This window comes from Aedes aegypti, chromosome 1 (assembly GCF_002204515.2).
Source record: "Aedes aegypti strain LVP_AGWG chromosome 1, AaegL5.0 Primary Assembly, whole genome shotgun sequence".
Lineage (NCBI taxonomy): Eukaryota > Metazoa > Arthropoda > Insecta > Diptera > Culicidae > Aedes > Aedes aegypti.
Window position 1 is genome coordinate 303,906,039 of NC_035107.1, and position 139,436 is coordinate 304,045,474.

A 139,436-nucleotide genomic window follows, 5' to 3' on the forward strand; every position below is an offset into this window, starting at 1 on the left:
TGAAGAAAAAATAAAAGTATGTGTATATAAACATTATATGAAACATTCATAAGGGTTTATATCGACACTTGTACTGACGAAGCATCCATTGTTTGAAAATTACATAAACGTAACGCTGCCAAAGCAAAAATTTTGTTATCACAAGCACGAAACGAGCTCACCAGTTGGTATTCCATCCTTGGCTAAACATGAGTATCTTTTTTGCACAAAAACAACGCGAACCGGACACAATTGATCTTAATTCTATCGCTTACCCCAGAGGATCATGCAACGGAATCAAAAGAACACAAACTATTGTAAATTTACTTGGAAGATGGATACGAAGGCACATTGCTCATTGTCATATTCTTATTCTCTAAGTCAATCTAAACTTCTTTCTCAGATTTGAGCAACAGTTATTCCTGATTATCCTGGCGTCGTAACCTATAATGCATATATTAGAATATTCCGAGATTTGCACCTTCAACGCAACAAAGCGTAGTAAACCTTCAAAAAAAGCTCTAGGGTCTTAAGGATTTCGGATCAGTAACACCTCCCATCGCGTTCGTAATCTTCTCATTCTTGACTTATGTTACGATCATATACAGAATATATTATTATTTCCCATCGAATCGAAATATAATAATAGTAATAGTTTCTTATACTGTTCAATAATAATAGAATTATAGTTAATAATAATAGCAATTATAAAAATTAATGAATGTTTGTATTCTTCTCAGTTTTCCTAAGTGGTTTATTTTTGTGTATGTATTCGTGTGACGCGCAGATGCAAATGTCCCTATTCTTCCTCGAGTTTTCACGAGGGAACGAATAGTTTGAATTATTTGATTATTTGTTTCATAATAGTCTTGTTCGTTAGATGTGTTCTCCACAATAGATTCAACTACAAAATCAGTTTAAAGTCGTCCAAAAATTATATTAGGCGTACGCAAGGAACAGATATCGAACGGAATCGTCACGTTCCTCCCTATGATCTTAATCAACTTCTAGCCAATAGTTAACGAGTGATTGCAACTAAAAATGCTTGATTAAATACAAATATATAAGAGAAGTAGAACTTCAAACATTGTTTCATCAGAAAAAAATCGTAATAGCAAAACTAAAAATGGAATTCGTTTGTCTCACAATTGGTTGCTCGTTCTTAACTTACTGTTACAACAAAGAAAAGCCACTGATTGTTGTCCATTCCTAAGTCTAGTCGTCCTTCTGTTACCGTTTCAGTTATTGTTATCACCGGACGAAGATGGTTTCACTTTTCTCTTTCGATAAGGATATTACGCTGGATCTGGGCACAAATAGTCTTTCTAAATGTGTGCCTTTTTGTATATTCATCAAAATGGACAATGGTGGTCCTTATTCTGCCCTAAGAGTGCGCACACACATACACGAACGCATACGTATTGAAATTCGAATCGAATCGAGTAAAAGTGATGTTCATTCCTACTCACGCGCCGCAGAATCGTCGTTCAGTCTATCCCAACATGATAATGTCGAGTCGTCCAGGTGCAGATCTAGGCAATCTCCTGCAGGGCAAGTAACGACTGGCGTAGGAATTCGTACTGCGTTTTGGCGTGCTTCATCTCCAGCTCGGCCAGTTCGATAAGGCTGTAAGAGGAAGTGGCAAAGGTGTTTTCAAGCGCTTTCCACAAATCTTTGGCTGAATTCTTCTCTCGTACAACTCCCAGTACCTCATTCACCAGGAAACTCACAATATGGATTCCATACTCAAAGGAAATTTAAACTTTAAAGCAAGTAAAACATGGTTTTACTCCATGCTCATTAACAGCAGCAAAACGCATTCAAAAGTGGCATGCAGCGGAATCAGAAGAAACAAAGCTTCATCTTGCAATCTCACAAAACTTCCATCAATCGCATTGTTTTTTGCAACTCACCTCTTCTTGAATGCAGCGACCCGACGCAGTCGGAAACTGACCAACTCCTCCTTTCCACGAGCGGACATCGATTCGAACTTTTCGCAAGCTTGGGTCTGCGCCGTTTCCGCCTGTGAAAGTTAATAAAACAAAATATTAAACTTAAGTCGATACTAGAAAGAAATAAGCCATATCGCATAGTAAGAAATCTACTGTAACCAAAGTCGCTACACGAGTCAAGCATCTATAAAACATAAATCGCAATAACTAGAAGAATTTGAAACATGTTTGCCGAAGACGATGAAACTTCTTCAAAGCAGTACCTCTTGCACCTCCAATGGCTTCAGACATGGATATGGGATGGAAACGATCGAAAAAGAGACACAATTGAGTTCAGTTCAGCATTTGTGACCCACCACGACCACGGATGAACGGATCCTAGATCTTGACTAAGAAACGCTTTTTGTTTTGTGCAACACGCATTTAGGAAATTTAAAACCAAAACCATGAGCAAAGGAGCTGTTGAGCGTTTTTTTTGGAAACGATACTCACCGCATGGACGTCCTTGTTTTTGGCGCGGGCCTTTTCGAGATTCCGGTTGGCGGTTTCGTACGCCGTCAGGCAACGAAGCCGACGAATCAGCAGGGCTTTGGCGGCATTGCTGTCACGCTGGTAGTACCGCAGGGTGTCGCCCAGCTTCAGATCCTGGTCGCTTGCCACCCGACCCTCCATGTTCTAGGGAAAAAGGGAAGAATTGATTATCAATTACATTAACATGTAAATGGTATAGAGTAAAGTGGGACAAAAGTTCGAGTGGAGCAAGAGTTTCTTTTTAAGATTTCTAGCTCGAATCAAATCAAAACTTAGAAATGTCATAGTGGTTCGAATGCTATTCAAGTAAGAGACTTTCACTCCAAATATCATAAAAATCGATTGAGATTTGGAAAAGTTATGGCTATTTGTTGTTTTTCGATGTGAATATTGTAAGATTTGGTCAAACTTTCGATGCATAGAACCAAATGAAGATAAAATATTTTTCAATATTTTATGTAAGGACGTTTCTAGGCCTATCAGTAGGATACTTTGACGTGTATTAGTTTTTGCATAAATAGTTGGAATCAATTTTTGGCCCATAGCGGGGCAAAAGTTCGAATCTGCGGGGCAAAAGTTCGACCCATGTATAAATCCACGGAAAATTTTTCAAACATCCTGAAATCTACATATTGTCTTCAAATTTAGCAAAATTTGCCTGATCGTGCGAAAAATGTCACAAAAATGTTACATTTCCACTTAGTTTTGCGAAAAACTGCTATTTTTTGGGTGTATCACAATCAACCTTGTTTTGGGCATTTTTTGATGAAAGTTTAGAGTGTATTTTTCGGCAAACATAAGTTTACGGCTGGTATAAAGTATGCCTGGCATAAAAGTATTGATATGTTGTCTTTTAGCCAACGAACTTTTGCCCCACACTATATTCGAACTTTTGCCCCACCGGTGGGGCAAAAGTTCGTTTAAGACAATCAATTTTGAAACTGTTATAACTAAAAATGGGTAAATATTTTGACACAAGTTTGTTCAGCCAAATTATAGCCAATATGTTGAAGGTTCGCTGTATGGTATTTGTTTTATTTCATCTGCTATTTTTTTCCTGGAAACTTTGATTATACCACTAAGGTCGAACTTTTGCCCCATCTTACTCTACCCATGACGATCTCACATTGTTAAATGCAATATCTTGGAGACTTAAAATTATATTGAAGTACAATTTTCTTTAAATTCATGGGGATTATGCTTACAAGTTTATTTATTTCATGTCATCAGTCAGAAGTAGACCGTGTTGTTACAATTTTATGCTTAAAATTATGCAGTTTTACGCTATAAAATAATAAATTCAGATTGAGTAGTGTTTCCTGCTAAGTGTTCATATTTCGAATGGAATGAAATTATGTCTTAAGACTATAGTACCGTAAGGACGCCATTCACTGCTCATTTAACAGGATTTAAACATGTTAAATTCTGTCAAAAATCCGGTGTTTTACATTTCACAAAACTACCTCCAATCAAATGAAAACGTCAAAGGTCCAAAATATATACTTTGAGAATCCAAAATGTATTGGGATGTCCAAAATTGTAAAAACATTGCTTCATTATTGAATTACTTTCGACGTATTTTTGACTATATATGATCGGTGAGCATTTTTATTTCACAGGGAAAGCCTTTCTCTACATTTTGGCATCATGTTCATTGACTTTGCTACGTTGTGGAAATAATTAATTTGTACAAAAACCCAAAATCACTTCCTTAGGGGGTCCAAAATATGACCGTTACCCTGATTCAATGACCAGTAAATGGAGCATTAGCGGTGAATTGCGTCCTTACTGTATAATGAATATACCAAGACAAAGTAGAGCGGAATTCTGTATGTTCGTACACTTTTTGTTAAAAATTTGTAATTCTAAAAGTACCCTTTTTTGGCGTGTATTTTGTTACCAATTGATAGGTATACGATTAAACAAGCAAAAAAAATAATGAGGCTTGTTAAATTTTCAAACTTTAATTTTGAAAGCTAACACACTTTTTGTACATATAGCATAGCATAGCATAGCATAGACTGACTGTACATGTCAATGGTTGCTACTCCGTGATTGATCGGAACTGGTAAGAATTGCACTACGATCCAAATGAATAAGGGATGGGAGTTTCCGCTTACTCTCGAAGTGCAATTTTAGCAGATCTAATATTATTGATCAATAACGGCGCCGGCCAAGTCCTTACAGTCAGTTGGGAAGGGGAAGGAATGTTAGGGTGTAATGATTGTTGCTTCTAGAGACCGAGAATACCTCTGCATCTCCACAATCACCACGGGAAGGGTGTTTATTATTGAGGGAGGAAAAGATCTGGGAGTCACCTCTGGTCGATGATGCGATCCATGGACAAGGGGGAAATATACGACTCATATTTAAAGCTAGTATTGTATTTTTGTCTCGAGAAGTTTTTGGTAGAAGCTTTAAAAAATACGTCAACATCTATAATGTCGAACAATTCAAAAGATGTTTTTATTAATGACGAAAACTGGAAATTACATGTATATATTTTAAATTATATGAAACAGGAATAATGCCGACACTTGTAGTGAGGAACTATACATAGTTTGTTTGAAAATGACATATGAGTATTACTGTGCATTTTGTCTCGATATGGTAGAAGTTTTAAAAAATACGTCAACATTCACAATGTCGAACAATTCAAAAGATAATTTTTAATAATGTCTAAAAGAGACAAATTTATGTATATTGAAATTGTATAAGAAAAAAGCATAATGCCGACACTTATAGTGACGAACCATACAAAGTTTGTTTTAAAATTACTTAAAAGTTACGCTTTCAAGAAGATATGTGTTATCACAAGCATGAAACGAACTCACCAGTTGGTAATCCATCCTCGATTGAACACAAAACTGATACTGACAGCCAAACTTCTTGGCGTCCCGAAAACAAACCGTCTTGCTTGTGCCTTCCATATACCTACCCAGCAAGACGCTCCAAAACAGAAAAAAAAATCTTTGGAGACGAAAACATGCGCGAAACCGTGAGCCAAATCTATCGGACGACGCAAAACCGAACTGTCCTGCTTGGGCTTCACGAAGCACTACCCAGCAAGACGCAAGGGGGTGGTCACTCTACACAGTGTGCCTTGCACAGCTTGGGCACATCTCGGCACACTGACTGGCTCTATTTTTCATAATGGGTTGCTATAAAAATCACAATGAACTGAAATTTCATTCTCAGCAACCATTGATAATTTTAAGTTGTTTGCGTTCTGTCATCTGTTGGAAAAACTGATATGGGCTACAGCAAAACACGCACTGGTTTTATGATATTTTCCCATTCAACAATTTATTTTTATTTTAGATCGAAGCTCTGGAACTCATACGGAATTTCTTAAGCGGAAAAAACAATGAAGGAGTTTGAAAATGATAATTCAGATCGATGCAGTTCTCAACTCAGGTGGTTAAACGTAGACACGTTCTCTTTGATGAAAGAGAGAAGGTTTGGGTGTTAAATGCCCCACACATAGCAAGGATGTGACTACCCGGACTTGATCCCCGGAATAATCAGCTACAGCCTTGAAGGACACTAAACCTGTTCGAACTTTTAATTATCGTTTCAGAAATGCGTTCAAATAAGCTTGTTTTAGATGTCTGAAACCAAATCAAACACATTTTTTTAAGTGCCCCAGGGAACCAGAAAAATCATATTACGGACGGTTCATGAATGACGTACCATTTTAGGGGGAGAGTGAGTCTAAGATTTTGTGACGATGTGATTTTGTGGGGGAGTCGAAAAATGGCCAAAAAATTCTACGTCATTTATGAACGTTGCCTTAGTTCATATTGAAGGCATTTTTCTAATAGTTCTTGTTAGCCATATTATAGCCAATTCCGGTAAACAACGGCATTTAAATATTTGCCAGCCTACGAGGGTAAATGGCAAAATGGTAAAAGTAACAAAATTTCAATCTAGGGATGATTAAAAACTGACGTCTATTTTTTTAGGATGTCTATGCCCTCCCCCAGCTGTCTCGCTTTTTCCAATGCTTTTATGAACCCCCACTTCTTTTCCAAATGATTGACGAAATTTTTGAATATGATATGATTGCCGTGGTCTCCGTGCAGCAAATATGTTCTGAATTTAAAAGAACACGTCCAGAAAAAATGTTTGGCTTTTTTCCATATTATTTTTGTTGACAACAAATACATGGAATGCTATGATTGCTACTATAAATTTCAGTTCAGTGTATTTTTATAGCTCCTAGGTTTATGGTGAAATTTTTCATCTGGGCACATCGGCACACCTAAAGGCACAGTAAAAAAATGTTGGCGCAAATTGATGCGCCAGCTTTGTGCGGAGTGACCACCCCAAGACGCTTAAAAACAGGAAAAAAAAATCTCCGGCGACGAAAACATGCGTGAGCCAAATCTATCGGACGACGCAAAACCGAACTGTCCTGCTTGGGCTTCACGAAGCACTACCCTAACACACTTTTTGTACAAATATGCATTAACTTTTAGGTGTCCTCTATGTCCAGACACAGCTCGTACAATCAAACTAGCTGATGGAAATTCAAAACCAATACCACAAAATGAAGATATAACATGTGTTTTCCATGCTTCATATCAATTGGCATTTTTATCAACAGAATCAGCGTTTTTCTTGGAGTCCATAATCATGCTAATAACTTACACACAAGTGTCCGGCCCATAGGGTACATGTCTCTAATTTGGGGTCGTCCATCAATGACGTAGCATTTTAGGGGGAAGGGGGGCCTTCTCGAATGTGTGACGAGGAGGATGGAGGGGTCCCAACTTGTGGACGTAGCATTTTGAATAATTTCGTTAGTTAAAAATTTGACAAACAGTTTTTTTAATCAATTTTTTCTGTCTGAGTTTTTAAACTTAACTTAAAAATGATAATTCAGCTTCAAAACATCAATATTATAAAATTCAAAATTTTCTAAGGAATTTGTAATTTCCGTGACAATTAAACAGATTCTATGAAGTTTTAAATAGTTATGTGAATTTTATATTGTATTTGTGTCCAAACTATTTTATTTATAAATCACCAAATTAAGGCTAAGTAACCCGTCATTCGTTTTGGCAACAATGATGATTTTTCAGCTTGCATTTCAAAGTGAAAAAACTCAGTCTTGATAATTTATATTGACTTGAAAAAGTATCACTGTACGCGCTAAGATACATAAAGTATGCTGTTACTTTTCCAGCTGTGTCAGTGAAAACCCAACTGATTTTCTTTGATTTGATCGTGAGATGCATTAGCAACAATCATCAACGAAGGGTGCAAATTTCAATGACGGCCTATTTCGCCTTAAAAGTTGAATAAGTTAAGAAAACATAAATGCTTTATTGACTTGGAAAATATTGTTTTTCCATTTATTAACACGACATAGAATGAACTGTTTTACTTTAATAAACATTTTTTTGTTAGAGCTTTATTCTCTCAAAAGAATATAATATTGCACAAAATCTTGTGCAAATTCCCCAATAGCAAATTTCAAGACAACAATCCCTTGACTGATTTTTATTCGATTACTGGAAGTGTTGTAGGTACCGTACTATGTTGTGTCAATAATTTGGCCTGCAGCTCAAAACGATATTGCGGACATGGTCTAGATGAAACCTAAAAATATGAATGATTATTAAGCGATTAAAGTATTATCTATGCAAATCTAAATTAGATTTTAGTTTGAGTGACAGAAAAAGGAATGAAAACTATTCAGTGAGTGATGGGTTACTGTAAAATCCAGTCGGCGGAACGGAATGGCCACAGCTTGAAGGCCACCGTCAGCACTCACCTGCTACAAATACTACATATTTGTAGGATTTTACCAGCCAAACTTAAATGAAATGTTTCAAAGTACTTTTAACTAATTTTATTTTACATTAAGGTTTAGAACTAATTTAACATTAAGTTTTCTAATTTTAACTAGTTTGATAAGTTTTTCTTTTTGCACGTCTTGATTGCTTGAACTTTTCGTTCAGTTTGAATTTTTTCAGCAGCAGCTTACTTCGATTCGTTATCCGGTTGCTATGGCGCCAACGACATCCGAGCAACATAATCAGTTGCTTCCAGTGTTGGCAACAGTTACTAAGGATTTATTGAGTTTCAGTTCAGTGGTCAGATTCTGTCAAATATTTAATAGCATGGCTAGCGTAAAAAGCTCGATAACTCGATATCTCCACTAGTCAATACCATACAAGAAGTAAATTTATCTCCATAACTCGATATCTATATTAAATTAATTGTTATTTGGGGAAACTTAATTGAATTCTTGTTTGGAGGTGAACAAATACTTCCAAGTTGCAATAAAAATTGAAAAACTGGAAAATATAACAAAAAAATATTGTCAGTAAAAATAGCGTGATTTTTCGAGTAGTTCGAAAAAAGTTTTCAAATAATAGTTTGCAAACTACTATCAACAAAATAATATTGCTGTCTTAAAGAAGTGATCATATATGTATTGGGAATGCAGAGATTTGTTCCTTCGATTTTGTGATTGTTTGAATTTGGTATTTTCTATAACTCGATAATTCTATAAGTTGATGGTCCCATGAATATCGAGTTATGGAGAGTCGACTGTAATTGTAATGAGTTCGAGAAATAACAAACATAGCCACATATTTTTGACTAAAGGGCTGGTAGCAAAGAGAGTTGATATTGTTATAAGGTTTTGAAGTTTATATGTACACGACAAAACTTGTGTTGCCTAGAACTTGAATATTAATTAACTATGCAATTAATATGAGCAACGGTCTCTCTACCGTAATTGATCGGCCGAGATCCGATCTCGTCGGACGACGACCACGCAGTAAATGTCCTGACCAATTAGTGATTGGTAGGTAGCTGGGAGGGAGGCACCGATACTACACACGAAATATAGACCAATGTTTGTTTGAACTGCAAGATAACTTCAGCTTGCCAACAATGATCAAGGCAGGCTTGGGGAAAATCGCTAGTTTTCTTTTGTTGTGTACTTTCGATTTTTCCTGACAAACATGGAAAAAGGGCCACAGTTTTCTATGCACTAAATATTCATTTTTATTGGAAAAAGTAAAACGATGCGTTTTTCAATGCTTTATATTCAATCCGATTGAAAGGTGGTCACGTGACATTACTTGGATTGTGTGCATGAATTGATTTTCATTCGATTTTTGTCACTTTTGATGAAATGCGAAAATGTGTTTTAAGCAGTTACGCGCTTTTTCCATGTTAGTCCAATGTTTGAGATCTGGGCTCACAGTGACAGTTCGTGACAGCGGAATCCCGGCTCACTATGACGTACAGAAATGTTGTATTGGTTTCTCCCTCCCAGGTAGGTAGCAATTGATCACGATGTCGATGTCTGTAAATAACGCTTTAGATGTATACGTGTACACGACGATGTATGTGTTAGACTGTGGAATGATGATTCCATGTGCTTTAGGGTAATCGAGTTCAGGTCGTATCCGAGCGTCGGGTCTCTCAAGGGGCTCCGCAGCTTGTAGGTTGAAGCGCTAATCTAGCGAGTAGGGAACCGAGGGTTCGATCCCCACCGGCGCACGTGGTTTGTTTTCGCAGTTTCAATTTTAAGTTGTACATTTGACACGTGTTTCGTTGTGTACATGTAAACTTCTAAACCCTATAACAGCAAGATTCCTTAAGCGGGAATTGCTTAGAACTTGACAATTAATTAACTGTGCAACAAAAAACAGTTGCTACAAATACTTATTGTACTGGCCAAGGCTCTTTCCCGTTAGGCCGAAGGCCATTAGACCAAAAAGGTAGTTAGGGCAAATGCTAAAGAGAGGGAAGGAGTGGTTAATTGAACGCCTAATGATGGGAATTGGATAAATGAGAAGGATAAGGCCAAAGGATACGTTCGGTTGACGTTCTGGCAAGCATGTGCATAATATTGGCTGAAGACCGGAACAAACTCACCGAATTCGGAACACCACTGCAATTGTTCGTTTCTCAATCAGCTGCACATTGAACCGCTCAACCCACGAAGGCTTATATATAATCACTCCGATCACAAGTCGACACGAACACCCTTGTTTGGGCTTCTTCGAGCACTCTTGTTAAAATGTTAAAATCAGCACAAAATTTCACCTTACCAGCCAGGCTAAGGCCTGGGTGGCCTCTGCTATACGTAGGAGACGTCTCACTTGATCGATCCATCTTGCCCGCTGCGCACCACGTCGTCTTGTGCCGGTCGGATTGTTTTCGAGAACCATTTTCACCGAATTGTTATCCGACATTCTGGTGACATGCCCACCGCAACCTCCCAATTTTTGCGAAATGGATGATGGTTGGTTTTCTAATTTATAGTTCAACAGCCTTCTCCACGTTTTGTCTTCCATTTTCACTGCGCCGTAGACGGTCCGCAACACCTTCCGTTCGAAAATACCAAGGGCACGTTGATCCTCTGCACATAGGATCCATATTTCGTGCCCATAGAGATGTACCGGTCTAACCAGCGTCTTGTAGATGATTACTTCATGAACTTTGCTCGATCGAAGAGTTCTGCTGAAGCGGAGTCCAAAGTAGGCAAAATTTCCAGCAACGATGCGTCTCTGGATTTCTCTGCTGGGATCGTTGTCGGCGGTAACCAATGAGCCCAAGTATACGAATTCTTCGACCACTCCGCTTTCATCACCGTCAATATGAACTCGAAGTCAGGGGCGTGCCATGTCCTCTCTTGAGCCCCTCGCTATCTGGTACTTTGTCTTCTAGACATTGATGTTCAGTCCGATTTGCCTAGCTTCGGCAAAACCAATTAGCTGGACGGACACATTGCGTTAGATGGTGTGATAAGAAGAGCGGGCTTTCGCCCGCTCTTCTTATCACACCATCTAACGCAATGTTGAACAGTAAACACGAAAGGCCATCACTTTGCCGTAACCCTTAGCGAGATTCGAAGGGACTCGAGAGTGTATTTGATACTCTGACTACGCACATCACTCGTTCCATCATCACTTCGATCGATCTTATCAGTTTGTCCGGGAAACCGTATTGGTGCATAATCTGTCGATTTAAAATCAATGAACATTGTATTCGCAGCAGTTCTGCAACACCTGGCGGATGGCGAATATCTGCTCCGTAGTAGCTCGTTCGCCCATAAAACCTGCCTGATATTGCCCAACGAATTCTCTAGCAATTGATGATATACTGCGGCATAAAATTTTGGAGTGTACCTTGGAGAGTATCTTGTAGGCAGCGCTCTGAATTGTGACCGCATGATAATTGGCGCATTCCAACTTGTCGCCCTTTTTGTAGATGGGACATACGACACCTTCCATCCACTCTTGGAATCTCTATCACAATCTTGAAAATAACCGAGTGCAGCGCCTCTTGCCAGTAGTCGATCGGTAGTTGATACACCCCAGCGGCTTTGTTGTTTTCAACCGCCCAATCTCCGTTTCAACCTCTTGGAGATCTGGAGGCGGAAGTCTTCCGTCGCCCGTGCGTGCTCCCAAAGTAACTTCCGTGCCACCTGGCCACATCATCGTTAAGGTGCTCGTCGTAGTGATGCCGCCACCTTTCGACCACCTCACGTTCGTTCGTGAGAAGATTTCCGTCACAGTTTCTGCTCATGTCGGCTTGTGGCACAAAGCCTTTGCGCGAACTGTTCAGCTTCCCGTAGAACTTCCGTGTGTCTTTGGCGCGAAACAGCTCTTCCATCGCTTCGCGATCTCGTTCGCGTCCTAGCTGGCGTTGAATTATTTATTCATTTATTTATTTGATTCAATTACAATTAACTTGAAAAATAACCTCACAAACACTCGGTTCATGGCCTCCTCTCTCCTCTCTCGACTGCAACCCACGCTCTCCAGGTTCTGGTGCACCTGATCAATCCATTTAGCTCGCTGCGCCCCACGCCTTCTTGTTCCGATCGGATTCGAAGCGAACGCCATATTTACAGGGTTAATGTTCGACACTCTTGCAACATTCCCTGCCCAGCGTATTTCAGCTTTGGCCACCTTCTGAATACTGGGTTGGTCGAGTTCGTGGTTCATCTTTTGCCGCACATACCATTCTCCTATACTCCCGCCGCCGAAGATTGTCCTAAGCACCCGGCGTTCGGAAACCTCGAGGATAGTCCAAATGGCGAGCCCGTAGAGAACTACCATAGGCCATAGTATACCCGACTTTCACTAATGATGCGCCTTCGTATTTCACGGTTATGGTTATTAACGACCATGCGCAAGAATCCAAGGTAGACGACTCGACGACAGCAAAGATCTGATCCGTTGTCAATCGGCCGTCAATGATAACTTCCCACGAACTCTTTCACTACAGGTGACAGACGGAAGATGATCTGGGATTGGGGTAGATGAGGCACACCTTCCTTCCACTCCTCTAGTAGCTGTTCTGTTTCCCAGATAGTGCCTATCAGCCAGTGCAGATAAATGACCAGCCTCTCCGGGCCCATCTTTATGAATGCAGCTCCAATACCATCCTTACCAGCAGCTTTATTGTTCTTGAGCTGGTGAATGGCATCCTTAACCTCTCTCAAAGTGGGGGCCGGTTGGTTTCCATCGTCCGCAGTAATGACGAAGGTATTTCCTCCGACGTATCCTCTTTCATTGCCTGCGCTCTCAGCGCCGTTCAGGTGTTCGTCGAAGTGTTGTTACTAGCTTTCGATCACCTCACGTTCGTCCGTCAAGATGCTCCCATCTTTATCCCTGCATATCTCGGCTCGTGGCACGAAGCCATTGCGGGATGAATTGAACTTCCGTGACCGACACAGCTGTTTCATCTCCTCGCACTCCTGGCGGCGTTTTTTCTCTCGAAAGAGGCGGGTCTGCTGTTGCCGTTCCCGTCTATAACGTTCCATATTCTACCGGGTCCTTGGCTGCAGCATGACCACCCGCGCTGCATTATTCTCCTCCAGAATCGGCTTACATTCCTCGTCGAACCAATCGTTCCGTCGACTCCGACATACCCGACGTTGCTCTCAGCTGTATTGTTGATGGCTGCTTTTACTGTTTTCCAGCAGTCCTTAAGAGGGGCTTCATCCAGCTCACCCTCCTCCGGTAATGTAGCCTCGAAGACCGGTTGCTTAAGCCGCTCTAGGTCATACCGGGGCGATCGTCGGTACCGTACGTTGTTAACGACGGAGAGTTTTGGTCGCAGTTTAACCATCACCAGATAGTAGTCAGAGTCAATGTTAGCGCCACGATAGGTCCTGACGTCGATAATGTCGAAGTGGCGTCCATCAATCAGAACGTGGTCGATTTGTGATTCTGTCTGCTGTGGCGATCTCCAGGTGTTTCGGTATGGAAGGCTGTGTTGGAGGTAGGTGCTACGAATGGCCATATTCTTGGAGGCGGCGAAATAAGTCGTTCGTTCGTCAGCCGGTGGGCGCTGAACTTTCCAATAGTCGGTCTGAACTCCTTCTCCTGGCCAACCTGAGCATATAGATCTCCTATGTTGATTTTGACGTCATGGCTTGGGCAGCTGTCGTACTCGCGTTCGAACTGCGCGTAAAAAGCTTCTTTATCATCATCAGTGCTTCCGGAGTGAGGGCTGTGCACGTTTATTATGTTGAAGTTGAAGATCCGGCCTTTGAACCTCAACTTGCACATTTTCTCATTGATCGATCACGCCCCTCTGCCTGTCACCGGCATACTATTAATGTTGTCAGTAGATTTTTAACGAATTACTAAACGAATTTTCAGATCCTTGAAATTTGTGTCTAATATTCTCGCAAAATTGTAGCACTTTAGGCCAATCACTGACGCCAACCGCATGCTACGACATTGGGAGGGTGCAGGGAGCAGAGCGGCGTTGCACTTGTTAGCAATACTAATCCCCTTGTTTTTGAAGAAAATTACACCTTAAAATGTTCAAAATCCATCAAGTTATAGCATTTTTTGCAAAAAAAAAAAGATCGTCTTGGGTATTTTTGGGATAACTGAAGTTGATTGAACATTAGCTACATACTCACCCTAATCTTCTCGAAGATATCGGCCGACTTGGCCAGAAACCGTTCCATGGAGCCGTGATCCGCCGTCGAGAGGGCCATCAGCGCCCCTGAGATTCGGATGTGCGAATCGGCCACCTCCTTGTGTTTGTGGGTCATCTTTTCCGTCCGGGTTGCGGCCTCCTTTAGGTGCGCATGGTATTCCCCCAGGAACTGCAGCTCGTGTTCGAAGAAATCATTCACGTCTTTCACCGTGGCGCCCATGTAGATTTCCTCGGTGGTCTTGCCTATGCTCCGCATCAGACCCCCAAAGACGTCGATCTTTTTCTTCAGCTTCGCGCACAGATCCTGATCGAACTCGAGAAACACCTTCAGATGGGCATCGTTCCGGAACACCGGATGGGAGGCTAATCGGGTCAGGAACACCTCATGCATTGCCACCGTCTTCTTGAAGGTGGCCAAGTACTCCGCCTCCAGTTCTTGCTTCATCTTCTTGAACTCCTCCTTGGTCATGTTGCCTTCGCCTTCGCCCAGTCGTTGCAGTTTCTCCCTCGAGGCGTCGAAATCCGGCCTCGGAGGACACGGTGGAATAATGTATCCCGCGTATTCCTCATTCTCCTCGAACCGATCGTGCAACCAAACGAACTCTTCGTGCTGCCGAACCACCAGAAAGTCCGATTTGGCAAACCCGGGCAGATTGGTTCGCGTGTGGACGGTGAATTTGACACGTTCCTTCTCGCTCAGAGCGTCCGATATGTCCACCTAGAAAAGAAACATACAGTGATAAGCGAGGCATAGTGAGCATATCATCTCTTTTGTTAATATTAATGTATTGTTGCATGGTAAACCTCTTGTACGATATTCAATATTTACGTACTGTCGAATTAAATGGTATAAGTCATTTTTTGACATTCTCATATTTGCTGAAACATGTCTTATCCCTAACCGACGATTCTAGGTGGGGCAAAAAGAGTACTCCAGTGGAACATAATGACCAAGTAAAGATTTGTGAGGCTTAGATGTTTTTGTTGTTTGAGAGGGACTTTAACCCGAAGGTCATTCGTCCCAAAAAAAAAAACTGAATCCGACGAAAGAAGCATGTTTTATAACCTTAGAATAGCAGATGATGCTCCTCCCTTTTGTGCTCTTCGCTTTCTGATCGAACTATCTAGACACATACCCAATAATGTGATGAACTAAGAATTACTTGAAAATTACGGAGTATGTTAATGCGTGAGAAATTGGTCGATCATGAATTGTTGGAAGGGTTGACATTAACTGAATATTCACTACGAGCTATTGATAATCAAAACATTTCTTTATTATGAAGGTAAATTTCTTTTCCATGGGTGCCAATGTCTTTTCAAAAGCATTCTAAATATGTCGCAATTTTGTTACGGCTAAAATATTAACGTCCCATAAAAAAATATAAAATTTCCATAGAAAATGCAAAAATTGCCAGTAAAGAAACAAGGGTAAAATCAACAGAAAAATTAAAAATTTACATAAAAAAATAAAGAAGTGCATAGAAAAAAACAAAATTTTTCATAAACAAAAAAATTTTGAGCAATGAATAGATTTAAAAGTGCAGTAGAATCGACAATAATCTCACTAAAAAATATAGAATTTTACATTTAAAAACCTCAAAATGTCCCTATTTTCTTCACAAAAAGCAAGAAATAATTATAAATTTTCCACAAAAAAGCCAAAATTTGCAATAAATAATAAATAATTCGCCCACAAGAAATCAAAAATTTCAAAAAGAGCAATAGCAGTAAATGCAAAGTTGCAATAAACAATTCCAACTGAGCAATTCAAAATGACAATCAATACATGAAAATGTTGTAGAAAATTCCAATATTTAAGTAAAACTTTCCATAAAAATAACGTACTTTTCCAATAATTTTATTTTATTGATGTACAAGGGGGTCAGGGGTCAAGTCTCCAGCATAAGTTTGAAAACTCACACCGTCCATAATACACCGAGGGGGTTTTGGAGTTTGGGAAGTAGGCAACGCAACATCTTTGACCAGAAGGTTCTTTAAGTTTTGCTTCTACTCTTGACTTCCAATACACGTATGAATGATGCAAGGTCAAAAGAACATGAATCAGTCATACATATAGCGGTAGTGGAGCGTTTTGCCTAAGGATATGGGAAAGGAGGGATTTTGGGTGGTGTTTTGTAAACAGCTCTGTGGAACAAGTTTGTTATTGGTTTAAAATTTAGTTAATCTGATTCACCTTGCAATCAGTAATAAGAATATTTACAAAAACATGATACTTATTAATTTTTCCTCGTAGTAATGGCGGGTTAGATATGAAAACAAGGATAAAGAGAGAAGAAATGTTAGTGATTGTTACATGCTTTATTGCTGTATTGGCCTACAATGAAATCATAGAAAATTCGCTCTTTGGATTCCCATGATAACAATCCCCATGCAGCTTACGAGAAAATCCATGGCAATGATCACTGTACGCCATGTGCGGCATTCAGGACATCTCAACAATACTAAGGACGAACAACAACAAAAAAATGAATCCAAAAGAGCGAAAACCTCAATGTTTCAATGTAGGACAATTCAGCTTTAATGCATGTGAGAAGTTCTTGGTGATATTCTCACAACGGCCATTCAAAATGGTTCGACGGATGTAGATAAAAGATCATTATGATAAAATTAACGCGACGACATGTTAGTGAACTCTGAACGATTATAGTATTTGCAACTGTTAATTTCGATAGTTAAACTTAGGGTCGGTTATTGTATATAACTTTTAAGATAAGCAGGAGTAAAGCACGAACGCGAAGTAATGACCTTCCATCCCATCTTCAAGTGCTCCCCACAAGCACAACACTTCATTCTGGCACTTTAGAACGTCCATGTTGTAACTTGTTCACACAAGAAATCTGCCTCGACCGAGTTGGCAGAACGCGCCCATACCCCTTTCTGAATCAAAGGACAGGGCAAAATAACGTAATTTTCCAATAATGAGTAATAATGTGTGTAATGGATTTCATAAATTTTCAGTCAAACTGAAGCATTGTTTTCACAATTGGAGCTAATTAGTCGTCGCATGTAGATGTAGTAATTACATTTTAGAGTTCGATAATTAATTACGTATGAATTTAGGGGAGGGGAGAGCGGGGAGATTGGCCGGCTTTGAAAAAATATCTCTTGCCATATAGAAAAAAATAATGTTTCAATCATACATGGAGGGGAGGCGAGGTTTCGAAAAATCACAAAAAAATGTTTTTTAATACACCCCATCGTTAGGCGCTACAATTTTAATTATTTCGGCAAAGTTGAAATGAAACATGGAACATGGAACATGTGGAGGTGAATAAACCAGCTGCAATAACAATAAACGAAATAATTCAACGATCACAAGAACACGAAGAACTACAAGGTGTCAAAACTGCTTTGCACAATGGAAAATGGGAAGGAATCATAAAAAAGTACGCACCATTCAGAGGTGAACTCTGCTTGACAAACGAAATTCTCCTACGGAAGAACAGAATAGTTGTGCCACAAGATCTCCGAGAAGTCATCTTGACGCTGGCTCACGTTGGTCACCCCGGACGCGAAAAAATGAAGAGCAGATTAAGAGTAGCTGTTTGGTGGCCCGGCATCGATGCTGCTGTAGAGAAAGTCTTCAAAGCATGCTTCAACTGTCAACTCGTTGCTCCCTTCGAAAAACCGGAGCCGTTAAGGATCATGGACCTTCCAAGTGCGCCATGGATTCATCTCTCTGGTGACTTTCTTCTTCTTGGTCCAATACCGGACGGTGCTTATCGATTTATACAGCTGCTACGTACTAGCAGAGCCGATGAAGCTAACGACGTCAAAGGAAATCATCAAGTTCTTGGACGAAAGCTTCACCCGAATGGGACTACCGTACATCCTGACGTTCGACAATGCCAGAAACTTTTTTAGTCAAGAACTGAAGGACTACTGTGTGGAAAAGGGAATAAGACTAACGCATACTACACTAATTTACCCGAGCGCAAACGGAGATGTCGAACGCCAAAATCGTTCCATTTTGAAAGCTTTGAAAATCAGCAAACAGCAGGGGACAAGCTGGAAGGAAGCTTTACAGAAATACCTGTATATGTTTTATGTCACTCCGCACTCGGTAACACAGGCCGCCCAAGTACAGATCTCTAAAGGGACTTACTCTGGATCTTCTGTGCCATTCATTTAAGCCTAACAAAACTGGAAGCGGTCAACACACTGACTTTTGCAAGCTGTTCGAATTTCCGGGTCGAAAACGAATCTAAGTCATGATTTGTAACTTTTTGGGCCTAAGGAAGGATAAAGAAAGAACTATATCAGCTGACTCTTTAAGCACTCATGGTGCAAAATGTCTTCTAGATGATATGAAAAAATAGCGAAAAATCGGTTATAAAATTTAAAACCTATTTCCCCGAAAAAAAAAACTTTGGATCCCGAATCAACGAATCAAAACGAATCAATAGCTTCCTTGACCTTGTAAAAAGTTTTTAAACTAATAGGTTATCGTCACAAATAAATAAACATACATACATCAAAAGAATACTATGCAATAGTTACTAGAATATGATTCCATACTTATCTGATGAATCAAGAACTAACTGTTTCAATAGTAAAACTATTGGTAAACAATCTATTTACTATTAAAAAAATCGAACTGATCTCGGAAAATTTAGCCCTTTTAAAAATCTGTTTTTTATTGTAAAAAAAAATTAATAAAGTCGTGGGGAAGAGAGGGTTAAAATGAAACAGTTTGGAATCCGAATTCGATGTACTAAAACTTTGAAGGTACAAATCTCACGAAGGAAGCATCAAACGAAAGCGCAATTTCTATTTTAGCTTAGAAAGAATAAAATAAGATCGACTTCGTACGTTTATAATTTATGCCTATATGAAATCGCGAGTAGGGGCACAAGCCAGCCATTGTGACAGCCATGTTTCACCTTAAACCACTTCCTAATCTTATCACACTTCCTTCCCATCCCACTCTTGTTGGCTATATGCCTAATTGAATGACTCACCAGCAGCGAATTGGGAGGGAGTGCCGCGGCATCTGGCTTGTTGTTGTTCCCGGACTGCTGCTGTTGCCCTCCCGTGACCACCGTCGTCGTTTGTTCCGCCGTTGGACCGTTCTTCTGCTGCGGGGCCACGAATCCATCGTCCGAACTTCCGGTCAGTGGCGTTCCGTTGCCGTTCTCCTCAATCGTTCCGTCCTGCGCGCCCGAAACAGAAATTCCCATTCCTTATCAGTACCAGCCTTTGTTATTATCTTCCCCAATTATTACTCACCATCATTTTGTTGCGTTTTGGCCGTCTTTCGGATCCGAATCGTCAAAAACTTTCGTCTGGCCAGATCGCCCCTTCCTTTCACTTCACACACTCGGTTTCGACGATCCGTTCGTCCGTATTTGCCTTCTCCCAAGCAACCTTAATTCCACTATTAACTTTGATGCAAAGAAAATCGTCTTCGTCAGCAGAAATCAGTCAGAATAATGCACAAAGTGGAAAAGAGTCTGCCTGCTGCTTTCGCTGTATCACTTTTTTGATTAGTGGGGAGCTTCTTTTTCTTATTTGTAGTGTCGTCGTGGGGGCGGGCGATGTTGTGTTTTTGATGAGCGGATGACGTTTATGAGTGTGGAAAACGTTGTGGAACAGGTTTTGCACAACCTCTGATGGTAGGGGTGCTCAAGTTTGTTAACAACTCTGAAAACGATCTATATACATTTGTCTCTGGTTCTGATTTCAAAGGTATAAAAATTCATATTTTTATAATACAACTTTCAAATGCTTAAGATTTCAATTAGGCTGAGACAAATATTAATTTTCTTTTATGTCACCCCCCCCCCCCCCCCTTCAAAAATCCGAAAAATTTTTAAGGGGAGAAAAAAAGATTCATTTTTTTGACATCAGTTAGGTTTTTAATTTTTTTAAATAAAAAACAGGTAAAATAATGATCCAGATGACGATTGAAAACAATTTAACAACCCAAGTAACCAATAAGCCGTAAAAAGCAGCACCAAATCAGTTCTATAGTCGATTTAAAGGCATGACCAACAGGGCTAATTGGAACTATATCTCGATTAAGGGCCGCTCAAAAGCCACTTTTGGCGAATTATTCGGCCGATAAACGGCTTACTCGTTCCGAGTCCCTGAAGTGAGAGATGTCAAAAATTTTATAGCACGTGGGCGGAGGAAAAAGGAAAAAAAAAGTTTGTTTATCTCATGTACCTTTCTTTCTATTTCTGTCTCATCCAAGTCGTTTTTTTGTTGTTGATTAACTGCGGCTTGAACTAATAATGCTCTCCCATCTCGTTATATTATTAGATGATTTCGGCCACTTTCCTATCTGCTCCATCGCTGCTTTTCTGATTTGCCCTGCACAACATAAAACATAAAGCAAAACATCGTGGATGCTGGGTGATGGCATAAGTTGCATGTAATTTATTCCACTTTACTCCGTTCCATGAGCTAAATGACGTTTGAACCATTTTTAATCTGAACGATGTGCAAATTAGCGGGGTACAAATTAAAAAGTGTTCAGATTAAATGTGGTCAAACCAACGGGGGTACCCGGTATTTCATGTTTCCCGGAATCACAATCCTGATCGCAATCGGTGTAATCTGGACGGTCTCTGGAACGATAGAAAAGCATGAGTTTCAGATTTTCTCGTTCGATGCAGTATAATCACTAACCAGGAGTCCCGTTGTTCCAGAGATCATCCGGATTGCCAGAATTACTACCAGGATCACGGCACCACACCTAACACGTATTTTTTTAATCATTCGTAGTAACAATCCTCTTGCTATTCGATACCACTTCATTCTTCACAAATTGCAACATCGTTTGTGGTTTGTTTTGAACGAAGCCAAATTTGATTTGGGTGGCATAAACGTCATGTACACCAGCCTCTTAACAGCATTGGAAGCCGTTGTATACTGCTTGCAGGCGCAGGACTTACAAGCACTGTGGTGTAGCGTTATATACCCATATATGGCTTGTTTCAGTGCTCAAAGGTCACAGTGCCTAAAAGCACTTGAAAAAATTATATAAAGCCTGGTGGCACTGAAAATCTGTAAGGCGGCCCATATACCGCTTATAACAGTGCTTAATGGTTATCTGGGTAGTATTTCAATGTACTTGTCCTTATGACGCAATCGTAAACAACCTGAAAATGCAAGGTGGAGGAATCGTTAGATACCTAATTAAAACATAAAATTACCATTTCGATTCTTACTTTTAAGAAGCGAGAGGACGATTCCATTGTCGAATTTCCCCAGTATTTGAAGAGGATGAGTGTTTCTTGCAGCTCTATAATTTAGAAGCAAGCCTTCAGAATTGACCAGCAGCTTCCTCTCGTTCGGTGGCTCTTCACATCGCTTCTTTTTCAGGGCGGGAACACGGACCGGTATGCTGACCAAATTATTCACTGAGAATCAATCGCAGACACTTTCAAATGCAATCTATAATCACTCACTAGACGAACTTGTGTTCTCCTGGATCCAACAAAATAATTTTCTTTTCTTCTTCTATCAAAGTGTTTTGACAGGCATACAAAGACAAACACGCTAAAAATAATAGCAAAGCAATAATTCTAAATTTATACAGCAATCAAAATTAATCTTTTTATATATAATCTGAAAAACAGAACAACATAAAATTGTACCATTTCTTTTGCTCGTTTTCTCATTGCTTCCACTTTTTTGATCAAATGGTAAAAAATCGAACCCAATTTTTATCACTTCTGAGTCAGGAATGTACACACTTAAACGGTTTCGCCGAGAACCCAACAGCTGATATCTCGGTAATAATTTGACGATTCTCGGCAGTGTTGTGAAAAACTCAATTTCTCACAACTCACGCTTGAGATTTTTCATGCGTGAGTTGTCAATCACGCAACTCAGCAGTCAAAAAATCATGGATGAGTTGACTCACCTTTATGACTCATTGTCTCGTATTTCCACAGTTTACTCACACACGGCAATAATTTCTTGTTAGTCTGGTAAAATTATAGTAATCCTTTCTAACGTAAACAACAATATTCGGGTTTCACGAGTTTTGGCCGGGTTTTGCGACTGAATCATTTTTTACGGTTTGAGTTGATTGAGTTGATTTTGCATCAAAATATCAAGCGTGAGATTTGCGAAGCAGATCTCTAATGAGTTTGCTCTCTCGGGAGAGCGAATTGATTAACATTTGAGTGCGAGTCTATCAACACTGATTCTCGGTAAAACTTTTACCGAGATCTCGGTAAACGTTTACCGAATCTCGGTAACGTTCGCCGAGATCTCGGCAAAAAATTCGGATTGCCGAAATCTCGGTAAAATAAGTACCGAGATTCGGCGTTAAAATTTACCGAGCTCTCAGCTGTTGGGTTCTCGGCGAAAAATTTTGCTGAGGTCGGTGAAATAATTTAAGTGTGTAGTAATATTTATATTTTCACATGCTTTGTCTTGTCGTGTGAATCCAGCTTTTTACGAGCGCTAATGGTCGCCACAATCAGGTTCGCTTTCTGGAGGGATCAAACGATCTGACATTTGGGTTAGGTCGGTTGACAGCTAATCGATAAATATTAGATCGATCTTATCGATTTGCTATCAAACGACCCGAGCCAAATTTCAGATTGACTAATCCCAACCAGAAAGCGAGCTTCTTTGTGGCGGCCATCAGCGCTCGTAAAAAGCTGGATAAGCGACAAATTTGATATATATATGCACGATTTTAGGCGGCATCCATAAATTACGTAACGCTCTAGGGGGAGGGGGGAGTAGGCTCAAGCGTTACGGCTCATACAAAAATTTAAAAAAATCATACAAAAAGCGTTACGTAGGGGGGGAGGGGGTCAAAATAGCGTGCAGCATCACTCTGCACTCTGCATACAATTTTCTTAACGTGCAGCATCAGTCACTGCTCATATTCAAAAGTAGTGAGTTCGAAAGTTTTTTTTTTATTCATACCAAAAATGTAGTAAACTTTGTGGATTTTGTTTTTGAGTAGGTTCTACATGTAGTAAAGTTCGACGCTTTTTATTCATACCGTCCATTGTATTCTGCGCAATCCTAATTGTCCAAGGCATGATCGCGCAATAGACACCAAAACGATCTGAAGTAACTGCGACGATCTACAAGCGTTTTTAAAGATCGCTGGCGCGAGAGGTTTTCACGCCACGCATAAGGGCGCGGCCCGGGTAGACGCGAATTGCGAAGCGAAGCGAAAATTGCATGGGAAGGAATAACAATTAGGGATGGTACACAAATTATGTCACGCTAAATTTCAACTTTTTCGACCCCCTCCCCCCCCTTTGTCACACTTTTTGTATGAGTCCTCCGAAGATTTTGTAAGGCTTGTCACGCTTGGCTCGACCACCTCCACCCCCCCCTTGGAGCGTGACGTAATTTGTGCATGACCCCTTATTAATAATGAAATGTCAAACTTCAAAGGATTTTCGCGTCGCTTCGCGTGATGCGTTTACCCTGGCCAACACCTAACATGGTACCGCTCAAACATCAAAAAGTGAACTCATGCATTGGTCTATAAGAGGGGACTGACACGACTGTCATCCTGCATACATTTCGGCTCTTCCTCACATCGTTTTGGTACTTCGCGTTTTGGTACCCACTTTCTGGTCGGTTTGCCCTAACCTTGCTCCTGATTTTCGAGTATACGGCTCATACGCTGCTAGTGCTAGATTCTGGCAATTAAACATATCGCATTAAATCGTCGTATTTTAATACGCTTTTCATTTGTTCATCATTTTGTTTATTGTTTTACGCATCAGCGAGGTATCATTGATGTCTCCTACCATTAAAAACTTTGTTTTGTCCATATCAAAATAATCAAACCAAGATCACTGGACGCCATGTTGATTTGATGTTGGGTTGCTAATTATTGGCTCTTGCCACCCCCCTGGTCTATAATAAACAGGCCCATGGCACGGGACGACTTTTAGCGTAGTCAACATCTCCATGTGTTTACTTATTTTCGGGTGATTTGAATCGAGAGTGTAATCAGAATGCGAAGTTTTGTTTAATGTTTATGATCCATAATCGAGCAAGTTTCGCAATCAAATCACTGATTGCTTGCTTGGAGGCTTGCAGGATGCCTTTTAACGTTTGCTCTCCTTCCAAAACCATCGAAATGTTTAATGTGCTTCAACTTTTGGCACGTTATTAGCTGATTTAACAATATCAAAAATTGATAATCAAACCATAGCAAACAATTAAACAAAACAATGGTCTTTATTTTCACAGTTCTTACAACTGACAGTGGGCGATATTCACTTATCGCCCGGGACATCCTGGCTACGAAGAACACTGTGTATCGATATATGGTTGTCATGGGCCTGATAATAAATATTATATTAAATTTGAACTCGATTTTTTCAGTGTCGGAAAAATCTAATTTTGGGTATGTAATTTGTGAACGACAACTTGTTCCACAGCGTAAATCGATCTAATATTTAAATCCATTTTCAAAGTGATCTAATGTCAAAGTTTGCCTCGCATCTCGCGAATCAAAACAAAACACGCCGCGTAGTTTTCCCGAAATCGCGACCAAAATATCACTGTTTTACAAAGTTTTTTCGTTAGAATTGCTCTCTAAACCACCGTAAACCATCCATCCAATTGGGTGGCTCGTTCCTAATTCAGTGTGGTCAGTTGTAACACCCGGAATCAGGTTATGCCCAAGCACAACGCCGCCGCCAATTCCACCTTCTGCAGTGAAAGTAATATGCGCACAGACACAACAACCAATCTTACCGGCGGAACCGGATCGACAATGGAACCGCAGCCAGCGGACGCTTCCGGACTGATCGACATCGACGGCTACCGGCGGCTGATGAAGAGTTTCATGGATATGGTGAGTTAAACTGAATGTTGATTTTTGGAATAAATTTATTACGATTTCAAGCGTAACATTTCAAAAGAGCCTAAATGCAAAATGTAAAGAAACTCGATTTGCTGTTACTTGGTAACTTTTTTCGACATGGTCCTTGAAGTCACTACCTATTTGCAACAAAAAGTCACTAAAGTCACTTCTCGCTATTTCTTCATCTTGGCATTACATCCTCATTGGGACAGAGCCTGCTTCTCAGCTTAGTGTTCAATGAGCACCTCCACAGTTATTAACTTAGAGTTTTCTTTGCCAAAGTTACCATTTTTCGCATTCGTATATCGTGTGGCAGGTACGATGATGCTCTATGCCCAGGGGAGTCCAGGAAATTTCCAATACGAAAAGATCCTGGACCGACCGGGAATCGAACTCAGACACCTTCAGCATGCTTTGAAGACGCGGACTCTAACCACTCGGCTAAGGAAGGCACAGAACCTTTGCAAGATCATTTACAAATATTCAATTTTGCTTTCTTCCAGCGCCGATACCAAACGGCCCTCTTCTGGGCGGAGAAAGTGACCGTTTTGAGTAATTACGACCCGCGGGACGTGTACTGGCAGGCTCAGTGCATGTTCCTGCTGCGAGAGTACCATCGGGCCGCGTACATAATTCGAAGCCGTGGTCTGGACAAGCGGAATCTGCTCTGCCACTATCTGGCCGCGGAATGTCTCACAGAGGCCAAGGAATACCAGGAAGCGCTGGATATTCTGAACTCATCCGACTGTGAAGTGCTGGCTAACAATTTGGGAACTGGACGGAAGGATGAGTCCACTTTCGGGGAGGATCCGGTGTTCGATGAACCGAACAAAAGCGACGTTTTGGCCTCGATATACTTCCTCAAGGGGAAGATCTTGGAAGCGATGGACAATCGGATTCTGGCCATGGATTGTTACGTACAGGCCCTGCACCGATCGGTGTACTGTTCGGAAGCTCTGGACGCCCTGGTCCAGCACGAGATGCTCATGGCCTGGGAGGAGAAGGAACTCATGCAGCACATTCCCATGGACCAGCAGTGCTCCGAAGCGGAACGGAAAATCCTCAAAAGGCTCTACGAGAGTAAGCTCAAAAAGTACTACGAATCGATCGCCCCAAGAACCAACATCGAACAAACACCGATAGGAACGATGAGCACGGATTTGCTGCACGAACTCACCGAGAAGATGAAGAACAGCAAAAACATCGAGAGCAACAAACCGGCCCCAGCTGCAGCCTCATCCCTCCCCAAGTGTTTCACCACGCCAATTCCGAACAAAATTATGTCCCCGGCCAATAAGATCCTGGACGAGATTAAGAACTCCCCGTCCTATTTGATACAGTCGTCCCTTTCCAGAGCTTCCTCCATCCTTGGATCAGGAGGAGGTGGAACCGGAAGTGGTGGTGGTGGTGGAAGTGCTGCTGTCCGGCAAGAGACGCCCTATCGGATCAACCGGCCAATCAGCATGAAGAGCCCGTCGGCCATCAACTTCCAGAGCTGCATCGATCGGTTGGACAGTTGTGTGGATTTGGTCGTGTCGAAGGCGGAGAAGTTCTTCTACAACTGCGACTACAAGAAGTGCATGCAGATCATCGATGAGTGAGTACCGCTTTTCGATTAATTGACGTTTTAAGTGAGACTGAAATTGTGAAATATTTATTACCTTCCAAGATATTTCCAAAGTTCCTTACAGGAATGGGTCACGACATAAAAATTAACATATATGAATATAGTACACCGTGGAATGGGTTTGAAAACTGTTCGACTGAATTTTGCTAAAGCTAACCAGGAATTTCCACTACTTTGCTTTGGTTTATCAAACCTTACATTTCTTCGATTACAGTGCAGCTTGGATTATTTTAGAGAACTGTTCGAAAATTAAACTGGATATGGGATGATAAACTAAGAGATCATCACATTTTAGACCTAGACTTACTTTGTCGAAGACGGATCTTGGGGTATCCGCGTTGCATGCTCACTAGCGTCACCTGGTAGAAAGTTCTGAAACTTGAGGCCCTTCAATTTATTCATTTCATTTATTTAGTTAACATCTACTCAGATAACACCGAGGCCTTTCACATGTTAGCCCTTAATCTAATGGAAATTTTCTAAATAATCAGGATCCTGGGATAATTCCATTTCAGGATAGCATTCCTATTTGTTCACTTAACCGATTCTATCGGGGCATAATCCGATAACCATCGAAGGGTCAGGAAGTTGTTTAGCGTATCTGTCAAAGATAAGCATTTAGGAGCGGAATTAAAAGGTACCCGGTACTCCATCTACTTTAAAGTTTCTCTATTTGAGATTCTGCTCAGAGGATTCGAACATTCATTAAAGAGTTTTATTTGTTGTTTGGTGGCTCATACAAATCAAATTAAAAAAAATCTTATACTATACCCTCCAAGTTTGCTCATTTGAACCCCCAGAAGCGAAAGTTTTAACACCAGAGAATAGTAACATTTCATGCTGGGACTCACCAAGAAATTCCACCTGAGATTTCTTCAAGTGTCCAAGTGTCCCCAAAAATTTGTTCTGATTATTTTCTGTGATATCACACTAAAATTATTTATGGACCGATGCACGAGTTGACGTTTGACGTTTGAGCGGTGCCGTGTGATTTATGTAGCAATGGAAATCAGTGAATTCGGCACTGCTCAAACGTCAAATTAGTGAATTAGTGCATTTGTCCATAAATCATCGAAAATTTAAAATTTTAACTAATACCACTAGTTTACAACATTTCTGAACTTAGTAAGCTGAGCTCCATTTTCAATGTAAAATCGTACGCTGAATCCAAAAAAAAAATGTCAAAAAAATTCACAGTAGAACCGTTTTTGAGATACGCTCAATATTTGATTTTTTTGGTTTTTCAAAAAAGTACATTTGCTAAAATTGATGTATTTCCGGATTTAGAGCACCAAATCTAAACTTTTTTTTAGCAAAATAAAGCTAATTAAATGTGCTTTCTACCGTCTGAACATCACTTTGTTGTGCAAATTACGGTTTTCTAGATATTTATGGCATAATCAAATTTTTTCGATATTTTTGAGTAAAATTTAACCAAATTTTCAACTTTTAGCTAAGTTTTAATCACGATGCTGATGTTTTAAAATTCGTTTATCATGTTGAACTCAAGGTATGTAAAAAACCAAAAGAAAAAAGTACCTAATGACTGAAATCGGTTGAAAATTGAAGATGTTATGGCATTTTTTGTAGAACACTTGAATTTTGAAGTTTTTACGATTTTCAAGCGATCTCAACAACATGAAGAAAATTTAATGCATTTTCATTTAGATTTGCTTAAACTTTCAACAGTTAATAAGTCTTAGTTAAGATTTAATGTTGTGTCATCAATCCATAATTTTAGATCACGACTAATCTGTAAAAAGGGCGTGTGTATTAACAGAGCTTCTACTTCACTCAGAACATAAGTTTTATCTCTACTTATTATCTCTACAACAATCAGTTCATTTCATATATTTCAAAGCTTCCTTAAATTAAGCTATAAATTCACATGTAAAAAATATATGTTTAAAAATGGTTGTTTGAATCACTCCGTCTGTTATGCTTGCAATTTGTTTCTCGAAAGAGAAACCAACAATAATCGCCCATCATCGCTTCATCCCAAAATCCTTGATAACGACGTTCCATTATTTTCATTTGCTGATGAAAACGTTCCCCGTGCTCATCGCTTTCGTCGCCGAGGTTTTCAGGGAAAAAGTTCAAATGCGAGTGTAGGAAATGTATCTTCAGAGACATATTCACACCTGTTAAAATAAAATGTAAAATTTTACAGCTGAAAGTAAATAAAACAAAACTTTAAAATTTACCCATTCTCTTGTAGTTTTTGAGTAAATCGGCTACAATTTCTTCATAGTCTGGGCTCCTGGTGTTCCCCAAATACTCCGCAACTACACGCTGGAACGATTTCCATGCTTCGGCTTCATGATTGTTCAATACGGTGTAGAAATCTTCATTCGAAAGCTGGTCCTTCCTTGTTAAGCGCCTTTACAAAATTCTTGAACAACCCAAGCTTTATGTGCAGTGGTGGGAGTATTATCTGTTCCTTCGCTACGAGAGGATGGCACCTTACATTCTCTTGACCAATTGTAAAAGACTTTCGTTCGGGCCAATTTTCCCGAACGTAATGTTGTTTACGTGCTCGGCTATCCCATTTGCAAAGAAAACACATGAACTTAGTATATCCCTGTTGCAAGCCAGTCAACATTGCAACAACTTTGAGATCTGAGCATATTTTCCAATTATGTTGGTTGTAGCATATCAGGTCAAGTATAAAAGCCATCGATTCGTATGATTCCTTCATGTTCACGGCATGAACTAGCGGAATCGAAGGCTTATTGTTCCCTTGATGCAGCAGAACAGCTTTTAAACTTAATTTACTACTGTCGATAAACAAACGCCATTCAGAAAGATCATATGGTTCACCGAATTCTTCAAACAAGCCTCTTATGTCATGGCAAAAGCAAGCACTGTCTTTTTTGGAAAAATATTTTCCAAATTTTTCATGACGCTTTCTGTAGGAAGTAACTTTTGTATCAGCAGAAAGAAAGTTTCGTTCCATCAAGCGCGATGCCAACAATTCTGATTTTTCTTTTGATAAGTCCAAGTCCCTTATCAAGTCATTGAGTTCCGCTTGTGTAAACAGCATCGGCTTTCTTTCATATTCCACGTCGCTTTCATCAAAGGGTGGTTCGTCACTGTCATCCACTGAAGGCTCTCGTTTTCGCTTTGGACAAACAGGATGAGGAGATGAATCTTCATGTGGAATCGGTTTTGTCATTGATTGAACTTGTGGATATTCAACTGCTTTGTGACGTCCGTGTTGCATGACTTTGGTTAAGCAGAAATAACAATCCGCTGCATGACAAAATGGTTGGCGCCATATTGTCGGTACAACAAAGGACAAATGGCGGCTGGTACAAGATTTGTTAGTTAGTTAGTTAGTAAATAGCACTTGTTAGTCATTTGAATGTAGAAAATTAAATAATTACCTTTCTCCAGACATCCATCTAGCCAAGCATGTTTTGCACGAACTACACACAACGTTTGGAGTCCACGTTTTGTCGAGGTTTTTGGGATCAGTTTTGAAATAAAGCCGATATGCAGTTTGCAATGAACTAGTAAAATTTACCGGTGTCGTAAAAATGTAGTTTTCGCAGACGAAACAAAATTTTCGCGGATCATTTTTGCACTTAAATTCACGCTTTGCCGCACACATTGTTTCACTATGTTCAACAAACAGTACTACCTGTCAACAATGTTTTCCCTGCGACGAAAGTGCTGCCAAAATCATTTTGTCATAACAAAGTTATAACGTTCAAACGCCAAACACACAAGCAGCATAAACTTATCATTAAACTTGAAACCACATCAAAAATAGTTATAACCACATCAAAACAGTTAAAGGACCAAACATTTCAGGAATCAGTCAGGAATTTATATTTCTTGTATCACATTAATCGCCATGATCATTCAGCCGTTGAGCCAGCAACACTGAAGAAAGCTTGACATCGCAGTAGCCTGAACTTTCGTATGCCATAATTGAACACGGATGGCTTCGGAAATTTTTCTTTTAAGTTGCATACAGTATGTAGCCAAGGCGGATACATCTTTTACGTTCTCAAATGAGCCCATGGCCTTATTTTATACACGTATTCATTGTAGTTTGTTTGCTGGATTTAATATTGAATCATAAAAAGTTCATCATCATCATTATTAGCTTGAAATATATCAAGACTCCATGTTAGTAAAACTGGCCTTTTTTAATATATACGCAAACACATAAATTCTGCTTTTACATACGCCCTTTTCATCAATTAGTCGTGATCCAAAATTAATAATTGATAAAACGGTTAACAAAGCATGGAATCTGTACTAAGAGTCATTCAAAGTGAAAAGATTTAGTGAAATTTATATGGATTTCGTCTTGTTGTTTTAAAAGGTCAAAACTTCAAAATTCAAGTGTTCTACAAAAAATGCCATAACATCTTCAATTTTCAACCGATTTCAGTCATTAGGTACTTTTTTCTTTTGGTTTTTTACATACCTTGAGTTCAACATGATAAACGAATTTTAAAACATCAGCATCGTGCTTAAAACTTAGCTAAAAGTTGAAAATTTGGTTAAATTTTACTCAAAAATATCGAAAAAATTTGATTATGCCATAAATATCTAGAAAACCGTAATTTGCACAACAAAGTGATGTTCAGACGGTAGAAAGCACATTTAATTAGCTTTATTTTGCTAAAAAAAGTTTAGATTTGGTGCTCTAAATCCGGAGATACATCAATTTTAGCAAATGTACTTTTTTGAAAAACCAAAAAAATCAAATATTGAGCGTATCTCAAAAACGGTTCTAGGGTGCCGGTACCAATGGTTGTAATGTACCAGTAGATTGGACTATGGAATAAAACGTACATTTTTCGATAAAAACGACATGTGCTATTTTTGGTGGATAGATCGCCTCTAGTTTAGTCGATTTGCCAAATTTCAGCTTTTTATCTTATCAAAAAGTCATGTAAATAATTAAGTTTACGTAAAAAATTGGCTCCCTTGCACCAATAGTAGCCGTCGTGTTCCAGTAGTGGATCAACGGTTGGAAGCAGTTTTTAAAATGGATGTATAAAAATGAAGAAAAGTCCCAGAGATGATCTTAATGGTTCATTCGAAAGATATTAGTTGCTGTTCCGAGGGAAAAATGTTAAACCTATGTAAAAATTTACCATTTTGTTTAAAATTCCTTGTATCATTCCCGAACGTCTACTACTGGAGCACTAGCGCAACTACTGGAACACGTGTACCAATAGTGGCTCAAGCGATTTTATGTTAAAAAAATAGTTTTATCGCTCTTTTTATATTTTTCCCATATAGTACAGGTTGAAATCTTTCTGTTAACGTCAAAATATCTTAGTTAGGGCTTTTCGTTATTTTGTTATGATTTTTTATAGCTTAGGTAGTCCACTAATGGCACCGGCACCCTACTGTGAATTTTTTTGACATTTTTTTTGGATTCAGCGTACGATTTTACATTGAAAATGAAGCTCAGCTATTAAAGTTCATGACTTTCATTTTTATTTGTAAACTAGTGATACCCTCTCCAAGGGTACATCTAGTCACTTCTCAAGAATTTATCCAGTGATTCCTTCATGAGTGAAGCTAAGTATGCTGTTTCGTTCAAGAAAAATAAGGAAATCCCTTGTCTGAATGGGTCAAGAAATTTCCTACAGAGAGCCGCCTTTCAAATGACATTTCTCCTCAAATGCCTACTGCGATCAGAAAAATGTGATTTTGTGGACCATTTCTTGGAAGCAATTTTCAACGCATCGAATCCTCATTTTTCAATCTCAGTGAGCGGAATTTTGCTAGGGATTCAATCACAAGATTGAATCCTTAAGCCTGATTCGCTGCTGACAAGTAATTTCTTGGCCTATCTTGATGCATGGGAAATTCCTGCAAGGAATCGATCAAGGAAGCGCTTTTTTCTGATCGCAGTACGCTGTTGAAAAGAGATGTCAGTTCAAACGGGAGTCGCTGTAGAAAATTTCTGCAAGGAATCGGCGAGAAATTTCTTTAGCGATTCCTGTTCAGCAGCAAATCAGGCTTTACTCATGAAGTGTCATCATTTTATCTCTATAAGGGAGATGTTTGTTTAAATTTAATGTGAAGTTCTGACAGTTACCCAGCTTTTTGCGAACGCTCATGGCCGCCACAAGTAAGCACACTTCCTGGTAGGAATCAAATGATTTAATATTTGGCTTTGGTTGTTTGAAAACCAAAAGTTTGATGATCGATCTTAAACGACCCAGACAAATATGGCAGGATCCCAACCAGGAAAAGAGCTTACTTGCGGTGACCATCGACGCTCTATAAATGCTTAATTGGTCTTGTTTTTATTATTTTTATGAAGTGATAAAAAAGGTATTCCTACTAGATTCTAGATTCTGCTAATTTGAAAAGGTTGAAATGCCTCAGAATCTATGAACTTCTGTGGTTTTAGTCTTGAATCTCGCTCGCAAGTTAAGTAAAGGAATAAGAAACAATGCTTCAACGTTATTCTTTACAAAACCGTTCAATAATAATAATTTTATTTTTGACATATTCCATTTATTACTCAGTATTTTTGGTGACGAATTTTTCAGCGATTAGCACATCTTTCTTAAGGGTTCCAACTGCATTATTGAAACAAATTTGAGTCAGTTTTATTTAAATTCCTGAATGAATGACCTTTGCAAACTGCACTCTTTGGATCATTACCACCAAAACTGAATGAGTTGGACTTCGACAGTTGGATTGGATTTGTCTGAATTATTTTCGCATTGTTTAGAGAAGATCAGATATTATATGAATGGTTTAACTTACAGATCCCTAGAATCAACACAATTTTCTCTCCAACGTCGCTGAAACATTCAAAATTCAAAATTATACTGAAGTAGATGTAAATATATGTCCTGTCAAACCAAAATAATAATTGACACTAAATCATCAACGGTAACAACAGGTCCGTCCCACTCGGGCTCAGATTGGGTACCACTTCTAGTACTGCATTTGGTCCCTCGGTAGTGCAAAAGGTACCCAAGTTTGACAGATCGCAGTACACTTTGAACGGCATTCTAGATTACCTTATGAGCCATAAAATTTTGGGCAACTGCAATGGATATGGGGGTCTTTAATTTGTCTTTGGTAACAACGTTACGCCAGACATAATCTAGGACGACATATTCATCATCAAAGATAATCCTCTCATACAAGAGCAAGATTCAAAGCATGCCTTGATCAAAAGAAATTGAGCGCGCGCAAACGATCTTGCCCTGGATGATTTGGATCTCAGCAGCTCTTGGAGTGAGATTTTTTGAAGACTGGAATTGATCAGAGAATACCTTTATAGTAGACCTATTCATTTGTCTGGAAATTTCCCAGTCAATCAGTACTTTGATTTTGTATGTCAAAATGAACTTCTGGTCAAAATTTCAGTCATTTTGGAGATAAATTAGGTGTGCTTCAAATCAATTATGTGTTTATGAGCTAATTTCATGTTTTAAAAATTCATAACTATCGAACGGAACACCAAAAATGATCGAAAATGCCTCTACACAGTAGTTGATTCAATTCTACGAACTTTTGTCGAACACACTTTTATGATTGGAGCAAGTTTTAACATAGTTTGGTAGAGATTTGTGCTTCGAGGTTCATGAAAATCGCTATTTTTAGGGAGTGTTATCTCTGAAAAACACACATGTATGAAAATTTAGGATTTTTAATTTCCAGAACATGATGACTATACATATCTAAAACTCAATCCCGATTTAAGTTAAAATTTATCTTACGAAAATAAATTATAAAAAATAGGAAATTGGGAAGCATTTTTATAAATCCGCTGTGGGTGAGCCAAGAGCACCACCGTGAGCTTTGGCGGGTGTAAAAAATGAACACGTTAGCACTGCTTTTTCTCAGTTGATGATGATGATTGTTTTCAAATCGTTCTGAATCGTCAATGAAATGCGATCCAAACAATCATCACTCGGAAAGAAAAAGCAATGCTAACTTGTTCAATTCATTCATTGGTTGGTACATGTGTCATGCGTGAATTAACTATCATCAGGTTGCGATGCGGTGTTCGATCTATGGGCATTTTTTGTAAATTATTGCCTAAAGCAACGTGTAATGCTGTTAATGGTTACTGTGGAGAACAAATCATGATCAAACAATGTTTAAACTCAATTTAATCTTATTTGCGTCTTCGACAAACTTCAACAGAATAGAATTTAGCTTTCAAATAGTGGTAATAGCAAGTGGTTTTGATTTGTCACATGCTAGTTATGATTTTTCAAACCTTGAAATTTGCCCTAAAACACATTTTTAACTTGAAGCATACTGAAATCTTCATAAAATTAGCTGGAAATTTGTCCAGACATTGTTCTTAGTAGGGTCAGGCGGGGCAAGATGAGCACCCTAAGGATTAGCGCGATTTAAGCCTACTTAAACGTTCTTATTTTGGTAAAATTGGTAACCATCCTTATCTTTTACATTATTACTTTGACCTCCAACCATTAAAAGTTTTAAAAAGTGATAAATAGTTTTCCAAATAATACGTTAAAAAATAGCTTTTTTATCATCGGTCAAAAAAAACTGCGGGGCAAGATGGGCACCCCCATAAAAAGATGCAATTTACTAAAGAAAACTATTATTTTTCAATGCTTGCAATATCCCAAGATATTATCTTTAATATCTGATAGTATTTATCTTCAACTAGCTTAGTTTTTAAAACTTTTATCAAAAAATAAATAACTTTTCATAGATTGCTAAGATTTCATTTAAAAATCGATTTAATTTGTTGTTTGTTTATATTTTTTTTTTATAAAAAATGTTTGTGCAAAGAGGATACCGCAAGTCAAGCCCCCAACTAAATGTGGTTCTATAATTTCACACTTTTACTTAATTTTGAACATGGTGCTCATCTTGCCCCAAGGGTGTAAATTTATTAATATAATCAAAACAATTGAAATATTTTTTTAAATTTGATAAAATTTTTGCTCCTGATTATCTACAGAAGATTATTCTATAAGTATACGGCCAAAAACGTATGAATTTAATGGTTTACGCAACAAAAATATCACTTTTAAATGAACAAATCTTATATGAAAAAGTAAATTTTTGGTCTTCTATGTATTTTTGACAATATTTACGTTGTGCTGTTGATTTTTTAGCTGAAATTTATGGCCATCATATCAATTTAATGATATTCATCAGAACCCCAAATAATTTATTGAAAAAAATCGGTAGGAACGACACAAACTAGGGGTGCTCATCTTGCCCCGGGTGCTCATCTTGCCCCACATTCCCCTATAAAAACCTTGCTCTGAACATTTTACTAAGGCACTAGGGTGTTCAGTGGAACTGAAAAATCCGTTTCCAGATGAAAAGTCTTGCTAAAGAAAATAGTTCAACATCTTGTTATTTTGTCCAGCTTGTAAGCCAGATGTTCTATAAGTTGCTGGTTTCAAACGCTTTTCATTGACCTAAAATTACGATGAATAATTAGATTATTAAACAAGAAACAATATTGGTACGAAAATATTTCATGTCCTGCGCTGTCGAGAAAACTTGCTGTATAGCTTCTGGACGAACCTGTGAATTTCAAAAATTGAGTCGAAAATTTTAACTGATGGCTGACTTGTTTTTGGATTACCAACGGTGTGCAGATATCGAAGTTGGGTTTTCCCATTCTGGACGTATGAGACATATCAATAGGCTAAATCGTTTTTATTTAAATTGGCAATTTTACCTTGTTTTATTTCTTTGGCAGCTATTTGTAGTTATACCTATTGTATGGATTGAGGTGTACTATAGAAGATATCAAATAAGCAGAAGGGCATATAGTGATTCTATAACATTCCCCCGAAAACCATTACCCAGAATTGCGTTCCCCAGAGTGCACCATCTCCAGGAAGCTATACACTGGACCAAGTATTCATGCCAAATTTATCTGAAAAGACATATAGTTTTTTTCCATGTAGCTTTTCACATAACGTTCATCAATTTGCAATATAAACTGTTGCTTTTTAATTTTGATTACATTCATCAGATAAAACACTTACATTTGATTATGAATACATATGTGAATTATTGGATTTTGTTAATGAATTCCATGTGAAATTCAAATGAAAGGTATTCATTTTATTCGTGATTTTCATATGATCGTTTAATAAATTTAAAAAGCAAAATTCTAGATTTTGGGGTTTGTTCTACTAAATATAAGAAAAATATGATTTTCATTTAAATTTATTTATTCAATATATTATATGCGTTTATTCGTATCACTTTTTGCATTGGATAAAGATCAAGTTTGATATTAATCGAAAGCATCAATAATATCAACAAAGAATATTGAACAATCCGATTCCAAGTCTGTTGCTTCCTGCCATGATCCATCGCCTGAGGATTGTAAAATTTTGGTTGATTGGTTCCTCTGTTTTTCTGTAAACTTAAGATTCAAAAACGAATTATTATTTAATTATTTTGTACGTGACTCTCGCACTTACCTTTTTAGTCGTTAAACAATTAATTTGCTCACAAATATTAAAAACTAGGGGTCCCGGCAAATTTCGTCTTGCCATCATGTAGGCTGTTGAATCGTTGGATCGTCCCATACAAAATGATTGTTCCGTTCCCGCTCGTTTTTCTGTCCTTCCCGGTGAATATTCTGGGATTTTTATACACACAAACACGTCGGAACACTTGACGAACAAAACGGAAAAAAAAATCATTTAAATCCGTTGACCCGTTCGGAAGCCATTTCGTGACATACAAACACATTCCATTTTTATTTATTTAGATGTTGTCATTAGCATCTTGAGAATACTGTTTTGGAAACTTAAATGTTCATATCTGCAATTCACATAATTATTATCGGATAATACACATGGCTTTTGTTCACATACAATTTACAATATTGGCCAATAAATATGATAGGGAATTTTAATGAGGTTTATGCACTTATCAAATGAGTATTAATGGATACACATAACATGGATAGGGTTTAAATGATTCTTGATGTATGTTACTTTTTTAATACCTTTCATGATATTTCTTGGTTCAGTGTATGCATATTCATTTTATTTTTTAAATTTTTCGTGAGTCACTGATGTGACGGGCTTAAGTCTGATGTGACAAAACAAATACGTACGCAGGGGGATTACGTGCATAATGAGCACACGGGGCGAAATGGACACCCCCTTTATCTATGGGAATATGCATATTTCATCAACATTTTATAGATTTTACGAAATCTGTTTTGTATATGAACTTTTTGACGGTATAAAAGTTTACGCTTTGCTTCAATTGTCCACTGAAATTCTACTATATTTTTTTCTCAAATAAGTTTATCAACAAAACGGGGGAAGAATTTAATTTTTCAGCAACGTAACCACCCTAGAGACTTTTGTTCTTGCTAATGTGGTAGAGGGGGAGCACTTTTACATATCAGTACGTTTGACCCCCATTAATAATTAAGTTTTTACAAAATTCCACGAAAGTGTTCATTAGACTGATGCAAATTTTGAAGTTTTTGTTCCCCTATGCTTAAACGGTGTCAATTATGATGAAAATAATTCTTTCAAAATTTAAAGTGATTTCGAAGAAATTTGGTTATGCACAGGCCATTTGAAGTTTCTATGGAAATTACTATGGAAAAGACAAACCTTTTGGGTTAAGTCCTCTAACTGCTCGTAATATGGAATTATGGAAAAGTGAACAAACTCTACTCATGTGAAATCTTCCCAGCTACAACTTTGCCGAAAACCACATTTTGATGGGACGTAAGGATAATTTGTTATTAATGATAACAAAGTCTAAATCATGCTGAGATGATCATTCAATTACTTTCAGAGCAACACGGCTGTTTTGCTGTAGAACAACCTGGATTACTTTGATCTATTCTACTCGCCAGGAGCACCACTGCTGCCTTCCGAGCAGTTGGTTAAGCATGCAAAATCCAAACCTAGTTTATGATTAGGAATCGCAATTTATCCTTGAATCCTATCAAAACGTGGTCTTCAGCAAAGTTGTAGCTGAAAAGATTTCACATGAGCAGAGGTTGTTCACTTTTCCATAAAATATTATGTCGAAGAGATAGAGGCGTGAACACAAAAACGTTGGCGTTTTCCATAGTAATCTCCATATTAACTTCAAATGGCTTGTGCACAGTCAAATTTCTTCCGAATCATTTCAAACTTTGGGAAGATGCTTTTTACCATAATATAATTCGTTTAAGCATAGGGGAGCCAACATTTCAAAATTTGCATTACTCTATTGGATACCCAATGCTGCAACGGCTACCAATATCATCGAAAGTTGCAATGCTGGAGGTTTTTAATCTATCTGGGACAACGGTACATTCCCCGATCAATGGAAGCTAGGAACAATAATGCCAATTCCCAAACCTGACTCGTATTGATTAGGCGCAGCGGTTTGGTTTTATATAATGTGTGTATTGGTTAGTAGTTGGAATAAGAATGAAGAAGAAAAAGAAGACGTCACTTCCTCTATGGGTGCTTTGATCATGAACATGGACTTCTGGGTGCTTAGATCAACACCCCCGCTCAACCGAAGAGATTCAGCTTCTCCCGAAGATTTGCAAATGGTCCTGCTGGTAGGCCTTTGGTAAATATATCAGCAACTTGTTCTTTTGTAGATACATAAACTGGCCGAATAATCTTGTTCTAGATGCATTCTCGAATAAAGTGGAATCGAATATCTACATGCTTCATTCTTCGATGATCCCGAGGCTCCTCAGTAATTCGTATGCACGATTGATTGTCCTCAAATATTCTCGTCGGTTCGGAAATATCAACGCCAAATTCTTGTAGCACATTTTTTAGCCAAATTGCTTCACATGCTGCTTGACTTAATGAAACGTACTCTGCTTCTGTCGAGGAAAGAGCTACGGTGTTCTGTTTTCTTGTAGTCCACGAAACGATTGCATCATGGATTTTGAATGTAAAGCCAGAAATAGATCGCCTGTCCTCACCATCGTTTTCCCAATCTGCATCTGCGTACCTATCAGCGGACTGGAATCAGCTCTGCGGCGGTACACTAATCCATAATCTCTGGTCCCTTTTAGGTAGCGTAAAACCCTTTTCAGGTGGTTCCAGTGCTCATCTGTAGGTGCTGCTTGATATCGACTGAAAGTGTTGACTGAAACGGCACACCATGTTCCGATCTCCTTCCTAAAATCCCTCTGGCTGGTACATGTAAATTTCTTCCTTCAAATTTCCATTCAGAAACGCCGTTTTTACGTCCATTTGATGTATGGTGTACTTGAATTGATTCGCTATACTCAGCATAATCCACTTGTGCGTATGTTTCTGTATAATCATAATTCTTCTTCTGCGAATATCCTTTGGCAACAAGCCGTGCTTTATACCTTTCAATGTTGCCGTTGTCATCACGTTTGATCCGGAATACCCATTTACAATCTACGATGTTTTTCTCTTTTGGCTTCGGATGCAAAGTCCAAGTTCCGTTTTTCTTTAAACTCTGCAACTCGCTTTCAATCGCTTCCTTCCATCGGTCCCAATCATCTCTCTTATTTAGCTCAGCAATGTTATTCGGTATTTCTTCAACAAAAGCTTCTGCATTCAACGCATAGGCCATCGGAGTTTCAACACTGCTATAGAACACGTGGTAGTCATTCATCCAGACAGGAGGATTCGTCAATCGCTTCGATACTGGTTGATCACTGAATGATTCATCAACAGCATGTACTCTCTGCCGTCTCGGATCAGCTACAACATCTTCAACATTTCCAGCTTGTTCGACACCTGCAGCTTCTATAATATCCTGTTCATTTTCATTGTTATTCTGAATTTGTCGTATTTGATTTTCATCTTGTACTTTAGCTTCAAAATGAAGCTAAAGTACAAGATGAAAATCAAATACGACAAATTCAGAATAACAATGAAAATGAACAGGATATTATAGAAGCTGCAGGTGTCGAACAAGCTGGAAATGTTGAAGATCTATCACGGGTACATTATCGGTTTGCGGTTCTTCTTCTTCCAGTTCATCATTGAAATCTCTTGAACGTGTCGGAGGTTTTCTGCTATTCTCATCAGACACGACATCTCTGCTCACAAATATTTTCCGGGGATCAAAGATTCTGTAGCCGTTCGTTGCATAGCCAACCATGTAGTTCCTCTCAGACCTTGGATCAAACTTTCCTCTGCATTGCTTCGGCACATGGGTGTGTGCAACTGCACCAAACACTCTCAAATTGTCGGTATCGGGTTTCTTAGGCTGTGAACCGTTTCACCAGTTCGTTTAACTATTAGTTAAAATTTGACATTTCGATAGTTATTTTCCCCTCAAATAGTTAAATTGAACATCGCAGTCGACCCATTTGAGCTTTGACAGTCGAGTAGTTATTTCAGAACGAAGTTGACAGATGGTTAGTTATTCTCAAATTCACGGGAGCAAAAAATAACTTTCGAACTGTCAAGTTTAACCATGCTCCAAAGCAGGGTTATTTCTAACCGGAGGGGAAATAACTATCGACCTGTCAAATTTTACCTAAAAGTTAAACGAACTGGTGAAACGGTTTACAGCCTTAGTGTACCAAACTTCGTAGGGGGTCTTCAAAACTTCCAGCGCACTGGTTGGACTACGATTTGACAAATGTGCAGCCGTTAGGACAGCTTCTAGCATAGCATAGCATAGCATAGACTGACTGTACATGTCAATGGTTGCTACTCCGTGATTGATCCGAACCGGTGAGAATTGCACTTCGATCCAAATGAATAAGGGATGGGATTTTCCGCATATTCTCGAAGTGCAATTTTAGCAGCTACAGTCAGTTGGGAAGGGTAAGGAACGTTATTGTGTAATGATCGTTGCTTCTAAAGACCGAGAATACCTCTGCATCTCCACAATCATCACGGGACAGGTTGATAAGTGAGGAAGGAAAAAGATCTGGCAGTCACCTTTGGTCGGTGATGCGATCCATGGATTAGGAGGGAAAATACGAAACTTAAAACTAGTGTTGCATTTTTGTATCGCAGTAAAAATATATTGAGAGAAATTATAAAAAAAGTCGACATTCATAATATCGAACTATTCAGAGGTTATTTTTAGTAATGACGAAGACAAAAAGATTGCGTGTTTTAAAAGTGTATGTAACAGAAATAAGGGTATTGTCGACACATGTAATGACAAACCATTCAAAGTATGTTTGAAAATTAAAATAAAATTTTAAAAAAAAGTTACGTTGCAACAAAAAAATGTCTTACGTCGACATTCATAATGTCGAACTATTCAAAGGTTATTTTGATCAATGACGAAAACATAATGAGCAATTCTCGCTGAAACCAGGCCGCCATCGGCACCCATCGTTAGAATTCCAATTTTATGTCACTGATCGCTAGTTTTCGATAAAACTTAAGGGTGGTCCTTTCTGTTTTCTCAAATTGGTGGACCCCTCGTACGCCAGCTAGCTGAACACTTTGCGGAAAAGCGCATTTTTAGATAAATCTTGTGTATTTCTTCACGGGATATGTCTCATATTTCGCTTGGAACACATAGCAAACTTAGTGGCATCGTATAGAGAAAGGATATAGCTTTCATTTGAACTTGAAAAAAATTTGGCGGCCATTTTGAATTTGGCCGCCATCTTGAATTTTGTTAGAAAAATCGATTTTTCACCATTAGCGCACCGCCAGTTTTGAATTCTGAGATCACCATCAGAAAGCTGAGGAAAAATTGCGTAAGATAGGCTACAGAAACTAGGTGTGCAATGGTATTTACCCTATCAAATGAACGATTTTCTAAATCATGTTATACGATTTTGACGTATTTGGCGAGTGCAATCAATACAAACATCATTTTTTGTACAACAAAGAAACAAGTTTTCAACCTTTGGTGTTTTATTCGAGTCGAGTAAAGAATAAGAATATCATTTTTAGTGAAATAATCTGGCGGCCATCTTGGATTTTGACGCCATCTTGATTTTGAGTAGTAGAATTTATTTTTCACCTTGATAGCACTCAGCATGTCGAATTTAGAGGTTACCAATAAAAAAAGGTTACGTATACTCTTCTTATTATTCTTCATTTTACTGACGTTACATCCCTACTGGAACCGAGCCTGATACTCAGCTTTATTAGTTATAAATCCCGGTTATTAAACAGGAATTTTCTTTTTTAATGCGATTTCTGACAACAGAATAATTCTTCGACATATCTTTGAGTTCAGTAATAATGAATAAATAAATTCAATAAATGAAAACCGTCAAAAAACATTGATTGTATTAAACAAACATTTTTTTACCCTATGCATTGTTGTTCATTGTATTAAGTTTATAGATTGCGTGTCGGGACATTAGTAAGCCTTGTGGTAATATCTGTAGCTCTAACGTAAAACATTGACAAAAGTGCATTAATTTATAATGAAAGTCTTAAATTTTTAAGCAAAAAACATCCTTGATTTTCTAAGTCATAAAGTATCGTTTTTAGTACCGCCCAACATGCATGTGAAAAATAGCGAAATTGAATGATGAGAAGCAGGTTTTGTTCTAATGTGGACGTAATGCCAAAAGGCAGGTGTATAATTTCGAGGTTAGAAAAACTGGCGGCCATCTTGGCTTTCGACGCCATCTTGGTTTTTAGAAGTTGCATGATTTTTTACCATCTCAGTGTTCATCATGTTGAATTATAAGGCCTCCGTTAAAAAAAAAACAATCAGATTCTATCTTTCTTATCTTATCTCAGCTGTTCAATTGATTGTTTATTTGTATCAATGGTTTTAGACCAAATAAATGAAAGAAATAATGCTATTTTACAACTCGAAGATATGCAGAAGAATCATTCAGGTAGCAAATAAGCGTTAAAAAATCCTATTTGACAATTTGTTTTTAAAACTAGTTAAGCTGAAGGGCTGGCTCTGTTCCAGTAGGGACGTAACGTGAGGAAAAAGAAGAATAAGTGTAACGGTAGCATTGAAATTTAACATGTTGAGTGCTAACAAGGTAAAAACTCATTCTACTACTTAAAACCAAAATGGCGTCAAAATCCAAGATGGCCGCCAGATTTTTTCACTCAAATTAATACTCCAATTCTTCATCTGTCTCAAATAATACACCAACGATTGAAAACTTGTTTCTTTGTTGTACAAAAAATTATGTTTGCATTGATTGCACTCGCCATATACGTCAAAATAGTAGAACATGATTTAGAAAGTCGTTCATATCATAGGGTAAATACCATTGCACATCTAGTTTCTGTAGCCTATCTTACGCAATTTTTCCTCAGCTTTCTGATGGTGATCACAGAATTCAAAACTAGCGGTGCGCTAATGGTGAAAAATCGATTTTTCTAACAAAATTCAAGATGGCCGCCAAATTTTTTTCAAGTTTAAATGAAAGCTATATCTTTTTTCTATACGATGCCACTAAGTTTGCTATGTGTTCCAAGCGAAATATGAGACATATCCCGTGAAGAAATACACAAGATTTTTCTAAAAATGCGCTTTTTCGCAAACTGTTCAGCTAGCTGGCGTACGAGGGGTCCACCAATTTGAGAAAACAGAAAGGACCACTCTTAAGTTTTATCGAAAACTAGCGATCAGTGACATAAAATTGGAATTCTAACGATGGGTGCCGATGGCGGCCTGGTTTCAGCGAGAATTGCTCAATGGTATATTAAGTTTGAATGAAACGCGAAAAAGTCGACACTTGTAGTGACGAACCATTCATAGCTTGTTTGAAAATAAAATAAAAGCTACTTAAAGCAACGATAAAAATGAATTATCATAAGCATGAAACGAGCTCACCAGTACTTCGTCCTCGGCTGAACACGAAGCTTTTCGCACTTGATTAACACGAACCGAACACGATTGGTCTTGACTCCGTTGCGCGTCCCACTGGAACATGCAACCGAATCAAAAGACCACGCACTATTGTCGTTTTTTTTTGTCCGCACTCGAACGACGCGAACCGAACACGCTTTGTTTTGATTCCGTCGCGCGTTCCATCGGAACACGCAACCAAATCAAAAGACCACCGAAAACACACTCCGAGCGCGCGAAAATGAATCGGACAGCTTGGGTCTTCGCAAAGCACTTATGCAGCCGTTAGGACAGCTTCTCCCCACAAACTTTTCGATAATCCAGCATCAAATATCATTGAACGAGCTTTATCCAAGAGGGTCCTATTCATTCGCTCCGCCACTCCATTCTGTTGAGGTGTATACGGAGCTGTATATTCCAACGATATTCCTTCTCTACGACATTGGGATCGAAACGCTTTGCTAGTATATTCTCCTCCATTGTCGCATCGAATTTTTGCAATCTTCACACCAAAATAAGCTGCTACCTTTGCGTTATATTCTTCAAACCATTCTAAAACTTCATCTTTTGATTTCAGCAGGTACACAACAGTAAAGTGGCTGAAGTCATCAATGAATGTTACAAAGAATCTCTTGCTATCGTACGTTCCAGGCGTGAACGGTCCACTGACGTCACTATGTACCAGCTCCAGTACCCTAGTCGACCTTCTGCAACTCCAAACGGTTGTCGGGTTTGTTTTCCGCTCAGACATACTTCGCACGGGTTTTGCTTCACACATTCCAGCAACGTAGCTTTCGTACTCACCATTCCGTTTTTCCACAGCTTTTGCAAATTCGCTTCTCCAAGATGACCATATCGTCGATGCCACAGACCAGCTCCATCATCTTTCGTCAGTAACGCCTCAGCTTCCTTCTTCAATGAAACGTCTAATTGGTAGAGCCTTCCACATTTCCGTCCCGTTGCAACAGTTTGACCATCTTTGACTATCTCCACTTTTCCGCCCGCAAAAGTGATTGACATGCCTTTATCTTCAAGACGACTGATGAAGAATAGATTTAGGTGTAACCCAGGGACATACAGCACTTCTTCAACAATGGACGATATTATTCTTCCTTCCACCTCGCTACAGGTCCGGATAGTTCCAGCATATTTGGCGGTCAGCGATTGGCCACTCTTCGCAACAGCAATCGAAATCTTTCTTGGCAAACGATGTAGCTCCTCGAAATAACTTCTATCTCTTACCATGTGGTCCGATGCTCCTGAATCCAGAAACCACTGGAACGAATTGTCGGTCTTATGTGTGACTGCTGCGGCCAGCTCCGTTTCACAGGTCGCCACAAATGCAATATCCGTAGCACAGTGCACGTTCGCTTTACCTCTACGTGGTCCGTTGTATTTCGCCAAGTTTCGTGAGTTTCCGCTAGCTTCAGAATACTTTCTACCATGCTTTCTACCGTTGTCTTCCGTCATCTCAACTTGACAGTCCGAGCGCTTGTGTCCTAACTTTTCACAATTGTAGCACTTGAACGAGAACCTTTTTCCAGCAAACGCCGATTCAGTATTTCCGTCTTCATAGAGACAATCGTTCTTCATGAAACGCTTAGCTTCTTCTTCCAACAAACGGTTATTGACAAACTCCATGGACAACTTATCAAATGACATCGTTTCCAGCGCCGTACACAGCCCATCGTATTGTTCTGGCAGGGTAAGAAGAAGTTGGGTAATCGCGTCATCTTCTTCAACCTTGGCACCGGTCATCTTCAGTCCTCGCAGTAGCTTGTCGAACTCCAGCAAATGGTTCTGCATACTCGCACTGCTCTTCAACTTCAGCAAACCAAGTTTACGACGGTAGTACAGCCGGTTGGCAAGACCTCGACGTTGGAAAGTTCCTTGGATGCTATCCCAGCACTCTTTCCCATAACGTATTCCAAGTGGCTATCGGAGACACGGTGGACGATCAGGCTCTTGCACTTCCTATCGAGCTTCCATTTTTCCTCGAGTTGTTGCTTCTTCCTCGTCTTGACTTCCATAGAGTCCTCAGTACGCCCACTGGTCATAATTCCTTCCGTCGAAAATCCACCGTCCTCCATTATCTTGGTTCGCAAATCTTCCTCACATTCGAATAACGTATCTGGGCCTATAACCTATTGATTAGGCGCAGCGGTTTGGTTTTATATAAGGTACCGTGGGGCAAGTGGGTAATGGAATTCGCATAGTTGAGATTTTTCAAATTCTAGAGACTTTAAATTGAAACAAATGAGGTTGTGTATATTTTTTAGTTTGACTCCCACCAAATATAAGCAGCATGCTGAAATTGATTTTTATGAAAAATTGAAGAAAAAAATACAGAAAAAGTTTTTGAAAAATGTCACTTTACTTTTCACTTGCCCCAAAAGTGGGGCAAGTGAAAAGTTTACCGTTTTGAACAATAAATTCAAAAATAAACAGTTATATTCACGATTTCTATTAGCTTTAACATTTGTTAAGGCTTCCCAATGAACAATAACATAAGTAACATGTAAACAAAGAAAATGTTACTCTTTTCACTTGAATTTTCTTATGTGCAGTTATGTTAGTTGAAATGATTCGACAACATTATAACTGCAACATTTCCAATGTTTGTTCTTACATCATATGACAGCAATTGCATTTCTGCTCTGTAGAATTTCCACCGCTCGTTATTTGTTTTTGAGAAAGTCGGATATGACGTCGGATAACTCTTCGGGAGAAATCAAACGGAATCCTTCAATAACGGATTTAGAATCTTTTTATGTGGATAGACCTATACCCCATTTTTATGTTTTGAACTAGCTTTACATAGACATTCCACGAGATTTCCGTGTGCTCTCTAATATTGCAACTTTTCAGTCAAAGTCTTCCTTTTAATTGGCTGCCCGAAGTAGACATATCAATATTGTAATGTTTGGCAACATATTTTAGAGAAGTTTCATGATTTCTAATAGCTTTTAACGCTTGAGTATAGTGTTTCTTGAATTATCAGCACGTTATGTTTTTCTATGATAATTGCGAACCATGTTTACTTATGGCTACTTAAAGAGAAAACGCAAATTCAATCTCTAATGATAAACTTTTCACTTGCCCCACCTGATAAGAAAATTGACGGTGTTTAAAATTAGTTATTTTTAGGTCTACGTCGAATTAATTCTAAAACTTGTTCTATTGCAGTTTGAAACTGTCACAGAGGACAACTAAGAAGTGATACAGGAAATTATTTTCCGCAACTTTTTTCCACTGAAAATATTAAAATAAGATTGTACGCCGCCAACTTGTTACGGAGTAACAGTTGACAGGTTAACAATTTTTCGCTCTATTATGCAATAATGGCTGAAAAATCTCAGAAATCTCTTACCTATCGTAATGTTCTCAATTGCCTCGAAGGTTTACGCATGAGTTTAAAACGTTAATTCACATATTCAGTAAAATATATCAATTGTTTTCACTTACCCCATTTACCCACTTGCCCCGCGGTACCTTAATGTGTTTATTGGTTAAGCGAAGTATGCACTTCAACAGAAAAGTAATGGCCTATCTAGATGCGTGGGAAATTTCTTGCAAGAAATGCAAGAATTTTTCTTTGATCGCAGTACGCAGTGGAAAAGAAATGTCAATTCAAATGGAGCTCACTGTAGGGAATTTCTTGAGCACTTTTTGAGCAGAAATGTTTACTTTTCTTGAGCGGAACAGCATACTTAGCTTTAGTAGTTGGAATAAGAATGAAGAAGAAAAAGAAGACGTCCTCTATGGGTGCTTTGATCATGAACATGGACTTCTGGTTGCTTAGATCAACAACTCGGACCGTAGCAGAGCGGATGGCTAAAGACCAGTAGCTCTTCTAAGCTGCTTGGGTAAAGTTTTCGAGAGAATGGTCAACCGTCGGCTCATCACTGAGCTCAAAACAGACTGGGCCCACGTCAACACGCCTTCCGGTCGGAAAAAGGTGTTGTTGGGAGCTGTACTCGAATCTTTGCTCTGCTTTGAAAACGACGAGCATGTTGAGATTGTGACTCTGGACATATCCAAGGCCTACGACACCACCTGTAAACCTGGCTCGACACTGAAGAAGTCTGTAAGTCGCAGACGAAATAGGCCTATCTGTCAAGATAAGAAACATATTAGAGTTTAAAGGTTTTTGCTGGCCTTACCAGTGATTTTAGTATTTTATTTTATTGCAAAAAGTGAAGTGTTAAAGTTCAATTAGTAGTTTAAAAAAGTTAAGGTTTTTAATTGTTAATTTACTAATTCTTTACTAAGCATCAAGATATTTTTTAAACTCATTCTTTTTTTTTACAAGGGCTACACTAGAAAACACAGACAAATAAATGATTAAAATAGCACCGCTTTAGCACTATTTAGCCACTCATTGAATGAATATCTCCCACTAACGCTATCCTAATCGCGCAATTGAAACAATCAAGAATGCATAATTTGGAATAATCAAGAAATTGTTCATATTATAAAAATAAACGTCTGATTTTTGTTGCGTTTTGATAGTATTTGGTCCATTAAACTTGTTCCATGTAAATATGATCCCAATTGCGAAAGAATTTCGCTCATAATTGCATAATTTCACTAGTTTATATGTCATCATTTATTGAATACCTAAGTAGTTTTGACTCACTGTGGTATAGTTATCACGATAGTGTTTTACTACTATAATTATCTATTAGAAAATATTACTCATTTAAATTAAATTCGATTCTTCGGCTTATCTAAAGCTCCCTTATCAACATTCGAGTTTCTTCCAGGCAGGGATCTCCCATGTAGAAAAATCCTTTGTACGGATGAACGTTTTTGCTGCACAATGTGGAGCGTTGCACAGTTCGTCTCGAGTTTGATCTGAAATCAAAATAAGAAATCGGCGTTAAAGAATTCATCATGATTATTCGAGCAATCACTTGCTTAGTAATAGCTAATTTTGATATGGATAGCCAAACGTTTTATTGACTTGAGATAAAAGATCTGGAAATGATATCTAAAATTTACTCTAGGAATACTATTAGCATATAATATTTATGTCGTTTTCGTTTTTCAGAACTTGTGCTTATTATGCGCGGCGTGTGAGTCGAGACGAGTCGCTCGCACCGCGAGTGACGTGAGACGACTAATGTTAATCAAATGGGAGCGAATCGACAATTGTCACCTCATTCGACTCGTCTCACCTCACACGCCGCGCAAAATAAGCACAACTGGGTCGGCGATCAACACATAAACAAACCAAAGTCAAGCAAATTGTAGTTCGGTCGAACCTGAATCGGGTTGGGGTTAAAACTGTGATTCAGAACGGGTTGCGCCAGTTCCAACCTTTAGGTTCAAAAACGAATTCGATATTAGATTATGTAATATCTAACCAAAAGAAGATCTAATCAATAGCTGCGAGCTATTCATTAGATCTGCTAATGTTAGGAAGCTCCAGGATCAAAGTTTTGATATTATCTTTAGATCCTGTATGTCTTGTATCAATCAAATCAATATCAAGTTGTTATTTCCAGTAATTGTTTCAAAAGTCTTACGGCAAGTTATCGCAATCACTGAACCACCATCCGCTTCGCAGCTGCTGGGCACATTCCTTCCCCGTCCCATCATTGTTGCTGTCCGGCGTTGAAAACTTTGCATTATTGCTGAACTCCATCGTGTGTCCCGCACTTCCAAACGCATAACTTCCCAACTCCAGCTGATACCCGTCTTCCTCACTGCCAATCGAAACGGTTGCATACCGAGCGGCCTCCATCTTCCCATCCTTCCTCCTCATCATCACCAACAGCTCGTACTTGGTACCGTTCCTCATCAGTTGGTACATCTTCTCCAACCCCAGCCAAAACTCGCCCCTCGGATCGCCGAACCCATCTCGATACTCGGTCCAGTCCCGATCGAAACTCAACTTCCCCTGTTCCTTCCGATTTTGCACCACGATCCACCCGTGGCTTCCGATGAAACTGTCCTGATCGCAATAAACCGGATACGGATAGACCGAAGGCGACGGTTGAAACAGATACACTCCACTGCCATCTAACGGGACTTTTTTGCACGAATCGATCACGACGGTATGCTGGGATCCGGTTCCGATTGGGGGCAGGGATGCCTTCGACGGGGTCATCCAGTTATGCCACGACTCCAGCGATTCACACGTTTTGTTCAGGTTTGAGATCAAGTCACTGAGATATTTGACCCCTTGGGTCGATCTGGTCAGCACAGTCAAGAGGCACACAATCACGATCACTCTACTTGTATAGGACATCCTGGAATGGTACTGTTCCTATCAGATGGTTCAAAGTGAACTAAGCCCGTGACGCGTCTTAGGTCAGCAATTTATACACTTTGCTTCCAGCCTATCCGAATCATTATCGTGTTGGGCTAGAGAATGTCGATAACGGTAAATAGGTAAATTTGGAAGCGTCATGAAGCGTATTGAAAAAAAAAATACTTCTTAGATTGGGATGCAGCACATCTTTCCTCTTCCCTTTCGATGATTGCATCCAATTATCGTTGGAAACATGCGTGTCATGCTCGACCGCACGAGACTTACCTTTTACCTTTCTCCTACACATCTAGATTTATTAGGTGCGTCTACCGAAATGTCATGCTCATTTAAGTAACCTAGGTGTAAGTTATAACAAATATGAGAAACTTTAAAGATAAAGTTGAAGATTCTATTGTACATTTCACTCCAAACTGGACTATTACACAAGTTGTAGAGTGCAGAAAAAGCGTGATAAAAGTGCACGTTTGTATCTGATCATCTTGATAAATTCGGTGCACTTCTTTCTTGAATTACAAGGAATACCTAAGTGCACCGAGGACCCCATTAGGACTCGACGTAACACTGAACTGCTTATTACACTTTGAAGCTGCGTGCACACAAGCCTGGGACACGGTTATATGACAAAATACCATCAGTGCACCAGATTCTGCTCATTTAAAGCAACACGGGAGACCGTGTTTTATTCCGTATCTTTTGTCTCACTCTAGCAATTTTCATCAAAACTTTGCGGAAGCTAATATCGAGTTTGAGTGAACCGATGAAACCGATGAAAATTTAATGGGTTGTGCACTACATATATAGAATTATATGATAAATTTTTCACATCGATATATGAAGTGGTACCTGAGATTTGCTTCTTCAAATGGATAGGATGATTATAATGACGTCCCGTGCAGCCTTAAGGGAAGTTATATGTTCAAATGTTTATTGTAAAATAATGAACTATTGAGTCGGTCAATACTATTTTTATGTCACAAAGTAGGTCCAAGTATAGGTAATCAGCGGGAAAAAAAATAAGTGCATTTGTTACCTCAACTAAGTTTTACTATTTCCGCTGGTTGTCCGACATTTCGCGATTTGTATTATTTTGCGGTTAGTACCATTTAGCGGTATGCCGTTTCGCTATCTATACCATTTCGCGGTGTGGTTTTTCCTACGAGTTGCACTAAAAATTGTTGGCACTATCACTAATAATATTTTCATCGGTGATTTACCGTAAAATGGGGTGTTAAGAGCCCATGGGGTGTTATGGGATTGAATTTCAAACCCAACTTTGACAAATCGCAGCATCGATCCTAAGTAAAATTTTTGGATTCTGGTTTGCGTTACATATTCGTTAAAGTTGTAGAATATTATGTAAGTGATCCCATGCAAATGTGAAATTCTATCTGGTTACTGGATTTCAAAAACAAATTACATTGCATGCATTCGATTTTTTAAGGGTAAAAAGATTCATCTGAAAAATGATGAAAAAATATTAGGAAAATTTTCTGACATATATACACACACACTGTAAAATCGAGTGTTAACAAAATTTAAGCAAAATCTCCACGATATTTGAGCAGGATTTAGAGTATTGGCTTTTGTAGTGGAAAAAAGTCGTTTTTTCGAATACGTGGGGTGTTAGGGAATTTATTTTTTTGTGTTCGTTTCAAGATAAAAAATCTCCCACATGATACATTTTTTTTTACATAGGGTATCCGTCCAATTATGGAGGACTTAAGCACGGTGTTGAAATTAAAATCGTATTGCAGTGTCCACAATCTAAATATTACAGTATTTTGCAATGTTTAGTGTTAAAACTATCCTTTATCTGGAGTATAGTAAAGTAAAAAAGTAATATTTGGAATCATACATACATTTTTTTGACATAAATCTGAAGCTCTTCCTCTGTCCTATTATTGCGGTAGTGCCGTCCTATTATTGCGGTATACCAAAAATCATAGATTTTATTACATTCAATATACATTCAATACCACACAATGTTCGAGCATTGAAATTATGCTCCCTCCATGTAAATGACACTGCACGGTACTGTCAGTTTGTGTGACTTTGGACATATCTATGAGGAAAACTAATGCATTACTTTATGTCACGATTCGAAAACAAATCTACAGAATCGAATGATTTTCTGTCGGTTTCGTCTCCTCTTTCGTCGTAGGTGGACAATGTTAAAGTGAATAGACAAGTTTCTTCCATCTGAGACCACTAGTCGCTATATAAGAAATGAATTTGTTGACCTAAGTATAACCTACAATTTTGATGTTTTTAGAAATCTATCTTGCTATCATCTTATATCTTAGTTTTTCAACGTATTTTTGGCATGTGTTCCGATTTTCAGTCAGTTTACGTGATTTTTTGGTAATACATTGTGTTTATTTGCAAAATATTTGTAAATAAGAGGAATCACAGGGTAAACTCTGAGAACGATCAGCTCTATCAATACAACCAAACTTCTTAAATAGAAAAGCAGCCACACATACTTTAAGTATTGCGCTCCTGCAGTTGAATGTCATCGTTATCTTCAGTATATTTCATTCGCTAGCCTAGCTGGAGTATCGCCATAGTTGTTATTGTTACACCCAGATACGAAAACAGTTATTCAACGTACAACACCGCTCTTCACCAATCAGCTTAAAAGTACCGTTATTATCCTAGACGAGCAAACCATCTGAAAATTTGAAAGTATGATATTGATCCGACTTTTTCACTTGCTGTGTTGTTTCAATCATATTTATTGTTTCTATCAGATGCCGCGAGTTTGGAAGAAAAAGCCTGGAACACAACAAAGGAACAGAGTTGACACACACCAAGTATCGACTATGTCCGTGGGTTTGTAAATCGGCACAAAGACTTGTCATACCGTATCGCAAACAATATCAAGCGATCAAGAGCAGCTGTTGGCAACGATTGTTTGAAAACTTTTTTTGAGAATATTAAAAATGAATTGGTCGATGTTCCGGCTCAAAACATTTTCAACTACGACGAAACCAATTTCACAGACGATCCCGGTTTGAAGAAAGTCGTTTGCCGAAGAACTTCGAAATATACTGAACGCGTCATGAATACAACAAAAACATCAACATCAGTCATGTTTGCTGCAAGCGCTTACCTTACCTTACCAGTCAGGCTAAGGCCTGGGTGGCCTCTGCTGTACGTAGGAGACGTCTCCATTCGACTCGGTCCATGGCTGCCCGTCGCCAGCCACGCATTCTGCGAAGGGTCCGCAGATCGTCCTCAACTTGATCGACCCATCTTGCTCGCTGCGTACCACGTCGTCTTGTGCCGGTCGGATTGTTTTCGAGAACCATAATCACCGGGTTGGTATCCGACATTCTGGTGACATGCCCGGCCCACCGCAGCCTCCCAATTTTTGCGAGGTGGACTACCATCTACCATCTGCACTCCGCCGTAGATGGTCCGCAACACCTTCCGTTCGAAAACACCAAGGGCGCGTTGATCCTCTGCACGTAGGGTCCATGTTTCGTGCCCATAGAGGAGTACCGGTCTAATCAGCGTCTTGTAGATGGTCAACTTCGTGCGATGGCGAACTTTGCTCGATCGGAGCGTTCTGCGGAGTCCAAAGTAGGCACGATTTCTAGCAACGATGCGTCTCTGGATTTCTCTGCTGGTGTCGTTGTCGGCGGTCACCAGTGAGCCCAAGTACACGAATTCTTCGACAACCTCGATTTCATCACCGTCAATATGAACTCGAGGTGGGGGGAGTGCCGTGTCTTCTCTTGAGCCCCTCGCTATCATGTACTTCGTCTTTGACACATTGATGTTCAGTCCGATTCGCCTAGCTTCAGCCCTTAGTCGGATGTACGTGTCCGCCATCGTCTCAAAGTTGCGTGCAACAATGTCAATGTCGTCGGCGAAACCAAGTAACTGAACGGACTTTCTGAAAATCGTGCCACTCGTGTCTATCCCCGCTCTTCTTATCACACCCTCTAAAGCAATGTTGAACAGTAAACACGAAAGGCCATCACCTTGCCGTAACCCTCTGCGAGATTCGAAGGGACTCGAAAGTGTCCCTGATACTCGGACTACGCACATCACTCGCTCCATCGTCGTCTTGATCAATCTTATCAGTTTGTCCGGGAAACCGTATTCGTGCATAATCTGCCATAGCTGTTCTCGATCGATTGTATCATAGGCCGATTTAAAATCGATGAATAAATGATATGTGGGTACATTGTACTCGCGGCATTTCTGCAATACCTGGCGGATGGCGAATATCTGGTCCGTTGTTGCTCGTTCGCCCATAAATCCTGCCTGATATTGTCCAACGAATTCTCTAGCAATTGGTGATAGACGGCGGCATAGAATTTGGGAGAGTACCTTGTAGTCGGCGCTCAAAATTGTGATCGCACGATAATTGGCGCAATCCAACTTGTCGCCCTTTTTGTAGATGGGACACACGACACCTTCCATCCACTCCTCCGGCAATACTTCCTCCTCCCAAATCTTGGAAATAATCCAGTGCAGCGCTCTTGCCAGTGCATCACCACCGTATTTTAGCAACTCGCTCGGAAGTTGGTCCACTCCAGCGGCTTTGTTGTTTTTCAACCATCTAATCTCCGTTTCTACCTCTTGGAGATCTGGTGGCGGAAGTCTTTCATCGTCCGCGCGTGCTCCCAAAGTTATTTCCGTGCCATCTCCGCTACTGGCCACATCACCATTAAGGTGCTCGTCGTAATGCTGCCGCCACCTTTCGACCACCTCACGTTCGTTCGTGAGAGACTGATCTTCGTCACAGTCTCTGCACATGTCGGCTTGTGGCACAAAGCCTTTGCGCGAACGGTTAAGCTTCTCGTAGAACTTCCGTGTGTCTTTAGCGCGGAACAACTCTTCCATCGCTTCGCGATCTCGTTCTTCTTGATGGCGCTTTTTTCTTCCGAAGATCGAGTTTTGTCTGTTCCGCGCCTGTTTATACCGTGCCTCGTTTGCTCTCGTGCGGTGTTGCAGCATTCTCGCCCATGCTGCATTCTTCTCATTCTTCAACTGCTCGCATTCGCCGTCGTACCAGTCGTTTCTCTGATTCGGGGCCGCTGGACCTAGTGCTGCTGTTGCGGTACTACCTATGGCGGATCTTATGTGCCTCCAGCCATCTTCAAGAGTGGCGGCGCCAAGCTGCTCTTCCGTTGGTAGGGCCACTTCCAACTGCTGCGCGTATTCTTGGGCTACTTCTGAGTCCCGTAGCCGCTCGATGTTGAGCCGCGGCGTTTGGCTTCGACGCGAGTTGTTCACCGTCGAAAGTTTTGAGCGCATACATACAGCAACTAGATAGTGATCCGAATCTATATTCGCACTGCGGTATGTGCGAACATTGGTAATGTCAGAGAAGAATTTTCCGTCGATTAGAACGTGGTCGATTTGGTTCTCGGTTAGGTTATCGGGTGATCTCCAGGTGGTCTTATGGATATCTTTGCGGGGGAAGAAGGTGCTTCGGACTACCATACCACGAGAGGCTGCAAAGTTGACGCATCGTTGGCCGTTGTCGTTAGATACGGCGTGCAGACTGTACATCTCCTCTCGTCCTACCTGTGCGTTCATGTCGCCAACAACGAGTTTCAAGTCACGCGGCGAGCATCCGTCATAAATCTGCTCCAGCTGCGCGTAAAACGTCTCCTTCTCGTCGTCGAGTCTCCCTTCGTGTGGGCAGTGTACGTTGATGATGCTGTAGTTGAAGAAACGGCCTTTTATCTTCATCTTGCACATCCTTGCGTTGATCGGCTGCCACCCGATAACGCGTTGTCGCACCTTACCCAACACTATGAAGCCAGTTCCTAGCTCATTTGTGGTGCCACAGCTTTGGTACTAGGTAGCCGCTCGATGCCCGCTTTTCCACACCTTCTGTCCAGTCTAACAAAGTTCCTGCAGCGCTACGATATCGAAGTTACGGGGATGTAGTTCGTCATAGATTATCCTGTCGCAACCTGCGAAACCAAGTGACTTGCAGTTCCATGTTCCAAGTTTCCAATCGTAATCCTTATTTCGTCGCGTGGGTCTTTGCCGATTGTTCCGGGTCGTATTATCTCCTATGTTATTCGCAATAAGGTTTTTTACGGGTGGCTTATTGGGCCTACGCCAACACTCCTGTCTCGCCGGAGCGCCATCGTGCCAGCTCTGTTTAACGTCCCAACTAACACTAGGACGATCGCGCTGATGGGGCTACCACCTTGGATTTAACTGTGCGCGATTCAGCATTTCTTACTCAGCCGCTGGATACCAGAACAGACGCTGTTTGAGCCGCACCTCCTGGTGAACAGACGCTCGAGACGTACCTCCTCAATCTAGCTGATGTCAGAAGGACAGCAGTGCCCAGGCTGCACTACCAACTAAGTACGCAACCCTTAGCTGGCGGTCTTTGTCATCGTTTGACCCGTGGAAGCGTGAGGTAGGAACTTGTGAGGACCAGAGCTGTGTTGAACGCTCCTTCCTAGTTGTCGACTCACCGTTTTGCTGCAAGCGCTACTGGTCATTTATTGCCGTTGTTTACAAAGCCTCTCATTTGTACAACACTTGGGTTGTAGGTGGCCCCAAGGAGGCTCGGTACAGCCGTTCAAAAAGTGGTTGGTTCGATAGCGTTTCGTTTAATGATTGGCTAGAAACTATCATCGTTCCGAATCTTCGAAGACTTGAAGGTATTCTAAAAACATAATTTCAATTATTTGAGCAATATATTCAATTCTATTATATTTGAACAGGCAAAAAATATATTATTGGCTATAACTTAGCGGCGCACGTGTCGGTAAAAGCGGTTGAAATTTGCGAAAAGTATGATATCCATTTCATTTTTTTGCCATCCAACTCGACGCATTTGTTACAACCACTCGATGTCCCAGTTTTCGCTTCTTTTAAGAAAAGTTGGCGTTGTGTTCTTGAAGAGTGGAAACATGACGAAGGCCAAAATAAGCCATCTATTCCAAAAGGAAGATCCCCAACGTTGATGAATCAAATGCTATAGAAAATAGGTGATGAGCGAATGAGAGACAATATACAAAGTGGTTTTCGAAAATGTGGTATATTTTCATTCGACCCATCTGTTGTGTATGCTAGACTGCCCCCAGGATCATGCAGCACAACAGTGAATGAAGACTCCATAAACGATACACTAATTAATTATTTGAGAACTGTCCGTTTTTTCTATACAAAACACTAGCAGTCGAAAAAAGAAATTGAACGTCGCACCAGGGAAGAGTGTGAGCCGAGAAGATCTTCTGGATAGTCAACAAGAACTGCTGGTCTCTCTTTTGCTGTTGTTGATACTCAACGGAAAACTTTGAAAATTGGAGTTGATTTTTTTTTTTTCATCCCTCAACACCCCATTTTACGGTACTCTTCTTTTGAACACAGGCAGTCCTTCAAATTGCACTGTTAAGATAGATGAAACATCTCGGTACAAACCGCGAAACGGTACACCGCGAAATGACATGCCGCCAAATGGTACTAACCGCGAAATATCGTATCGCGAAATGGCAAACCGCGGAATGGCACACCGCGAAGTGGATTACCGATGTTATACAATTATTTCCGCTCATAGCGAACAGATTTCATGGCAAACATACTAAAATACGAGTTTAGGTATGTAATTCTTCCCCTCCTTTTTTTGGGAAACCAGAGCTACCCCTAATACAAAAAAAAAATGTCGATTTTAGGATAGGGTGCCGGTACCAATGGTTGTAATGTACCAGTAGATTGGACTATGGAATAAAACGACCATTTTTCGATAAAAACGACATGTGCTATTTTTGGTGGATAGATAGTCTCTAGTTTAGTCGATTTGCCAAATTTCAGCTTTTTATTTTATCAAAAAGTCATATAAATAATAAAGTTTATGCAAAAAATTTGCTTCCTTGCACCAATAGTGGCCGTCGTGTTCCAGTAGTGGATCAACGGATAGAAGCAGTCTTTAAAATGGATGTATAAAAATGAAGAAAAGCCCTAAAGATGATCTTTATGCTTCATTCGAAAGATATTAATTGCAGTTCCGAGGGAAAAATGTAAAACCTTTGTAAAAATTTACCATTTTGTTTAAAATTCCTTGTATACTTCCCGCACGTCTACTACTGGAGCACTAGCGCAACTACTGGACCACGTGTACCAATAGTGGCTCGAGCGATTTTATGTTAAAAATTAGTTTTATCACTCTTTTTATATTTTTTACATATAGTAGAGGTTGAAGTCTTTCTGTTGAGGCCAAAAGATCTTGGTTAAGGCTTTTCGTTATTTTGTTATGATTTTTTATAGCTTAGGTAGTCCACTAATGGCACCGTCACCCTACAATCTTTTTCATTGCTGAATAGAATAGAAGAATGTATCCTAAAATCGACATAATTTTTTTTTGTATTAGCGTTATTTGAAACACAGAAAAATACTTACTGATCCAATAGCCGCTCACAGGGTGTTGTGTTTTTGATATAAAGACTTAGGGTAACGGTCGTATTTTAGACCCGACCCCCTAAGAAAGTGATTTTAGTTTTTTGTCCCAATTAATTAATTGCACAGCATAACCAAGTCAAAGAACATGCCAAAAAGTAGAGAAAAACTTCTTCTACCAGGTAAAAATGCCCATACGGTCGTGTAGGTTTCTAAAAAACGTCGAAAATAATTGAATTGTGAAGCACTGTTTTTAATTATTTTGGACATATCAATACATTTTGGACCCTCAAAGTATATATTTTGGACACCCAGCATTTTTTATCGTTTGGCGATGAAGTCCACGACACTGGTTGCATAATATGCTTGCTTATAGTCTAATCTATCGATTGACAATGGAAAACCGAAGAAATTCTACGCTTTTAGTTCAGAAATTTGAAAAAAGTTGGCTTCAATTTCTGTGTGTAACGTGTTGTAACGGTTGCATGGATGAACCGATTAAATTAAATTAATTTCAGATAAAATAAACACATTTTCTATGCACAAATGGTTGATGCACGTGCGGAATAATCCTATCTTTCCAAATGGCATGCGAATTGAGTTGGTCTTTCGATTTAAACTTGGAAATTTGCAGAAAAATGGCCCCGGGTGTCCAAATTATATAGGGGTCCAACATATATTGGTTACTCTATAATAAGAAATGAAAATAATGCCAGACGACTTCATTTGGAATTGGTTAATGACGGTATCCATGAGGAAAAGATTGCATTTTACACGAAATATCAGTTTTTGCACTAGTGAGTGGTAATAGGAGCATGAGCGGCTACTGGTACACTGATGATACAAATTCACGTTCCAGTCCACTTTTAGGATATCATTTGGACCCCATAACAACTATAATTTAGCGCCATCCGTTCAAAGTTAGTATGGAATTCACTATGGGAAAACTCGTACAAACTCGTATTTGTACAGGACACTGTCTTTACATCAAGTTGGTAAAACACTTTTTAATAATAGATCGATACACATCATCAATAATGAACCAATCAATAATGCAGGGCTGTTACAACAGGCGCGAATTTCGCGATTCTCGCGGATTTCGCGATTTTCGCGGATTTGTAGCGGATTTGGTCAGCCAAGCGCGAAAATCGCGGGTGGATAAAATTCTGTCGCGAAAATCGCGGATTTACCTAATTATGCGGCAAAAATTTCAGTTATATACAGTCGGGATTTCATAATTAGGAAATTTCTTTTTAAAACATAAAATCCAAGTTCTCTCCTCGAGAGCAGTAAAGTTCAGTTAGTATAGTCACTGATATCAACAATACTGTTCAGGGACATATTCGTGATCAAACGTCAACTTCCCACCGCAAAATCACTATAGTGTTTGGAGGTGATGTTAACCTCCAAATGGATCATTAAAATAACCAAAAGGGCCGCTATGGAAAGCATAGATAGCGCCACCGTAGACTTGTGCGTTTGACAGAACAGCAATGCTGTCACAATGTTATATCCCATATACAGTGGCGCCTTTGTTTTGATGCGGTGAGCACTTGCAAAAACTACCTACAATGATCTTTTGCGAAATCATCACATCCAAGTTAGTTCTAATACTCTCCGTTGTATGCATTATGGTGGCGCGTCGATCATCGCAAGTTTCTCGTTAAACAGTCAATAAAAAGCAGTAACATTTTATTTTTAAATAATTTTCATTTTTTGGACTCATTTTTCTCATGGGTCGCTAGTTAATCAAGAGATAGTTCCTCCCTAAATTCTTAATGACACTAATCTAAAATTCTATTCTATTGACGGCGATCTATAGGTTCTTGATTTTAACTGGAAATAGAAAATTATATTCGTGATCAAACGTCAACATCCCACCGCAAAATCGCTAGTGTTTGGAGGTGATTTTAACCTCCAACTATAATAACAATAACTATATAAAATATGGTGGCGCGTCGATCGTCGCAAGTTTATCGTTAGAAAATAGTGCTCATTAAGACCACTCAGCACATTTGGCTTGGCTTGAAAATATTTGAAATCAGATATGTGTCAAATATACTGGTCATGAATATAATATGTCAAAACCGTGTATGATTGCTCAATTTGTTCAGCTTGATTACATAAATGCACGCCTTCAAAGTTTGTACGGATAATATGCGGACACTATGACTGAGTGTTGGCGCTAAAGTCATGGTGGGTTACCCTATGAAATCTTGGGATCGATAGAAAAGGGCAAAACAATAGATAGCTCCGCAGTCAAATTTTAAGTTTTGTCAGTGAAGAATTTTCAGTGAAGAATTTTGTCAGTGAAGAATAAGTGTTGTAAATCTAGAAGATATAAATTACTTGAAGTTAATGGAAAGCAGCACTGAAAAATGTATGCATAATTAATGCAATATTTAATGTAAATATAATTAAATAAAACCTAAAAAGTTAAAAGTTTAAGCAGATCACCATAAAACCGTTTTACGATCTGCTTTGAAAACCAGTGCAACGATTGAATCACCATCACAACACAGCGGTTAAAAAGTTAGCACCTGGTGAAATCGCTCAAAATAATAGTAGTTTTGCTTGGTGAATTTTTGTTAAGTAACAATTTTGTTATAAAAAAAATGGATCATTTATAAATTTGTAACTTTGGAGAAAACTATTGAACAACGATGAGTGAAGAAAAATTAAAAAAAAGCATAATACAGCTGATATCAAAACTACTATTATTTTGAGCGATTTCACCTTTTCGACCAAACACTTAGAACAAATCTTTGAAATTTACGTCATATGTTCCCGTTCATATGTAGCAAGTAAAATGACGTCAATCCAAGTCACAAATGACGTAATTTTCCGTCAAAATGGACTGAATATTATTCGAATCATAAAAAAATTTCAGTCACATTGAACGTAATTTTACAAGAATGACGTATTTTTAAGTTTTAATTTCATCAAATTTACGTTACGCACGTAATATTAGTTTATGACGAATTTTATAATAATGAAATTGAAGAGATATTTAGAGTTTTCTGTCAAAATTTCATGCGTTTTGCCCATAGGAAAACAAAGTTACAGCATGCCAAAGTTAAGAATTTTGTATGAACATCGGCTTTCACTACTATTATTCTGAACACAACTGTATGTACATTACATATTCAATACTTTTGTGTAAAATGGTAAGCTTCGCATACAATTTTGAATTTATTTTTGTATTAATATATAAATAAGGTCGTGTTAAAATTTGTTAAAAATTGATTTGTAAGTGGCTCAGATCTTCCCTGTTGAGTTGGACATTTTTTGTCAAACGTCGAGAGAGTTTTGAATGTGTAGTCTAATGTACTACCAATGACTAACGAATAGCACTGAAAAAAAAATTTTATATTCATAAAAACAAAAATTTGTTAACAATATTAAGTTATCACAACCATCTTGTATTTTTACTTTAATTGATTGAGTATTAAGACTTAAGACTTAAGTGTTATAAAAATAAAAACAGTTTTCATACATTGAATGGGGCATGCATTTCAAACAATAAGTTTGTCCTGTCCAGGGATGGGAAATGTTCTGTAGCAAACATTTACCACCTCGACATTCACATTTTTCTACATGACCATCAAAATCCAAAGCAATCCATGACCGTTCAAAACAAAAAAATGTCACGGCTCTTCATAACTGTAATCTTCTTCTTCGCAACGTTTTTTCAAACCCGAATGCGAAATGACTCGAGCACAGTGGTAACACGATTTTTCCGGTTTTCGGGGTTTTGCATTTTTGCTCGATAAAGGCAGCATGAAATTGAACTTTTTTATATGTATCGCAACGGAATGATTGTGCTCTTGCTGTTAGAGCTAATAGATTTCATTTAGTTGAAAACACAAGCGATATATTAGCGATTGAATTGTTTAACATTTTTTTCAATCATTCACCTCGAGATGGCTGCCCGAAAACGGTCGTAGTGGAGAGACAAAAACAGTCAAGCAGTGTGTGAACCGTTGGCAGCGCAACACCTGATAGTATTGATGCTGCTGCTGCTTTGTGTTTTGGATGACTGGCAGAATCGATGAACTGTGGCAAATTGTGATCACAGTTCCCAAGCCTGGTCCTGTCTTATGTCCTTATGTCATAAAAAAAAAATTTGTCGCAACATTATTTTTTTTTTTTAAATAATATGATGGTGTTTGCCTATCCATGTATTTCATGAAAAATACAGTAGGGGGAGATCCCCCAGTACCGGACAGCACCCAATACCGGACAAAGTCAAAAAATTGAGAAATCATGGTCCAATCAAGATAGTGTATTAGAAGGAAAGGAAGCTATTATGGAGACTAATGTTTGCGTAGAATAACACATCCTTGAAATATGCATGCCTTTTTAAAAAAGTAGAAAAGTTTGAAAATCTTAAAAAAATTGACGTATCGCCTTAATATTGAGCCTTTTTAGTAATTATTTTGAATATGAAAAAATACTTTGGATCACGCAAGTATGTTCGAAAATAATCCTAATTTGATAGTATAAATGTATTTTGTACCATAATTGAACCAAATACGGACAAATTACAATTTTGGGTTAAGCACCTCCTGCCCCCCAGTTTCGGACAGCTTGATTTGTTATATGTTATCTTTGTAATTATTGCACCAGTGTCTCAAAATACATTCATTTTTCATGGATTCCATCGATCATGGTATCAAACATGCGATAAAATTAAGAAGAATGAACATTCAGAACAACATCGTAAAATGTGCTATTTTTCATCATATATAAAATAGGATTTTGATGGACATCTTGTAAACTAAGAAAAACTCAAATTGTTCTTGTAAATGTTGCAAATGCATTGAATTGGCAATTGTATACTATTCCTATAGTAAACACATTCAATGATGTTCAAATTTACAGAATTCGACGCATTTTCAGATCGTGTCCGGTATTGGGTGCCACGTTTCAAGATCGATCAATTTGGTACTAAAATACATCATCAAAATGCAATGTCAAAATTCATATTTATATTTTCAAATTTATTTTTATACACTATAAAAATGATAATATTTATCATAAATGGGTAACACGAGCTCATAAAACCAATATTTTTCGAATTATGAATTTAGTGGCTTAAGTGTCCGGTACTGGGGGATCTCCCCCTATTGGTGATCCAATCTTATTGATAGCAATCTTTTCGCTCTCGATAACATCACCACTTAAAATATAGTGTAAAGTTAGATGTGAGAAAAAATCGAAATTTAAATAGGAATTTGTGGGTTTGTTTGCTTCTAATTGATAATGTAAAATTACTGTGTGTTTTTCTTTATATGTTATCATTAATAACTACATTTTGCATCTCCTATTGTATGCAAAGATCATATCGAATTGTGTTAAGCATAGTTGCAAACTAGGCCTCCTCTCTGCTTGTAGTGACACTAACATTTAATAAATTGCACGATTATCTATATAAAATATATTGAAATGTTGATGACAAATAAATTTCGAGTGATATTATTGAATACGATTTTCTCCATAAAAAAACTCGAATTATTGGATTTTTCTGCATTTTACCTTTTTTCCTGCCTAGTGGCGCAATTGGAATAAATTAAATACAATTCATCATTTAACTATACCCTTAGTGTTGACAGAAATCCGTATAGGGTACAGAACCACTTGGACACTTGGATTCACTTTGGCATGGGGTTTTGTCTCGGCCAAATTGTCTGAAACTTTGCAATAAGAAGGGCTTCACGACGCATATTGTGGTCAAATATGAGATCTGTAGCTTTCAAAAAAAACTATGTCGAAGTGAATCAAAAGTGCCAAGAATAGGATCCGGCTCCCTACCAACTTGTCTTGCTCAATTGTAGATACTTTAAGATGAGGCGAAAATAATCACTTAGTGCCGTTAAAAACTAGTTTTTGATCAAGCACTTTTACGCATTTTTTATAATGAGTAGTAAATATGTTAATGAAACAGACTTTTTTAGGCGCGGATCGAATTTCGCGGATACGATTGTAACAGCCCTGATAATGGGACCGCGGATTCGGCATCGTAGCGTTGCAGGAAGTGTGTTGGAAGAGATCAATGGTGCGAACGTTTAGAGGATACCATACCATACATTCCCGTAACGCGGGTAGATCACCTTTTCGAGGTGCGTTACGAGGTAAGATCTACCATATTGTACTCTTGTGGTCTATGTTTTTGTTAATACTGATAAGTTACGGTTGAAAGTGTATAAAAGAGTAACGAGCTACCCAGGCCCATCTATTTGTCCTAGATAATGAGGAGGTCGAAGTGGAAAAATGACTCAATCAGCATCTGAGGCTGGTTTCAATTCATGAGACAAGTTCTTTCCGTGTTCAAGTGCTTATATTTGGATGTATAGGAGGTAAACGATTCCGAATCAGTGGAGTAGCAGATCTCCTACATTATGAAAGAAGCTTCTTGTTTCAAGGAATCTAAATGTCTAATATGATGAAACCTGTTCACAGTTCAAAAAACGACTTTGAACCTTATTAGTAGAACCAATAATTTGATACGCTGGAGTACCGATGCATGGTCAAAATCAGTATCATTCAACCAGCTTAGTGGCCAAACCTGAATGAGGGGTGCATTTTTAATAGTTTAATGATGACAAACTGTTTTCTCCAAAAGGTATAAATAGCGGTATCTTTTTCTAAAAAGGCTCTATGCCAAATGGTCAAGAATGGTAATTGTATAAAAAACGGTCACTTCATTATTTCTCAATAGTAATGGAATAGAACGACATGCACTAAACAAAGGACACGGGTATACCACAAAAGATCAAAGAAAACTGGTCGCAGTGGTTCATTCCGAACAGAAACAGAAAAAAACATGCCATCTACCAAAGCTGAGGCGATACACACGAGCTAGGAACAGCTTTTATAATTATGGATTATATGCAGAGGCGCGTGATCGGGTGGTGGCCGATCAATGAGAGAGTGTGCAAGTTGAGGCCGATTCTTCAACTTTAGCATAATAAACGTGCACAGCCCTCACTCCGGAAGCACTGATGATGATAAAGACGCTTTTTACGCGCAGCTCGAACGCGGCAGCGCCCAAGCCACGACGTTAAAATCATCATAGGAGATCTAAACGCTCAGGTTGGCCAGGAGGAGGAGTTCAGACCCACCGGTTGACGAACGAGAACGGCTTACGACTACCTAATTGATTTCACCGCCTCCAAGAATATGGCCATCCGTGGCACCTACATCCAGCACAGCCTTCCATACCGATACACCTGGAGATCACCAAGCAGACAGAATCACAAATCGACCACGTTCTGATTGATGGACGGCACTTCTCCGACATTATCGACGTCAGGACCTATCGTGGCGCTAACATCGACTCTGACCACTATCTGGTGATGGTTAAACTGCGCCCAAAACTCTCCGTCGTTAACAACGTACGGTACCGACGGCCGCCCCGGTATGACCTAGAGCACCTTAAACAACCGGATGTCGCAAATGCTTACGGGCAGAACCTCGAGGCTGCATTACCGGAAGAGGGTGAGCTGAATCAAGCCCCTCTTAAGGACTGCTGGAGAACAGTGAAAGCAGCCAACAACAGTGCAGCTGAGAGCAACGTCGGGTACATGGGACGAAGTCGACGGAACGATTGGTTTGACGAGGAATGTAGGCAGATTCTGGAGAAGAAGAATGCAGCACGGACTGTCATGCTGCAGCAAGGGACTCGGCGGAACGTGGAACGTTATAGACGTTATAGTTCTATCAGAAGCTCAACGTATCCCGCAATGGCTTCGTGCTACGGGCCAAGATGTGCAGGGATAAGAATGGGAGCATTTTGACGGACGAGCGTGAGGTGATCGAAAGGTGGAAGCAGCACTTCGACGAACATCCTAGTGGCGCTGAGAGCCCAAGCAATGAAGGTCGAGACAACGGAGGAAATGCCTTCGTCTGTACTGCGGACGATTGAAACCAACCAGCCCCCACTTTGAGGGAGGTTTAGGATGCCATTCACCACCTTAAGAACAATTCACGAGATCCAGTCAATTTGTGTGCTTCGCGGATGATATGAACATTGTCGGCCGTACATTTGAAAAGGTGGCAGACCTTGTCGCGAGGCAGCAAAAAATGGACTGGTGGTGAATGCGTCTGAGACAAAGTGCATGCTACAAGTAAGTGAAGCCAGCCCGCCTAGGAAGCAGTGTTACGATAATCGGGGATACGTTCGAGGTGGTCGACAACTTCGTCTACCTTGGATTCTTGCTGACGACTGATGATAACGTTAGCCGTGAAATACGAAGACGCATCATCAGTGAATATCGGGCCTACTATGGCCTCCATAAGAAGCTGCGGTTAAAAAAGATTCACACTTGCACCAAATGTACCCAGCGAATCTCGTAGAGTCTAGCACGAATCCCAGAAGATGTATTTGGAGTAAATCCTAAATAAATGTTTGGTTCATTACTGAATGTTTCCGAAAGAGAACTGGACGAGTTTTGAGAGGCATCGTTCAAAAGATTACTAATCGAATTCTGTAGACCTATTTGGAATAATTTGTGAAGTAATTCCTTGAGGAATTCAGATTAGAATTTGTGCAAAAAACATCAATATCTAAAGAAATTTTCAGTAGGTTTTTAGTGTTGTTACAGGAATCTCTTGAGTGAATAATTTTGAAGATAACTTTTGAACAACTCCTGAAAGTACTCTGTAGAAATCGTTAGAGTAAATATTAGGTGTATCTCTGCTAAGATTCTTGAAGCAATTCTTGGTTTTATTGATGAAAGTTCTGCAGTTACATATAGATAAACTTTTGAATGTGTCTTCAAACAAAGAATAACAATTCTTTACAAAATGTCTTGCAGTAATTCTTCGAAGAGTTCAGGAAATTTTTCTGTTACACTTTATGAAGGGATACTTGGGTGCATGTTTGGAAGTATATCTTGAGAAACATTCGAAGGAAATCGTAGTGTGATACCTGATAAAATTCTCTGAAAAATTTCAAGATGAAACATTAGAAGATTTCCTGGATAGAATTATTGTAAGATAGGGTGTTTTATGTATTTTGGACAGAGCGTTACGCGTATATAATTTGGCCACTTCCATTTGTTTTTGCCGTAAATGTTCAAATTATATACGCGTTACGGTCTGTCCAAAATACTTTGATCACCCTAATCAGTTAATTTGCTTACTAAAATTCAAGAGACTTCTTTGAGGACAAATTCTTCACAAATTCCTTGGAATTCCTTTATGAACAAAATCAAATAAATTCTGATGAAAAGTTTGGCAAAATTCTATACCCAAAAATTCTTCAATGAGTTTCTCACGTCTATCTTGTAAAGTTAACATTAAACGTTGTTATAAACCATTTTCTCTCCTCCCGTTTCAGAATCCTCAAACGCGATCCGTACCACAAGCGCAGCCTCACCGTCCAGATCGGATGCCTCATGGAGCTGAAGGACTTCAACAAGCTGTTCTACGTGGCCCACAAGCTGGTCGACTTCTACCCGGACGATGCCATTTCGTGGTACGCCGTCGGGTGCTATTACGATCTGATCGGCAAGAGTGATCCGGCGCGGAGGTACCTCTCCAAGGCCACAACCCTGGATCGCCTGTACGGGCCGGCCTGGTTGGGCTATGGGCACTCGTTTGCCAAAGAGAACGAACACGACCAAGCCATGGCCGCGTACTTCAAGGCGACCCAGCTGATGAGGGGATGCCATCTACCGTTACTTTACATCGGCGTGGAATGCGGCCTAACCAAGAACCTTGAGATGGCGGAGAAGTTCTTCTACCAGGCAATGGCCATTGCCCCGTTGGACGTCTACGTTCTGCACGAGTTGGGCGTCCTGAAGTACGAGTACGAACTGTACGAAAGTGCCGAGGAAGTGTTCCGAACCACTCTGGACATGGTGCAGAATATGGCCAAGGCCAATCGGGAGCCCATCTCGGTTCGATGGGAACCCTTGCTGAACAACTTGGGTCACTGCTGCCGGAAGAACAAGAAGTACGAAGAAGCGTTGGAGTTCCATCGGAGGGCACTGTTCCTGAAGCCGTTGAGCGCTTCGACCTACACTGCTATTGGATTCGTTCAGGCCTTGATGGGGAGTTTGGACGAGGCGGTCGAATCATTCCACAAGAGCCTATCGTTGAGGAGGGACGATGTGTTCACGACAACGATCCTGAAGAATGTCATCGAAGATCTGGCCAAAGAGGCTCCGCTGCCGTTCTATGGGGAAGGGGATGAAGGTGATTTGGAGAAGGAGGAAGATGAAGGGGACGACACGAGGGCCGATGATGAAATGGAGGAGGATGGCAAGCAGGTGACTCCCGGAGGAGGAAGCGGTGGTAATGATACAGGGGCAGATGCAGTGCCCGTGCGGTTAAAGCTGAAGTTTGACGAGTACGACTCGAACGCTTCGCCGGTAAGTGACACCAGCGTGGACGATATGAGTATGGACCTGTAGAGGCTGGGAAAAGTGAGTATCGTGAGATTCCTTTGTTTTAGTAAATTACATTGCTAATTATTAATTGAGGTTTGTTAAAATTGAGTATATTTAGAAACAAAAGAAAGCCATTTATAACGTTAATCATTCAAATACAGTTTACATAGACAGTCCTGCGCCTTTGTAAGTTTTGAAAATCTTCTCCACTAACCAAATGTAAGAAGCACTTAACATCCAAGTAGAGCTTATATTGATTTACGGTGGTCATAATTTCGTACCCAGCCTTCCAGAACAATCAGTTATCAAAGGGCCAGATCCAGGAACAAACTCCCCGCCAATTGATGGATTTGTGCTATTTCAGGCCTGGTAGCAGGTCTCATTTTAGATACTCGAAAACTTCTATGGTTTCTCAAAGGAAACCTTCAGGAATTTTTCTAGTGATTTCTTCTGGAATACTCAGTTGACAGCCTATCGCCGTCGTGTGCAGTCGCCTTTCGCAGTTGTTTCCGTACTGCTAATTTCACTTAGCAGCGCATCAGTGAAATCGATTGTGTGCAGACAGGGTGCTCCACTGCGGGGCAACCGTCTATTGTTTTCGTTCCGGACTCTTTCGGACTTTTCGCACGGTCTCTTGTGGGACGCATTGCAGATCCGCAAAACCACGTGCGCTGAAAGTGTGAATCAAAACTCGGTAGTGGCGTTTGCATTTTAGTGAAAAATCTATTTCGTGAGTCGGTTTTCGGGCGGTAGTGTTCGTGTTGCTAGTTTGTGAGTGGTGTTCATTAAATCATCTTCAAAACCCAAAGCGATACATTGGTTTTCAAGGGTAGTGTTACTGACTACTTATAAACAGGTAAGTTCTCTCCCAGTGAGCCTTTCCGGCCGGCCGGCGTCATACTGGCAAAAGGCCATCCCCCCCACCCAGGGGACCCAGGGGGATGTATGTGCTGTCACAATCGATGTTTCTGTTGGTGACCTGAACAGGAAATACGTCTATTGTTCGTTATATTTACCACATGATGAACCATCCCCAACGGATGACTTCAAACGAGTTGTCGTACACTGCGTAACAAAAGACCTTCCGCTGATTGTGGGCAGTGATGCCAATGCTCATCACATCATCTGGGGCAGCTCGGATATCAATTTGAGAGGCTCCAGTCTGATGGAATACTTAAGTAGTACAGACCTTGGATTACTTAACATAGGCAATCGCCCAACCTTCATGGTTTCTAATAGAGAAGAAGTGTTAGGCATAACGCTTTGCTCGAATAGAATCAGTCACGAGTTGACGAATTGGCATGTATCAGATGAGGAATCATTATCTAATCATCGCTACATCTTCTTTGAACATTCAAATGTAACTGCGCAGACTTTGCGTTTTAGGAATCCCCGGTCAACAAACTGGGAACTCTATATTGAATTGGTTGCGACCAAATTTCATGGATATTCTCCGTCCATTGAAAATCCAAGTGATCTGGATGATGCCGTGGATACTACAACATCCTACATTATGGAAGCTTTTGAAGAAGCATGTCCTCTGCGGTCTGTAAAGACTACAAGAGGTACCCCATGGTGGAATTCCGATCTGACTAGACTCAGGAAACAATGTAGAAGGAGTTGGAACAGACGCCGTTCAGCTGGATCAGAGTCGTTCAAGTCGGCTCGCAAGGCTTACAAGAAGGCTCTCCGTTCTGCTGAACGATCCGGCTGGAAAAACCGGTTGAATCGGTTGAACAAAATTCTTGCAAAATCTAAGGATTTCCAAGTGAACGAAATTCGCTTACCTAATGGTGACTTTACTTCTTCCGATGAAGAAGTTTTAGAATGTTTATTCAATACACACTTCCCCGGATGTGTGGACATAGCATCTACGGATGAACCAAATGGCTTTTCATGTAGTTACGAGTCTCTGGCCTCGGCTCGCAGTATCGTAACTACTGAATCGATTCAATGGGCACTTAATAAAGCCTGTTCACTTTAAATTTCGGACACCCAAATAATGGCAGCAAAAAAAAGTTACTCATAATTCAACAAAAACAATTGTTTATTTCAGAATAAAAGAGTTATATCTACAAAATAAACAGTTGACAAGGATGTTAATCCTTCTTTCTGTAAAATTCTCGAACTTTCTGTGGTACACCCGCCATCCGTGTCCGAAATTTATCGTGGACAGGCTTTAGTTTTGCTCCTTTCAAATCTCCAGGAGCGGATGGGATTTATCCTGTTCTGCTCCAAAAGGGATTTGAGTCTATCAAACATGTTTTGAAAAAGCTACTTGTAAGCAGTTTTGCTACCGGGTACATTCCCAAATCCTGGCGTGATATTACTGTAAAGTTTATCCCAAAAGGAGGACGTGCGTCGTATGAGGAAGCGAAGAGTTTTAGACCAATCAGTCTGACCTCTTTTCTTCTGAAATGTCTGGAACGCATTATCGATCATCACATCCGTGATGTTTATTTGGCAAACATGCCTCTTCATGTGAATCAACATGCTTACCAATCTGGAAAGTCCACTGTGACTCTTTTACACAAAGTTGTATACGATATCGAGAAAGCATTCGCTCAGAAGCAATCGTGCTTGGGTGTTTTCTTGGATATTGAGGGTGCCTTTGATAACGTGTCTTTCGATGCCATATTGGGAGCAGCACGAAACCATGGGCTACCTACAATGATTACCAATTGGATTCATCAAATGCTCAAAAACCGACATCTCTTCTCGACATTGCGTCAAGCAGCGATTCGAAAATTGAGTGTTTGCGGATGCCCCCAAGGGGGAGTCTTGTCACCACTTTTGTGGAATCTCGTAGCAGATACGCTATTGAGGCAACTCAATAATTGCGGTTTTCCAACTTATGGATTTGCCGACGACTATCTAGCTCTGATAGTTGGTATGTGCATAAGCACCCTATTCGACCTGATGCGAAGTGCTCTTCAGGTAGTCGAGAGTTGGTGTCGCCAATATGGCCTTTCGGTTAACTCGAATAAAACATCTATTGTTCTTTTTACGGAAAGACGAAACCGCGATGGAATTCGACCTTTACGTCTTTTTGGCACTGAGATTAATGTGACTGATCAAGTAAAGTATGTCGGAGTCATTCTAGATTCCAAACTTTTATGGACAGCTCACATTGATTTCAGAGTCAAAAAAGCTTGTATGGCCTTCGGTCAATGCCGGCGAACCTTTGGTAAAACTTGGGGCCTCAAACCCAAATATATCAAATGGATTTACACAACAGTTGTTCGACCAATATTGGCATATGGATGTCTTGTGTGGTGGCAAAAGAGCGAAGTGAGAACAATCCAATCAAAATTGGGCCATCTCCAAAGGATGTGCTTGATGGCGATGTCTGGTGCGTTCTCTACAACTCCCACAGCAGCGCTCGAGGCCCTTTTCGACGTTGCGCCACTACACATATATCTTAAACAAGAAGCACTTTCTTGCTCTTACCGTTTATGGGTACTGGATCTACTGGAGAAAAATCCAGTGAATCGTAGATCTACACACACTTCGTTGTTTCCACTTTTGGTGAATTGGGACAAAATTGTCCTTGCTCCAAGTGATCTCACAATTGCTTGTAACTTTCCTTACAGGACATTTACCACACAATTCCCTTCACGGGAAGAGTGGACGTCTGGCTATTCGGAAAGAAGTATTTCAAACAATATAGTATGTTACACTGATGGCTCCCTTCTTGAAGGTTGAACTGGTGCAGGTGTATATTCTCGTGAGCTAAGGCTGAATCAGTTTTACTCACTTGATAGAAACTGCACCGTTTTGCTGGCGAAAATATTTGCTCTTATGTGTGGAGTGCAATCAGCACTTCAACAGCGCGTAATGGGTAAAGTCATATACTTCTGTTCAGATAGTCAGGCTGCTATGAAAGCTCTCGCTTCGGCCAACTCATCGGCCAGCCATCGCTGGAAATGAATTGGCTGATGAGCTAGCTCGCGATGGAGCATCGCATGACTTCATTGGCCCTGAGCCGGCTATTCCAATTTCGAAGTGCTGGGTGAAGCTTCAGATAAACTCTTGGGCGGCAACTCAGCACAAGCAATATTGGAATAGTTTGGAGTCGTGTCGTCAAACAAATTTGTATATTACTGAGCCATCTCCAAAGGTGGCGAAGTATTTAACAAATCTGTCAAAGCTGAATTGCAGTCTCTTGGTCAGAGCGTTGACAGGCCACTGCCGACTCAACTATCACATGGCAAATATTCAGCGTGCTGACGTGTGACTCCGATTATGGAACTTCGTATCACCTGATATGTAACTGTCCAGTTTTTGCGCAAATGCGATTCCAATTACTTGGTAAACACTTATTAAGTGAAACTGAATACAGAAGCCTGAATCTTCAGGACATCCTGTTATTCTTAACCCGCTGTGGTAATGAGCTATAGGCTCTCTTTACGCTCATGCGTTTTGCAGTGCCCTTTTTAGGGCGCTGTTCGAACCCATTGTGGTATGGAACTACATGCTCTCATTTCGCTTATGCGATCTTCCCTCTTCAAGGGACCCCACTCCTATTTCCTCCCATCTTTCCCTTCCCTTTCCTCTCCCATCGGGTAGATGATGAAATAGGCTCAAATATGGCGATGGCACAAATCTCCCAACTGGTGGGGAACGTGCCTTTGGAGCCGGCCTTCTGATACCTGATATAAACAGGTGAGTTCTCTCCCAGTGAGCCTTTCCGGCCGGCCGGCGTCATACTGGCAAAAGGCCATCCCCCCACCCAGGGGACCCCGGGGGTGGATTAGGCAAAGTAGGAAACAGAGTTCTCGGCGACTACGCAGGTGCATTGCTACCGGATTTGATGGACCGTGAAGGTACTGCAGGACAACTGCAATATCTCAGAATGGAAGCGACTGCTGGAACCTTGCCTCAGGATCCCTTTCTTCTCCGACTATCTGTTGAAAAGGCCATCGGAGGTCCCATTTTTGGGGCCTTTAAAGAAAACAAAGGCATATCCTACGTGTTGAAGGTGCGTAGCCAAGAGCAGGTAAATCGGCTCCTTCGTATGAGTCAACTTCAAGACAAAACGCCAATCCGGATCATTGAGCACCCACGGCTCAATCAAAGGCAATGCGTAGTAACCAACCATAACACATTGGGTCTATCTGATGACTACCTGCTACAACAACTCTCCTCCCAAGGAATCAAGGGATTGCGTAGGATCACGCGACGCGGATCGGATGGAAAGGTTTTGAACACTGCCACTATCGTACTCACCATCAAGGGTACCGTCATTCCGGAGCACATCGTTTTTGGTTGGTCGCGGTGCAAAACGCGCCTTTTCTACCCATCTCCTATGTTATGTTTTCGCTGCTGGGAGTATGGGCATACCGGAAAGCGTTGCACAAACCCTCAGCGTATATGCGGACGCTGCTGCAAGATACATCCGGAAGAACAGGATCCTGCAAACGCTCTAGACCCGACTCAGGAAGGAGCCAGTGCACACGTTACATCAAAAACGCGATACCAATGCACTGATGAGCCGTTCTGCAAGCAATGCAATTCCGGAGACCACTCTGTCTCTAGTCGCAATTGTCCACTGTACAAGGAAGAACAAGCCATACAACACCTTCGCGTCGACATGGATATTCCGTATCCTCAGGCTCGACGTGAATACGAAGCACAGCAAGCCGGGAGTCGAAGTTGCGCCACCTTTTCTGGCGTAGTCAGTGCTAGTAAAGACGCTGAAATCGAAAGTTTGAAGGCCATGGTTACAAAACTCCGAACGGACGCAGAAGCTAGAGAAAAGAGGACGCCTGAAATGGAACGTGCTATGCAGAGTCGCGCCATCAGTGACCGCCTCGAGTCGGAGAGTTGGTTAAGCAAGTGGCAACTCTTACTGAAACGGTTCAGAACCTCCAAAATGCTCTAGCAATGATAGATGAGCAAATCACGGATCAAACTCGTACCATTGCCGAGCTTTTAGCCAGGAAATCAGCTACCATCGACCAACACACCGTGGCGGCGTCTGGCTGTATTGTGCAGGAGGAACAAATGCAAATTACCACATCGCCAGAGTTTGTCGTCATGAAACCACCCAATCTGAACCCCAAAGTAGCCGTACATGTATCCAAATGGATTTCTAATATTACGTTTCCCCGAATGGCCCATTTCTCCGAAACCATTTCCCCAAATGACCCGTTTCCTTGTAAAGCAATGCAGCTCGAAAAAGTGCAATAATAGTCTTTACCCGTGCAGGCGAAAAAAGCTAAGTAATAGCAATTTTGATATGGACATACAGAAGTGATATTAACTTGAAAGATATAAGAAATAAAAGATCCGAAAATAATATCTAAAATTTACTCCTGGAATACTATTAGCATATCATATTTAGCTTTTATAAGATCTCACCAATATCAGCGAGGTATTCCTTAGATCTTCCAACATCAAATTTAGCTATGGCTCAGAAGCTCCAGGAATAAAATTTTCATGGTGTCCATCCATCCGGGAAATCCGGGAAAAGCTGGAAAAACACGGGAATTCCATTTGGCCGGGAAAAATACCCGGGAAATTGTAGAACACACCGGGAAAAACATTTATTCCGTGGACAAAACTGAAAAATATTGACACAAGATACACGACTGTTTGACAACTCAAACTTCGCAATATGAATAACTTTTGGTAATATGCTAAAGGAATAGTTAACGATTTATAGTATTCCTAACATACAAAAATCGTTGGTTCCTTGGAGAGATTTTTGGCATTTTTTTTTTCTAGCATTTGATATCAATTTCTTGTGAAATGTTTTAAAGATTTCTTGCGGCAAGATATTGAGCAAATTCAAAGGAAATCTCTGAAATATTATTGATATAAACAAAAATCTTAAAGGGTACTTGAGGATTCCCGACAAGGTTCTATGTATGCTTGATAGATTTCTATTAAGACTCATGGCAAATTCTTGATGAGATCATTTCAGTAATCATAACGGTAATCTAGGCGATAATTGACCAGGAAATTGAAAGTGCTTTGGAAAACTACTTAAAAATTAAGTAGTAGATAACCAATCAAGTAGGTTTTATATAAGAATCTTGGCGGATTTTTTTATTTCTTAGCAGATTCTAAGCGGTTGGTGAAAAGCTAATCTAAAACGATTTTCGGGGTAGCAGTAAACCACCTAGATCTTGGGAGATCTAGGTGGTTTACTGCTAAACGCCTTGGCCGTTAAAAAAAAAAGAAAAAACAATTTACACCGTCTTCAGCACATAGGCTGCTCGAAAAGTTTTCACCGACTAAAAAAAATCGACGACTTAGTCTAAAAATAATTTAGGCCATAGCTCTTAGTTGTTTAGTGTTGATCTATTGGATTTTCTAATAAATCTTTAACACATGTCTGTCCGAAAATCTTTCGGAATTTAAACCAATAATCTATGGTGTGGGTTCCTTTGAAATAATTCCCTAATAACTTAGAACAAGCTCTCCGAATTTGAACATTTGGTATGAAAACAAAATAAAAAAGTGGTATATGCTTCGCTTAATTCTGTACTTCTCAACATCCTAAAGCAAACAGTTGTGGAATTTACAAAGCTCTCCAGTGATTAGATTTCAATACCTATTGAATCCTAGGGGCCCAGATAGCCGTAGCGGTAAACGCGCAGCTATTCAGCAAGACCAAGCTGAGGGTCGTGGGTTCGAATCCCACCGGTCGAGGATCTTTTCGGGTTGGAAATTTTCTCGACTTCCCAGGGCATAGAGTATCATCGTACCTGCCACACGATATACGCATGCAAAAATGGTCATTGGCATAGTAAGCTCTCAGTTAATAACTGTGGAAGTGCTCATAAAGAACATTAAGCTGAGAAGCAGGCTCTGTCCCAGTGGGGACGTAACGCCAGAAAGAAGAAGAACCTATTGAATCCTCTACTCTATTTAATCATATATGTAACTGCAATGATATTGCTAATATTTTCGAATATTTGAAAATCTATATGTAAAAAAAAATGGAATGATGTTCTAATGTGATCAAAAAGTACCATGACCCCACAGTTATGGATCAAATAGTGTGGAGTCCAACCTATAAAATTCAATAAAACGACATAGAAATCGTAAAATTGTAATTTAAAAGCACGAATTGAATCGTTTCAAATTGGAACTTCGGTTAGTAAACTGTTTTGAGTGTAATATTTACATAGGATTGTATAAAAATTAAAAATTGTATCGGTTTCTGAAAACCATATTATGGATCAATTTTCATATTACGGATCAAATTGTGACATATTACGGATCAGTGCACTAAATCAAGAGATTTTCAACTCAATGCATCTGTATTGCATGATTTGGCGAAAGTTAACAATGTGTCACATTTTACTGCAAAAAATAGCAGTTTTAGAGCTGGAAACAATGGTAAAATGCCATTTTTTGTGATACTACATTGTAGTAACTGAGACATGTACTGTTTTCGCTCCACACCAAGTTTTCCACCCATTTTTGTCTGCTAAAAAATGAAATTTACAAACCTTGATGTTTTATTAGTATTATCCTTAGTGCTATTGTCTAAATATGTCGAATCCAATGCTTAAAATGGCAGAAATCTACATTATTTGGAAGTGATCCATAACCGTGGTAAACAATCATTTCCTGGTCCATATTATGGATCACTAGTTAGAAGTGCTAATATTCGGTATTTAGAATCAACAATCAAGAAAAATGTTTTCCAAAGATGAATACATACTAAATCGAAGCGAACGAGCATGTTTTATGGTATAACATTTGAATTTTACCACCTGTGGGAGCTTATGAATGCTGACGGCACTTCTTACAGAAAACGACCATATAATGACAGCATTGTCAAATACACTGTTATTAAGCGGTTGAATGTTGTGCTTAACATTACAAATAGTAGAACACAAAAAGTATAACATGGGAAAAATATGTTTTACGTCAACGTTTATGTTTTGAGCGAGTTGTACGATATTGAACGCCAAAGTGATCCGTCACTGTGGGTGATCCGTAACTGTGTGGGCATGGTATAAAGATTTTTAACGGCAAAAAAATCCTTTGAATTTGAAAACAAATATTTTGAATGTCAAATCGAATATCAGCTCTTCCTGACAAAGGTAAAAATTGGTGGAAAGTTTCAAGTTGAAGGATCTTGAGTCCGGTTTGGAAATTTTTGGCATCCGGGAAAAATCCGGGAATTGGAAAACTGATTTTGAATGGACACCCTGAATTTTGATATTATTTTCAGATCTTTTATCTCTTATGTAAATCAAATCAATATCTCGATTTAATGGTCAGAACTTTGCCTCTTCTCGTTAGAAAGATCGATAAGCTACCAAAGAAGAAGTTATTTGATCATTCTCGACTAAACACATATTGCCAAAAATACATATTGTTCACCACCTTGAAATGCGAAAGGTTATGACAATTATGAGTGTTAGAACTTTTCGGAGAACTAAGCTATTCGGGGAAACGGGGTTTTCGGGGAACTAGCATTCTGAGAACTGGCGTTGGGAGAACGACATTCTGGAAACCACCATTCGAGTGAAAGTAGCAGAACCAGATTATGCAATCCAAAGCTACATGTCTGTATGATTCAATAAAAATCACTTTCAAAAAAAAAATCACTTCTGCTTCCAGGTTCAAGCACACTCTTTGATTTCCTAAAAGCAGCGTTTTTTTAAGAATTTCCTAAAATAAATCGTCACACTTTTCAATTTTTTTCAATTCAAACGTTACCCAAGTAACCATGAGGCATTATATCATTGCATATATAATGTTCACCATCATGGAACCCATGCTATTTGCAGTATGTAGAACGTATTGAAGCAGTGCAGCATACGTTCACTCGTTTTGTATACAGAAAATTTCATTTTCCATACGAGCCTTTTCAGACTAGGGTTAGCCGTCTGCAGATGACATCATTATGTGACCGACGGTGCGTTCTTGACATGTCTACGCTTCACCGACTAGTGCATGGATCTATCCACTGCAGCCTTACCAACGATCTCCAATATCGCTTTCCAACAAACGGTCTTCGCCACGTGGATCTATTCTACGTTTCCAGGTCAAGAACAAACTTGGGCAAATCTGCGCCTTTATCTCGTTTATGCCGGACCTACAACGAGAGCTACAACCAGGCATTGCATTTTATCTCATCTTTCGATCATCTGAGCAGGATACAGATCGAATAAACTGATATTCTCTAGAGCTCTTTGATCATCTTTATGATGAAAATCTATGGATCTTTTGATGCTCGATAAAATATTTTCGACTCAGCAATCCGCGTTGTGTACAGTGACAGCGTTTGCAAGAAGTAAAAAACAATTCGCAGACTCAACGAAAGTAAGAGCACTAACACATTTGGCAGTTAACCAATTTTCAATTTATTCAACTATTAGGTTTTGCAGAATTTTACTGATTGGATTGGAGGTTCTTTCACTGCATAGTGCATATTGAATTTTCGCAAAACGAATAAGTGAGTCTAGCCACATATTACGTGTATAACTATTGAGGATCTTAAGGGGGCAGGATCCGTCATTGATTTCGTAATTTTCAAAAGCAGTTTTTTCGTTCAAAATCAAGAAAATTTACATGAAAATGTGTTCACTGTATTCTATTCTGCAACCGAAACACAGTGAACACATTTTCATCGAATAATTTTTATATTTGGACAGAAAAACTGCGTTTGAATTTTCGATGATGACGATGATTACGATGACGGAGCGTTGAGCGTTAAATACCACTTTTTCCACAAACAGAAATCAAGCAGGACTATGGTTGCCGTAAAATTTCAAACGACAATATTAGTTTCATGGCTGACAAGTTCATATTAGCTGGAATCTGTTGAAAGCTGCTTTCAATGAAAACAATTATACATAGAAGGTTACGCGTAGCACTACTGATTATGAATCAGTTTTATTAATAATGAAATAATAAAGAGTACTATTGGATTTGCTAAATCTTATGTCTAACACCTTTGAAAAGAGAACGGAAATCTCTTTTTCTCCAAATCCATGTAGGTATCAGGAATGGCATTTGTCGAATATGGTGCGCTATGTAGCATACCGGTTCACTGTACAACTTCTACTTGTTACGTTTTTATCATCTCTAAAATGTTCAAAAGTCAATTGCAATAACTTCGTCGGAATACTGTCTATTAGTCTATAGCTCATCAATCAGTGGACACCACGTTCTGAAAAATAACTCTTTCCGGGATCACAAAATGTTATTATTTCCAAGAAAAAGATTATAAATTCAGAATAAGCAACCTCAAATTACGTTACTGAACACAAATATTGAGGTATGAAACATAAGTTTCATTATATTGCCATAGATCTGTCAAGATAATCAAGATGAAAAGATAAGGTCATTTCAATGCACTCTTCGATTAGGGATAATATCTTTGAATCATACGGAGATGATTTCTTCGATCAGATGAGATTGCAATGCTTGGCTACAATGACGTGGACATCTTTGAGAATCTAACGCAATTCAAAAGAATGATCCAAAATTAGGTTTTATAGTGTGTTAAATGTTGTTCAATCTATATACAAATTCTTGTATTGTCGTCCGATTATTGGGTAACCCTGTAGGACTATATACAACGAAAAATGAAATGAAATACAATAAAATGAGAAAAAAAATGCAGCTGCCTTGCCGTAAGCCTACCATTAAAGTAGTTTAAAAGTGAAAAAGGGCACTTTTACAGTTGAACTAATGCGACAAGGACGATAAAGCAATGTAGCAATTTATGAAGTAATATTAATGCAGCAGTACAAATTATAAAGTGATGTTAGTGCATTGATACAATTGTAATGTAGAGTTAATGCTTCATTGCTTGACAGCTCTTTAAATTTGTCGAATAAAAGCAATGTTGCATCAATGTTGTTGATATGCAGTAGAATACGTGCAATGTTATAATGCTTGTGGTTACTTGGGTAATTTTTCTAATATTTCATTACTTTATTGAAATATCCACTTTTTAAACAGTTAATCCAATCAATTGCGTATCAGAAGTAAACACATAGTTGTTCTTTTTCATTTTAGATATTATAGAATAATTATTATTAAGATCCGTATTCTGGAAATCAACCAATATTTGGCATAAATATGAGTAAAGAAATGCAAAAAAGCAGTAGCATGTACGGATCAAGTTTAACTCTGTTTGAGAAACTAATAATTGCTTGAAAAATAGATGAGTAAGACAATAAACTCTGAAATATTTCTAAAAACTGTTTGTTATTTTTATTGTTGTACTGGTGTTGAAAATTATGTGCCAATTCTTCATTGTAATTGTAATTGTAATTGCTCAATCCACACCCTGGCAGACAATTATCCGCCCATCTAGACACGGGCTGGGTGAGGACCTACCAAGCCTTCCCCGTTAACATGTCCTATACCGTTTAGCACACCGGGATCTTCCACAAGCAGGCGCCGGAATTAAAGCGGTCCCACAAGCTTCAGATACATTAAATAGATATAGTTATAGTCCCTCTGGCACTAAACCTAATAGCGGCCTTCATATCATCACTAGCACTGCCTATCCCGCACGCCAAACAAAATGCCGGAAGTAGCGTGCCGTGTAGAACATCCGATGTTCTACACAGCACATCACCTCCGACACCATGCTCAACGTACAGCAAAGACATCGCTAATAAAAAGCGGAATGCGTCATTCGATTCAGTGCCAGAGGGACTATAAATGTAACGAAGAGGAAATGAAAAATAGTAGAGATGGTTTGGTTGTTGGATTGCTGAAACGAGAAGAAATAAAGTCATTACGTTAAAACGTGGTTTTTATAGTTGAATAAATGTATCGATAGTTTCTCATCTGTTTCTTTTCCGTGTCGTAGTTGCGTCGATTCTATCCACCTCGAGTTTTGTCGTCTCCGCTCGAGCAATGAGGACCGCGATGAAATGAAAATATAAAATATGACCATTAGTGTTTATCTATTATTTAATGTGGTTCTCATTTGCTTTTAAATACCTAAGTAACATGTGAACTCTGCCTCTATCAGAAAATTCTAATGAATTATATTTTATTCTCCTGCACTTTCCCTAGCACAAAGTATTCCTATTTAGTAAGACATTTACAAGTGCAAAAGCGCAAATAAAAGTGTGGGACCTCATCGAATCATGTTGATGCCCTCAGAGCACTCATTCTTCGATTTGCGAAAAATGAGTCCGCTGAAAACACCGACCCGACTCGACGCAATCGCGCACCTCTACCAACGCCTCCGCACATGTAAAAACTTCTGCGATAAACCTGTGGTGTGAAAGAAATGCGCAATATTATTTTAATTTCAATCTTAACTGCATGACCCGTAGGCTCTATGCGTATGATTGTTCATTATTTTAGCTAAATATACCAGTTATTCCAGTACATCAGAAGAAAAGAAAAACGATTAAGAATATCTTGCAGCGTAAAGTTTAAGTGATCAAATATTAATCCTTTCTTCGAACCTAATTTCATTATACATTGGGTTATGCTATACTTCGCGTGTGATACGAACAGTTAGATATTGATGCTTGGCAAAAAATATCAGTATTCAATCCACAAATCCCAAATTACACCACATTACGTTGGTCCGTTTGGCGTCGCCGGTGGATACCTGTTCTGACATTCGTTTCTTTTAAACTCCATTTCAACCATGTCCCTCCACTTTATCAATACGAATGTTGACGAATCACGATAATCTGAAGATCGTGACCAGAACGGAGGTAGGATAAATCACTAGGGACCAACTACCACCGAAAATTATGTGCCAATTCTTCATTTCCTAAAATACGGACCAATTCGAGCATTTTCCATAAAACGACGGGACAGCCCGTCGAGGGGATGAAAACGGTACTGTCCCGTTAAATACGGTACGTATGGTCAGCCTAAGTAGAAGCAGTCACTAACGCTCAGTCCTCTTCAAAAACATGGCCTAAACGATTCGTTTCTTCCTGTCATCTTCACTCCGAAAATTAGCGTCGAGACGATCGAATCTCAAGAGTCGACTGAGCAACTATCGGTCATCACACAACAACCTCCAAATGTTGTTCTCATGGATAAACCATCGACAACAGGGGTCACGGACAGCCGGGGCCCCATCAGTGCGGACGCTACACCCCTACCGGAACTGGCGGACAACCCCCGGCATCCGGGCGTAACTGTTGTTATCGGGACGCATAAGGGACATAGTGCCTATCCCCCGAAATTCCCAACAGTCAGGGCCCCGTCGGTGCGGAAGTTTTGGAAGTACCGGAACCGGCGAACAACGCCTGTCACTCATATAAAGTTGGAAGAGGGACGCAAAAGGGATTAACATCCTATTCCCCTGAGGACAACGTGGGGAGCAAGCCACAGGAAAATGTTTTCTCTGCCCCTGCTAACAAGCAGAGGGTGAAGCTCGGGACGCTCAATGCCCCGAAGGACAACGAGGGAAGCAAGCATCCGTCAAGTCGAAACTCGAAAAGAAAACACCACAACACTCCAACATGCCAGCCATCCTCGGCGTCACATGCTGAATACTTTCCGGCCTTGGGACCGGAGGCAAGCGACGCCAGATTGTATGATCTGTTACACAACGCTCGTTACAATCGCTCAACACGGATTTCACCTGGGAATTCCGGAACCGTTACCAGGAAGATTTCTTCAACCAAACATCAACCCGTCTCAAATTCCGATCTATCTCGGTTCTCAATTCCATGCACGGGGAACTCGCGAGTAGTAATGCCAAACTGCACGGCCGGAATCAGCAGACCAATCCTGTCAGCAGCCGATCACTTTCCGGGTCCTTCACCCGGTGAATCTTTATCCGCCTCAACAGCCTATATCAATCCATTTTTTGGCGCGTCTCTCAGTTCTTCTTCGCTCTCCAACTCACAGCAGCACTCCTTCATAAGATTGCCTAGTAGCCCTGTTGAAAACGACTGTCTTTCCGCAGCTCCTGTAGTTCCTTCTCTGTCGAAGTCGGCTACTAAAACCTCATGTCCTCCCAATGGGTCTTCCCAAACATGCTTTTCTACCGCAGCTCCTTCACCTCTGCCAGTTGTGGGTTCCAAACCGGGACCTACGCTCGGTGGAGCTCTGTCGGGGTCTGTATCCAGCCCTTTTCTCGGTTCAACTAATTCCAAAGAAACTTCTCTCTCAAGTTTTCCGGTTCCTGCTCTTCCTGCATCACATAATTTCATTCTGCAATGGAATTTGAATGGCTATAGGTCTCGCCTATGTGATCTGGAATTGATTATCCAGAATAATCAACCCTGGATCTTAGCCCTTCAGGAAACAAATAATATATCCGCCGATGAAATGGGTCGCACACTTGGTGGCCAATACGCCTGGACTGCTAAACGATTAGCAAATCAACGACATTCTGCGGCAATAGGAATCCTCAAAGGAATTCCCCACAAATTTCTTGACTTACCTTCCAATCTTCCTATAGTTGGAATACAGTTACTAAGTTCCCCGTTCGTCTCTGTAGCCTGCGCTTATCTACCAGGTGGGAACATCCCAAACCTTCACGGTCAAATCCAAAACTGTCTTCAGACCCTCCCTGAACCTCGAATTTTCCTTGGTGATCTCAATAGTCACCATCCGGTCTGGGGCTCTCCCAAGGCTGATAAACGCGGTAGCACCTTGATTAACACCTTCGAAGAGGAAGACATGCTGATTTTAAATGACGGCTCACCAACCTTTTTCACCGATGGGTCAAAGATGGGCGAAAATACCGGGGCTGGAGTTTTTGGTCCCGGTATTAGTAAGTCTATAGCTATGGGATGCAGCCCCACTGTATTTCAGGCTGAAATTCAAGCAATTTTAGAATGCACAAATGTTTGTCTCAAAAGGAATTACAGGTTTGCTAAGATCTGTATTTTCTCGGACAGTCAAGCAGCATTAAATGCGCTAAAGGCATTTACATGTCAATCGAAGTTAGTGTGGGAACAGGTCCGTCCCACTTAGGCTCAGCTTGGGTACCACTTCTAGTACTGCATTTGGTCCCTCGGTAGTACAAAAGGTACCCAAGTTTGACAGATCGCAGTACATTTTTCACGGCATTCTAGATTACCTTGTGAGCCATAAAATTTTGGGCAACTGCAAGGGACATGGAGGTCTTTAATTTGTCTTTGGTGGGAATGTATTCTCTCTTTGAAGCAATTGGCCAGTAGGAACGAAGTAACGTTGTACTGGGTTCCCGGCCATTGTGGTATTGAAGGGAATGAAATCGCCGACAATCTAGCAAGACAGGGTGCAGCTTCGAGCTTCGTCGGCCCTGAACCTTTTTGTGGAGTTCCTGAGAGTACTCTTAGGATGAAACTAAGAACTTGGGAAATGTCCATGGTAGAAACTAATTTGAATGCCACGGATACAGCCAAGCAAGCGAAAAGATTTATTAGACCCAGTCTGTCAAAAGCCCGGGCCATATTAAATCTTAATAAAAAGAATACCAGGGTAATAACCGGTCTGATGACTGGTCACTGCCCGAGCAGGTATTACCTTTACAAGATTGGAAAAATCCAATTCTCAGAATGTCGATTTTGTTTGAACGAAAACGAAACCGCTGAACACTTGCTTTGCAGCTGTGGAGCATTGTTCAATCAAAGGTTGTCAATATTTGGAAAAGGGTTACTGGAGCCCTCCGAAGTTTGGCAATGCAATCCAAACAGGGTAATAAACTTTATAAAACGAGTTGAGCCTAGTTGGGATAACGTGCTCCATCAACCATTGTCCACCACATCTCAATTGTGAGAGGATATTTGATGAGCACAAAATTAAATATGGGTCATACCACAATATTCCTAATTATTGGACGCAGTGGGTAAAAGGCTCTACAGACAAGGAAAAAAAAAAAAACCTTTTTCAATGGCCACTTTTCCAGCGAAATTGACGTCACCGCAGTTCTGATCTTCATGGTAGTGACCACTTCCCAATCCAAATTGCATTGACCACCGGCGCGCCAATTCCGAAGAACACGAGGAGACCTAGATGGAAGTACGATAAAGCTGATTGGACGGAGTACGATTTGCTTATTCGTTCTGCTCTTCGAAACAGTCCCCCTGACAACATGGCTGATTTCATCTCAACCATAGTTGAATCCGCTAAGGCCACCATTCCCCGCACCAGCAGTAACCCTGGCCGGAAGGCTCTTCGATGGTGGACTGATGAAACCAAGATCGCAGTAAAAGCCCGCAGAAAAGCGCTGCGCCAACTTCGAAGGCTTCCACTTGACCATCCGGACAGGCAGTTTACCTTAGAGAATTATCGCAAGCTCCACCTAGAATGTCGGAACACCATCGGTGATGCTAAGAAGGCCACGTGGGAGAGTTTTTTGGAGAGCATGAATGCTTCCCAAACTACTAGTGAACTGTGGAATCGAGTGAATGCTTTGAATGGAAAGCGAAAAACGACTCCTCTCACTCTTCAAGTGCAAGGGAAGGCCATATCTGATCCAGAAGCAGTTGCAAGTGAACTTGGTAAATATTTTGCTAGCCTATCTGCCATTGAAAGCTACGAGTCTCACTTTTTGAACTCTGTCAAACCTTCCACTTCTACCATCAACAACTTTATTATCCCAGCTAACACTGCCGATCCTGAAATGGAACAACCATTTTCAGTCAAGGAACTCTCCTTCGCGCTTAGTCGGAGCAATGGTAAATCAGCGGGTCCCGATGAAGTTGGTTATCCGCTACTCAAGAACCTTCCGAGTGTCGGAAAACTTGCGCTGTTAGATCTCTATAACAAGATCTGGATCAATAATGATTTCCCTACTGCTTGGAAGGAAAGTCTAGTAGTTCCCATACCTAAAGCTAACATCCCCACTCGCGATCCAACTAAGTTTCGACCGATATCTTTGACCTGCTGTGCTGGAAAAGTGATGGAAAGAATGGTAAATCGAAGGATAAGATATCACTTGGAAGCCAATGGGTTATTGGACTTCCGCCAGCATGCCTTTCGCCAAGGTTATGGAACATCCACTTACTTCGCAGGTCTCAGTGATGTCCTCAAGGAGGCTTACGATAAAGGTAATCATGCCGAAGTAATTTCGCTTGATATCTACAAGGCGTTTAACAGGACGTGGACCCCACTTGTTCTGGAACAACTGGCTGCCTGGGGCATAGGCGGAAGAGCCTTGCATTTTGTGCGCATTTTCCTTACCGATCGGACTTTCCAAGTAGTTATTGGAAACACAAAATCATCCACCTTCCCTGAAGAAACAGGCGTTCCCCAGGGCTCTGTGCTAGCTGTAACTCTTTTATTTTGATCGCAATGAACGGCGTCTTCTCCCGTCTGCCAAGGAACATATACGTTTTCGTTTACGCAGATGATATAGTTATTGTTGTTTGTGGATCAACTCCTACTATGACGCGGATCCGAGCTCAAACCGCAGTCAAGTCGGTAGCGAAATGGGCATCAGATAATGGTTTCCAACTGTCCGCCAGCAAGAGCCAGCTTGGAGACAGGAGCTGGCGTTCCTTCCCACCAAAAATCGACAATAAAATAAAGAACAGTTTTTCTGCCGGCAGCAACTCTGCTGCTTTGCGACGATCAGTCGCAGAGCTGCTACAAACTTCTTATTCTGATTTTGCTCTTCGGTACTCAGATGGATCCCTTACAAGCGCCGGTGTCGGCATAGGGGTGGCCGGTGACATCCCGGACGTAAGTATGAGCCTGCCTTCACAGTGTTCAGTATTTTCCGCCGAGGCAGCAGCAGCCTTTATCGCTGCTACCACCCCTTCGGACCGTTCGATCTTAGTCCTAATCGACTCAGCCAGCATAATATCTGCGCTACAGTCAGATTCGCCTTCGCACCCTTGGATTCAAGCAATATTGAAGTACGCACTACCTGACACGGTTTTCACGTGGATCCCTGAGCACTGCGGAGTTCCAGGGAACGAAATGGCTGATCATCTTGCCAGATCGGGCCTTTCAGGTCAACGGTATACTTCAGAGGTTCCTTTCATGGAACTTGAAGGGTGGATCAAATCTATCTTCCGTCAACATTGGGAAGATTCATGGTACCGCACAAGAACGCTTTTCCTTCGGAAGATTAAAAACACAACCACTACTTGGTCAGACCTTCCAATTCTCAAGGACCAAAGGATACTATCTCGCTTACGAACCGGACACACTTTAATATCGCACAATATGGGAGGCGGTCCCTTCCACAAAGAATGCGAGTCTTGTCATCCCAACTAACATTTAGTGCAAATGTAAACATTCTCTAGGCCCTCTTCATACGGCTTTATGCTGAGTAAAGGTGCTGTACATACGAACGAAAGCTTCTATGCCATCCTTTTACCAACAAATCTGGCGAATCTACTCAGCTACTTTTAAGCTGTGTTGGCAGCTCTTATTCATACCGATCATTGCTCTATCTCGACAGTTATACGACAAGTAGCTGTGTAACATCTTCAGAAGGCGCTTTCTCAACCATTTCGCAACTGTTGAACAATTATTATACAGCTTCGCTGTATTATCGATTAAATATTATTTTCAAGCTATTTCACAGCTTCCGGAATTCATATCATAAGTATCTGAATTTAATGTTCCCAACGTTACCTGCCACCGCTTGGAATCGAACTCACGATCTCTGCATCCACAAGTCTCGACGCTGTCCTTGTTGCCACCACAGTCTATATCGAAAGGCAAAGAAAACACATCGTTTTGTTCTACATCGAAAACGGTTCACATAATATTTTATAATGATCGTAAAAGATGCCATAGCCGCGCTTACACCTCTTCATCTGGCTGTAAAAGGGTGCGAAACGTCAAACGCAATGTTTACATCCAACAAGCTGAGTAGATGCGCCACAAGTTGTTGTTTTACAGCGTACTGCTGTATGCTCGCTGTATAACTAACGACAAAGCGCTTCTTAAATATATATTGAGCAGCATAACAAATCATATTGTATAGAAGCAGCCGGATTGATGATGGCGAGTTTTATTCCACATCATTAGGTTGCTATCTTTTACGGTGTTGAGTTACAGCTTAGTGAAAGCAGCAAAAGCGATAACTGACGAAATTTATTCAGCTAAGATTTGTAGCTGCGAAACGTTTGCGTTACAGCTGTATTAACGCTAATCGTTCTATTTATGACAGCTTTCATTTTTTGCTTCGTTCGCTGCTTCAATTCAACTGTTATACAGCACAAAGCAAATAATCTTGGCTTATAGCGCTAAAATTGTTAGTTGGGATATCCCAGCCTCTGTGGACCATGTCCTTTGTGCCTGCCCCATATACGAACATCTGCGACAAATACATGACCTTTCTGACAACATCGGAGAGGTACTACGCGACGATGCAACTACTAATGCTGCTTTACTGAGTTTTATACACGATGCCAACTTGTACAGCAGTATATGATCCTGCCCAATATGACGACGACATTGATGCCAGCCCACGGATACGAAAATGTTTTACTAAATTGTACTATGTATAGATATAAGCTTGAAATGTTAGATTGACAGTAGAGTGTCCATCCCGGAACATCCCGGGACAAGAAATCCCGGGATTTGACAAATTTCGGGATTTCCCGTTTCCCGGGATTTTAGTTCTGACATCCCGGGAATCCCGGGATTCCCGACATGTACGTAAAATTGGATGAAAACCACTTAAGTCTAATGCAATACATTGACATTTTTCTTATTTGATGAAATAGAAAAGTATCATTGAAAAGAGTAATTATTTTCCATACCAATGTACTAAGTAAGAAACACATATTTTTTTTTTTTTTTTAAGGTTTTAAGCTAAGTATGCTGTTTCGCTCAAGAAAAGTAAAGAAATTCCTTGACTGAGAGGTCAAGATATTTTCTACAGAGAGCCCCCTTTGAAGTGACATTTCTTCTTAACTGCGTACTGCGATCAGAAAAAAGTGATTTTCTTGATCATTTCTTGGGAGAAATTTTCCACGCATCGAGATAGGCGATTCCTTTTCTTGTCAGTAGCAAACCGGCCTTTAAGGCGAAGTAGGCCTTCATTGAAATTTGTACTGGGCATCGATGATTATGGCTAATTAATCTCACGATTGCAAATTGAAGAAAATCACTTGGTTTTGCACTGACATTGCTGGAAAAGTTCAGCATACTTTCTGCATGTGAGCGCAAGTAGTGTTTATGATCAATATTACTTATGTTGACTGAGTTTTATCACTTTGAAATTGCGAGCTGCAATTTGATGCAGCCATGTTGATGGGTGCCAAAACGAATGACGGGCTACGTAGCCTAATTGCTTTTCTAATCGACATAATCCATTTTTATAAGCCATGGAATATTTATTTATTTATTTGTTTATTTATTTTTAACTTGAAATTTTGGAAGAGGGAAAAACCCCTTTGAGTGATTTCTTACCGAAATCTTTCTTCAAAAGGCACAAAACCTCTTCATCTTTTCTAAAAAACATTACAAAATAAGCAATCTTAACAATAAGAGGCTCAAACGGCATTGATCCATAGCAGAGCCAAATCCTTGAAGAAGTGAAAGGTGCTAGGAGAGGACCTATAGTTAAGGTATCACATATAGAAAACTGTTCTTCAAAGCTGAAAAGAAACGTACGAAAAAAAAAGCCAAGTATCATACATAATAGATTAACATTTCCTAAAATATCTCTAACAGATGTTGGAGTAGTATGATTTAAATTTTGAATTTGTTTTAAAACAAATCTTGAACAATGAAAAATTATATGATCAATATCTTCATAGAATGGTCCACAATCACATAAATTTGAATCTTTTATATCGATGCGATATAAATGACTGTTACAATTATAATGATTTGAAATCAGTCTCGAAATGCTACAAATGAAATTTCGAACTGAATTATGAGCATATGGAATATTATTTGTTATAATAATTGGAAAGCTACATTATCTTCATTTTATTTCATTTAGAAACATTGTATTGTTGGATTTGTACTTCCATTTCTACCAAAATACTAGTTTTATTTAAAATTTTATAAATCCCGGGATCCCGGGATTTCCCGGGACAAGCTAAGATTTTTGTCCCGAATCCCGGGACGAGCAAAATGGCCGAGAAATGGACACTCTAATTAACAGTTATCTCTTTTTTATCGGTTCAGTCTTCTACTGACCGTATTTCTCCTGGGTCTCAGCTTTCTGCTGAACCTTCTCTCGTGTTGAACTAGCATAATGTTAAAAAACACGTTAATAAAGATAAAAAAAAAAATTCTGGAATACTTTCGAAGACTACTTCAAGAATCCCTATCGAAATCCCTGTAGAGATTTCTTACAGATTCTCTCTGGGATTTTTCTAGAAATTCCATCAGAAATTTTCTAAGAGATGATTAAAGAAATTTCTCCAGAATAGGAAAATGTTGTTCTTGGCCAAAACTACAATTCGCATAAATGACAATCATTATTGTATACTATTAGAATCAAAAGAATACCATTTATTGACGTAAATCATTCAAATACAGTTTACATAGACAGTCCTGCGCCTTCGTAAGCTTTGAAAATCTTCTCCACCGACCAAATGTAAGCCGCAGTTCGCACATCCAAGCAAAGCTGATACTGATTTGCAACAGTCATTATTCCGTGCCCTGCTGTTTCCAGCACGAATTTAAGACCGGAGGCCACGACATCCGCCTCACTGGCACTGTCCAGGTAGTGTTTCAGGGCCTCCGTTGGTTTCAAGTTGACACACACCCCGGCTTCTTTGAGGGATTCTTCGACTGATTTCAATACTTCCCTCAAATTTTGCGACTCCTGGCGGAACGACAGCTTCCCGAACGAAATGTGGTTGATGTTCTTGAGGTATTCAAAGTAGGAAGCCGTGACGCCTCCGGCGTTACAGTACAGATCCGGTATGACGAGAATTTTGCGACTTTGGAGAATCGCATCCGCCGCTGGGGTCGTTGGCCCGTTAGCTCCTTCCGCAATGATCTTGGCTTGGATCTTGGCAGCGTTGTCCGAATTGATAGACTTCTCAACCGCTGCTGGGATCAGAATGTCACACGGATGTAAGAGCAGGTCTTCCTTGGTCTCCTTCGCTCCTTTGAATCCCTTGATGGAGTTGTTCAGTCTCTTGTAGCTTGCCAGTTCCCCGACATCGATCCCTTCCTCATTCATCAACGAAATATCCGCTTCCTTGATTCCAATAACTTTACAGCCAGCTTGCTTGAAGAAATGCGCCGCGTACATTCCTACGTTTCCGTACCCCTGGATGATCACCGTTTTTCCTTCCATCCCCGGTTCCAACCCGATCGCATTCATCCATTCCTTTTCTCTCACGAAGCAATTGGTCGCGATGAACACTCCTCTTCCTGTCGCTTCGGTCCTTCCGCGGATTCCACCCTGATGCAAAGGCTTTCCCGTCACCGTGGCCAACGCATTGATGTCCTTATGCCCGAACGTTTTGCTGTACTGATCGGCCATCCAGGACATCTCCCGATCACTTGTGCCCATATCCGGCGCCGGAACGTCAATTCCCGGCCCGATGAAGTTCTTCTTGGCCAGTTCAGCCGTATACCTCCGGGTGATGCTCTGCAGTTCTTTGTCGCTGTAGGTCTTCGGGTTCAGCTTGATCCCCCCTTTAGCTCCTCCAAAGGGCACGTGGACGCAGGAACATTTGAAGGTCATCAGCGACGAAAGGGCCTTCACTTCGTCCCGGGTCACGTCCATCGAGTACCGGATGCCGCCCTTCACCGGAAGTCGATGGACGCAATGGTGTGATCGATAACCGGTCAGGATCTCGTACTGCCCATTGTCGCGCATGACCGGAAAGCGGACCTCGATGGTGTTGGCCGCTCCCTCGACCAGGTGGATGATGGTTTGGACGCGTTTCTTTCGGTTTTCCTCGCTAAGCTGGGGATACTTCTTGAGATACTCGAGGAGGCGGGGCTCCAGCTTGACGCACGCCTTGTGGAAGAAGTACTGGATCATTTTGGAGAATTTGGGATCCTTTTCTTTGGAGATTTGTTCCAGTTCCTTGGGGATGGTGTGCTGCAGGCGGATTGGCCAACGTAGGCCTACGGGGAGCCGGGTTCGTGCTAGGGACCACATTTTCACTGAAAGTTATCGTTTAATCGTTTCAGGCAGATGACAATTGAAGGACATTAGATTCATCGATTGCTTAGATCTAGAGATGGGCGACTCACTCGCGAATCATTCAAAAGAGTCGACTCTCGAAAATGAGTGAACGAATCACGATTCGTTTCAAACGAATCACGATTCATTCATGCCGACAATTTTGGAAGAGGGCCTTAAAATTTACTACGGATAATATTTTTAAGTTGGATTTATCATAGTCAAACAATACGAACATGTATGAATAGTTCAAGTTGCTGTACAAAAAAAATTCTCATTCAAAAATTGTTATATTTTCCTTCTTTTGTGTGAAATATTTTTCATTTTTGATATAATAAAATGAGTCACTGAATCGATCAAAAGAGTCGATTCACTTTCGTGAGTGAATCACCTACGGCTCACTCCTAGAATTTGACCATTTTGCCCATCTCTACTTAGATCAATAACTGAGTGTGAGCAGGAGGATCATGATAATTATTCGTCTATTGTTCACTATTTTGTTGCAAGTCTCTAAAAATGCTCGACATTTGATGTAAAGATTCGAAGTCTCTCTTTTTTTAGCTCTGCCGCCGATATCAACCTTTGAAATCTATCACATGTCAGCGGAAGAAGACTTTGTGTCTCTGAAGAGGGAAAAACGCGAATCCGAAACGCGTTTTGGTTCAATTTGTTGACTAAATAACGGATTCATTCAACGCAATACTTCATAAACTCGAAATAAGCTCATAATCTTGGGAAATCCTTACAAACTAATCAATCATTATTAATTTGTGAAGATTTTAACATGGTTAACTTTGTGTTCAAAACTCTAGTCTACCTATCTGTCTTCTATGTATATTATTTTATATTTTATCTTCTATCTACAGTCGACTCTCCACATCTCGATGTTCTACATCTCGATATCTCTCCGTATGTCGATGATTTTTTCCGGTCCCTTCAATCTGCATACATTTTCACTCTCCATATCTCGATATCCTCCTTATATCGATATCTCTCTATCTCGATGTGATTATCGTTCCCGATTTTCTCTCCGTATGTCGATATGCCCTTTATCAAAGGTTACTAGACTAGATTTAAGGGATTCAAAACAATTTGCGAAGACGAAATGACATCTGTTTGTTTTTGATTTTCCTAGTAACGGAGTGATTTTCAATCTAGTATTCATTAAAAAAATGTTCTAGGTCTCGATCTCTCCCTATCTCGATGGTCCCTTCGATATCGAGATGTGGAGAGGTGACTGTATATAAATAAAAATGAAATGATGTTTGTATGTCACGAAATAGCTTGAGAACGGTCTTTCGGATTTTGGAAATTCTACCATAGTTATGCTCCTAAAGCAGGCCTGCCCAACTTTTTTGGCTCTTTTTTGACATAAATGGTTGCCGCGTTCGCGGCGCGGTATATGGCTGGGCATGGCGTACCATTGGTACCTCGCGTACCTGAAGGAATGAAATAGACCCCTCTGTGCGGTCCTTAGCCTCTTGCCCAGCAACTCCTATCCCTACCTCCTCGTGGTACTGGCCGGGGTACGAGTAACCTTGGGGAAGATCGGGTAACCAACCCCCGGTGGGAACTTTGGTCGTATGCTGACAGGGAAGGGGGGGTTTGCTTTTGCTTTTGCGTTTGCAAACCTGGAGCGTCTGTACTCCATGTTAGGAGCGGCTCACAACAGCGTCTGTTCCCCATGTCAGGGGCGGCTGATCATCGTCCGAGTGCCAGAGAAGGACTCTAAGCTAAACTGCGCACTATAGTCCTTCGAACATTTAGGGGGAATGGTCCTCCGGTGTGTCAGGCCCTGCAAGCCAACCGTAAAAACACATCAGCACAGGAACGTCAACGAGAGAATACGGACCGGAACAATCGGCAAAGACCACAGCGACGAAGAAGGACTAGCGATTGGAAACTTGGTACGTGGAACTGCAAATCTCTCAACTTTATTGGAAGCACTCGCATACTCTCCGATGTACTGAAGACCCGCGGTTTCGACATCGTAGCGCTTCAGGAGGTGTGCTGGACAGGAGCATTGGTGCGAACGTTTATAAGGTAATCATACCATCTACCAGAGCTGCGACAACACACGCGAGCTGGGAACAGCTTTCATAGTGATGGGTGATATGCAAAGGCGCGTGATCGGGTGGTGGCCGATCAATGAACGAATGTGCAAGTTAAGAATCAAAGGCCGATTCTTTAACTTCAGCATAATCAACGTGCATAGCCCGCACTCTGAAAGCACTGATGATGACAAGGACGCATTTTACGCGCAGCTCGAACGAGAGTACGACCGCTGCCCAAGCCACGACGTCAAGATCATCATAGGAGATTTGAACGCTCAGGTTGGCCAGGAGGAGGAGTTCAGACCGACGATTGGAAAGTTCAGCGCCCACCGGCTGACGAACGAGAACGGCCTACGACTCATAGATTTTGCCGCCTCCATTCGTAGCACCTATTTCCAGCACAGCCTCCCGTATCGGTACACCTGGAGATCACCTCAGCAGACAGAATCGCAAATCGACCACGTTTTGATCGATGGACGGTACTTCTCCGACATAACCGACGTCAGAACCTATCGTGGCGCTAACATTGACTCCGACCACTACCTGGTGATGGTGAAACTGCACCCAAAACTATCCGTCATCAATGATGTACAGTACCGACGCCCGCCCCGGTACAATCTCGAGCGGCTGAAACAACCGGATGTCGCCAATGCGTACGCGCAGCATCTTGAGGCAGCGTTGCCGGATGAGGGCGAGCTCGATAGGGCCCCTCTTGAGGACTGCTGGAGGACAGTCAAAGCAGCCATTAACGACGCTGCCGAAAGCATTGTCGGATATGTGGAACAGAGCTCAAGAAACGATTGGTTCGACGAGGAGTGCCAGGAGGTTTTAGAGGAGAAGAATGCAGCGCGGGCTGCAATGCTGCAGCATGGTACGCGGCAAAACGTGGAACGATACAGACTGAAGCGGAAACAGCAAACCCGCCTATTCCGGGACAAAAAGCGCCGCCTGGAGGAGGTGGAATGCCAAGAGATGGAGTTGCTGTACCGTTCTCAAGAAACGCGGAAGTTCTATCAGAAGCTCAACACATCCCGCAAAGGCTTCGTGCCGCGAGCTGAGATGTGCCGGAATAAGGATGGGAGCATCTTGACGGACGGACGCGAGGTGATCGAAAGGTGGAAGCAGCACTACGATGAACACCTGAATGGCGCAGAGAACACAGGCACAGAAGGTCAGGACAGCGAAGGCGATGGCTACGTCAGCACAGCGAACAGCGGAAACCAACCAGCTCCCACGATGGGGGAAGTTAAGGATGCCATTCAACAGCTCAAGAACAACAAGGCCGCTGGCAAGGATGGTATCGGAGCCGAACTCATCAAGATGGGCCCGGACAGGTTGGCCGCTTGTCTGCATCGGCTGATAGTCAGAATCTGGGAAACGGAACAACTACCGGAGCAGTGGAAGCAAGGCGTTATATGCCCTATCTACAAAAAAGGGCGACAAACTGGACAAACGCCGCCTACAAAGTGCTATCCCAGATTCTCTTCCGTCGTCTATCACCTATAGCAAACGAGTTCGTGGGAAGTTATCAAGCAGGTTTCATCGACGGCCGCTCGACAACGGACCAGAAGTTTTCCGTGCGGCAAATCCTCCAGAAATGCCGTGACTACCAGGTCCCTACGCACCATTTGTTCATCGATTTCAAGGCGGCATACGATAGTATCGACCGCGTAGAGCTATGGAAAATCATGAACGAGAAAAGCTTTCCCGGGAAGCTCACAAGATTGATCAGAGCAACGATGAACGGTGTGCAAAACTGCGTGAAGATCGCGGGTGAACACTCCAGTTCGTTCGAGTCTCGGCGGGGACTACGACAGGGCGACGGACTTTCGTGCCTGTTGTTCAATATTGCGCTTGAAGGTGTCATGCGGAGAGCCGGACTTAACAGTCGAGGCACGATTTTCACGAGATCCGGACAATTTGTTTGCTTCGCGGACGACATGGATATTATTGGGAGAAAATTTGAAACGGTGGCAGATTTGTTCACCCGCCTGAAACGCGAAGCAACAAGAGTCGGGCTAATGGTGAATGCGTCGAAAACAAAGTACATGCTGGTTGGCGGAACTGAGCGCGACAGGACCCGCCTAGGAAGCAGTGTTACGATAGACGGGGATACCTTCGAGGTGGTGGACGAGTTCGTCTACCTCGGATCTTTGTTGACGGCTGACAACAATGTTAGTCGGGAAATACGAAGGCGCATCATCAGCGGAAGTCGTGCCTACTATGGGCTCCAGAAGAAACTGCGGTCAAGAAAGATTCACCCCCGCACCAAATGCACGATGTACAAAACGCTCATAAGACCGGTAGTCCTCTATTGGCATGAGGCGTGGACTATGCTCGAGGAGGACTTGCAAGCTCTTGGGGTTTTCGAACGCCGAGTGCTAAGGACGATCTTCGGCGGCGTGCAGGAGAACGGCGTGTGGCGGCGAAGGATGAACCACGAGCTCGTTCAACTCTACGGCGAACCCAGTATCGTGAAGGTAGCTAAAGCTGGAAGGATACGCTGGGCAGGGCATGTTGCAAGAATGCCGGACAACAACCCTGTAAAGATGGTGTTCGCCACGAATCCGGTCGGAACAAGAAGGCGTGGGGCGCAGCGAGCTAGGTGGATTGACCAGGTACACCAGGACCTGGAGAGCGTGGGTCACAGTCGAGGATGGAGAGAAGCGGCCATGAACCGAGGGAATTGGCGAAATATTGTTGGCGAGGCTTTATCAAGATAATTGATGTAAAGCCAAATAAGTAAGTAAGTAGCTCTCCTTCGGATTTCCTTCATGGTTCCTCCAAAAGGAGTTGTGCTAGATTTAATTTTCAGGTTGGCCAGCTACACTGCAGAATCGAAACTCGTTTTGTGGAGTAGTTGATTGTGTCCTGTCTATCGTGCAATTTCCTTCTGGAATTCATTCAAGGATTACTTAGAGAATTTCAACAGCGAGCTGTCCTGCTCGCTCAAACCTCAATGAATGATTACAAGAGTTCGTTGCCATGATAAACAATGAGGCCCATAATAGTTATAAGCATTTCTTGGTAAATTGTTCATGAAAATTACCACTCTAAAAATATGTTTAAACACAACAGTAGGGATTTTCGAAATTGCACTGTTACTGTGCTATATCTACCAATATTTTTCCAATTTTTTTTAGCAATTACCTATTAAATCAGTTGTTTTATCGATTTATTGTGGATTTTGTTTAAAAATGCTGAGAAATTCTAGGCATTTCTTTAAGGATTTTTGTTTTTGGAGCTCTGCCTGAAAGAATCCCTGAAAAAAAAAAACTTAATGGAATCACTGAAGAATTTTTGTGAAAATCTCTGCAAAATTCGGTTGTGTAGTTTCTTAAAGAAATTAAAAAAAAAGTAGTATAGAAGAATTTTCTAGAATTCTGCCAGATCCTTGAAAATCTTCATAAGTAATATATTTTAGAAATCTGGGGTACCGTAAAACGGGGTAACTTTGATAATGCGGGTAACTTTGATAGTGCGTAACCCACCACATACTAAACGAAATATCATAATTTCTGTTAATCAGTTAAGCAAAACGAATGCAAAACTAAGGAACATTAGTATGACACTTCATGTAAGAGCGGATTTCATTTGAATCAAGAACATTCTAGGCTTTCTATAAGAATTTTAAATAAATACACAATTTTAGCATTTTCGAAACGCTTACAAACAATCTGTTCTACGATCACTATTTGATGTAGTTTTGAATAGTTGGCCACTTTTCTTTGACAGCCTAGTTATCATAGAACTTGAAACCGGTCTCAAATCTCTTAGCGAAAAGCATTTTCACAAACTGGGACCATTTTTGTAAACTAAGTCAGAAATTTCCATATAACGTTAAACGCCTAGAGGTATGCAATGCCCTACAAATGTTCGTTATTCATTCAATTTTGTTCGAATCATACTCCATTATCAAAGTTACCCCAAAACAGAAAACCAACTTTCGATTATATGAAAAAATATATATCCATTCATAAAAAATCTTTTGCCAATCTATCGACTGTAATCGATAGCTAGGATGCCAGTACTTGTTTTAAAAATATAAATTGTAAATCTTTGAAACAGCATGCATAAATATTCAAGTTTTCTTCGAAAAAACTATCAAAGTTACCCCGTTTTACGGTACATTCCTATAAAATCTTGAAAAAGAAGATTTCGATGAAAGACTTTCCGGATGAATTTTCAGGGAAATGCCATAATACTTAATAATATTCTTGTAGGAATTTATTAGGAAATAGAGTAATTTTTAGTGTAATTTCTGGTCATATCCTTGGTTTATTCTTAGAGTGATTTCTGAATCAATTTTTTTTTTGTTAAATTTTATATTGTGAAAATGAGTGTTGTGAAATGTAAAACTATCTAAAGGCTGATTTGCTGCTGTGGAAAATTGTATTTGCGTATGAAATTGTCAAAAAAATCACATTTTTCTGACCGCAGTACACAACTGAGAAGAAATGTCATTTCAAATGAGGCTCTGTAGGAAATTTCGTGACCCATTAAGTCAAGAAATTTCTTTACTTTTCTTGTGTGGAACAGCATACTTAGCTTAGGCCTAAACTTTAGCTAAAGTTGGAAAATAGTTCTAAAAGGTATTCCTGTCGAAATATAAAAAAAGTCAATAGAATTCTTCTTCAAATCTTCTTAAGCAATTTACCTGAATGTAATGTAAAATGTAATTACATTATTCACGTTACCTCAATATAAAGATGAACTTAAATATTGATTTATCTGTATCCACTTACCCCAACATACCTTACATGCAAACAGTTTGTAAAAGTATTATTAATGTCTCTGAAGTCCTAGATTGAAAAAAGATCGAAAGACAAAAGGTCGAAAGGACAGAAGGTCGAAAGATGAAAGGTCTAAAGGACAAAAGGTCGAAGAACAAAAATGAAGGAAAAAAAGGTCGAAAATCTTTTTTAAAGGAAAAATTTCTTCCCACAAATCGTTTTTGACCTTTTGTTTTTCGACTTTTTGTCCTTTCGATGTTTTGTCTTTCGACCTTTTGTCCATAAATCATGTCTCTAATGTCAATAATTTTATTTGACTTTAAATTCCACAGAAAGATCTAAAAAAATCAGCTGCAACTTCATTTCTATCTGAATTTGCCGATTGACCTTTCCCTGCAAATTTCACGACTTTTCCCGCATTTACAGATTTTCCCTAGTGTGGCCTAGGACGGTTCAAAATTGAAAAAAAATCGACAATACAATCTCCCAGATCTCCCTTACCATCCATATAATAAAAATAGTGTTCTGTGAAATTTTCAGCTTACTAGGTGGTGATTTAATGGTAACCCAAAGACAATGGATTAAATGAATTTCTTCTTGAAGCCTTTCACAGATTGCTCCAAAAATTCCTCCAGAAGCTATTGCTCGAGGATTTAAAAAAAATATCGAAAAACAAAAGAACATTTAAAAAAAATCTTAAGATATTCCTGGTGGAATCTTTGGACAAGTTTCCGGGATATTCATAGAAAAATTCCAGGTTGAATTCTTGAATCTATCTTACAAAAAAATCTTGGAGTAAATCCAAGATTTTTTTGTAAGATTGGAAGTTCGTATAAGAATTACTCAAGAAGATAATTGAAAATTTAATCTTGGAAGTAATAACTGAATGAAACATAAAGTAGATATCTGAATTAGATTCTGATTAAATTCGTGGAAAAATTACGAAAGTACGTAGGGGTGATCGGGGCAATATGGGCCGCCTAAGGAAAACGTCATGGAATGCATAGAAAAACAGCAAAAATTATGGTTTAAATGCAAGTGACTTGTGCTATAAAATGTTATCTTCCATGTTACATCGATAATTAATGTTAACATCAACTTGCAAATTATCTCAGGAACTTTTTGGAAAACCATGTTTTTCTACGTGGGCATTATGAGCCACCCTACGGGGCAGTATGAGGCACTTCATGCAATCGAATGACTCTAGCGGCTTATTTTTTAAAGATATATAATACATAGCAAACAGATCATGTTATATTAGTACTGAATTGCGATACTTGGTTCAACGTATTTTCTGGCAAAGTGTTCGACTTGTAATGGTGCATAAAGATGACTATGCAGTAAAAAAATAATCTGGTATATTTAGGCAATGCATTTTTATGTTCAAAACATCGTTTGTTCTGCTTAAATCTAGGTGGCTCATTTTGCCCCGCCCCTTCATCTTGAAAATAATATATTGTTTTCCAATAATTTTGTTTACGAACAAATCTAATTTCGCTTACGAACTGTTCATTATTATCAGAAGTTTCAATGGATTGTTAAAATTAAACAGAATTATAAATATGATTGTCTGATAGGCTTAATTAAAAACTGCCAAAATTATAAGCTCTCCATGACGAAGGACAAATTTGTACATTTTTGTAAATAGGGGTCATGCACAAATTACGTCACGCTCCAAGGGGGGGGAGGGGGTCGAGCCAAGCGTGACAAGCCTTACAAAATTTTCGGAGGACTCATACAAAAAGTGTGACAAAGGGGGGGGAGGGGGTCTAAAAAGTTGAAATTTGGCGTGACATAATTTGTGTACCATCCCAATCTTGAGTGTTCAAACGAATATTCTTACGGTTTTTATTGTGGTGGCTATTTGAGGCATCCTTTAGCAGATCATAATGACACTAGACATTAAAACACTGTTTTTGAGGTCAATACCGGGGTGGCTCATATTGCCCCGTATGTTCATATTGCCCCCATTGCCCCTACAGTAAAACGAGCAATAATGCTTGTCATAATCCCAAATAAACATTGATATATCCTTCTAGAAATATCTGCCCAGAGTTCTTTCAGGTAATTCACTGGAATACCTCCAAAAATGTCAATGGGAGTTCCTTCTTATATTTTCCCGGGAGTTCCTTTCCAAATCTTCCCGGAAGTTTCTCTTGGAATCATAGTGGGAATTCCTCCAAAAATCCTTTCAAGAGTTCCTACAAGAATTTATAAAGGGTTTCTTCACGGAAAATTCTCTAAGAATTTGTATATATATTCTCCAAGAATTCCTAAGAACACCAGAAATTCCTCTGAGAATTCCTATGTAAATTTCTTCAATTCAATTCTCAGCACCTTTTCCGAAAAGTTCCACAGGAATTCCTCCAAGAGTTTTTGGAGAAATGTTTGGGGAAAATATTGAAGAAGTTGCCGGAGGAAGTCCCATCAACGATTCGTCTTGTGGTTTTCCCGTAAATCCAACACATTGCCTCTGAGGATCCCTATTATTCCTAAACGATAAGTTCGTCATGGAATTCATCCCAGAGTTCCTCCAGGAATTTGAGAGAAGTTTCACCAAAAAATTATTCAGCAGTACTCCTGGAAGTTTCTCAAAACATTCCTGAGGTTTCCCTTCTCGGATGTTCATTCCACAAATTTTGCGGGAGTTTCAGCAAGAATTCCTAAACCCGCCAGAATTATTTAGGACATTCCAGGAATTTCTGAAAATATTCACTTAGAATTTCTCTTATTCTATTAGAAACGTACCGAAAAATTTCCGGAGGAGTTCCTGGAAAAATTACTGAGAAGGTCTTGGAGAAATAATTGAAGGAATTGCTATAGGAATCCCGGAGGAACTGCAATGGAGCTCCTGGAACAACTCCGGAGAAATCTCTTAAAGAACTTTGGTGGAGTTACCAGAGGAACTTCGGAAAGATGCCTGAAATTTTCTGGATTCCTGGAGGAACTTTGCTAGATTACCTGGAGGGAAAACACGGAAGAATTCCTGTAGAAAACACCCGAATAAATTCCTGGAAGGAATCGCCGGCGGAATTTTTGGAAGCATTCCGCGAAGGAATTCCGGAACGATCAGCATTTTTTTCCGAATTTCTCCTTTTTCCATTAAAATTGTCTTCATCACTGAACCAAACGCACATTTTGCGAAATAAAAACTATTTTCAATTAAGAATTCAAGAAATCATCTCTGAAAACATTTTTCCAACCGACCGCGAAGCGAAACGAATCAAAACAACATCGCACTTGGAAAAGGGCCACATAATGAAATTGGATTGTGTCAACTTAATAATAATTTGAAATGTTAAAAACTGTTTGATTATATTCCACACCATCTTTAAACATCAAATTTATTTAATTTTTGGGCATATAGCTTTGTATGAGTTGAAAAATTCGGAAATTAACTCAATTACAAGTATATTTTATAACCAGTAATAAAATAATACGCCCTTATCGCAGCGTTGTCGAGAAACATTTGTAATTTGACAGTTCTCTGAATGAACGCTGTGTAATGAACCAGTCGTCTCACCTGCCACTTTGTCACTCGCATGAAAATGAACTTGTCACCTCATTCGAGTCGACTCTCGGAATCGCAATAAAAAGTTCATTCGAGAGCGAAGTGACTATTCTCGACTCCTCTCACCCCAGTCGTGGAATAAGCACAATTTGCTTGTGGGAAATTTTTCCTTCCTTGAAAAAAGATTTTCGACCTTTTGTCACTTCGTTTCTATTTTTTGACCTTTTGCCCTTTCGACCTTTTGTCTTTCGACCTTTTGTCATAGATTCGATTTCTTGGAAGAATCACTGAATGTCTTCTCAAGGAGAATATTAAATGAATTTTGGTAGGTATCCATAGTAGGATTGTTGAAGAAATCTATGGAAGAAATTTTGAAGCACCATAGCGAATTCCTTGTATAGTTTTTTTCAAGAGATTTGAATTATACTGATTTTTTTTACAAAATTTTCAGTGGAACTGTGATTGAAAAATAACTGTGCAAATACTAAAAGGTTTAAAAAAATCTTGGAAGAATTCCTGTAGAAATCCTTGAATTAGTTCTTGAGGGAATGTAAATAAAACCTTTTAGAGCATCTACGAAACATTTTATTGTATTTTGAAGAAGTTTTAACAGTAATATCTAGTTGCTTTCCTGCATGTCTTAAAATTAGTTCTGTATTTAAATACGATTTTTTTTTAACATTTTTGAGATTTTTTTTCTATTAAATCCCTGTTGAAACCGTTTGAGACTTTTGTAAAATTCTAGGAGGATTCATCGGAGTGACGAAATTTACACAGATTCTTCTTACGTTCTCGGGCATATTTTGCTCTGCTCTGCCTCAGTCAATAACTGAGCCACTGCTCTTATAAGAATAAGAAAAACATATATGGCAGGACAGAGTATGCCCATAAAAATAAGAAATATTTCTATAAGGTAAAAGTTCTATACCATACCGGAAATCGAAGCTACAAAGCTTTGATTTATTGTCAAGGACGTTAGTGCAAGACTTAGGATTGCTCCCCCAAAATACTAAGTTCTACATATCAATTTATGTGTAAATAATCGATTATAGAATCAAACACCTTCTGCTTGTAGTTACCCGTAGTTATGAGCCCATAACATGTTCAGACAATGGCCTATACCATTCACGAAATGCTTGCACGACGACACCGTCATCGTTCCAACAACCAATCAGTTCTAATTAATTCAATTACTTAGCCCTACCATTTTGCTGTGCGATAATAGTAATAACCGCAAGTTTCAATTACCATATTCGATCTTCACGTGTTGCACAGCGAAACGACGACGAGAAGCTTCAACTTTGACACCAATCTAGTAAGCCAATTTTCCAAAAACTTATCGCCGCCTACTTGGTCGCTCTTCCCACACAGCCAATTCGGCTTGATTGGCACGCTATTATTGGTCTCGGGCGGAAAAGACGGTTGTAAAACCGTATCAATCGGTGTTTAATCCTTCCGCTTCTACAGGTTTCGTTTTTCGCGACTTCTGCAACTAAGTCAAGGCTTTACTGGAGCGTGAATTCGTAAAATAACAGCAATTATTACTCTAAATGACTCGATTACATTATGCAAATGAGAATCCCAATTAGGACCAGAAAGCATTGTTTGCGATAAAGAAAACGCGTTATTTCCGTAAATTTTGGAATCTTGAATAGGTTTTCATATCAATTAGAAAAGGAAGCGTTTGGTCTATTCATCGAAACGTGAATTCAAACGCTGCCAAATGATCGAAATTCGACCTCCTTCGAGGCACGCGTCGCTACAACAGGTTAACACTCAATCATAAAACCATTATTGATAAGCCTTTCGCCTGAAAAGAAAAGAAGAAAAAGCAGTTTTTCATTACTACCGTTTTACAACCCGGGGGAGGTTCAAGTTTAAGCAAACTTTCCGAATTTCGGTGGCAACCTAGAACCTAACCTCTTTCTGGGACTTGTGCGCGCTTCACGGTGGGTGGATACGATAAAATCGTGTTGTTCGGAGCGAGGCGTTTGCCTTCCATGGCATGCTTCGTCCACCACCCGACTGGATTTGATCGTGTACCGTTGCTAGAACCCAAACAAGTCGCGTTCGCGCAAAATTCTTATCGGTCAATGAAAATGACATCGTCGTAGTAGGCATACTCATTGGCAAGAACTTCGCGATGGGCCGATCCTCGTCGTCGCCTACTAGGGCGTTCTTGAACGGCGGCAATCTTTGCGCGGCGGGTTCTTTCATGGGCGGGTGGCGAATTTCAAAGGTGTGCGTTTTTTTATAGGGTGAAATGGAAAGGAAATTTTGCTGCATTATCACTTTCATATAAATAGGTAGCCGGGTTGCCGAGGTGGTAATCAGTTCCCTCCTGGTGTTTGCTCGGTGACGATCAAGTTCGGTTCTAAAAGTCAAGAAAAGCGAAGAACACAGAGTGTCATGTTACCGAAGGTTTTCTTAGTGATCGTGGCCACGTGGCTGATCGCGGTGGTTGATTCCGGAGTGATCCTTCGGGATGAGAACGAAGTGGAGGGCAGTGAGGATGAGATTGATCTGTCCGATCTGGGGCTGGATCTGTACGGTGAGCCGGATGTTGAGACGGGGAAGTTGCTGGAGAATTACGATCCGGCCAAGGATGGCGTCAATCCGGAAGAGTTGGGATCGTACGTCGAGGGTGATATGCTGATCAATAGGCCGGCCGGAAGGAATGGGATGGCGGACAAGAGTACACGGTGGCCAGGAGGCGTGGTTCCGTTTGAGATCAATGGGAATTTCCGTAAGTATTCGAACTTTATGCCACGATTGTATGGGATAGTTTGAAGGCATACAGGTTTTACTTGGACTTTTAAACAGCTTTGAGGTTCAATTTTGAAAACCAATGATTATAGACCAATGGAAACTGTAGAATTTTGCCATTCGTTAATTTCTTTTAGAATTACAAAATTTTAATGACGGCTTGTCTATTATAATATAATTTACAATAACATATATTCATAACACAGCGTAACAAAAATGACATGTTTGCGTGTCTCAAGAACCAAATTATGTGTCTTTAGTAGATTTGGGGCTGCTGAATCTGATGCCGTTCTCAGAAATGTTCCAGCACGTCACAATTTTTAGCTACAGGTCGCCAAAGTTGTACAAAACACTGCTTTTATTAAGGTTTACATGAAATTTAAAGTACAATTTATCATACTTTTTTGTAATCTAATCCACCAAACATGCAAAATAGAACTTGAACTTTCATTTCAGACATAATTTGATTGAAATTGCGCGATTAAATTTCGATTAAACCGATTTTTTCAACATGCTTGCAGTCTCCATGAGCAATTCTCGCTGAAACCAGGCCGCCATCGGCACCCATCGTTAGAATTTCAATTTTATGTCTCTGATCGCTAGCTTTCGATAAAACTTAAGGGTGGTCCTTTTTGTTTTCTCAAATTGGTGGACCCCTCGTACGCCAGCTAGTTAAACAGTTTGCAAAAAAGCCCATTTTTTGATAAATCTTGGGTATTTCTTCACGTGATATGTCTCATATTTCCCTTGGAACACATACCAAACTTAATGGCATCGTATAGAGAAAGGATATAGCTTTCATTTGAAGTTAAAAAAAATCCGGCGGCCATTTTGAATTTGGCCGCCATCTTGAATTGTGTTAGAAAAATCGTTTTTTCGCCATTAGCGCACCGCTCGTTTTGAATTCTGAGATCACCATCAGAAAGCTGAGGAAAAATTGCGTAAGATAGGCTACAGAAACTAGGTGTGCAATGGTATTTACCCTATGAAATGAACGATTTTCTAAAACATGTTCCACGATTTTGACGTATATGGCGAGTGCAATCAATGCAAACATCATTTTTGGTACAACAAAGATACAAGTTTTCAATAGTTGGTGTATTTTTCGAGTCAGATGAAGAATAGGAGTATTATTTTGAGTGAAAAAATCTGGCGGCCATCTTGGATTTTGACGCTATTTTGGTTTTAAGTAGTAGAATGAGTTTTCACCTTAATAACACTCAACATGTTGAATTTTAATGCCACCGTTACACTTACTATTCTTTTTGTTCTTCTTTTTCCTGACGTTACGTCCCTACTGGAATAGAGCCAGCCCCTAAGCTTCAAAAATAAATTAACAAGTAGAATTTTTTAACGCTTATTTGCCACCTGAATGATTGTTCTGCATATCTGCGAGTTGAAAAATAGCATTAATTCTTTCATTTATTTGGTCTAAAACCATTGATAGAAATGAACAATCTGTTGAACAGCTAAAATAAGATAAGAAATAAAGAATCTGTTTGTTTTTTAACGGAGATCTTTAATTAATTAAACATGAAGAGCGCTGAGATGGTAAAAAATCATTCTACTGCTAAAAACTAAGATGGCGTCGAAATCCAAGATGGCCACCAGATTTTCCAAACTCAAAATGATTCACCTGAGTTTCGGCATTACGTCCACATTAGAACAAAGCCTGCTTCCCACCTTTCAATTTCGCTATTTTTCACATGCATGTTGGGTGTTAGTAAAAACAATACTTTATGATTCAGAAAATCAAGGGTTTTTTTTGCTTAAAAATTTAAGATTTCCATTCTAAATTAATGCACTTTTGGAAATGTTTTACAAAACTTACTAATGTCCCAACGCACAATTTATAAACTTCATTCGATGACAAAAAAAGCATATGGTAAAAAAAAAAATTGTTTATTTCAATCAATGTTTTTGGACGGTTTTTATTCATTAAATTTATTTATTCATAATTACTGAATTCAAAGATATGTCGAAGAAATATTCTGTTATTAAAAATCGTATTATAAAAGAAAATTCCTATTTAATAACCTGTATTTATAACTAATAGAGCTGAGTATCAGGCTCGGTTCCACTAGGGACGTAACGTCAGAAAAATGAAGAATAATAAGAAGAAGAGTATACGTAACCTTGTTTTTATTGGTAACCTCTAAATTCGACATGCTGAGTGCTATCAAGGTGAAAAATTCATTCTACTAGTCAAAATCAAGATGACGTCAAAATCCAAGATGGCCGCCAGATTTTATCACTCTAAATAATACTCCTATTCTTCATCTGACTCGAAAAATACACCAACTATTGAAAACTTGTATCTTTGTTGTACAAAAAATGATGTTTGCATTGATTGCACTCGCCATATACGTCAAAATCGTGGAACATGTTTTAGAAAATCGTTCATTTCATAGGGTAAATACCATTGCACACCTAGTTTCTGTAGCCTATCTTACGCAATTTTTCCTCAGCTTTCTGATGGTGATCTCAGATTTCAAAACGAGCGGTGCGCTAATGGTGAAAAAACGATTTTTCTAACAAAATTCAAGATGGCGGCCAAATTCAAAATGGCCGCCGGATTTTTTTAACTTCAAATGAAAGCTATATCCTTTCTCTATACGATGCCATTAAGTTTGGTATGTGTTCCAAGGGAAATATGAGACATATCACGTGAAGAAATACCCAAGATTTATCAAAAAATGGGCTTTTTTGCAAACTGTTTAGCTAGCTGGCGTACGAGGGGTCCACCAATTTGAGAAAACAAAAAGGACCACCCTTAAGTTTTATCGAAAGCTAGCGATCAGGGACATAAAATTGGAATTCTAACGATGGGTGCCGATGGCGGCCTGGTTTCAGCGAGAATTGCTCATGGAGACTGCAAGCATGTTGAAAAAATCGGTTTAATCGAAATTTAATCGCGCAATTTCAATCAAATTATGTCTGAAATGAAAGTTCAAGTTCTATTTTGCATGTTTGGTGGATTAGATTACAAAAAAGTATGATAAATTGTACTTTAAATTTCATGTAAACCTTAATAAAAGCAGTGTTTTGTACAACTTTGGCGACCTGTAGCTAAAAATTGTGACGTGCTGGAACATTTCTGAGAACGGCATCAGATTCAGCAGCCCCAAATCTACTAAAGACACATACATACACAGGATACAAAATTCTTCGTTTCTTCTGTATGGCAAAATACAACAATTCTCTAAACCATCATAAAATAACTTTTCCGTATCGAAAATAATACAAACTTTGATGATAAGTATTGTTATACACATAAAGTTTGAATGCATTGGCAAATCAAGCCAATATATTACCTTACAAGCTGGGAAACTTGCATGCAAGTTGGCTGAAATAGTCATTTTTTGCATTTTCAACAGTCAATATCTCAAAAACTGGATGTGCTATGATATTTCTGAAAACGGCAATGGATTCAGCAACCCTTAATTGAGTGAATAGCGGTATTTTGGTGCTGGAGACAAAAACGTGTTCCGCAGTGTAACTTATTGAGGACAATCCTGTCGGATCGCAAAAGTCACTTCTGTCGGATTGTGCAAGACAATCCTATCGCATTTTACAGACAATCCTGTCGGATTGCGGAGAAAATTTTGTCAGATTGTGGAGACAATGCGACATGATTGTGAAAACAACCCTGTAAGATTGTGGAGCCAATTCTGTCGGATTTTGGAGACAATCTTGTCGGCTTGTGAAGACAATGCTGTCGGATTGTGGAGACATTTCTGTCGGTTTGTGGAGACAAGCCTGTCGGACTGTGAAAGCAATCCTGTCGGATTGTGACAAACATTCTGTCACATGTTACAAAAATTCTGTCGGATTGTGACAAAAATTTTGTCACATTGTTACAAAAATCCTGTCGGATTGTGACAGACTCCCTGTCGAATTGTGGAACCAATCTTATTGGATTGTGAAAACAACTCTGTCGGATTTTGGAGACAATCCTATCGAACAGTGAAAACAATCCTACCGGATTGTGGAAACAATCCTATCGGATTGTGGAAACAATCCTATCGGATTGTGACAAAAATCCTGTCGGATTGTGAAAAAAATCCTGTCGGATTGTTACAAAATTCCTGTCGGATTGTGGAGACAATCTTGTCGGATTGAGGAGACAATCCTGTCGGATTGTGGAAACAACCCTGTTGGATTGTGGATTAGACAATCCTGTCGGATTGTGAAGACAATCCTGTCGCATTGTGGAGAAATCATGTCGGATTGTGGAAACAATCCTGTCGGATTGTGAAGACAACCCGGTCGGATTTTGGAGAAAATCCTGTTGGTTGTGATTCTGTCGGATTGCAGAGACAAGTCTGTCGGATTGCGTTGGATCTAGGAGAAAATTCTTTTGGATTGTGAAGACAATTCTGTCGGATTTTGGAGACAATCCTGTCGGACTGTGAAAACAGTCCTGTCGGATTGTGACAAACATTCTGTCACATGTTACAAAAATCCTGTCGGATTGTGACAGACTCCCTGTCGGATTGTGACAGACTTCCTGTCGAATTGTGGAATGAAGAGATTTGGTATTGTTCGGATCTCAAAAGTGGGAAGGAAGTAGTAAATAGAGCTTGATGAACAAATAACAGTTTATTTTAGAGTTGTAATAAAATACGTCTGCTCTTGATGAGAGCTTGATTAGGAATAACAAATCAGGTCGATGACGATTGGCAGCTCAGATCTTCAAAGGTAACTTTGATCACAGTTGCTGAACGATCGCCACAAATGGTAACTTCGATTACACCCCCTCTCGATCGTGTAACCCTAGATTCTTCCGGAGAGTAGCAAAACGATCACCATCTAGTGCCTTCGTACATATGTCAGCCAATTGATCCTTTGTTCCTATTGGTCGTACGTCAAGCTTCCCTTCGGCAACATGATCACAGACAAAATGATATCGGATGTCTATATGTTTAGCTCGTTTGGACTCCAAATTTTTCGCCATACCGATGCATCCGTGATTATCTCCGAACATCGTAACCGGTTCGATTTGCTTCACTCCTAAATCCTCCAGAATACCTGTCAACCATATAGCTTCGGCAGCAGCACAACTCAAGGCAACGTATTCGGCTTCGCTCGATAACATTGCAACACTTGTTTGTTTCTTGCTAGACCACGATATGGTGTTTCCATAGACTTGAAAAATGTATCCGCTCACTGACTTGCGATCTTCTCGGTCACCAGCCCAGTCCGCATCAGCAAAACCAATAAGCGGCTTCGCGTGGTCGTACCGTTTGAATTCCATCACTATATGTTGAGTTCCTTTTAAATAACGTACGACACGTTTGAGTGCCATCCAGTGCTGTTGATTTGGTTGTTGTTGAAATCTGCCAAGGTACCCAACAGAGAAGCAGATATCCGGCCTTGTCGACATCATCGTGTACATCAGACTTCCTAGAAGCTCTCGATACGGCTCTTGGGTTCGCTCACCTTGGGTTTTATTTAGTTGTAGACCTTTCTCCATAGGACTGCGTGATGAATTGCATTCAGCCATACCGAATTTTTCAAGCATCTTCGCGATATTAGCTTTCTGCGATAATTCCATTCTTCCGTTTTGCTGATCGTATTGGATCTTGACCCCAAGAAAGGGCTTCACTACTCCACAGTCGGTCATATTGAACACACGGGACAGCTGCAGTTTCAGGGCCTGAATTTCGCTCAAATGGGCTCCAGCTATAAGTAGGTCATCCACGTAAAGAACCAAGAATATGGTTTCGTGGGTTCGAATCCCACCGGTCGAGGATCTTTTCGGGTTGGAAATTTTCTCGACTTCCGAGGGCATAGAGTATCTTCGTACCTGCCACACGATATACGCATGCAAAAATGGTCATGGCATAGTAAGCTCTCAGTTAATAACTGTGGAAGTGCTCATAAGAACACTAAGCTGAGAAGCAGGCTCTGTCCCAGTGGGGACGTAACGCCAGAAAGAAGAAGAAGAAGATGGTTTCACCGGCTGTTTCTCCAAGTCGCACATAAAGACAATAATCATGTCTAGACCTCTTGAATCCGAGCTTCAAAATGACATTGTTGAATTTCTCGGTCCAACATCTTGGCGACTGCTTAAGGCCATAAAGGGACTTCTTTAGTTGGCACACTTCACCATGGTTCGCCTTCACTCCGTCTGGAATCGCCATGTAAATCTGCTCGCGTAATTCGCCATGCAGAAAGGCTGTTTTCACATCCATCTGGTGGAAGTAATACCCTTTTTGAACGCCAACTGCCAATACTGTCCATATCGTCGTGAGTTTTGCCACTGGAGCATACGTCTCTTGATAGTCCAATCCAGGTTTCTGCAGGTAACCCTTGATTACAAGTCTTGCCTTGTGTCTGATGACAACGCCGTTTTCGTCTTGTTTAGTGCAGAAAACCCATTTTGATTGTAACGGTCTCACACCATCCGGGCATTGAACGATCTTCCAAACTTGATTGTCCTTCAAGGATTTTAGCTTGTCGTTCACAGCAGCATACTAGAGCGCCCTATCATCACGGTCTGTGATTTCCGCATAGTTCGTCGGTGAATCTACACGGTTGGGAATTTTAACAGCAGAGGTTGCTCTAAAACCGGTGAAAAAATCCAGAAACTTACCTGGGAGTTTACGATCCCGTTCGCTGCGCCTCGTGGTTGACTCTATGCAGTCTTCACGTCTTGAATGCGAAGGGAGCGCCTCAGGTTGTGTATCGTGTCGGTCTTCAACTTGAGCTTCGTCCTCGTCTGTACTCAGTTCATCGGGGAAATTTTCGGAAACTTGATCAGCATCATCATCATTATTATCTGTGTCACTTTCACGGCCGGTTTCCACATCGTTCGCAGCATCATCAACATGATTCTCCCCCTCTTGCTCGTAGCTTCCCTAAATCCGGTTTAGTTCTGGTCCAACATTCAGCAGGGGTGATCTTTTCTTGAATTGCCATGGTCGGGCTTCTATTCAGCAGGTACGTTGCAGTAAACGCAGCTTCACACCACATATTTTTCGGCATTCTTGAGTCGATTAGCATGCATCTTATTTTCTCAACCAACGTGCGATTGAATCGCTCCGCAACACCATTTTGCTGCGGTGAGTAAGCGACCGTTGGCTGGATCAGGATTCCCTTTTGCCTGTAAAACTTCCGTTGCTCATTCGAACAATATTCAGTGCCTTGGTCTACAGTCAACTTGCTGATCTTGAGGTTCCAATGGGCTGACGCCATCGCCACATATTTTTTAAAGCAATCAAATACCTGTGATTTCCTCTTGATGGTGTAAATTACAGCAAAGTGGGTGAAGTCGGCAACGGCAACCATTAAACGGATCTCTACACTGCTTTCCTTTGACACATGTTTCACAGAAATCGATTTTCTTCAGCTTTTCTTGGATTCCGGTAACCATTCCGTGCTTCATAAGATTATCCATGGAATTTTGGCTGGCATGACCCAGACGGCGATGCCATATTGAACTCACCTCAGCTCCACACAGGTTGGCCTTCGGTGTAACTTCGTCAACAACCAATTCAAGCTCGTACAGATTTCTATTCAGGAACGCTTCTGCAATTACTTCACCGTCATGCTTCATTATAGCTGAATTTCTTCCAGTTTTACCGGTAAACGACAGCTCGATGCCAGCTTCAGATAGCTTCTTCACAGACAACAAATTCTCACGGAGGTCTGGCAGATAAACCACATTCTTCATCTCAAACCGGATCCCAGTTTTGGTGAAACCTCGTATCTCACCTTCGTATTCTCCGATCAACGTCACACCATCCTTAGCTACATCCACAACGAACGGTTTTTCCAACTTCCGCAGGGACTGAAGATAATCCTTGTTGTTGACCAGGTGGTCACTACATCCCGAGTCAACGCAAAACACAATTTGATTGGATTTCTTCAACGATGTGGTTCGGTTCACCATGAAGGAGACTGCCTTCGCTTCACATGCCGAGTTCGCTTCACCTTGATGTTTCTTCAGCCGGCAGTCCTTCTGCATATGCCCGACTTTGCCACAGTGGTGACATTTTCCCGTAAACTTCTTGACTTTCTTATTCCGTCCTCCCACAAACGCTGCTCCCTTTTCTTGAATAGGGTCTTCATAACGATCCGTGCGCTTCATTTCCTCAGCCAATAATCTTTGCTTCACAACTTCCAGCGTAAGTTCAGCTTCATTCATGTTTTCTAATGCCGTAACAACAGGATCGTAGCTGTCCGGCAATGTCAGGAACAGCTGCGGTACTAAATCGTTCTCTTCTAACTTTGCACCTGCTGTCTTGAGCTGCCGTGCTTGAAAATGACTGCGCATTGACGATCCTGCCCTCATTCGGAGTCTTGCCAGTTGCTTCCGTAGTACCGTTTGGTTTGCCACCGACTTCTTGGCTAACGTATCTTCAAGCGCCTTCCACATGGCCTTGGCCGTTTGCTTTTCCCGAACTATCTCGAGACACTCATCCGAGATGAAGCTGACCAGTAAGGATTTGGCCTTCCGGTCCATTTGAAGAAACCTCTTCCGTTCGGGATCTGCACCTGGAACATCTTCTTCCAGCGCTTCTGAAACTTCCGCGGCTTCCATATGCAACTTGACTCTAAACTGTCAGTTCGCAAAGTTCTCCCCTTTCAGTTGAGGAATTCCGTAATTCTCTTTCGCCGAGGGACCCATAACCTGAAGAGATTTGGTCTTGTTCGGATCTCAAAAGTGGGAAGGAAGTAGTAAATAGAGCTTGATGAACAAATAACAGTTTATTTTAGAGTTGTAATAAAATACGTCTGCTCTTGATGAGGGCTTGATTAGGAATAACAAATCAGGTCGATGACGATTGGCAGCTCAGATCTTCAAAGGTAACTTTGATCACAGTTGCTGAACGATCGCCACAAATGGTAACTTCGATTACATGGAACCAACCTGTCGGATTGTGGAATCAATCCTGTCGGATTGTAGAACCAATGCTGTCGGATTGTGGAACCAATCCTGTCGGATTGTGGAACCAATCCTGTCGGATTGTGGAACCAATCCTGTCGGATTGTGGAAACATTTCTGTCGGATTATGGAAACAGTCCTGTCGGGTTGTGACAAAAATCCTGTCGGATTGTGGAAACAATCCTGTCGGATTGTGGAAACAATCTTGTCGGATTGTGGAAACAATCTTGTCGGATTGTGGAAACAATCCTATCGGATTGTGGAAACAGTCCTATCGGATTGTGGAAACAATCCTGTCGGATTGTGGAAACAATCCTGTCGGATTGTGGAAACAATCCTGTCGGATTGTGGAAACAATCCTGTCGGATTGTGGAAACAATCCTGTCGGATTGTGGAAACAATCCTGTCGGATTGTGGAGACAATCCTGTCGGATTGTGGAAACAATCCTGTCGGATTGTGGAAACAATTCTTTCGGATTGTGGAAACAATCCTGTCGGATTGTGGAAACAATCCTGTCGGATTGTGGAAACAATTCTGTCGGATTGTGGAAAGTGTCCTGTTGGATTAGAGAAACATTTCTGTCGGATTGTGACAAAAATCCTGTCGGATTGCTGAAACAATCCTGTCGGATTGTGGAATTAATCGTGCCGGATTGTGAAAAGAATCCTGTCGGATTGTGGAAACAATTCTGTCGAATTGTGGAAACAATCCTGTCGGATTGAGACAATTATGTCGGATTGAGGCTTTAATCATGTGAGACAGAGACCAATCCTGTCGGATAGTGGAAACAATCTTGTCAGATTGTGGAACCAATCCTGTCGGATTGTGGAAACAATCCTGTCGGATAGTGGACCTGTCGGATTGTGACAAAAATCCTGTCAAATTGCTGAAACAATCCTGTCGGATTGTGGAAACAATCGTGTCGGATTGTGGGAACAATCTTGTCGGATTGAGGCTACAATCCTGTCGGATTGTGGAAACAATCCTGTCGGGTTGTGGAAACAATCCTGTCGGATTGTGGAAACAATCCTGTCGGATTGTGGAAACAATCCTGTCGGATTGTGGAAACAATTCGGATTGTGGAAACAATCCTGTCGGATTGTGGAAACAGTCCTGTCGGATTGTGACAAAAATCCTGTCAAATTGCTGAAACAATCCTGTCGGATTGTGGAACCAACCTGTCGGATTGTGGAACCAATCCTGCCGGATTGTAGAACCAATCCTGTCGGATTGTGGAACCAATCCTGTTGGATTGTGGAAACAATCCTGTCGCATTGTGGAAACAGTCCTGTCGGATTGTGAAAACAATTCTGTCGGATTACGGAAGCAATTCTGTTGGATTACGGAAGCAATCCTTTCGAATTACGGAAGCAATCCCGTCGGATTGTGGAAACAATTCTGTCGAATTGTGGAAAGTGTCCTGTTGGATTAGAGAAACATTCCTGTCGGATTGTGACAAAAATCCTGTCGGATTGCTGAAACAATCCTGTAGGATTGTGGAATTAATCGTGCCGAATTGTGGAAAGAATCCTGTCGGATTGTGGAAAGAATTCTGTCCTGTCGGATTGAGGCTTTAATCATGTGAGACAGAGACCAATCCTGTCGGATTGTGGAAACAATCCTGTCGGATTGTGGAAACAATCTTGTCGGATTGTGGTGGCAATCCTGTCGAATTAAGAAATCAATCCTTTGGGATAATGGTAAATTATGTGCCCTACATTCTCCTTGGTAACCTCTGATACGACCTCCCGTATATTCTACAACCCCCCGCAGGTGCCAACGAGATGCAGATGATCGAGGACGCCATCAACCAGTACCACAAGAACACGTGCATCCGCTTCGTGCCGCACATGGGCGAGCGGGATTACATCTCGATCGAGAGCAGCAGCAGCGGCTGTTGGTCCAGCGTTGGTCGGGTCGGTGGCAAACAGGAGGTCAATCTGCAGATGCCCGGCTGCACCACCAAGGTCGGAACGATCGTCCACGAGCTGATGCACGCCCTCGGGTTCCTGCACGAGCAGAATCGTTCCGAGCGGGACGACTGGGTGCGCATTCAGACGCAGAACATCCAGCGGGGAACGGAGAACAACTTCGCCAAGGCCAAGGCCGGAACAACCGATGGATTCGGGGTCCAGTACGACTACGGAAGCGTGATGCACTACTCGGCTAAGGCGTTCTCGTCCAACGGACAGGACACGATCGTGGCCAAGGTAAGAAGCGGTTGGAGGTTTTGTTGGAAATTGGGACTTTTTTGTGGAACTAATCGTGTTATTTGTTGTCCGGTTTTGGTGTCACTCTCTTTCCCATCTGCAGAAGAAGTTCAGCGGTGTAATGGGACAACGGGATGGATTCAGTAGCCTTGATCTGCGGAAGATCAATCTCATGTACAACTGCAAGTAGAGCGCGACGGTTGTTGGGAACTCACGCACACTCTCTCTTTGGTGACTTGGACAGTATTAGAACACTCCTAACCATAAGATCAAACGGGAAACATCTACCTCTCTATATTTTTTGTACTTATTTGTAAGGTTTTCATAAGTTTACAATGTCTGAATAAATGTCGTCCGGTAATGGAGATTGAAAGCAATTCATCATTTGTATCATTGAGCTTCTAACATCAAAGCGATCATTCCGACGTGAACTGTTCATGATTCCTCATCCGCAGAAAACCGGTGGCAACAAGATGGGTCAGCGGAATGGGTTCTCCAAGGGGGACATCGATAAGCTGAACGGAATGTACGGCTGCAAGGGTGGCAGCAGTGCCAGCAGCTCAGGAAGCTCATCCAGTGGATCCGTGGCGTCGAAACCTCAGCGGCCAACTCGTCCCAGCAGACCGAACAAACGTCCCGGAAGTGGTCCAACCGGAGCTCAGGTCGTCGGATTCATCGGAAACCTCATCGGAGCCGCCTTTGGTGATAATGAAACCAATTCTACGTCCAACGCCGCTGAACAACTCTAGATCCCCAGAAGCCCCCTAATACTGAACAAATCACGATCATCTACCTCATTTTACACCTGTTTGTGTCACTCTGTGTAGCGCACTGTAAACCTAATCGAACAAATAAATACACTGCCGTTGGTTAAGGAAACTAAAGATCCGTGTCTTTTTCCCGTTCTTCCGGTCATCTTGCAGCGCCCCACGAACGGCGCCAGCATGGGTCAGCGCGAGGGTTTCTCCCGTAGCGACATCGAGAAGGCCAACCGGATGTACCGCTGTGCGGAAGGAGGGCAGACCAGTCCGCCGATTTCGCTGCCGTTCCCGATTCCATCGTTCGGAGGAGGGTCCGGTGGACTGCCGGGTGGACCCAATACTTATCCGGGTGGACCGGGACTTGGGGGAGGGTATTATCCGAACAACGGGGTGGGCGGATATCCGGGGTATGGATTCGGTGGGCCACAAACTTATCCGTATGGATATCCGGGACCGTACGGGTATGGACTTGACGAAAAGAAGTAGTATCATGTTTGAATAAAGTTTCATCATTATGTTTCATAGAACATCATTGATCATCATTCGTGTTTCAATACCGCACTTGTACTAGCTCTGACATATCTTCAAGGAGACGCTTAATCTACAATTATTATCTGTTTTAGAGAATCCGAAGGTCTTTTGAATCTAACTCGTATACACCCTTGATCCTCCTCGGTTACTGGTTATCATGATCTATTCTACTTAGCGTAGTTCCCAATAGTGGAATACCTCACTCCAACGAAGTCCTCAGAGCTTTGCGATTAACCTAAACAATAAAGATCATCATCAAAGATCTGGTTTTGCAGTCTGAAGCTACGATCTGGCCGATTCCACCTTACGGAGTACAGAATGGAGACACCGCAGAATCCCGGATATAGAATGATTGCCGTAGATTGAACCCGTCATTCCGAATTGTGCAGTGAGTCCTTCCCACCACAATGTTTCTTGAACAGCAGCAGACAGTACCATATAAACGTAGCCGGTGTTGGATTTTCTGTCGTCCGCCCGGCCTGGCACCCCAGTGCCAGTGCTGCATTCCGGGATTGGAATTGTACCGACTCAACTGATTCGACCTATACAGTATGTCTGGTCGAGTACATTGAGCGAGGCTTCCAACTGCTTCCTGGTACGGAATGTTGGCCATCGGTCTCGCCTTCTGATCCGTCTTGGGAGAATTGCCCTTCGTGAGCTTGTCGGTCATCGGCACCTTCGCTGGTTTACAGTTCGCCATGTTGTACTCAATCAACATCGCTTCCACTTAGGCTTCCTGATCAAGCGCTACGGTTCCATTCGTTCGGGTGATTCGGATTCCAAGGCAGTTCTTCAGACCACTCAGGAACGCCTTCGTTTGCACTATCCATCCGCTGTCATTGGAGAATATCATGACGTCATTCACGTAGACTGCCAGGAATGTTATGCTGCTACCCTCGATGCGGTAGTACACGCCGGGATCGTATTTCGATTGAGTTCGCCCGAAATGCTTCAGCATATGGTCCAGCTTCTGGCTTCAGACTTGACTAGACTTCTTCAGCCCGTATAGTGCATTGTTGAGGCGACACAACAGGGATGGATTCCGCTGTGACGGAGTACCGGGGAGTAAGTTTCGTCATAGTCTACCCCCTTTTGCTGCGAAAACCGAAATTATCCAATAAGACTATAAAAGTTGGCTGAATTAATAAAGAACCCTTTCATCACAAGTCGCGCCCTGTGTCGGTCAAGGTTTCCATTGGCATCCAACTTTATTTTGTATTTCCATTTGCAAAAGATCACCTTTCTACCCTCAGGAAGTTCCGTCAAGGTCACCGTTTTGTTCGCCATATGAGCGTTATATTTCTGCATGGCAACCTTCCATCTGTCTGAATCGTCTCGACTCATTGCTTCTTGAAGCGTAGTCCGGTCGTCACTCTGCTGCTGAGAAGTCACACAATGAAATTGGCTCCACACTCAGGACCAAGAGATGAACCGCTTGCTTCGCCACTTGCCACATCGAAATTTAATGAGTTGTTGTTATCACTTATCAGTTGCAGGAATCTGCAAGTTTGTGCTCCCGACCTCTGCGCCGCAACACCTACGACGAAGGTAGAATTGAAGTTTGTCGTGGGGAGAGCCCACGATATTTCTTGCTCTCTCTACTTCGTCCCAATTGCTTTCCTCGATTTCAACTGGACCAGTTGCACCTTCCGCGGGAGTCAGATGTAAATACCCCGTCCAGGAGTTGGTGTCTACTACCTACGAGGGCTTCGTGATCGCCAAGGTAAACGGGGTCCTCTTTTGTAGCTGCTATGCGCCTCCGAGTTTGTCGACCGAGCGGTTCACGCAGATGCTGGACTGCATGACGACCGTGTTGGCAGGGCGAAGGCCAGTAGTAATAGCGGGTGACTTCAATGCCTGGGCCGTGGAATGGGGAAGCCGTATCACGAACCAGCGAGGTCAAATCCTGCTAGAGGCACTGGCCGTGCTAGATGTCGATCTGGCTAATGTTGGTACCAAAAGTACCTTCAGCCGAAACGGAGCGGAGTCGATTATCGACGTTACTTTTTGTAGTCCTGGCCTAACGAGTAGTTCGAACTGGAGGGTAGACAATGCCTACACTCACAGCGACCACCTGGCGGTTCGCTACAGTATCGACTACAACAACAGCAGGCAGCGCGTAGAGGAAGCGGCTAGGTCACGGCCAAGCCCTCGTAGGTGGAAGACATCGTACTTCAATGACGAAGTACTTAGGGAGGCGCTCCGTCGTGAGCGTAACCTACTCGGCCTAAGCGGGGACGAACTGGTAGCGGTGCTTTCGCGTGCGTGCGATGCGACCATGCCTAGGAAAGTCCACCCTAGAAATGGGAGACCACCGACGTACTGGTGGACTCAAGCAATTGCGAACCTGCGCCGTGCCTGCCTACGGGCCAGGAGGCGGATGCAGCGAGCACGTACCGAGCAGGAGCGTGAAGAACGACGGGCGGTGTTCACCGCTGCCAAAGTCGCGTTGAAGTCCGAGATAAGGGCAAGCAAAAAGGCCTGCTTTGAGAGACTCTGTCAGAGTGCCAACGCGAACCCGTGGGGTGATGCCTACAGGATCGTTATGGCGAAGACAAGAGGTGCAATTGCTCCTACGGAGCAATCTCCACAGATGCTGGAGGGGATCATCGAGGGGCTCTTTCCGCGCCACAACCCTAGCCCATGGCCTCCTTTTGTAGGACAGCCGGGGATTGGGGCTGGCGATGAGGATAGAGTAACCGATGAGGAACTTGTAGGGATTGCAAAATCCCTAAGCATGGGGAAGGCACCAGGTCCGGACGGAGTTCCAAACCTGGCCCTCAAAGTCGCAATCTTGGAGGCTCCCGGTATGTTCAGATCTGCTATGCAGATATGCCTGGACGAGGGAGTATTTCCAGATGCGTGGAAGAGGCAGAGCCTGGTACTATTGCCAAAGGCGGGGAAACCACCTGGTGACCCGTCGGCGTATAGGCCAATATGCTTGATTGACACGGCGGGGAAGGTGCTCGAGAAGATCATCCTCAACAGACTGTTGAGGTACACTGAGAGTGTAAATGGTCTCTCAAGCAACCAGTTCGGCTTCCGGAAAGGGAAGTCCACCGTAGACGCTATTCTGACGGTTAAGAAAACCGCTGAGATAGCACTCCAGCGTAAGAGGAGGGGGATTCGCTACTGCGCAGTAGTGACTCTGGATGTAAGGAACGCATTTAATAGTGCCAGTTGGGCGGCTATTGCCGATGCGCTCCTGCGTCTGGAGATACCCGAGTACCTGTACAAGATTCTTGGAAGTTACTTCCAGAATCGGGTATTAGTCTATGACACAGAGGTGGGTCGGAAGTGCTTTTACATAACCTCAGGAGTCCCGCAAGGTTCCATCCTGGGTCCGGTGGTATGGAATGTCATGTACGACGAGGTGTTGAGATTAAAATTCCCGGCGGGTGTGGTCATCGTTGGCTTTGCCGACGATATTACGCTGGAGGTCTACGGTGAATCGATCGAAGAAGTGGAATTGACTGCAGCCCACTCGATCGCAATTGTGGAGGAGTGGATGAGCTCCAGGAAACTGGAATTGGCTCACCACAAAACTGAGGCGGTTGTTGTCAACAACCGAAAGTCGGTGCAGCAAGCGGTGATCAGTGTAGGCGACTGCACGATCACTTCGAAGCGCTCCGTCAAACACTTGGGGGTGATGATCGACGATAAGCTTACCTTCGGTAGCCACGTCGATTATGCCTGCAAGAGAGTCTCCACAGCTATTGTGGCACTGTCCCGGATGATGTCCAATAGCTCTGCGGTGTACGCCAGCAAGCGAAAGCTTCTGGCCAGTGTCGCCTCGTCCATACTGAGGTATGGTGGCCCGGCTTGGGGCACGGCCTTAAGTACCAAGAGCTACCGTAGCAAGCTAGAGAGTACTTATAGGCTAATGTGCCTGAGGGTTGCGAGCGCGTACCGTACCGTGTCACACGATGCACTCTGCGTCATCACCGGTATGGTGCCTATTGGTATCTTTATCATGGAAGACATAGAGTGCTTCGAAATGCGCGGCACAAGAGGCATACGCAGGACTGCCAGACTGGCCTCCATGGTCAAATGGCAGCGTGCGTGGGACAGTTCCACCAAGGGAGTGTGGACTCACAGGTTGATTCCGAGGTTAGATATCTGGGTCAATAGGCGCCATGGGGAACTAACATTCCACCTGACACAGGTCCTTTCGGGCCATGGTTGCTTTAGACAGTATCTACACCGTTTCGGTCATGCGGGTTCTCCCGAATGTCCAGTTTGTGCAGGTTTAGAGGAAACGGCGGAACACGTTTTGTTCGTGTGCCCGCGTTTCCGCACAATGCGTGACCGCATGTTAGCCACATGCGGTCGGGACACGACTCCGGACAATTTGGTCCAGAGGATGTGTGAAGACGAGTTTGGCTGGAATGCCGTTTCATCGGCTATCACCCACATCGTCTCGGAACTGCAAAGGAGGTGGCGAGTGGACTCGAGGAGTGGCTAGTGCAGACGCTAAACAACAGGTGGTCCAAGGGTTCGCAGTCGGCTACGTAGGTCATACCGGTGCCCTACGGTCGAAATCGACCCTTACAGCGATTAAGTGGCCGCGGGGAGAACATCCTGGTAGTGCTGCTGTCGTAGCGCCGGCCTACTGGGTTGGTACGAGCCTCTGGTTGTTCGGGGCAGGTGGAGGCCCCTTCGTCAGCAATCCCAGCTGGTGCTAGCTGATAGGGCCTGAGCCTTCAGTAGGTCAAATTGCGAAGCCCGCAGTATCAGTTCTTGATACCTGCGGTGCAGCTGGGCGCGGGCGTAGTGGTCGACCCTGCCCGCTTTCAGCGGACAACGGGAGGTGAGGACCACCTGGGAAGCTGGCAAAGCGCCAGCATGCTACCTTGGTGGACCCCCCTAAGCGTGTCATCGATGTTCGTTGCTGCATGGCTACGCAGCTAACCTGGAGGATGCGATGTGCAATAGCCCCTCTCCGAAGCAATGCCTTCTTGGTGGTCCCGGAGAGACGAAGGGTTTGGCGGCAATGGAAATGGTTTAGTGGGTCGGGGGTGTAGTCCTGTTTACTGCTTGCATGTAGTAAATGGTCCCTAACCCCACACGGCGTCTGTTGAGCAGATTATCCCCCCATTGCTTAGAAGAAAAAAAAAAAAAAAAAGATGTACACCGGTACTTTCTTCTAGGTTTGGAAACGATACCGCCTTTTCTACGTCTAGCTTGATGATCAAAGCTCTCATGTTCGTTGCCGCCTATCGTGACTTCCAGCATACTTTGGCTCGGGAACACTTCTTGCAGGTGGTGGATGGTGGCCCATGCGCTGATGCTAGACGTCCATGGAATCATCCGACGGACAAGCCAACGCCTTTCCGACTGCGTTCCGCTCGTGCTGTTCTAGCTTGAATAATCCGTTTTCGTGGCAACCAGTAGCCACCAGACCGTCATTCGAGTTCAACACCTTGCAGCCAACCTTGTCAAACATCATCGTTGTGAGATATAGAATCCATTGCGTTGAAGTATGGCACAAGGATTGATCACAGCAGTCGGTTTCCTGAGTGAAGAGCAACTGTCACCTCTACACTTCATTCTATCACTTGTGAACTAGCACTAGCCTGGGTAAGTTGTGCGTGCATCGCGTGGAGGGTGATTCCTTTTAAATCAATAATCGAAACTCCACATTGGCGATCCTAACAGTTTTCTGCTAATTTGCGGAAAGATACCTGATATTTCTATAGTTTTTAATAGGAGAAATCACCCTTCAGCGTTGCAAGAGTAAAGATAGTGAAAATAGAAAAAAAAAAATAGAAGAACATAATGTAATTTCCGATTCTCCTCATGAGATTAGTTTTCTGCTTGTGCGAAAAAAAGTGTGACACGATAAAAAGTTCCTGAAGTGACCGAAAGTTTACGTTAGTGTGTGAAGTGAATAAAATGGAGAAGATTAAGATCTTGTTGTTTTGCCTTGAGCAAATGTCAGATCGAAAAGCCTACAGCGTGTTGTTTGCCGTGGGGAAGATGGTTCTCGGTAAAGTCTGCTGCCGGAAAGTTCCAGCGTGTTGTTTGCCGTGGGGAAGAGTGAACCCCGGCAATGTCCGCTGCCGGAATGTTCCACACACTAAGATTTTATTACCGAAGTCGGTAAAATTTTACTGGGTTTTTGAACAGCAGGGTTTTCTCGGTAATTTTCTTAAGAACTGAAAACTCCGTAAATCGACAAGATTCTCGAGCTGTCATAAAAAATGCTGGTTTAGTCAGTAAAGCTTTCTACAGTAATTTACTGGATTTTTCGGTAAATAAAACCTATTTGTTTACCATAATTTGCTGATTTTTTCAGCATTGAATCAGAGTCCCCATTTTCATTCCATATTTTTGTTGGTTAAAATCCCAATTCATCACCCTAAACACCCTGATTTTATAAGAAGAAGCTTGTTACTTTTAAAAGGAATTGAAAATCGGCAACAAATTGTTTGTCTTAGTTTGTGCATAGTTGGAAACATCCTAGCTTCTTACCTAACCTCAACAAATTGGTGCTGTGTTTGGGTTCCGTAATTCACAGGTTTTTGGAACTTCAATGGATACACTCGGTGTCTATTATCTTAATAAAAAACAATATACTGCCGATAATCAATTCCTTACCTTGCACCGAGCCCACAGGAATCAGCATTCATAAAATAAAACTGCTTTTCGTTTGGAAACAGCTCATCAGCCTCGCACATACCACCTTCTGATTCAGAATCCGAATTGATCTGTAATTCTTTTTGTGTCAAATTCTACCATGCGCTTTTTTCTTTTCTTTGCATTCTAACGAAAAAAGTCGGTAAAAAATAATTTTCACTGAAAATCGGTACTATGATTTTACTGACTTTTTTAACTTACTGAGTTCGTACGGTATTTTTTGAATATCACTGAATGATCAGCTAAAATAGATACCGAATTCAGTAAAGTGATAAATATTTTGCTGAACATCAGTGAGTTCGAATAAAAAAGCTGAAAGTTCGGTATTTTTTGTAGTTTACAGTTCCGACACCGTAAAAAATATTACCGAACAGATAAACTGAGATTGAGTGTGCAGCGTGTTGTTTGCCATGGGGAAAGATGATGCCCGGCAATGTCCGCTGCCGGAAAGTTTATAGCGTGTTGTTTGCGTGGGGAAGATGGTCCCTGGCAATATTATTATTATTATATCTTTATTATAGAGACTTTCAGCCCTTGGCTGGTTCGTCTCTCCCCCGGCAATATCCGCTGCCGGGATGTTCCTGCCTGATGGTCGTCGAAAAGGGAGACGATCCCCTGCAATGTCCACCATCGAAAAGCGAGGATTCTTCGATTCTGTCATTTCGCTTTGTGCAAATGTCAAATCGAAAGCTTGGAGTATGTTGTTCGTCGAGAGGAATAGTGGTTATCACGTAAGAGTATATGGGTGCCCTTGTGTAGATGTTGTATGGAAATACCTTGGAATCTCACACACTAAGATTTTATTACCGAAGTCGGTAAAATTTTACTGGGTTTTTGAACAGCAGGGTTTTCTCGGTAATTTTCTTAAGAACTGAAAACTCCGTAAATCGACAAGATTCTCGAGCTGTCATAAAAAATGCTGGTTTAGTCAGTAAAGCTTTCTACAGTAATTTACTGGATTTTTCGGTAAATAAAACCTATTTGTTTACCATAATTTGCTGATTTTTTCAGCATTGAATCAGAGTCCCCATTTTCATTCCATATTTTTGTTGGTTAAAATCCCAATTCATCACCCTAAACACCCTGATTTTATAAGAAGAAGCTTGTTACTTTTAAAAGGAATTGAAAATCGGCAACAAATTGTTTGTCTTAGTTTGTGCATAGTTGGAAACATCCTAGCTTCTTACCTAACCTCAACAAATTGGTGCTGTGTTTGGGTTCCGTAATTCACAGGTTTTTGGAACTTCAATGGATACACTCGGTGTCTATTATCTTAATAAAAAACAATATACTGCCGATAATCAATTCCTTACCTTGCACCGAGCCCACAGGAATCAGCATTCATAAAATAAAACTGCTTTTCGTTTGGAAACAGCTCATCAGCCTCGCACATACCACCTTCTGATTCAGAATCCGAATTGATCTGTAATTCTTTTTGTGTCAAATTCTACCATGCGCTTTTTTCTTTTCTTTGCATTCTAACGAAAAAAGTCGGTAAAAAATAATTTTCACTGAAAATCGGTACTATGATTTTACTGACTTTTTTAACTTACTGAGTTCGTACGGTATTTTTTGAATATCACTGAATGATCAGCTAAAATAGATACCGAATTCAGTAAAGTGATAAATATTTTGCTGAACATCAGTGAGTTCGAATAAAAAAGCTGAAAGTTCGGTATTTTTTGTAGTTTACAGTTCCGACACCGTAAAAAATATTACCGAACAGATAAACTGAGATTGAGTGTGCAGAACCCGGATGAAATTTTTGCTTTAAATGTGTAATTTTTATTTTCATGTGCTTTATAATGTGTCTGTAAATTATGTCTATGTTTTTCAGAGGAAAACAAAAATAAACTGTGTATGATGAGTGTATGCGAATGATCGTGTAATCAAGTGTCACTAAGCTCTATAGAGACGAAAATGTCCGCTGTCAAAAAAGCTGGATTTGATAACTTTGTAACTTTTCTTTGGATAAATTTGAAATTGGAAGTTTAGAGCATATAGTCGCGAGAATAAAGATCCGAGAATGTCTGCTGGCGATTCAGAATTCAAGAATGTTTTGCTTTGTTCCTGGAAAACTGAGTTACATCTGCTGATGAAAGATGATTTTTATATACTTTTATTTTGCTCCACTCAAACGCCAAATTGAAAAGTTAAACTTTGGTGCCAAGTATCGGTTCGCAAGTGAGGCAGAGTACGAATGCATCTAGTGTGCAAGTGACAGCAGCGTGCCAACATTGACACTATGACAGTCTAAAACCGATTGCTGTGATCAAACCTTGTGCAACTTCCCAACCCAGTGGATTCTATATCTCACATTCTCCCTCTGCTCCAAAGAAATTGAATTTCTTCAAACTAAATGTAGTCAAATTTTCAAAAACGATATATTAAATTACCTTTTATGAAAAAAATATTTTTACATTTAAATTATGATCAGTTTATTAATTTAAAGGTCTTTTAATTTTCTGCATATAAGTTGATCATTGTGTATTGCATGAATCATACAGTTATTTTGAAGATCCTGTAATGTCATTCAAAATCATACATATTCCATGTTCTTTAGCAATAATCATCTCTTGTGAAGTACCTTAGTATCAAAATTTGGATGGTCATACTCGTTGTATATTCTAAAAATCTTAAGCATTTTGAATAACGTACATCTCTAGTTTCAACCATGCTTTCCACTGCGGTGTCAGGGATACCTTGACATTCATCGTGTAATTTTGGTCATACATCTATCAGGTATCAATTAACACTCTTTTATGTCTGGCCAACCGTCTAACCAGTCTTAGCAGCCTTTTATCACTTTTATTTGGTATCAACTGCCATTTCAGAATTGTTAATCTTCCTTAAACATTTACCCTGTATTTTACCTCATAATCTTTCATTGCGTAAAATTCACCCATACAAAACAGACTCAGTACAAATCAGATGATCTGTTCTGGTATTCTGCGCTAGCATACGTTTGTCGTCCATTTCTGTATATTTGGCAAACATCAAAACACACTATATAGTGCGAAATATTCCTTCCATAATCAACCCACCACGCCACGTCAATTTTGGACTAGAAGAAAAATTCATCGCATTTCATCTTTAGTTCAAAGTTTTTCGTGAGTTCGACACCATTGATATCCATTTTTAGGAAACTTGACACGAGCACATGATTGGAAACTTTCCACCAGTAGGCGCTGCTCATCAAATAGCCTAATTAATTACTCAAGTTTCAAACAAAATAATCTATTGATACATGCTTTTTTGTCAGCAGACTTTATGAGCTCTTTGGCCGCTGATTTTTTTACGCTTCCAAAGAACAAAATTGAGAAATGAAAACTCTTTTTTCCAGCAAGTCTTGTATCTCATGGCAAACAACACACTCAAAGTTTTGGCATTTTTCACAAAAACACAAAAACAATTCTCGAATTTTCTCTTCTTTGCTAAAGGATATTGTGAGATCACTTGCCACACAAAAACAATACTGGTGCATTTGCGGATCAGTCAATAAACCGCAAGCTTTCATTCAGACATTTACATAGATCAAAAACAGTACAATCGCAAAAGCTCGCTTTGTGTAATTTTGCAAGTACATCTGCCCATTACAAAACAACAGAATCATAATTTTCGCATTGTCGTGTTTCTTTTCCCACGAAAACTTTACTCTTGAAGAATTTGATCTGAGACTTCCACAAAGCCAACAATAAGATCAACTAATTATTGAATTTCTGGCATCAGACTTTGTCGAGGCTCATATTTCTCACGACAAAAAACACAACATGAGCTTTCGATATCAGATTTGCACATAACAAATAACAATATTGACGAGTTCTCGCTTTTCATCAGTGCGTATTGCTGGAGCCACTCTTTTATCATGGCAAACAACACGCTTTAATCTGCTGATCTGACATTTGCACTTAGCAAAACAACGAGATCAACGAATTATAGCTTTTTAGTAGTGGACATTGCCGGGACTTCTCTTCTCCCACGTTAGGCTTCTGATCTGACATTTGCGCATAGCAAAACAACAAGATCAACAAAAACTATCTTTTGGCAGCGGACATTGCTGGGGTTCTTCCACCCTACAGCAAACAACACGCTGTAATCTTCTGATCTGACATTTGCACATTGCAAAACAACAAGATCTGCAAATTGTAGCTTTCCGGCAGCGGACATTGCCAGGGATTCTCTTCCTCCACGGCAAACAACACGCTGAAAGCTTCTGATCTGACATTTGCACAATGCAAAACAACAAGATCAATTAGCTCTAGCTTTGCGGCAGCGGACATTGCCGACTCTTCCCCACGGCAAACAACACGCTACAAGGTTCCGATCTGACGTTTGCTCATAGAAAGACAGTCTAAAACCGATTGCTGTGATCAAACCTTGTGCAACTTCCCAACCCAGTGGATTCTATATCTCACATTATGTACTAGCGTTAATTCGTTTATAAGAGGTGAAAATTCGATAGCAATGAACTTGCGTAAAGGCGGCATCCATTTATTACGTAACGCTAAAATTGGAAATTTTCGACCCCCTCCTCCCCCTCCGTAACGCTTTTTGTATGGAAATTGTACAATTTTTGTATGAGTCGTAACGCTCGAGCCTACCCCCCCCCCATTCAAGCGTTACGTAATTTGTAGATGCCGCCAAATCCTCAAAATGGTATGTAAGACCAGCCGAGATATGGTATGAAAATGTCATTATATCGACCGATGAGATGATAGGTGGGAATTAAAAAAATAGGATTTAAACAAATTCGTCAAGGCTTCTTCTTCTTTTTGGCGTTACGTCCCAACTGGGACAAAGCCTGCTTCTCAGATTAGTGTTCTTATGAGCACTTCCACAGTTATTAACTGAGAGCTTTCTTTGCCGGTTGACCATTTTTGCATGTGTATATCGTGTGGCAGGTACGAAGATACTCTATGCCCTGGGAATCGAGAAAATTTCCTTTACGAAAAGATCCTCGACCAGCGTGATTCGAACCCACGACCCTCAGCATGGTCATGCTGAATAGCTGCGCGTTTACCGCTACGGCTATCTGGGCCCCGAAATTCGTCAAGGCTTATATTTTGTGAATCTGGCAAAACATCTTGGCTTGGTTGGCCTTGGCCGCTCAGAACCAGTGCCAAAGAGTCCAAAATTTGGCCATTTTTGCAAGAGCAAAATGCATTTGTTGTGAATTGTAAAAGATAGTATTTTATCTAAAATGCATTGAAAATGGTTTCTAATCAACTAGTTAGTTGTTCAGGGCACTTCTGGTTACCAAGTGGCCAAGGGGCCATTTCCGGAGACCATTAAACAGTTTCCAGGGCATCTGGAGTAGTGGCCAATTTATGTTTTCGGTGGAACGAAGCCGTGCGGTCATCAAAGTTTGCAGATTTTTTTAACAAATTGATCCCAGACGTAGCTATCTGAGTATGGCAACATTGTCCATATGGATTCCCATGGCAGATTCTTGGGTTCCCTGGGGGGTCCTGGGAAAATGGCCAATTCATTCATTTGATAGAACCATATCATGCGACCTATCAAAATTTACAGAATTTCATACAGAATTCATTAGAGACGCTTTCAGTTATCTAAGGCAACGTTGGCCACCTATTGGTTCCATAACAGGTTCCGGAATTCCCGGAGAAGTGGTCAATTCATGTATTTGATGCAATCATATTATGCGACATATCAAACTTTTCAGAATTTCATACAGAATTCATGAGATACTCACTTAGTTATCTAAGTCAATATTCGTCACTGTGCTCCGTAATTAGTTCTGAGATTCCCGGAGAAGTGACCAATTCAAGCATTTGATTGAACTGAGCCGTGTGACACTTCAAAATTTTCAGAATGTCATAGAGAATCATTCAAGAAGATATTTTCAGTTATCTAAAGAAACATTGGCTACCTAGTGGTTCCATGACAGGTTCGGGGATTCCGGAGAAGTGGCCAATTCAAACATTTGATAGAACTGAGCCGTGTAATACATCAAAATTTGCAGGATTCCATAAATAAACCATCAGAGAAAATTTCAACCTAAATCAAGATTGGCCTCCAAGTGGTTCCGTAACAGGTTCCGAGATTCCCGTATAAGCACCAAATTCTAAAAATTTGGTAAAGCTGAGCTAAGTAATGTAATACATCCAAATTTGTTGAATTCCATACATAATTCATAAGAGATCTCTTCAAGCATCGAACGCAACATCGCCCACCTAGTTGTTCCATAACAGGCTCCGGTATTCCCGGATAATTAGTCAATTCGTTAATTTGATGGAACCATATCATGGGACTTATTGAACTTTATAGAAATTTGTATAGAACCCATCACCCAGACAACCAAAATGTACGTAAGGTACCGTGGGGCAAGTGGGTAACGGAATTCGCATAGTTGAGATTCTTCCAATTCTAGAGACTTTAAATTGAAACAAATGAGGTTGTGTATATTTTTTAGCTTGACTTCCACCATATATAAGCAGCATGCTAAAATTGATTTTTATGAAAAATTGAAGAAAAAAATACAGAAAAAGTTTTTGAAAAATGTCTCCTTACTTTTCACTTGCCCCAAAAGTGGGGCAAGTGAAAAGTTTACCGTTTTGAACAATAAATTCAAAAACAAATAGTTACATTCACGATTTCTATTAGCTTTAACACTTGTTAAGGCTTCCCAATGAACAATAACATAAGTAACATGTAAACAAAGAAAATGTTATACTGTTCACTTCAATTTTTTTCTGTTCAGTTATGTTAGTTGAAATGATTCGACAACATTATAACTGCAACATTTCCAATGTTAGTTCTTACATTATAGGACAGCAATTGCATTTCTGATCTGTAGAATTTCCACCGCTCGTTATTTGTTTTTAAGAAAGTCGAATATGACGTCGGATAACTCTCTTCAGGAGAAATCAAACGGAATCCTTCAGTAACGTATTTAGGGTCTTTTTTATGTGGGTAGACCTATACCCCATTTTTATGTTTTGAACTAGCTTTACATAGACATTCTACGAGATTTCCGTGTGTTCTCTAATATTGCAACTTTTCAGTCAACGTCTTCCTTTTAATTGGCTGCCCGAAGTAGACATATTGATATTGTAATATTTGGCAACATCTTTTAGAGAATTTCCATGATTTCTAATAGCTTTTAACGCTTGAGTAGTGTTTCTTGAATTATCAGCACGTTATGTTTTTCTATGATAATTGCGAACCATGTTTACTTATGGCTACTTAAAGAGAAAACACAAATTCAATCTCTAATGATAAACTTTTCACTTGCCCCACCTGATAAGAAAATTGACGGTGTTTAAATTTAGTTATTTTTAAGTTTACGTCGAATTAATTCTAAAACTTTTTTTATTGCAGTTTGAAACTGTCACAGAGGACAACTAAGAAGTGGTACAGGAAATTATTTTCCGCAACTTTTTTCCACTGAAAATATTAAAATAAGATTGTACGCCGCCAACTTGTTACGGAGTAACAGTTGACAGGTTAACAATTTTTCACTCTATTATGCAATAATGGCTGAAAAATCTCAGAAATCTCTTACCTATCGTAATGTTCTCAATGACCTTAAAGGTTTACGCATGAGTTTAAGGGGTCTATTTTATAAGTCGAGTCGATCGAAATGACTCGATTGGAGTCACTGTCGCCCAAAAAAATCGCTCGACTCGGCTCTGTCACTCGAGTTTCTCGACAGTTGTCACTCTATGTGACTGGATTACTATGGGAGTCGACGGGTGACATCTGAAATATGCATGCTTACTTTGATCGACAGTGATTACAGACGAGTCACATGAATCTGCTCGATTTACAAAATAGGCCCCTAAAACGTTAATTCACATATTAAGTAAAATATATCAATTGTTTTCACTTACCCCATTTACCCACTTGCCCCGCGGTACCTTATAACGAAATCACCTGGAGGCTTTGTATGTGCAACATATCACTTATAAGATGTCGCGAAAAGGCTTTCTACAGTCGACTCTCCACATCTCGATGTTCTACATCTCGATATATCTCCTTATGTCGATGGTTTCATAAGTCCCTTCAGTCTGCATACATTCTCACTCTCCATATCTCGATATCCTCCTTATTTCGATATCCCCATATCTCGATATGTTTCTGTTGCTTTTTCGTTCTCAATTTTCTCTCCGTATGTCGATATGACCATTATCGAAGGTTACTAGACCAAAGTTTTGGGTTTCAAAACAAATTAGGAGCGCAAAGTGACGTTTGTTTGTGTATTACATTCTTGGCAACAGAGTGTTTTTCAATCTAGTATTCATCAAAAATTGTTTCTTTGTCTCATTCTCTCCCTATCTCGATGATCCCTTCGATATCGAGATGTGGAGAGGCGACTGTACGTACAACAGTGGAGGCGATAAGCGTGTTTATATTATGTGATTTCGGACATAAGGACATCAATGCGTTGGCCACGGTTACGGGAAAGCCTTTGCATCAGGGTGGAATCCGCGGAAGGACCGAAGCGACAGGAAGAGGAGTGTTCATCGCAACCAATTGCTTTGTAAGGGAAAAGGAATGGATGAATGCGATCGGGTTGGAACCGGGGATGGAAGGAAAAACGGTGATCATCCAGGGGTACGGAAACGTAGGAATGTACGCGGCGCATTTCTTCAAGCAAGCTGGCTGTAAGGTGATCGGGATCAAGGAGGCGGATGTTTCGTTGATGAATGACGAAGGGATCGATGTTGGAGAGCTGGCAAGCTATAAGAGATTGAACAACTCCATCAAGGGATTCAAAGGAGCGAAGGAGACCAAGGAAGACCTGCTCTTACATCCATGTGACATTCTGATCCCGGCAGCGGTTGAGAAGTCGATCAATTCGGACAACGCTGCCAAGATCCAAGCCAAGATCATTGCGGAAGGAGCTAACGGGCCAACGACCCCAGCGGCGGATGCGATTCTCCAAAGTCGCAAAATTCTCGTCATACCGGATCTGTACTGTAACGCCGGAGGCGTCACGGCTTCCTACTTTGAATACCTCAAGAACATCAACCACATTTCGTTCGGGAAGCTGTCGTTCCGCCAGGAGTCGCAAAATTTGAGGGAAGTATTGAAATCAGTCGAAGAATCCCTAAAAGAAGCCGGGGTTTGCGTCAATTTGAAACCAACGGAAGCCCTGAAACACTACCTGGACAGTGCCAGTGAGGCAGATGTCGTGGCCTCCGGGCTCAAGTTTGTGCTCGAAACGGCAGGGCATGGAATTATGACTGTCGCAAATCAGTATCAGCTTTGCTTGGATGTGCGAACTGCGGCTTACATTTGGTCGGTGGAGAAGATCTTCAAAGCTTATGAAGGCGCAGGACTGTCTATGTAAACTGTATTTGAATTACTAACGTTAATAAATGACTTTCTTTTGTTTCTAACTCTATATATATTATTAAACGATTTCAGTATATATTTTGCAATAAAATTCAATAAAACAAAAATACCTACACAGCTTAGGCTGAGCCTAAAATATTTGGGTTTTCCATAAATCATGACTTATGAACAAGTCATATAGTCAAACCTCCTTGAGGCGATATCTGAAGGGACCATCGATTTATGGAAACATCGAGTCGTGAAACCAAATGGCTTGGAAAGCCGTTTGAGTATCATAGCATCAAAGTAAAAAATTTTTTTTGCAAGTATGAAGAAAAAATATCCAAACTTTTTTGCAATCGACTACAGATGACACGCAGGCTTCGTCCTTTGGCGGAGAGGCCTGTGTCATCCGCAAACAAGGATTTTTGACATCCCTGAGGTAATCCCTGAGGTAAGGAGTCAGATGTGAAAATATTGTATAATATTGGTCCCAAAATGCTGCCTTGGGGAACACCAGCTCTTACGGGAAGTCTTTCAGATCTAGAGTTCTGATAACTAACCTGAATTGTACGATTTGACAGATAACTTTGAATTATTCTAACAATGTATGTTGGAAACTTAAAGGTTTTTAATTTTACGATCAAACCTTCATACCATACACTGTCGAATGCTTTTTCAATGTCTAGAAGAGCAAGACCAGTAGAATAGCCTTCAGATTTGTTGGAACGGATCAAATTTGTTACACGTAAAAGTTGATGAGTGGTCGAATTTCCATGGCGGAATCCGAACTGTTCATTGGCAAAAATTGAATTTTCGTTAATGTGGACCATCATTCTGTTCAAAATGACCTTTTCAAAAAGTTTACTAATGGAGGAAAGCAAACTGATTGGACGATAGCTAGAAGCTTCTGCAGGATTTTTGTCTGGTTTTAAAATTGGAACAACATTAGCAATTAGCATTTGTCGTTGCCTGGAAAAAGTAAAACGATGCGTTTTTCAATGCTTTATATTCAATCAGTTGAAAGGTGCTCACGTGACATTACTTGCATTATGTGCATGAATTGATTTTCATTCAATTTTTGTCACTTTGATGAAATGCGAAAATGTGTTTTAATCAGTTACGCGCTTTTTCCATGTTAATCCAAGGTGGGCTTACAGTGACAGTTCGTGACAGCGGAATCCCGGCTCACTATGACGTACAGAAATTTGGTATTGGTTTCTCCCTCCCAGGTTAAGACCAAGTCAATCGTAGATGAATTTATTTATTTGAACACTTGTTTTGTCACTCAGTTGGCTGTTTGGTAAATGCGAAACAAAATTCAACTAAAAACGTGTCAATTTTCTTCTCCTGTTTTTCTTACTTTTCTGGTGCAGTTCTTCAAGTGTAGGTTCATTGAGTTTCTTTCAATTTAGGAAATAAAAAAGTAAAAAGATAATAAGAAAGTACAAAACGAGACGAAAAGGAAAAGAAAAACAAAGAACCTATTTACGATCGCTTATTTATCTTGTTTGTATTCCATAAACAAAAATAAAATTAAATCGCTTCTCGCATCACCAATACCACCACTAGTGTGCATCTTTCTCTTCAGAGTAAAGATACATTTAAGCCCCATGACCTGACAGCAATCAAGCCGATCACAAGGTTGTGCCTTTGCCCAGGGCTTAATAAGGCTAAGGGCCAATTTCTTCACCAGCCCTTAACTTTTAAACCAAGTTTAGTTAAATTTTAAGCATCGCTTATGTCTGTTTCTTCACCGTTGCTTAGCTACTAAACATAGTTTAATAAAATGCTTGCTTAAGATAAGCGGCGATTTATTTAAACGGTGTATACTCTACGCCAACGCATTTGGGACCAATATAATTGGAGATTTTTGGAAAGCGACAAAGACGATGATGAAGGAGTCAACAGGTTACAATTAGCAAGACGCCAATATCAGATGAAAGTTCGCATCAACATCGACTCCTGGGATGATCAGGAATTTTTATGAGATTCCATCTTCAAAAAACCACCGCTTTGATGGTACTGGAAATTATACGCCCTGATCTAGAGGTCGATGAAACAAGGTTAGTTTTTTTTTTAAATTGGAACGCGTATTTTTTTCAAGGATACTTTTTAGTTATAATAGATCACGATATATTCGTCCGCTGGTGCAACTACTGGTAACTTCTCGATTTTATGCGTTAGGCTCAATGCAGATTGCCATCGCAGATTTTGCTGGCGTATTCATTTCCTCTGTATGCCGGATTATACGACGTGTTTCATTCACATTAGCAAAAGTACGCCAACGCTTTAACTTTGGTTATCGATTCAAAAAAGGTCCACCGAGTTCCGCTTTAAATCTTGCAGGCACCTTTCTTAGAGTGTTCTCTGAAAGGTCAGACAAATACAGCTGCAAATTTCTGTAACTGTAACTTCAGATTTTTGACTATTTTTAGGCATACCTAACCCTTAACCAGCACAAGTTTGAAAATGAGCTGTTTGTGATGAAAAAAAAATCCAAAAAATTTGCACCGCCTTGTGGTTTCGGATGAACCTAATGCCAACCGAAGAGCAAGTTAATGTTTAAAATAATATATTTTAATTGTGAGTAGTGTTTGATCTTTCGACCTTGGCGCTTGCTGGGGGCGGGTGATGAGGGCAGGATCAAACATGTCGCGTGTCGGTCGAGTATAGTGAAAAAGTGCCGCGTTCGATTAGTTCTTTATGATCCTTCGACCTTGACGCTTGTTCCTGTGTAGTGCGTCTAGACCCAGACAACCAAAATGTACGCATAACGAAATCACCTCGAGGCTTTGTACGTGCAAAATTTTACTTATAAGATGTCGCGAAAAGGCCTTCTACGTACAAAAGTGGAGGCGATATGCGTGCATATATTATGTGATGATTAATAACATACAATGCGAGTGTATAAATATTCCACCGCAATAACCTGTGATCTTATGCGACTTAACTTATGATAACAAATGTTGATTTTACAGCTGCTACGAATTGATTGGACTTACTTTGTACTAGTGTACGGGACGAAACAAAATGTACAAATGAACTCAGAAAAGAAGTGTTTTATGCGAGGAAGCTCATCAATCTGACGAGTTTATCCACGGTGTTTTGCGGGTTTGATGTAATTAGTATGAATAAACGAGTTGTAACAGGAACTTTCATGCGATTTCTGGTTGTCTGGGCAGAGATGTATTCGGTAATTAATGGAACACCTTAAACGTAACTTTTTTGTCCAGCCCTTCAGAATTGTCCTACGAAAATTTTTCAAACGTGAAACTCTTATTTTCCACAAAAGATTTAAAGTCACCAAATTTCATAACAATATGAAGTAACAAACAAAAGTTGTGACGCTTTGAAAGTGCGTTTCGGGTCATATTGACCCGAACACCGTGGGAAGGTTAAATATAAAGTGAATTAAACTTGAAACAGTTGAATATGATAACTCATATTCATAAATACATGAATCACTTAGATATCGATCTAATTAAGCATAAATCTGACATGATTTACCTGAGTATGAAGTGAAACTAATGTGAATCACTTGGTTATAGAGCGAATCAAACCTGAACCACTTGAATACGAATTGAATCAATCCTGAGTGACTTGCACATGATTTTATAATATAATGTTAGTCAGGCTTAAATCACTCGCACATAAATCCAATCATACATGAATCACTACAATATGAATCAGATCTCATTCACTACCGGAAGTCCTTGACCTTCTGAACATCTTTGCTAAAATCTTGAACATTCTCATATCAAAATTACTAGAATATGAATCTCTCAGTCAAACATTATCAATAGCACTACCGTGCGGATACCCTTGAACTATTCTAAAATAGTCAATTCTACATACTAACCAGCGCCACTTAGCGGAAAAAAATACGAATCAAACTGTTTGCCTTTCTGAATTCCTTGGTCTGCTGAACAAATTTGCTGCAGACCGTACCAATACAGATAATCAGCATTTTGAGATATAGCCTAATGAATGCGGGTAGCATCAGGTTGTACTTTTCGGGGTGATTCAATATTCAGCTGCGGGGAACGGACCTGGTGTAAGGGTTAGAACAACCGTCTCTCACGCCGAGGACCTGGGATCGAATCCCATCCCCGAGATAGTCACTTATGACGTAATAGTTATAGTGGCGACTTCCTTCGGAAGGGAAGTAAAGCCGTTGGTCCCGAGATGAACTAGCCCACGGCTAAAAATCTCGTTAATAAAGATAGAAAAACAAAATATTCAGCTGCGTGTGGCAAAACTTTTTCAAAGCGAGTCCAACTATTTTTGGTCTCCGCATGCTCCGTAAGTCTGCTCAGGGTTACTCTCTTGAGCAATTTGTTGACAGTATCGACCAATGGAATCTACTTTCTGGCGATTGTTAATCATTACACCAGATGGTCGGAAGTAAAGAGTCTAA

At 40.7% G+C, this 139,436-nt stretch overlaps 5 protein-coding genes across 8 annotated transcripts; 3 read left to right on the forward strand and 2 right to left on the reverse strand.

Annotated features, from left to right (window-relative positions):
* Positions 1 to 558: 558 nt before the first annotated feature.
* On the reverse strand, positions 559 to 19,966 carry LOC5578918 (sorting nexin-32). 2 transcript variants are annotated; one of them, XM_021838382.1, is made up of 7 exons: positions 19,653 to 19,966; positions 19,385 to 19,576; positions 14,380 to 15,117; positions 2,424 to 2,606; positions 2,195 to 2,212; positions 1,893 to 2,002; positions 559 to 1,605 (listed from the first exon to the last, which is right to left on the reverse strand). In XM_021838382.1, exons 1-7 carry the CDS (start codon positions 19,656 to 19,658, stop codon positions 1,512 to 1,514), a joined length of 1,341 nt encoding a protein of 446 aa, XP_021694074.1. In that variant the 5' UTR covers positions 19,659 to 19,966; the 3' UTR covers positions 559 to 1,511. The 2 variants fall into 2 exon arrangements, with proteins under 2 accessions (XP_021694074.1, XP_001657203.2); XM_001657153.2 differs by lacking the exon at positions 2,195 to 2,212 and having other exon boundaries at positions 19,653 to 19,964.
* Positions 19,967 to 24,848: 4,882 nt separating this feature from the next.
* LOC5578915 (cell division cycle protein 16 homolog) lies at positions 24,849 to 69,731 on the forward strand. Its single transcript, XM_021838383.1, has 3 exons — positions 24,849 to 25,221; positions 25,734 to 26,827; positions 68,590 to 69,731. Exons 1-3 carry the CDS (start codon positions 25,042 to 25,044, stop codon positions 69,665 to 69,667), a joined length of 2,352 nt encoding a protein of 783 aa, XP_021694075.1. The 5' UTR covers positions 24,849 to 25,041; the 3' UTR covers positions 69,668 to 69,731.
* A 22,264-nt stretch (positions 69,732 to 91,995) lies between these two features.
* On the reverse strand, positions 91,996 to 93,593 carry LOC5578916 (glutamate dehydrogenase, mitochondrial). Its single transcript, XM_001657150.2, has one exon. The coding sequence runs from the start codon at positions 93,591 to 93,593 to the stop codon at positions 92,010 to 92,012; it is 1,584 nt and encodes a 527-aa protein (XP_001657200.2). The 3' UTR covers positions 91,996 to 92,009.
* Positions 93,594 to 106,209: 12,616 nt separating this feature from the next.
* Positions 106,210 to 119,085, forward strand: LOC5579074 (zinc metalloproteinase nas-4). 3 transcript variants are annotated; one of them, XM_021838384.1, is made up of 3 exons: positions 106,210 to 106,661; positions 117,349 to 117,785; positions 118,709 to 119,085. In XM_021838384.1, the coding sequence occupies exons 1-3, from the start codon at positions 106,325 to 106,327 to the stop codon at positions 119,030 to 119,032; spliced, it is 1,098 nt and encodes a 365-aa protein (XP_021694076.1). In that variant the 5' UTR covers positions 106,210 to 106,324; the 3' UTR covers positions 119,033 to 119,085. The 3 variants fall into 3 exon arrangements, with proteins under 3 accessions (XP_021694076.1, XP_021694077.1, XP_001657262.2); XM_021838385.1 differs by lacking the exon at positions 118,709 to 119,085 and adding an exon at positions 118,241 to 118,669 and having other exon boundaries at positions 106,218 to 106,661; XM_001657212.2 differs by lacking the exon at positions 118,709 to 119,085 and adding an exon at positions 117,889 to 118,162 and having other exon boundaries at positions 106,222 to 106,661.
* Positions 119,086 to 125,129: 6,044 nt separating this feature from the next.
* Positions 125,130 to 135,032, forward strand: LOC110674344 (glutamate dehydrogenase, mitochondrial-like). Its single transcript, XM_021838640.1, has 2 exons — positions 125,130 to 125,146; positions 134,039 to 135,032. The coding sequence occupies exons 1-2, from the start codon at positions 125,130 to 125,132 to the stop codon at positions 135,030 to 135,032; spliced, it is 1,011 nt and encodes a 336-aa protein (XP_021694332.1).
* Positions 135,033 to 139,436: the final 4,404 nt, after the last annotated feature.

What these genes read in the sequence shown, in the direction of transcription:
- LOC5578916 (XM_001657150.2), bottom strand. Translation starts at nt 93,593, where the DNA reads ATGTGGTCCCTAGCACGAACCCGGCTCCCCGTAGGCCTACGTTGGCCA.
- LOC5578915 (XM_021838383.1), top strand. Translation starts at nt 25,042, where the DNA reads ATGCCCAAGCACAACGCCGCCGCCAATTCCACCTTCTGCAGTGAAAGT. An exon ending in TGAAGAGTTTCATGGATATG is followed by an intron (nt 25,222 to 25,733) that starts GTGAGTTAAACT and finishes GCTTTCTTCCAG; the next exon opens with CGCCGATACCAAACGGCCCT. An exon ending in TGCATGCAGATCATCGATGA is followed by an intron (nt 26,828 to 68,589) that starts GTGAGTACCGCT and finishes CTCCCGTTTCAG; the next exon opens with AATCCTCAAACGCGATCCGT.
- LOC5578918 (XM_021838382.1), bottom strand. An exon ending in TCCCTCCCAATTCGCTGCTG is followed by an intron (nt 15,118 to 19,384) that starts GTGAGTCATTCA and finishes TTTCTTTTCTAG; the next exon opens with GTGGACATATCGGACGCTCT. An exon ending in GTCGCTGCATTCAAGAAGAG is followed by an intron (nt 1,606 to 1,892) that starts GTGAGTTGCAAA and finishes TTCCTCTTACAG; the next exon opens with CCTTATCGAACTGGCCGAGC.
- LOC5579074 (XM_021838384.1), top strand. Translation starts at nt 106,325, where the DNA reads ATGTTACCGAAGGTTTTCTTAGTGATCGTGGCCACGTGGCTGATCGCG. An exon ending in TGAGATCAATGGGAATTTCC is followed by an intron (nt 106,662 to 117,348) that starts GTAAGTATTCGA and finishes AACCCCCCGCAG; the next exon opens with GTGCCAACGAGATGCAGATG. An exon ending in AGGACACGATCGTGGCCAAG is followed by an intron (nt 117,786 to 118,708) that starts GTAAGAAGCGGT and finishes GTCATCTTGCAG; the next exon opens with CGCCCCACGAACGGCGCCAG.